The sequence below is a fragment of the Uranotaenia lowii genome, chromosome 2, assembly GCF_029784155.1.
Source record: "Uranotaenia lowii strain MFRU-FL chromosome 2, ASM2978415v1, whole genome shotgun sequence".
NCBI lineage: Eukaryota > Metazoa > Arthropoda > Insecta > Diptera > Culicidae > Uranotaenia > Uranotaenia lowii.
In genome coordinates, this window is record NC_073692.1 from 229667579 (window position 1) to 229788426 (window position 120848).

At 36.7% G+C, this 120848-nt stretch overlaps 1 protein-coding gene across 5 annotated transcripts; it reads right to left on the bottom strand.

Annotated features, from left to right (window-relative positions):
• Positions 1-900: 900 nt before the first annotated feature.
• Positions 901-113161, bottom strand: LOC129746581 (phospholipase A1 member A). Of its 5 annotated transcripts, none has more exons than XM_055740308.1 (5): positions 113122-113161; positions 89582-90008; positions 15042-15743; positions 1836-2004; positions 901-1766 (listed from the first exon to the last, which is right to left on the bottom strand). In XM_055740308.1, the coding sequence occupies exons 2-5, from the start codon at positions 89694-89696 to the stop codon at positions 1649-1651; spliced, it is 1104 nt and encodes a 367-aa protein (XP_055596283.1). In that variant the 5' UTR covers positions 89697-90008; positions 113122-113161; the 3' UTR covers positions 901-1648. The 5 variants fall into 5 exon arrangements, with proteins under 5 accessions (XP_055596283.1, XP_055596286.1, XP_055596282.1 ...); XM_055740311.1 differs by having other exon boundaries at positions 113118-113134; XM_055740307.1 differs by lacking the exon at positions 113122-113161 and adding an exon at positions 112868-113099.
• Between the last annotated feature and the right edge of the window lie 7687 nt (positions 113162-120848).

Below are 120848 nucleotides of genomic sequence, written 5' to 3' on the forward strand. Positions count from 1 at the left end.
TTTCGGCTAGACGCCTTAAATTACAGCGAATATTTATATTTGACCTTTTTACAAATCGTATCGATTGCTCAGCTTTGCTTTCAAATATCAATATTAACACCCCTCCTCGTAATCTCCGAAACCATGTTGGGCTTGTGTTACAATTTAACAGGACAAGCTATGGATACAACAATCCACTCAGTACTTGTATTCGAGCTTTTAATGTTGTTTTTGAATTGTATGACTTAAATATAAGTAAGGATGTCTTTGTGAATAGAATTAAGAATTTAGGTTAAGATTCAGTCTGTACGAATAATTTCGACGACGAAGAACAAATAAACAAAATATCTTATAGCTTATATGAGAACGAAAGTATAAGCAGACGTGCGTAAACTCGCTTCGGAAAATCGTTCTGCTGGTTTCTTCGGATTTCAAAGCGTTATGTGCAGTAGACTGAGTCGATTTGGGATCATTTTTGAATTCCTGAAACCCTGGGGTCTTAAAAGCTTTGCTTTGGATCAAAACTCATCCATGATTTTTTGCAGAATTTTAAGGTAACGTTTACATGTGTAAATTTGGACTTTTAGGTTTGTATAGGAAAATTGAATATTTTGTACTGAAAAATCAGCATCATTTTTGTTTCTTCTTTGTTTTAAACTAAAACGAAGCTTTTAAGACCCCGGGGTTTGGGAAATTCAAAAAAAGACCCCGAATCCACTCAGTCTGATGATACATGGCATTCTGACAGTTTTCATCGCTGGTTCAGGACCAATCAATCATTCTTACAGAGAATTTTAGAAATCCAATTATGAACATTTACCAAAATTTCAGATGAATTCTATTTACCCCAGGTGTTTTTTGAAATTTTTTAAAAAATTTGAAAAATTATATTTCGAAGACAGAAGTAAAACAAATGTATCATCCATTAAACTAAGGAAAGTTTATTGACAAAAATCTGTTTTACCTTATCGACTAATAAAAGCTGTTATTAAAAGGTACAATATCCTGGGGCATGAAGTGCATGATACTAAATACCTACTTACCAACATTAATTACCTACGACTATTTGTAGCTACGTATGAGTTGCTCCAGAACTAAAGTTCATATTTTCCTTCTGAACGTTATGTGCTACTTTTTAAGCTTAGATTCCCCATTCTCTAAACTTTGTGACGAAAAATTTGTATCTTCACTGTAATTTGAAATCCATTTTAAATTCTATTTCGCGAGATGCTCCGGTATTAATGTCCCAGTCATGTTCAATAATGTTTTTTTCTCTGTACAAATCAAACGATTGAATCACTATAAATTAAAATCTTGTTTGTTTGGTTTTAGTTCTCTACTTTCGATGTGCATAAATTATTACCTTACTAATATCAGTTTCTTTCTAGGACCTACAAAAAAACTTAAACATATTCCTCCGACTTAAACCTCCCTCAAACCACTTTTTTTCAATTTCCAATTTAAAACTTCGCAAACCTGTAAATCCAAATGTTAACTCACACAGTTCTGCACACAATTTTATCAAAAACTTTATCACAACCGTTTCGCTTCTGATGACTGATTCCAGAGATTTTTAAGTTTTGTTTGTTTCACTAGGTAGGCAGTTATTGGTTCTGTTACAGCATTGGCACAACACGGGCAGCGCTAAGGTTTTTTTTCCCGGACCGAATCATTTCCGTCGAACGCCCGAGTATTCGGAATTTTTCCCAGTTCGGCGATTCTTGCCCGGAAAACCACGGGCGTACGGAGGTTTGGCGTTGGTTGTTACGTAGTACACTCCTCGAGCCCTAAAATGTTTTAAAGAAAATTAAACTTATTTCCCAATTATTAACAAGATACAAAAAATAGAAAATTACCTATGAGTAACATGCTCTCCCATAAGCACGTAGTCGGAATCCTTGGGCTCACACCAGCCGAGGAGATACGAAAATAGTGTCGTACAAGGACCAGCCCAGAATCCCTTCTCACTGTTTATCGATTCGATGAAGTACGGCGTTACTTTCGTATGGTCACATGCCAACGTTTCTGAAAACAAGAAAATAACGTTTGTTAAAGAATTTGAGGAAGAAAATACATTTGGGTCGATTTGAAATGTTTTCAACGAAAATAATAGGTAAAAATAGGCATTTGACTCTCACTTGAAATTGAAAGCCAATATGCCTCAACTTTAAGGTTTACTAAGCCTTGTAATTTTTTCAGGGGCATCCAAGAAAATTGGGGAAATTTCCTATTTTATTCAAATAACTTAGGAAATCTGGAAAGTTTTTACATTACTTTTCAATGGAAACTCCCAGGACTGTGAAAAATCCCTAATCAAGTTTAGGCGATTAACCTGACATTCCCGACTAATATAGATCATTTTCTTCCGTTTTCAACCACCCTTACCAAATTTTAATCTTTTGAATTCTTGCAATGTAAATAATAAATTCATCTTTGATAAAAAGTTAATCTATGATTTACTAGCTGACCCGGTAAACTTCGTTTTACCACAGAAAACAAACGTACAAACTCGAACAAAAAACCGTCAAAAAAGTGTGTAAAACTTCAAATGCTATCACCAAAAAAATACGTTAGAAACTGACTGCCAACAGTGTCATCTATTGCGCCGTTCAAGAGTTACAAATCAACTTTAAAGTGTCCAGTTTTTGAAAAGGCGTAATCGTAGCCAAAAAACAAAAATTAGTTCAAAAAGGGTGTTAGGATTTTTACACAAGATTCGTGGGCTAGCTTGTACGTCTGTTCTCTGTGGTTTTACCTTCTAAAGTATAAATCGTAATAAATGTTTAATTTCATCTACACGTCCTTAACTGCATCGTGCTCGCGAATAAATTCTTATGGAAATCATAACAAATAAAGTTGAATTTGTATGGGGACCCCCCTTTCATCAAAAGTGAGACTCTTGAAACTATTATACAAACCATTTCTGACCCAAAAAACCCTCGGATACCAAATTTCACTTCATTCTGACCGACCATTCACACGTGATGTTGTTACAAAGAAAACGCCTCAATTTTTATTTATGAGATTTTCTTAAATCATTTGTCAATTAAAAAGTTTGCTTAACACTATTTTGATTTTTTTTTAAATGTCATATATGTCGAAAAAGGGATCAATATTCAGAGGAATCATAGAGTTTTGATTGATTTCTGCAATCTTGCCGCTTATATTATTCTTTACTTCATAAATTGGAATTTAAGCCACTGCACAATGGGGGAAAAAGTGTATAAACCGCGAAGAAATTCAATATCTTCCCTGTTACACAAAACAAATCTATGAAAAAGTTTATTTCCTTTCGCGAAAATTTCCAAAGAAGCGATTGGACATAGTTTCAGATGCTGCACAAGCTTACGAACGGAGTTATAGTGCCTTTTTAACCCCTAATTCCCCTATATTTTGTAAACAATCCAGAAAAAACCTACTAAGACTTGAAAACTTGAACAAAAATAAAATGGAGGCTGTTTTAGCTACCGCACGTTTCGAAAAATTTAGTTATAGCTGTGTAGTGACCGGACGTTCCTTCGTCTGCAGACATTTTTTTTATTTCACTGTTAACACTTGCGTTCTCTCGAAATCACTTTTCTTAACTGACTGTTTTTTCCATTCACACATAGGAGCTCGTCAGAAACTGTTCACGCATACTAACTCCATTCCTTTCAGGATTCGGTCCTCACCTATACCTGTTTATCGGCTTCGTTCAATCCAAGTATCATCGATGTGATCTTGCTCAAACACACACACACTTCCATTCATGGAATATTAACGACCGTTTTCTTTCATACGAATCGTTTCATACACGCACACTTAGGGAAACTCAGTCATCCTGGACATTTTATAAATCTATTTTCTTTATATTCACTTCTGATCTCTACAAGCTGTTTTACCCTTAATTACCCTGTATTTTTAAATTGTTTATTACTATCCGAATCTTCAACTCAAACGTCAAATCCGTATTGCTGTACGGGTGTGAAACTTCGTGCACATATTTATGCGGTAACGACGCGAAAACTGCAAGTATTTGTAAACCGCTGCCTGCGGAACATCATCCGCGCTTGGTGGCCTGGCAACTGGATCTCAAATGAGGAACTACATCGCCGGTGTCATCAGAGGGCGCTAGAAATCGAGATTCGGGAACGTAAGTGGAGATGGATTGGGCACACGCTGCGGAAAGATGAAACGAGATTTGCAGAGAGGCGCTAGATTGGAATCCAGAAGACATCGAAGAAGAGGCAGACCCAGAAACTCGTGGCGGCGGAGCCTGGCCACTGAAATCCGAACTCCGAACTTTCGACGAGAATCTTGACTGGGACCAGGTGAAGACGCTGGCTCCGGATCGTCAACAGTGGAGGTCTTTTACCACGGCCCTATGCACCGGAGGATCGGCGGGGGATCATTAAGTAAGTAAGTAAGTCAGAAAAAGCATGTTTGGACTTAAAAATTTTGGACCAAATGGGACGATTCTAATGTGATTTTTTTCAAGGAATCGAATGGAAGCTGTTTGAGCGACCGCACACTCCAGATAATGAGGTTAAGGGCTTATCATGTGTGATTTTTTTCGAGAAATCGAATGAAGGCTGATTGAGCCATCACATGCTTCGGAATATGAAATTATGGCTGTTTTTACCCTCAATTCCCTTACCTTTTTCAAATAGTTCAGAGAAAGCATGTTTGGACCAGATGGCTGCAACGTTACACGATTTGTCTATGTATCGTGTGACCAACATCTTTTAAATAAGTGGTAGTGAATCTCGTTTTTAAGCTTTTTTTTCCTCAGATTTAAGCTTTTTTTGCCTTGAGAGCATAGGAGACGAAAGCTTAAATCTGTGAAAACGAGGGGAAAAAAAGGGGAAATCTGAGAGATGTGCTCCATACGGTTTGAATAGCGTTGCCGCCGCCTGGTTTGGACTTGAAAATTTTGAACCAGATGAGACTTATCTTATGCATTTTTTTATAGGAATCCAATGAAGACTGTTTGAGCCACCGCACGCTTCGGATAACTCCTGTTTCCAATGCGTGCGGTAGCGCAAACAGGCTTCGTTGAATTTATCGAAAAAAATTACACAAGATTCATCCCATTTTGTTCAAAAATTCCAAGTCCGAACATGCTTTTTCAGAAATATATGAGAAATGTTGGGAATTGAGGGTAAAACAACCATAACTCCAGTCTTCAATTCGTGCGATGGCTTAAATATGCTTCGAGGGATTTCTCGAAAAAAATCACACAAGATACGTTTCATTTGGTTCAAAATTTTCAAGTCCGAACATGTTTTTTGCTGGAATAATTGAAAAATGTCGGGTAATTTAGGGTAAAACAAATAACACACGACGTATTACAGGACACGACAATTAACGTTTTTACTAACGGAAAAAGGAATTAAATTTACCTTTTTTGTCGACCGGTTTTGGGCTCGATGTTGCCCATCTACAGGACGATGTCCGACTGACTAGATGAAGGAAAAACACTAATACATGTTCATACTATCCAATAGTATTCGTCGAAGGGTGGTCGGGTTGTTGAAAAATGTGTACGCAAAGCGTCACATTTAAACGCATGGGAATCCATGTATATCATCACCACATCGAAAAGGCCACTTATGAACGAGGATGATGCTCCAATCATATCACCGCTCTTCAACCTGCTCAAACCAAATTTTCAACAACCCGACCACCCTTCGACGAATACTATTGGATAGTATGAACATGTATTAGTGTTTTTCCTTCATCTAGTCAGTCGGACATTGTCCTGTAGATGGGCAACATCGAGCCCGAAACCGGTCGACAAAAAAGGTAAATTTAATTCCTTTTTCCGTTAGTAAAAACGTTAAGTGTCGTGTCCTGTAATACGTCGTGTGTTATTTGTGTAGCATAAGTTTTTACGTTTAGCACAACCAGTAAAATGAGTGTAATTTAGGGTAAAACAGCCATAACTGCATTTTCCAAAGCGTGCGGTGTCTCAAACAGCCTTCATTGAATTCCTTGGAAAAAATCCCATAAGATAAGGCTCATTTGATTCAAAATTGTTAAGTCCGAACATGCTTTTTCTGACTATTTGAAAAATGTTTGGGAATTGAGGGTAAAACAGCCATAACTCCAGTTTCCAATCCGTGCGGTGGCTCAAACAGGCTTCATTAGATTTCTCGCAAAAATTTCACACGATAAGTCTTATTTGGTTGAAAATTTTCAAGTCCGAAGGTGCTTTTTTTCTGAAATAATTGAAAAATATAGAGGAATTGAGGGTAACAATAGCCATAACTCCATTTTCCGAAGCGTGAGGTGGCTTAAACAGCATTCATTGGATTCCTCAAAAAAAAAAAACAAAAAATCACACAAGATAAACCCCATTTGGTTCAAAATTTTCATGTCCGATCATGCGTTTTCTTTACTATTTGAAAAATGTAGGGGAATTGAGGATAAAACGGCCATAGCTAAATATTCTGAAGTTTGCGGTGACTCAAACAGCATCCATTGGTAGCAAAAAAAATTGTAGCAAAAAAAAAAATTACAAAATTGACATGCAAGCCATGAATGACAAAAATAACAAAATTTATAAAATTTACTTACATGATAAAACTGACAAAATTTCCAAACTGACTAAATTGACAGAATGGAATGAATAGACAAAATTGATCAAATTGACAAATTTGACAAAAATGACAAAAATAGCCAAAATGAAAAAGATGACCAAATTGAAATTGAAAAAAATTGTAGAAATTAAGAAATTTACTAAAACCACAAAATCGCCCAAACTGGTAAAATTGAAAAAATTAACAAAACTGAAAATATAGATCAAATTGAGTAAATATGCAGCATTGACAAAATTAACAAATTAAAAAAAAAAATATACAAAAATGACAAAACTGACAAATATGGCATGAATGAAAAAATGTCACTATTGTAAAATTCGTACAATTTACAAATTAAGCTAAAGTGATTAAACTGATAAGATCAGCTAAATTGATAATAAAAAAATTGATAAGATTACCGAAACAGACAACATTGATAAAATAACAAAATTGACCAAATTAACATTTGAAGTTATCAATTTTGTAAGTTCTGTCATTATTTTTATTTTAATCATTTCTTTAATTATCGTCATTTTTAGCAAATATTTCGATATTTGTAAGTTTCTCATTTTTGTTATTTTTGTTTATTTTGTGAATTTGGTCAATTCTGCCAATTTTGTCAGTTTTATCTATAAAGTCCAACTTATCAATTGTGTCAATTTTGTCTATTTTTTTCTATTTTGTCAATTTTGGAAACATTGTCAATTTTGTAACTTTAGACGATTTCTTCAATTTTTTCATTTTTTAAATTTGGTCAATTTTTGTCAATTTTGTCCTTTTTGCCAACTTCGTCAACTTTGTCAATTTGTTACTTTTGTCCAATTTGTCATTTCTTCAAATTAAAATTTTTCTTAGCCTTTTTAGCCAGTTAACCATTTTTTTTATAGATACCTATGTCAATTTTATCAATTTTGTCATCGATGGCAATTTGAAGAATCTTTTTCGTTTTGTGAATTTGAAAAACTTCCTTAATTTTATCAATATAGTCAATCGGGCTAATACTGTCAATTTGGTCGTAAGTCCTTTTTGCGAATTATGTCAATTTCGTCATTGTCGACATTTGGTGAAAATTTTGCCAGTTTTTCAATCTAGTAAATTAAGTAATTTACGTCATTATTTTTTAATTTGGCATTTTGTCAATTTTATGTTTAGTTCAATCCTTCAAAAAAAAAAAAAAAACAAATTAACAAAATTGACAAAAGGGGAAAAAATAAACAAAAGTGACCAAATTGAAAAAAACTCACTAAAATGACATAACTCTCAAAACTTACATAATAGGCAGGATTGGCTAAGTGAACTAAATTGACAAAACTTACAAAATTGACAAAATAATTTGAAAATATTTTGTTATTTTTGAAATATGTTTAATTTGTGAATTTTTTGTAATTTATGTAATTTTTGTAATTTTTATAATTTTTGTAATTTTTGTAATTTTTGTAATTTTTGTAATTTTTGTAATTTTTGTAATTTTTGTAATTTTTGTAATTTTTGTAATTTTTGTAATTTTTGTAATTTTTGTAATTTTTGTAATTTTTGTAATTTTTGTAATTTTTGTAATTTTTGTAATTTTTGTAATTTTTGTAATTTTTGTAATTTTTGTAATTTTTGTAATTTTTGTAATTTTTGTAATTTTTGTAATTTTTGTAATTTTTGTAATTTTTGTAATTTTTGTAATTTTTGTAATTTTTGTAATTTTCGTAATATTTGTAAATTTTGTAATTTTTGTAATTTTTGTAATTTTTGTAATTTTTGTAATTTTTGTAATTTTTGTAATTTTTGTAATTTTTGTAATTTTTGTAATTTTTGTAATTTTTGTAATTTTTGTAATTTTTGTAATTTTTGTAATTTTTGTAATTTTTGTAATTTTTGTAATTTTTGTAATTTTTGTAATTTTTGTATTTTTTGTAATTTTTGTAATTTTTGTAATTTTTGTAATTTTTGTAATTTTTGTAATTTTTGTAATTTTTGTAATTTTTGTAATTTTTGTAATTTTTGTAATTTTTGTAATTTTTGTAATTTTTATAATTTTTGTAATTTTTGTAATTTTTGTAATTTTTGTAATTTTTGTAATTTTTGTAATTTTTGTAATTTTTGTAATTTTTATAATTTTTGTAATTTTTGTAATTTTTGTAATTTTTGTAATTTTTGTAATTTTTGTAATTTTTGTAATTTTTGTAATTTTTGTAATTTTTGTAATTTTTGTAATTTTTGTAATTTTTGTAATTTTTGTAATTTTTGTAATTTTTGTAATTTTTTAATTTTTGTAATTTTTGTAATTTTTGTAATTTTTGTAATTTTTGTAATTTTTGTAATTTTTGTAATTTTTGTAATTTTTGTAATTTTTGTAATTTTTGTAATTTTTGTAATTTTTGTAATTTTTGTAATTTTTGTAATTTTTGTAATTTTTGTAATTTTTGTAATTTTTGTAATTTTTATAATTTTTATAATTTTTGTATATTTTGTAATTTTTGTAATTTCTGTAATTTTTGTAATTTTTGTAATTTTTGTAATTTTTGTAATTTTTGTAATTTTTGTAATTTTTGTAATTTTTGTAATTTTTGTAATTTTTGTAATTTTTGTAATTTTTGTAATTTTTGTAATTTTTGTAATTTTTGTAATTTTTGTAATTTTTGTAATTTTTGTAATTTTTGTAATTTTTGTAATTTTTGTAATTTTTGTAATTTTTGTAAGTTTTGTAATTTTTGTAATTTTTGTAATTTTTGTAATTTTTGTAAATTTTGTAATTTTTGTAATTTTTGTAATTTTTGTAATTTTTGTAATTTTTGTAATTTTTGTAATTTTTGTAATTTTTGTAATTTTTGTAATTTTTGTAATTTTTGTAATTTTTGTAATTTTTGTAATTTTTGTAATTTTTGTAATTTTTGTTATTTTTGTAATTTTGTTATTTCTGTAATTTTTGTAATTTTTCTAATTTTTGTTATTTTGGTAATTTTTCTAATTTTTGTAATTTTTGTCATTTTTGTAATTTTTGTAATTTTCGTAAATTTTGTAAATTTTGTAAATTTTGTAATTTTTGTAATTTTTGTAATTTTTGTAATTTTTGTAATTTTTGTAATTTTTGTAATTTTTGTAATTTTTGTAATTTTTGTAATTTTTGTAATTTTTGTAATTTTTGTAATTTTTGTAATTTTTGTAATTTTTGTAATTTTTGTAATTTTTGTAATTTTTGTAATTTTTGTAATTTTTGTAATTTTTGTAATTTTTGTAATTTTTGTAATTTTTGTAATTTTTGTAATTTTTGTAATTTTTGTAATTTTTGTAATTTTTGTAATTTTTGTAATTTTTGTAATTTTTGTAATTTTTGTAATTTTTGTAATTTTTGTAATTTTTGTAATTTTTGTAATTTTTGTAATTTTTGTAATTTTTGTAATTTTTGTAATTTTTGTAATTTTTGTAATTTTTGTAATTTTTGTAATTTTTGTAATTTTTGTAATTTTTGTAATTTTTGTAATTTTTGTAATTTGTAATTTTTGTAATTTTTGTAATTTTTGTAATTTTTGTAATTTTTGTAATTTTTGTAATTTTTGTAATTTTTGTAATTTTTGTAATTTTTGTAATTTTCGTAAATTTTGTAAATTTTGTAATTTTTGTAATTTTTGTAATTTTTGTAATTTTTGTAATTTTTGTAATTTTTGTAATTTTTGTAATTTTTGTAATTTTTGTAATTTTTGTAATTTTTGTAATTTTTGTAATTTTTGTAATTTTTGTAATTTTTGTAATTTTTGTAATTTTTGTAATTTTTGTATTTTTTGTAATTTTTGTAATTTTTGTAATTTTTGTAATTTTTGTAATTTTTGTAATTTTTGTAATTTTTGTAATTTTTGTAATTTTTGTAATTTTTGTAATTTTTGTAATTTTTGTAATTTTTGTAATTTTTGTAATTTTTGTAATTTTTGTAATTTTTGTAATTTTTGTAATTTTTGTAATTTTTGTAATTTTTGTAATTTTTGTAATTTTTGTAATTTTTGTAATTTTTGTAATTTTTGTAATTTTTGTAATTTTTGTAATTTTTGTAATTTTTGTAATTTTTCTGATTTTTGTAATTTTTATAATTTTTGTAATTTTTGTAATTTTTGTAATTTTTATAATTTTTGTAATTTTTGTAATTTTTGTAATTTTTGTAATTTTTGTAATTTTTGTAATTTTTGTAATTTTTGTAATTTTTGTAATTTTTGTAATTTTTGTAATTTTTGTAATTTTTGTAATTTTTGTAATTTTTGTAATTTTTGTAATTTTTGTAATTTTTGTAATTTTTGTAATTTTTGTAATTTTTGTAATTTTTGTAATTTTTGTAATTTTTGTCATTTTTGTAATTTTTGTAATTTTCGTAAATTTTGTAAATTTTGTTATTTTTGTAATTTTTGTAGTTTTTGTAATTTTTGTAATTTTTGTAATTTTTGTAATTTTTGTAATTTTTGTAATTTTTGTAATTTTTGTAATTTTTGTAATTTTTGTAATTTTTGTAATTTTTGTAAATTTTGTAATTTTTGTAATTTTTGTAATTTTTGTAATTTTTGTAATTTTTGTAATTTTTGTAATTTTTGTAATTTTTGTAATTTTTGTAATTTTTGTAATTTTTGTAATTTTTGTAATTTTTGTAATTTTTGTAATTTTTGTAATTTTTGTAATTTTTGTAATTTTTGTAATTTTTGTAATTTTTGTAATTTTTGTAATTTTTGTAATTTTTGTAATTTTTGTAATTTTTGTAATTTTTGTAATTTTTGTAATTTTTGTAATTTTTGTAATTTTTGTAATTTTTGTAATTTTTGTAATTTTTGTAATTTTTGTAATTTTTGTTATTTTTGTAATTTTTGTAATTTTTGTAATTTTTGTAATTTTTGTAATTTTTGTAATTTTTATAATTTTTGTAATTTTTGTAATTTTTGTAATTTTTGTAATTTTTGTAATTTTTGTAATTTTTGTAATTTTTGTAATTTTTGTAATTTTTGTAATTTTTGTAATTTTTGTAATTTTTGTAATTTTTGTAATTTTTGTAATTTTTGTAATTTTTGTAATTTTTGTAATTTTTGTAATTTTTGTAATTTTTGTAATTTTTGTAATTTTTATAATTTTTATAATTTTTATAATTTTTGTAATTTTTGTAATTTTTGTAATTTTTGTAATTTTTGTAATTTTTGTAATTTTTGTAATTTTTGTAATTTTTGTAATTTTTGTAATTTTTTTTAATTTTTGTAATTTTTGTAATTTTTGTAATTTTTGTAATTTTTGTAATTTTTGTAATTTTTGTAATTTTTGTAATTTTTGTAATTTTGTAATTTTTGTAATTTTTGTAATTTTTGTAATTTTTGTAATTTTTGTAATTTTTGTAATTTTTGTAATTTTTGTAATTTTTGTAATTTTTGTAAGTTTTGTAATTTTTGTAATTTTTGTAATTTTTGTAATTTTTGTAATTTTTGTAATTTTTGTAATTTGTAATTTTTGTAATTTTTGTAATTTTTGTAATTTTTGTAATTTTTGTAATTTTTGTAATTTTTGTAATTTTTGTAATTTTTGTAATTTTCGTAAATTTTGTAAATTTTGTAATTTTTGTAATTTTTGTAATTTTTGTAATTTTTGTAATTTTTGTAATTTTTGTAATTTTTGTAATTTTTGTAATTTTTGTAATTTTTGTAATTTTTGTAATTTTTGTAATTTTTGTAATTTTTGTAATTTTTGTAATTTTTGTAATTTTTGTAATTTTTGTAATTTTTGTAATTTTTGTAATTTTTGTAATTTTTGTAATTTTTGTAATTTTTGTAATTTTTGTAATTTTTGTAATTTTTGTAATTTTTGTAATTTTTGTAATTTTTGTAATTTTTGTAATTTTTGTAATTTTTGTAATTTTTGTAATTTTTGTAATTTTTGTAATTTTTGTAATTTTTGTAATTTTTGTAATTTTTGTAATTTTTGTAATTTTTGTAATTTTTGTAATTTTTGTAATTTTTGTAATTTTTGTAATTTTTGTAATTTTTGTAATTTTTGTAATTTTTGTAATTTTTGTAATTTTTGTAATTTTTATAATTTTTGTAATTTTTGTAATTTTTGTAATTTTTGTAATTTTTGTAATTTTTGTAATTTTTGTAATTTTTGTAATTTTTGTAATTTTTGTAATTTTTGTAATTTTTGTAATTTTTTAATTTTTGTAATTTTTGTAATTTTTGTAATTTTTGTAATTTTTGTAATTTTTGTAATTTTTGTAATTTTTGTAATTTTTGTAATTTTTGTAATTTTTGTAATTTTTGTAATTTTTGTAATTTTTGTAATTTTTGTAATTTTTGTAATTTTTGTAATTTTTGTAATTTTTGTAATTTTTGTAATTTTTGTAATTTTTGTAATTTTTGTAATTTTTGTAATTTTTGTAATTTTTGTAATTTTTGTAATTTTTGTAATTTTTGTAAGTTTTGTAATTTTTGTAATATTTGTAATTTTTGTAATTTTTGTAATTTTGGTAATTTTTGTAATTTTTGTAATTTTTGTAATTTTTGTAATTTTTGTAATTTTTGTAATTTTTGTAATTTTTGTAATTTTTGCAATTTTTTTTAATTTTTGTAATTTTTGTAATTTTTGTAATTTTTGTAATTTTTGTAATTTTTGTAATTTTTGTAATTTTTGTAATTTTTGTAATTTTTGTAATTTTTGTAATTTTTGTAATTTTTGTAATTTTTGTAATTTTTGTAATTTTTGTAATTTTTGTAATTTTTGTAATTTTTGTAATTTTTGTAATTTTTGTAATTTTTGTAATTTTTGTAATTTTTGTAATTTTTGTAGTTTTTGTAAATTTTGTATTTTTTGAAATTTTTATAATTTTTGTAATTTTTGTAAGTTTTGTAATTTGTGTAATTTTTGTATTTTTTGTAATTTTTGTAATTTTCGTAATTTTTGTCATTTTTGTCATTTTTGTCATTTTTGTCATTTTTGTCATTTTTGTCATTTTTGTCATTTTTGTCATTTTTGTCATTTTTGTCATTTTTGTCATTTTTGTCATTTTTGTCATTTTTGCCATTTTTGTCATTTTTGTCATTTTTGTCATTTTTGACATTTTTGTCATTTTTGTCATTTTTATCATTTTTGTCATTTTTGTCATTTTTGTCATTTTTGTCAATTTTGTCATTCTTGTCATTTTTGTCATTTTTGTCATTTTTGTCATTTTTGTCATTTTTGTCATTTTTGTCATTTTTTTTTTAATGTAGTTAATTTTGTCATATGTGTATGTTTTGTAATTTTACCAATTTTTCACAATGAACTTAAGTTTAAATCAATTTTATTTATTTTGAATATTTTTTTCAATACGGTGAATTTTGTCTTTTTGTTTCATGTTGTCTATTTGGTCATTTGTTCATTTTTGTTATCTTGTCTATTTGGTCAATATTGTCCAATTCGTAATTTCCGTGATAAATTTCAATTTTGTTATTTATTTTAATTTTGTCAATAAAATTCCTGCGAATGAAAAGTCCACAACATAAGCTGTGTAGAGGAGGAGAGAAATTAAACGAAAAACGAGCCTGAGAGCTTGTAGCTCAAGCTGAATGAGTATTTGCTTCCACAAACGACATTTTCTCGTGCCGTTTGTGGTCAGGAAGCTTTTGAGAGAAGATAAGATGGTGTGGTGTGTATCGTCCGCGCCCTTTTGTCGCTTTTTCCTTGCCAGAGCAATCTTTGCTTGAGAATATAGCGTCGGGCGAAGGATAGGACTTACAATCGCTATCGTAATACACGATATGAGAATCAAGAGGGACAGTTGGGTAATTTAACTACGGGGTTATGCCCCTTAGTGCAATACATTCAATGATAGATACTATGAATAGAGATGGGCTGAACGGCTTATTTCAATGAGCGAATGAGAGCCATTCGCTCAAATCAATAAGCCGATTCATTTGAGCGGCTCAAAATTGAACCGTGATTCGCAAGTCGGAGCTCAACATAAACTGAAGGGAACACCGGAAAGCCGTTCGTTCGTTCTCTGGAACGAATACAGCGCGCATTTTTTTAGGTTTCCAGGATTTTGTCATTTCTTCCAGAACCTTTGTTCGAAAGAACCACAGTTCGAAAGAGCCGCGACTCCCTGCTCAACTCTGGTTAATAAACTGAACAGCAGGAGCGGAGTATGGAGAGAGTTCGATTTGATCTAATGAACGGCTCGCCCGCAATCTTTTTATAACCGTGGCTCTTTTTCGAACCGTGGTTCTTTTTCACCATGTCTCTTTTGGTTCGAGAGAACGAACGAACTGCTGTTCTCCTACCAAGCAATCAAGAGCTACTAATTAGAACCAGCTCTTTTGAAAAGAAAGAACGAACCGTGGCTCGCTCGAACCACGGTTCTTTTAATTCGGAAGAATGGCCGGGTCTCAACTCTCCGCTCTTGCATTTTGCATTCTTCTTCGGGCAGCGGTAAAGTTTTCAACCAGTAGTGTTGGGTTGAGCGGCGTGCCACGGTTTATTTTCGAACCGATAAACATGGTGAGGTTAATCTTTTATACTTACGGAAAATTGTGCTGCTAGCGCATCCCGGCTGACTGGTTCCTCCATTAACGTAAAAGTCGGCATGTCCACCCGGACTCCATTGTCCCAAAATGCCAGCTCCCGTATGGATAATATCAACAAAATGTGCATCCGACGGGTCCAAATCCCTGGTGTTGTTCGAACCGGCGTAGAAGAAAATCGTTGGATCTAACCCAGTGATGCGGCCAAGTTTTCCTTCCTCCGGTGTCAGATGATTAGCAACCAATCCGGCAATGTGAGCCCCAACACTGTACCCAATGAAATGCATACTATCCGGAGGAACTCCCCTGGGGTGGTTGGCGATATATTTGACCAGCTGCGAGACACATAAACTTCCAAATCGCGGTGCCCATTCGATTTGACTCAGGCAAGGTTCCTTGACGGCCGATCCGTAGTCAACGATTATGATGTTATAGTTCCCCCGGATGAAGTAGGCCTTCCGCATATCTGGACTGGGCGAAAGATTTCGACCACCGCCGAACCCATGGATGACTATTTTGACCGGATGTTTTGGATTCCAGTGGGTGTTGAAGAGTGACTCACGATCCAGCACGTTGATCAGCTCCGGAGTTTGCTGAGTCCGTCGGGTGTATAGATAGAATTTGATCCTCGGATGAGGACATCGATAGGGTTTCTCCAGACAGGAGGTGGTGTTGAATACATCTTGATTTTCTTCCTTTTGTGCTGGGGATGAAAATGGAGACGGAAAAGAAAAATATTAGTAATTCTTTCAAATAGTTCATACATCATTACTAAAGATATATTTTTGTTTAGAAAAACAGATTGTGGAAAATAACTTTGCTTTAGCAAAAAAAAATATTTTTCTGTTTCCGTTTATATTTTGACCTTTATGGTTTACAAAGTTGCAAAGTTCAATTTGTCTAAATTATGCTTGGCATCAATTCAAATTAGGACGTATAATCATTGTTTGTATTAAAAAAAACACTCTAATGTTATTTTACAGGTGGTAAAGTGTCTCAAATAAAATTATAATAATAACTGTAATGTTTTTTTAAATTAAATTGGAACAGGGGCCCAACCAAAAAAGTTGGTAAGAAGAAAAAGATGCCATTAATCAGTAATGAGAGTTCACTAACATTGACCTGAGCAGTCAGAATCGACTTAAATCCAAATGATATTGAATCTGTCTAATAATAAAACAACACAACTCAATTTAATTATGACAGCCGCCTCAGTTCGCTACCCTTGAAATCGCTACCCCGTCAATCGGTCAGTCGGTAAAAAAAAGCTTAAATCTAATTGACCTTGAAACCATGAATGATCAGAAAAAGAAGGGAGAGAAAATAACATCAAGGTGCGAAAAGACGAAAGCTGTTAGAAATGCATTCATTGAGAAGTGTCTATGATGCGACAAAAAGCAAACGAAAAAAAAAATTAAAACCGGTTTAAGCGATTGGCTTGTTTTGTTTGCTACTTAAGGTAAGCAAGTCATCTATGGGCAACTTGTATAAACTTTTGAGAGGGTGCCGAGAGAAAAAAAAATAAACATAAACATAGCCTTTTCGAAGAAAAAACTTTACTACTACCTCTGCAACGTTTCTTTTTCATCACCTTTCTTTTCACCTCTTTGTTTATCAGGGTTGCTGTTCAAACTTCATTGGACTTCAATAGTCACCAGAACCGTGAAAAAGAATCTAAATTGAGCAAATAGATAAATACCACAAGCCACAAGTTATTAAACACAATTATTCAATCAAAAATATGTTTCAAACCCGCCGAACAAGAGTTAAGTATCTTTTCCAAACTGATTTCAACTAGAGCTGTACCGCATATTCGCTCGATCGTTTATTCAGGCCAAATAAAAGGTATCAGACCAATTTCAACGTCGTTGATTACGCCGGCGATTTACCTTCTTCCACCGTCTTGGTCTCCTGCATGTGCGCCGTTCAGGTGTTTATCGAAGTGCAGCTTCCCCCATTTGATCACCTCACGATTGTCCGTCAGGATGCCTCCATCCTTATCCCAGCACATTTCGGCTTGCGGCTCGAAGCCTTGGCGGGATGCATAGAACTCCAGATAGAACTTTCGTGTTTTCTGGGAACGATGCAGCTGCTTCAGCTTTTCTAACTCCTCCTCCTTCAAGCTACGCTTTTTCTCCTGGAAAATTCGGACTAGCCGCCTCTTCCGCTGTTGTTGGTTTTCCACATTTCGAAAGGTGCTTCTTTGTATTACTGCCACCTGCGCGACATTCTGTTAGTCCATCACCCTCCTACACTCCTCGTCGAACCAGTTGTTCCGTCGAGTTCGTTCCACATGTCCGATGACGTTCGCAAAAGTCCTCGAGAGGGCAATTAACCGAAATAGGTGTCGGTTTCGTATGTAGTTCACTTCGCAGACCTTTGGTCGTATTTTCAACATCACAAGATAGTGGTCTGACTCGATGTTGGTGCGTCGACAGAGTCTGACGTCGATGATGTCCGAAAAGTCCTGCCTGTCTATCAAAATGTGGTCGATATTGGTCAGCTAGTGCGCGCTGAACCTTTCAATTGTCGGTTTGAATACCTGAGCGCTAAATTCCCCGATGACGATCCTGATATCATGTTTTGGGCAGCGATCGTATTTACGCTCCAGTTGTGCGCAGAATTCTTCTTTGTCGTCACCGGTATTTCCAAGGTGGGATTGTGCACGTTGATGATACTGATGTTGAAGAACCGGCCCTTGCTCCTCAACCGGCACATTCGGGGGTCGATCGGCCACCACCCGATCTCGCGCTTCTGCATCTTCCCCATCACGAAAAAAGCTGTTCCCAGCTCGTGTGTGTATTGCCGCAACTTAACTTAGCTCTGATCGATAGTATTTTCATCAGTTGACCACTCAGGTGATAAATCCTTTTTACGGATTGCATTCCAAGCACGGCTACTTATGCTACTCTGGGTCCATGGGTGCAATTGGACGACTCATGATACAAGGTACCCCTACGCCATAAAGTCCACCTGTGGTCCCTGGTCATAATTCCCATCCGGACGAGCATCGAAGGCTGTACCTGAGATGGGAGACCAAGTCCGCACTTAAGAGCTCATCGGCTAACTCTAGCTCGAGTAAAAACTCCAGCTCGAGTCAAAACTTCAGCATATATACCCTGTCCTTTGTTACGATAAGGACCTCTCCTCTGACGACTCGAGCTGCGGCCTTTACTCGCAACTCGAGGGTTGCTTGGTTTCCACAACTATCGTGCGCTCCGCCAATGTTCGAGACGACTGCAAGAGTCCAATGACCTCTCCTCTAACGACTCGAGATCTTGGCTCCGCTTCGATTGCGCACGGTCCAGCTGCAATCGTCCCGGATTGTGCTGAGATCAGGTTGGTGATCAGCACCATCTCGGTCTTGTGGTGAGCCAGACGTAAGCTTTTGAAGCGCATCCAACTTTCCACCTTCTCGATAGCTACTGTGGAGAGTAGCTAGACCTCTTTGGTAGATGGGCCCGATGCCAGGAGAACCACGTCATCGGCGAATCCCACAAGTCTCACTCTCGTGGGGAGACGCAGTCTCAGCAGTACGTCGTAGACAATGTTCCGCAATACCGGGCCAAGTATCGAACCTTGTGGAACCCCTGCCGAGACTCTCACTGTTTCCAGTCCCTCGCTGGTCATATACTGTAGTTGGCAGTCACGGAAGTAACAGTCCACCATCCTACAGATATATGCCGGAATCCTCATATTCATGACGCAATCGCTGCCCAACTGACGCTGTTGAAGGCGTTCTTCACGTCAAGTATGACCACTGCGCAAAACCGGTCTCCTCTACTTTTCTTCATTCTGGCTTCATGTGCTCTTTCGATGACCCGTCGAATGGCATCCACCGTACTGCGGCCTTTCCGAAAACGGAACTGTTTGTCGGATGTTCGCACTTTTGGTATAGAGCTGGATCCTGCTCTGTAACACCTTCTCTAACACCTTTCCAGCAGTATCCAAAAGACATATCGGGCGATATGCTGATGGGTCACCTGGTGGCTTGCCCGGTTTTGGCAGGAGCACCAATCGCTGCCGCTTCCACACGTCTGGAAAAACCCTATCATCCACGTACTATTGCAGTGATGACTGGAACATTTCGGGATGTTCCATGAGCGCGGCCTTCACTGTTACATTAGGGATGCCATCCGGACCCGGAGCTTTGTTCAACTGAAGGGACTTAGCGATGTTGCGCAGTTCCTCCAGTGAAATCTGCTCCTCCTCACTCGTATCCCAGTCGTATGGGACCCTCGGCCATGTAACCTCCTCGAGCTGTGGGAACAGCTCATTGACGATCTCACGCAGTTTAATCGGACGCAATTCCTGTGGCTCACCTCCGCTCCACGTTTTGGCCATGACAATCCTGTAAGAGTCGCCTCAGAGGTTGTCATCGGCGTCCTCGCAGAGTTGCCTGAATCGTGCCTTTTTGCTCGTCTTAATTGCCCTGCAGAGGGCAGACATCGCAATTGCGTGGGGTACTCTTCGGCTCCGCTCTCGCTGAAGGGGACCTTGCTCTCCGCATATGTGGCCTAGCCCGTAGACAGCTAGTACGCAGATCCGCGACTTCCGTCGTCCACCAGTAGACGGGTTGCCGAGTATCCTTCCGCTTAAGCCTACCTTCTGCAGCGCTACGATGTCGAATTTGCGGCGTGCACTCGGAGTATTCGAGCGACGAGTGTTAAGAACCATCTTTGGCGGCGTGCAGAAGAGCCGAGTGTGGAGGCGAAGAATGAACCACGAGCTCGCGCGACTCTACGGCGAACCAACTATCCAGAAGGTGGTAAAGGCTGGCCGGATACGCTGGCAGGACATGTCGCGAGAATGCCGGACGACTGTCCTGCAAAACAGGTGTAACAGTATCGACTTTGCTGAAAATATTGCGAGTTCTGCTCCTAAGAGAGGTCTTCTACTCAAGAAACTCGTGAGAGTGATTTTCCAGCTAGTCACTTAATGACATCAACCCCTCCGTCCGAGGATATTCCACCTAGACGTCATGAAGGAATTTTGTAAATGAGATATTTTCTGCAACTGTGGTGTGATCGCTTAGCGTATGGTTTAGGTGAAGCCGGTTATCACTAGCATGGGGATAGTAGTGGTGGAACTGCTTGTCGATATCGCTCCACCCGAACTTGGATCCGAGATAGATGGTTCGATCTCGGATAGTTGAAAAGAACAACAATCTTAATAAGAAGGTATTTTATTCGGGGAAGTTCGTCATAATTAGTTCGCTAATAATTACGTAGTTCCGGTCACGAAGATCAACAACTAGTTTAATCTGAGGGGTGATTCTCTCGTCCACTTTTCTATGGACTGTAAAGCAGGAAGGATCGGAAAAATTTGAAAAGTAGCTTTTTCCCTCAGTTTTCCCTCCGAGTGCATCGAATCTTAGTGCTAGTTTATTTAACGTGCGATTATAATTGTGAAAGAAAGGGTAAATCGGTTGCAATTTCGATTGAGCCATTTTCAAAATCTGTACGCAATAGGCGACCGAGACAAACATGCTGAAGACCAGTTTTTATGCGCCAATACAATACCAAACGACAGCGGAGCGAACCTGGCCTGCATGAACGAAATCACCACTGCGGAAATATGGACCGCAATTTAAACTAGTGCACCACGGAAAGCTGCTGGCCCCAACGGTATACCGCGCGAATTCTACCTGCGAACATTCGACGTTATCCATCGAGAGCTAAATCTCATACTAAACGAGATCCTTGCTGGTAACATACCTCCGGAACTAGTGAGTGGAATAATTGTATTAGTGAGAAAAAGAGCAACGGAGAAACAGTGAAGTACTACAGAGCAATATCGCTATTAAATAGCGACTACAAACTTGTCTCCCGTATACTGAAAACCCGATTGGAGAAAGTGATGGTAAAACACCATATTCTCACCGAGAGTCAGAAATGCTCAAATTCAGGAAGAAATATTTTTCAGGCGACACTCTCTCTCAAAGATCGAATTGCGTCCCTCATCGAACGTAAACAGAGAGGGAAACTGATCTCCTTCGACTTGGATTCTGCGTTCGACCGCGCAGATCACCAATACCTGCAAAATACCATGTGATCTCTGAGACTCAATAGAGATATGGTGAACCTTATCATCAGATTTGTTGAGCGATCATCTTCACGTCTACTAATCAACGGGCATCATTTCGGATTGAGAGATCTGTGCGGCAAGGAGATCCTCTCTCGATGCACCTTTTCGTGCTATATCTTAAACCTCTTCTATTACGAATTGAGCGTGTGTGTGGTCAGGATTTGGTAGTAGCATAGAAGGTGATACGGTCAAAATTTGGTCAAAGAAAAACGCGCGTAAATCGGTGAAATCGTTTATTTAAAAAATCAAAATAAATTTCTTTTTCAAGTTTAATTAGTATAAAATTCAGGAAAAATATTCAGTTAGGCTTCCGCTTTTCCAAATCCGAATTGCCGGGCCTTACGCTTAACCCCTGCCATCAGATTTTGAACAGCCACCTTGTCCACCTTCTTCGCCGCAGAAAGCCAGTTTGCCTTGAACTGCTGCTCGTCCTTAGCAGTTTTTTTTTGATTTTCTTTAGGTTCCGCTTGAAAATAGCCCAGTATTTCTCAATTTGGCGGAGCTCTGGCGTGTTGGGAGGGTTCTTGTCTTTGGGAACCACCTGCACGTTGTTGGCGGCGTACCACTCTATGGCATTTTTACCGTAATGGCAAGATGCCAAATCCGGCCAAAACAGTACGGTCAGGAAAGGCAGCATACGATTATTCCAACACTTTCACGTAAATCTCTTGGTTGACAGTCGCGGAAGATATGAAAATGCTGCTTTTCAAGCCACAGGTACAGATGGCTGCCAAACCTGATATTTCTTCGCGAACTTTGACAGTTTCATGTGCTTGAAAATATCTGCTACCTTTCCCTTTCCTTTTGTTGTATAAAACTCTTGTCCCGGAAGCTGCTTGTAGTCAGCTTTGACGTATGTTTCGTCGTCCATTACCACGCAGTCAAACTTCGTCAGCATCGTCGTGTACAGCCTCCGGGATCGCGCTTTGGCCGTCGTATTTTGTTTATAATCGCGATTTGGAGCCACTACCTTCTTGTAAGTCGATAGTCCGGCTCGTTTTTTGGCTCGATGCACGGTTGTAGACGATACACCTAGCTTATTTGCGGCATCTCGGAGAGAGAGGTTAGGGTTTCGCTTGAAACTACCGGCAACTCTCTTTGTCGTCTCAGCGGCTTCCGGGTTTCGATTTTCCCCCGATCCAGACTTCATGGCTGTCGACAAACGTTCCCCAAACACTTTAATTACATTTGTAATGGTTGATTTGGCACATTTTAGCGATTTTTCCAGCTTAGCGTGCGAGTAGCTCGGATTTGCGCGATGCGCGAGCCAAATTTTGATACGTTGCTCTTCTTCCTTGGACGACATTTTGACAACTGAAGAGTGAATTCCAAAATCAAAACATGAACAACATTCTACACACACACACACCTTCAAAATGAGGGGTGTTCAGGTTTTTTAAATGCAAAATTGAAAGAAATACTTCAAGTTGATATTGACCAAATTTTGACCGTATCACCCTTTATACCAACGAACGATATAAGTGTGATAGTGACAACAGTGAATAAAATAGAACTTATAGAAAATTTGTTTACACATTTTGGTTTGGTATCGAGGGCTAAGCTAAACTTCAACAAGACTACTGCTATAGATGTTGGGTTTCTAAGTGGTGAATCGATGAGTGCTTCAAACAACAGACACGATCAAGGTCTTGGGAGTGATGTATGCTAATTCTATTCGGGTGATTAACAAAATGAACTGGAGCTCATTATGTTATGGTTCTTAACACTTTCGTTAATGTTGTATATTGCCTCTATACTTCCACCAAATTCCCAACATATGACAAAAATAACGTCCATGTGTGGGAACTATAACAAATATGTCGGCTAGCGGGTTCAGCAGTGCTGAAACTCCCATATATATGCCTCAGGGTCGGCTTAAGCTAAGAGACGATTCGGCTAGCCAAGAAAACACTTTATCTGCTTTGATAATCTCCCACATTTATTGATGTTAACTTGATTTGAATAGTCTTGGATTTGCGCTCACAAGGGACTACGTCCCAACCCTTATGCTACCTCCTACCTCGTGATACATAGTGATTGCACCACCTTGTGTCTCGCCTTCCTAGGTGGCCCAGCCTCTCTGCTTCGCAACAGCGCTGCTGCTCGGTGATTGATGCAGGTGGCCGACCGTTTGCTCCCAACACGCACTATGTGGCTTCGGCTTGTAGGTTCCCGCGATAGCGGCCGGAGTAGTGTGTAGGTCAGCGGCTTCGGGCTAGAAGGCTTACCACGGCAGGTTGCAAATGCTGGTCCTCGCCACCTGCGACGCTCGGTAGGTTCTGAACCGGCGCGTCTATTGCTCGTTTGAAGCGCAGTTGGCTTCAGTAATTATCACTGCGGTGTGATGGCGGCCTGCAGCGATGGCGGTTCCTAGGCAACACCTTGCCACAACGAGCCGGGCTTAGGATCAAGGTAAAACCTCGGGGTCCTGTTAGGAAATCGGGATAGGGTTTAGAATCGCGCTGAGAACGGTGGTCACTGCTGCTACGGGGTATGCATTTTAGGATTACCTGGATATCCGGGGAATTCGGTACTTGCGGATTCCAATACTTTCACTAATGGCACTTTACTTTTGGACACGTTTTCTGTGTTGTGCTCCGTTTGGCTATTACTAGTGAAATGGCCGATTTTCGACAGTTCGTTGACCCCGTAACCGCGTGAAGTTTGACATCACCGTTCTTTCCCCCCATCCCGATACTTTATTCGCTTCGCCCTTTTCGCCGCATTACTCCACTGTCATCTGGTAGTGAAGTTCCCAACTCCTGTTATTCAGCGTTGACGTGCAGGTTGGTGCGTAGGGGTTCTGGGGCGAACTTCGACGCAGGGCAGCTTCTCCACAAATGAAACGTCTTCTTGGCACATTTAACTGTTTCGCGAACAAGAGATCAACTACCACTGACATTACTAACCGAGCACTTGTTACAGAACTTCATCTGGAAAGGACACTGTGCACGAGTGCCTATGCAAAAAATTGCTCGGAAAATCGATCAAGGGGGGCTTCACTTTCACCTACCAAGCCTGAAATTTAAATCCCTCATGATACATAGACACTTGGCAGAAACTGCATCCATGCCTTACTATAGTGCGTTGATAGCAAGTGATACGGCAGCCCCAGCTAGTCTCCCCGATATCAAAACCATAAAACAGTTATGGTCTACGCTACCGCCAGACCTGCAGCGAAGACATAGCGCGAACGAGATCTACTGCCATTTCCTGACACACACTGAGATACCGGGAGTTGTAGGGAGAAACCCGACCATCGCCTGGAAACAAATTTGGAGGATGCGTAAGCTTAGTTCCGCCCAAAAAGAAATGTGTATCTGTGGACGAATGAAAACGCTATTTGCAGACAACTCCTACACACAATTGGAAGAGCTGACGACGAGAACTGCGAGCACTGCGGCGCGCAGACTGAAACCATAAGACACAAATGTTGCGACTGCCCCAGATTGAACGACGCCTTTCACGTATTTAAAACGAAAATCAGCGAAATTCTTAATAGGCGTAGAACACTAAACTTTGAAGATATATTTCGACCAGTCTTAAACACATTCAGCAAAGAAAACAAATTGAAAATATTAAAATATCTAAGTAGATAAATCAGCTTTATTGATTCAAGTAATAGCAGATTAGATGTTTCAGCGTTAGAATTTCATTTAAACTTAGAGACGTGATATGATATGTAAACTTATCTTATATCAGACATCAATAAAATAATTTTAAAACCAAAAAAAATCAAAGTGCGTAGTAGTTTATCAATTCTCATCACAGATCTCGGAGGTTTCAATTGTCCTACAATTTCGAACGACAAGTCCAAAAAAGCGAGATCCACCCAACAACACGTGGTACGTTTCGACCGACAAGAACACCGCAGGCTCGGCGAAGCGGCATACGCGAAACGGCAGCTGAGCAGCTTAGAGAACCGACCCATCACCCGGAAAACCCACGACCAGGATTTTCCCGGGAAACCGAGCTTCTCCCGGATAAAATTAAGGTTTGAGCAACTGACAAACGAGTGAGTCCTCATTACCGAAATCAACAGCAGCATTCTCTTCTACCCTTCTAGGTCATCGAGTGATCAACCAACTGCGATAGCTCGGTTAAGTCGCCGTAGTTTTCGAGCCCAGAAATCGTGAGATCACGATTTCGAATCTCACCAAAAAATTTTTTTTTGTCGGAAAACCAATGTTGTGCTTTAATTTATGAGAAATGACATGTTTGTTTAAAGTCTGTCAGTGTTCCGGGTTTTTAACTACTAATTTATGAACTGAATTTAAACTTTCACTGACGGCAAATCAGTCAATATAATGTTCTTCCTGACGACATTAAATTTAATACCTACTGAAACATACAGAATCGTATATTGAATCATCCTCTTCAAGATCAACTATCGACGTTGAAATTATAAGAAAAAATCCGTCTTTCAGTGAATAATATATTATCACGCCAGCACCAAATGTAACTCTGGAAGTCAGACTTCCGACTTCCGAACTAACTTCCGAAAAGAAAAGTGCATTACCAGATTGTCTGAAGTCTGTGTTTTGTTTCCAGTTCACCAGCGACGTTTCTAAAAATTTCATCTTGATGGACAATATTCCTCAGACACAAATTTTTTCGAAGCCACAAAAATACTTAACTGATCCTTTTCGCACTTGAATAGAACCTAATTGGATTACTAAACTAATGAGCAATCACTGCGAAAGTAAGCAGTAAACAAGTGGCAAACCCTCAAGATGATAATTGATACACTTGTTTGTCCGGCACCTTGTTACGTTAAACGCCAGAAACATTGTCCATTGACCGTTTGTGAGGCGGCTTCTGGCAGTGAAAACCTCTTGTGCTTGCTAATCATACAGAAGGCGCCAAACGAACCATTCAAAATGACAGTAATGACGCAGCTCAGTCACGGCATCGTTTAAGTATGTGTGTGAATTTTCAATCGCCGGCGTTGGAAGCCTTCCTTCGAACGATCGATCCATGATGACGGAATCGAAACTGTAAACTCTTGCCCTGCGAGCTCTGAGGGCCGCGATTTGGAGAAGGTCGTCGGATCGTTGCCCACCACAAGCCACATCGGCATGGTATCATCGAATGGCCTAGATTCGAAAACCACCCGCGAATGATGACTAGCAAACTAAGGTACCCAAATAGCATCTGAACGTGGGTGCCACATTTATGAGTGCAAAAATATGTCAATGCAATGTGAACTTTTGGTTTGCATTTTCTTGTCGTTTGAGGGAAAATCGACAGTCATTGTTGCCCTCGTTTGGAGGAAAACCGTAAAGATGTCATCGCATCTTTGGAGTTTATTTTCACTATTGTGTTTTATGTAACGCAGTTCGTTCAGTGAATTGAGACGTACCTATTTTTATGTTCAAAATAATTAATCGCGATTAGCGTACACGGTTATTTAACTTTCCTCAACCAACCTTTAGTATGAAAGGCATCGACACATTGAAAGACAATTTTGGAACCGAGGGTTTTCTCGAAGAACGTTAGCTGTTTGAGTCGCAGTCACCCTAAACGGTTGCATCACTTGACAAACGAGATGTACTTAGTGAATAATGGAACATAAATTACCTTCGAACGGAGAAAAGTTGCAAAAGAGTCCTAACCTATGAAAAAAGACTTTAAACGTTGTGCTAAGCTCTGTAAATGTGCTGGCTGACACTTACAAACGAAAAATTTAATTGCAACAAATAAAAATAAATGAAATAAAATAATTTCCAAGGAAACTTTTCTTGAGAAACATTGTAAAATGACGTGAACAATTCAATTTGTCAAGAACAATTTCTGTAAGTCAAGATTTTTTTTTAAACTGAAGTAATTACACTAGTTTACAGCATTTTTGAACTCAGTAAACTGAAGGTCATTTCCAATGTAAAATCGGGCGCTGAATCCGAAAATGAAATTCAAAAAAATCTCAGTAGAACCGTTTTTGAGTTATGCTCCAAATATGAAATTTCGAAAAAATTAAAAAAGTTCTTGTACTTAGATTAAAATATCTCGGACGGCATAACAGTTATTTGAAATCCCTCTTTTGCATAATGAAGATGAATAAGTTTTCTATCGCTCATTTGAACACTGTTTTTGCGTTTGACCAACAGTATTGTTGATATTAGTGACTTTATGAGAAAAAAAAATTATAAAAGACGCATTTTTTAGAGAAAATTTTGTTTCAACGAAAGTTTTAGACTCGATGATAGCATTTAAAAATCTGATTTTCTTTTGCGCTTGAATGTCAATTTAAAACAAAGATTTCAACTGATTATTTATCAAAATCGGTTGAAAATTGAAGAAGTTATTGCTACTTTACCATAACTGAAATTTTTGGAGTTTTTACTAATTTAACGAACCGCAGTACACTTATCATAGTATAGGAAGAATGAAACATTATAAATCTCACTCGCTCTAAGTCAAAATTATTTATTAGCTTACCAGAAGGTCACATGCCAAGTTTCAAGAAGATCTGACCATAGGGAGGGTTGCTTAAGTCTAAAACGTGAATAAAATTTTGAGGTATTTTGCCCGGAAGGAACGAAAAATACTGGTTTTTCATCAATAACTTTTTTCATCACTAACTGATTGTTTTTTATGGTTGATTTTCTCAAAGCCAAAGTTGAGACAAATATTTTACCCGAAGACTGTAACTCGATTGGATTTGAAACAGAAAAGTTAATGCGGTTCAAAGTCCGCAAATTTTGTCCAATACGCAATGAGTACTTTTTACTTTTATACGACAATTTTCGACCAAAATACAATCTTTGAACCGCAATAACTTTTCTGTTTCAAATCCAATCGAGTTACAGTCTTCGGGAGAAATATTTGTCTCAGCTTAGGCTTTGAGAAAATCAACCATAAAAAACAATCAACTAGTGATGAAAAAAGTTATTGATGAAAAACCAGTATTTTTCGTTCCTTTCGGGCAAAATACCTCAATATTTTATTCACGTTTGAGACTTAAGCAACCCCTCCCTATGGTCAGATCTACTTGAAACTTGGAATGTGACCTTCTGGTAAGCTAATTAATAATTTTGACTTAGAGTAAGTGAGATTTATCATGTTCCATTCTTCCTATACTATGATAAGTGTACTGCAGTTCGTTAAATTATTAAAAACTCCAAAAATTTCAGTTATGGTAAAGTAGTCATAACTTCTTCAATTTTCAACCGATTTTGATAAATAACCACTTGAAATCTTTGTTTTAAATTGACATTCAAGCGCAAAAGAAAATCAGATTTTTTAAATGCTATCATCGAGTCTAAAACTTTCGTTGAAACAAAATTTTCTCTAAAAAATGCGTTTTTTATATTTTTTTTCTCATAAAGTCACTAATGTCAACAATACTGTTGGTCAAACGCAAAAACAGTGTTCAGATGAGCGATAGAAAACTTATTCATCTTCATTATGCAAAAGAGGGATTACAAATAACTGTTATGCCGTCCGAGATATTTTAATCTAAGTACAAGAACTTTTTTAATTTTTTTCGAAATTTCATATTTGGAGCATAACTCAAAAACGGTTCTACTGAGATATTTTTGAATTTCATTTTCGGATTCAGCGCCCGATTTTACATTAAAAATGTTGGTCAGTTGATCAAGTTCACCAATTTTTTTAAATTTTGTAAACTAGTGTTATCAATGAATGTGATATGTGATATTTTGAAAATGTTTCTGCATTATTAAATACAACATTAAATAGACTTTCCATATCGCCAAGGCAATTTTTGATAACAAATATACGATAAAAAATCTGATTTTTTCCAATTATCTGCACAGTACACATCTAACTGTTTATTCACACAAAACAAAACTTTGACGTGTTTAGACTTCAAACGGTGACATATCGTAAACCTAACCCAAGTTGTATTGCACATTCGTATCAAAACCGTTGTGAATAGTACATTTATTCCATTCATGTGCCTTTTCATTCCAAGGTCGCTCACGTGGTTCATCCGAACACCGGACTTCTAATACATATTAATGATCCACAAACCTTTACCGGTTTCGTTTATATGACAGGTCAACAAAATCGAAAAGTGTTTGGGGTCAGCAAGAGTTTCTGCTATTCAGACGAAACCGAAATGCCACCCCAATCCATCATCGCGCCAAGGCGAACGACCTTATAAATCGAAATTGAAAAAATGGTCAAATCTTAAAATAACAATCGGATCAGCTGTCCTTTAGAGAAGAACTGAAAAGATTTTCGCTCGGCTGAACAATGATACCTACCTATGGCTGACGCTGAAGTGCATGAGTAGCTCTGTCTGTCTTTCAACTTTCGATGGCTTATTTTCAGTGCCAAATTAGTTTACCTTCGTTGTGAAATGGAATGGTCATGAAACTAAACATTGAAACTGCGGTATGGTAATAAAGAGATAAACTTTAGATCGTAGAGAGCTGCCAGGATATTTTTTTTTTTTTTTGGAAACAACACACTTTTTTGCCTTTTTTATAGTTATCGGTCGATTTGAGAGATCATTAATTCTGGCTCTTGTATATACCTTTATATGTAGGTACTTATCGAATCAGCTCGACAAGTTTTGACGATGTCTGTGTATTCGTGTGTATTATTGTAAATTCTTGTACTCTTCGTTATCGACGTTTTTGCGAAACTATGCTGCACACAAAAAAATAGTTTAAAAAATTAATGGTAAATATCATAACATGATCAGATGATCACTCCAAAAACGTGTCCATTTGGGTTGCTAGCGATATCCAGGAAGCTTTTTTCTTTCGTTCGAAAAGCTTCTTACGCACGAACGGCATGAAAGAATTTCGTTCGTCAGCAAATTGATAAAAATCTAGCGAAACATTTCATGAGGGCGAAACTGCCAAATGTAAACAAATCGAATTGACGACCAATCTGGATGGGGGCGAAACTTGAAAATATCCCAAATTTACCAACAAAAAATGTTAACATCGAACAGTAGGGGAGATGGGGGCATAATGGCCACCTTAAGGAAAACGGTTATTTAACCATAGAAAATAGCTATAATATGGAGGTTACATTATTGTTTCGTGTTCAGACACTTGAAAAGCCTATTCCCTAACGGACTGAAACGTGAAAAACTAGATGAAAACGTTAAAAAATGCATTTTAAAAAATTTTGCCAAAAGCTGAAAACCAGCCACTGTGGAGGCATAATGAGAACCCCCCCTGAGGCAGTATGAGCACCATTAATCAGAGCAAGATGTGCGTTTTTGCAGGGGAATCTAGCAGCGAATTCAATTCGATGAAGTCAGGTGAGTCGTAGATTCATCAAACAAAGCAATAACAAAATAATCTAGGTCTGTTTGTAGAATACAAACAATTCACGCACGCTCATACATTAAGTGCTTTGTTCGGAGGATGATGCTACTAGCCGTATAATGTAACAATAAAAAAATAGATCATGAATTGTGAATGGAAAAAAATCACCTCGAACAGAAATCTAACTCTAGTCTTTTGATTACCTCTCCGACAGCAACAATTCGTAACAAGTGTGTACTTACAGTTACTAAGCTCCGTTTTCTACCGTGTTTTCGTCGTGTTTTGTGCTATTTTATCCGTCCCGTTTTTGCTTCACGTGTTGTTCTTCTCCTGGTGCTGCCGTGCGAAGTGATTTGCCAACCGATCCGTCGTTCTCGAGCCGCGATTACCCCGATCGAAATCCGTATCATTTGCGGTTGTTTTTCGTTTTGTTTTGATCCGATCCCGCTCTGAACGTGGCACAGATACTGTTTCAAACAGACGAGGAACTGTGTTCAAATCAGTTTAGTGCAACTCGATTTTTTTTTGTGCACTGTACAATTATTGAGTTTTGACGCAAATGTCATCAAGCGATATGGCCTGCGATAAATGCGCTAAACCTACGAGCGACTCCGACAGCATTCTTTGTCAGGGCCTTTGCAGCCTGGCGTTTCACTTAAAGTGTGCGGGGTTGCTTTCGTCGCACCTCAAGTCGAAGGCTGACAACATTAATCTGCTCTGGGTTTGTGACGAATGTTGCAAACTTCTAAAAAATGCTGCTTTTCGTCGATCTTTGGACAGCTATGAAACTCTTATTGCGGACATGCGGAAGAGCCAGGCTTCGTTAGTTGCTGATATGAAGTCTGAAATTGCTGCGACCAACTCGAAGCTTGATAAAATTCTAAACGTTCGCCCTAACATCAACCCTTCTCCTCGCGTCCCTGCTGCCTGGCCTAGGCTAGCCACTCCATCGAACAAGAGGCGCCGAGTTGAAAACCCAACTGTAGCCCCCTGTGTGGGTACTAGAAGAAAAACTACCGTAAAAACTATTGCGACGGTTGCTTCTCGCGAAAGAAAGTTTTGGATCTATCTGGCTCGATTGCAAAATAGTGTTACGGCCAAAGATATCGAAGAGTTCGTAATGGAATGTCTCCAATGCGAATCAGCAGAAGTTCATGCCCTGGTTCGAAAGGATGTTGATGTTTCCACGCTCAGATCAATTTCTTTCAAAGTTGGGGTGGATCCTAAGTTGAAAGACACTGCGCTTTCCCCAAAGACTTGGCCTGCTGGAATATTATTCCGAGAATTCGAGGATTTTGGTTCAAAAAACCCTTTAACTCCTGCTGTCACTTTCTCACCAGTTGCGCCATCCATGGAGACTCCTGGCAGTTCTACTCCTCGTGTGGCACCAATTCACTGAACGCCTCTACCTATGGTTTACCGAGAATGGACAACGAGTCTTCTTTAGCCTCGACAAGCAACCGCATAAGACTCTCGAGTTTCTCGTCATCCGAACCTTCCAACAGCTGTCGTGTTAACTTCCACGAACATCACCAATTCCTCGCCTCTTCTCTGGCTTCTTCACCGGGACGCAACGAGTCAGGTTTTACGGAGACCTCGGAGCCCCTCGACTCAGTCGCGCTGATTCCAGCCAGCGGCATCAGTCGTCCCGGCCCTGAGTTCGATTGCGGCGATGAGGTTCTCCAGCCTGCACAAACAGGCAAGTACATTTTTCGTGTTGGAACCTTCCCATTGCGTGATGAAATTTCCGATTCCAGCCACGCCGACCTACATCATCTGGCCTTTCATGAGCATCCTCAAATCCTCGCTTCTTCACGGGCTTCTTCACCGGGACGCAACGAGCCAGGCTTTACGGAGACCTCGGAGCCCTTCGACTCAGTCGCGCTGATTCCTGCCAGCGGCATCAGTCGTCCCGGCCCTGAGTTCGATTGCGGCGATGAGGTTCTCCAGCCTGCACAAACAGGCAAGTACATTTTTCGTGTTGGAACCTTCCCATTGCGTGATGAAATTTCCGATTCCAGCCACGCCGACCTACATCATCTGGACTTTCGTGAGCATCCTCAAATCCTCGCTTCTTCACGGGCTTCTTCACCGGGACGCAACGAGCCAGGCTTTACGGAGACCTCGGAGCCCTTCGACTCAGTCGCGCTGATTCCTGCCAGCGGCATCAGTCGTCCCGGCCCTGAGTTCGATTGCGGCGATGAGGTTCTCCAGCTTGCACAAACAGGCAAGTATTCAACTTTCGTCGACCTTCCCCTCCGTGATGGATTTTTCCGTTCCAGTGAACGACGATCCGGTGTGTCTGTCGGGTCTCGAGATCAACTAAGTTTCTACTACCAAAATGTCGGCGGTATCAACTCCTGCGTCAACGAATATCTGCTAGCCACCTCATGCTCCAGCTACGATATTGTGGCTTTCACCGAAACCTGGCTGAACGATAGAACCCTTACCAGTCAGGTTTTTAGCTCCGACTACACAGTGTTCCGGCGTGACCGTGGTCCTCACAACAGCACTAAATCCTCCGGCGGGGGTGTTCTGATTGCCATCCGATCCGGTCTTTCAGTCACTCCAATCGACGACGAATCATGGAACGACCAGGAATTAGTGTGGATCCGTATCGATCTGGGCACTCGAAAGCTCTTCGTTGGGGTTTTATACCTACCCCCTGATCGAGCCAAAAGCGCGGTCTTCGCAGAGTCGTTTTCCCGCGGCCTTTCCCGGTTGTGTTCCCTTACTGTTCCCGAGGACGACATTCTTATTATTGGCGACTTCAACTTGCCCGGAATTAAATGGTGTTTCTCCCAGTGCGGTTTTCTGTTTGCTGATCCAGCGAGATCTTCATTTACTACGCCCTCTAGTTTGATCCTCGACTCACTCAGCACAGCAACTCTCCGACAAATTAACAGCGTCGAGAATGAGAATGGTCGCTTGCTCGATCTCTGTTTTGTTAACGACGGATCCCAATTGGCTACGATTGAACTGGCTCCTGCGCCTCTGGTTAAGCTTGTTCCTCACCACCCGGCACTGCTGCTTTCGCTTGAAATCTCTGAAGTTGTGACTCCTATCAAGAAGCCGGCATCCTTTTTTCTCGATTTCAAGAACGCCGATTTTGTCGCTATTTCACAAACGCTTGACGCCATCGACTGGAATTCTGAGCTCGAATCTTCCGATCCAAACGCCGCTGCTATGAAGTTCTCCCATATCATCAACTACATCATCGATCGTCACGTACCAAAACGCTCAGCAGCCTCTGACCTACGTGCTCCCTGGGTCACGAAAGAGTTGCGACAAATGAAAGCACTCAAGAACAAAGCCCTCGGCTACTACTTGAGACACAAGTCTCTCCACGCCAAAAACCAGTATCGCAAACTTAACGCAGCTTATAAAAAAGTAAGCACGCGTTGTTACCAGGGCTATCTTATCCGGATTCAGCGTGGTTTTAAAACTAGACCCAAATCGTTTTGGCAGTACATTAAGGACCAACGGAAAGAATCGGGCTTACCGTCCTACATGTTTTTGGAAGACAAGTCGGCGACCTCAGACCTTGATATTTGTAACCTCTTCGCTGACAAATTCCGTAGTACTTTTGATTCTGGTTCAATATCCACGGAGCAGTTGACTATGGCGGCTAGTAACGTCCCACGTCAGAGCACTTCCTTTCATCACATCGTAATCGATGACGATACCATCCTGAAGGCGACTGCTAAGCTGAAATCCAGTGTTTCTGCAGGTCCGGATGGCATTCCAGCGACTTTTCTTAAACGCTATATATCACATATGCTGACTCCTATAAAACGAATCTTCCAATCATCGCTCACGGAATCCACGTTCCCTTCCATTTGGAAAGAGGCTTACATGTTTCCGGTCTACAAAAAAGGTGACAGGAGGAACGTTAACAATTATCGCGGTATTTCTGCCCTATGTGCGATCGCCAAACTGTTTGAGCTGGTTGTACTAGATCCATTTTTCTCGTATTGCAATTTTTATTTCTCTAACGAACAACATGGATTCATGCCCAAACGCTCTACGACAACAAATCTGTTGATGTTCACATCTTCCGTGCAAGACAGTTTTGCCATGGGATCTCAAACCGACGTAATCTACACCGACCTGACCGCAGCTTTCGACAAGGTAAACCACAAAATAGCCATAGCCAAACTAGATCGTATCGGTATCTGCGGCTCTTTACTGGAATGGTTCCATAGCTACCTGGTAGGACGGAAACTTATTGTACGATCAGGTGAATCATTTTCCGATCAATTCCGTGCCTCTTCTGGAGTACCTCAAGGGAGCCACCTAGGACCCATCATATTCCTGATCTACTTCAACGACGTGCTGTTGCTTCTCGATGGACCAAAACTGGCATATGCCGACGACTTGAAATTGTTTCAATCCATCAACAGCCCCGAAGATGTCAACGTATTACAGAGCCAGTTTAACATCTTCGCCGCCTGGTGTGATGTCAATTGCCTTCCCTTGAATCGCAACAAATGTACGGTAATTTCGTTTTCACGCAAGCGGCTACCGCTATCGGCTGATTATTTTCTTGGTCATGAGGCAATTGCACGAGTTGAGCATATGAAAGACCTTGGTGTGATCCTGGACGAACGGCTGGATTTCAAGATCCACACAAACTACATCGTCGACAAAGCTTCCAGATGCCTGGGCCTTTTATTCCGCATGACAAAAGACTTTAAGGATATTTATTGCCTCAAGAGTCTTTACTGCAGCTTGGTTCGATCGTCCCTCGAATATGCCTCGGCTGTATGGTGCCCCTACTACCAAAATGGCTCGGAGCGTATCGAGGCCATCCAGAGGCGTTTTTTGCGCTTCGCTCTCCGGAACCTGAACTGGCAAGACCCGTTCCGACTCCCCAGCTACGAAAGCCGCTGCCGCCTTATCGACATCGACACGCTGCAGGCCCGCCGGACCGCAACACGGGCCTCTATTGTTGCCGATCTGCTTTCGTCTAGAATCGACTGCCCTGCACTGCTAGAAGCACTCCAACTCAGCGTGCGATCCCGTGGCTTGAGGAATCGTAATCTTCAGCTCTTTGCTCCTCTCCGACAGAATAACTACGGAGCTAATACAGCGCTAATTGGTGCAATAAGGACGTTTAACCGCTTCTCCGACCATTTTGATTTTGACGTTTCGAGGGAATTATTCCGAAGAAGAATCCTTAGTGCTTTAAGTATAGTATAGGGTAAATTCCGTGTAATTGTAGTTTGTCTTTAATTTTTAACCTATCATTTGGATCAATATGTGATCTGTTGATGAAAATAAACAAATAACAAATGACACCTTACCAATAGGCTAAATTGTCGGATGAAAACTAGTCAAGGTGAGGCGCTATAAATCAATTTTAATTCGCTGCTAGATTCTACGGCAGAAAATGCTCATTATGCCTCGATAATATGGTGCTCTATATGCCCCTAGTCAACAAATTTAAGTAAAAACGTGTTTTAAAATTGATAAAAGTGAAAAATCAAAAATTTTTTGATGGTAAAAATTGAGAAACAATGTGTACATCATGTTGCAGTGCGTACTTTATAGATCAAGGTTATTTTAAGATCATAAGAGCTTATTTCGTGGTGCTCAAAAATTATAATATTTTCGTAACTTGAGAACCAAGCTAGTTTTTTTTAAATATCTCTGTAAAGATAATAAAGAGATTCCTTTTTTTGTGAAAAATTAATACTATAGGAAGTACGAAACAAATCCTCATGAAAATTTATTTAAGAAAATACGCACTTTCGTAGAAACTTCATGCACTTCATGCGATGCGTACCGGCGAATGCGATTTAATGCGGCGAACCACATTTGATGAAAATGTATGTGAATCGCTTAAACCTGACATACTCAACGCGGCGAAGCAGATGTCAATTTGTTCCGCCGCTCGAGTTCGCATTGATCGCTCTCACTATGTCATCGGCCTTAAGCGAAGAAGCGAATTATGTGGATTTGCTTAAAATAGTCAGAGCATGCAGGCGATTATCTTCTAATTCAACAAAAACGGGGCTTTCACTTAAGCTTGTTTGTAACAGTGAATGATTTTGCATTCGTTTAGAAGTTAGAAACAACTCTTTTTTAATCTACCGAGCAGTATATGAAAATATATTTCAGATGTTTTTAATTCACCTTGAACATTCATTAGCAAAAGATAGCTTATCTTCATTCAATTATGGACGCTCCGTAATGAATTCAAACGTTTAGCTGTTGATAGTTAAAAAATTTATTCAATTCAGAAATATTATAATTAGTTTAAAACAAGCAAATACTGATTTGAGTAACGCACCTAGCATCACTGGTGAGGCCGCAAGCAAATCAAAATTTGAGGTTATGGCTGAGGCCAATTTTTCGTCAATACTATCGTCCGTATATATCCTTATACTATCGTCCGTATATACCCTTATAGTAAGATCACAGACAAAGTAAGATGTTCCGAAATTTCAAACGCGATATTCTCGCTTCGAGCTAACTGCTAGTTAGCTTAATTAATTTTCATAACTGACCAAATTAAAACAATTGAAAAAAAAACTGAAGACAACAATATAGACTAAAATGACAAAAAACACAAAATTGAAAAAAAAATTAAATAAAGGACAAATGGAATGAATTGACGAAATTTACGGAATTAAAAAATATGACAAAATAAAAAAATGGCAAAAATTACTGAAATGACAAAAATGACAAAAAAGACTGAATTGATTCAAATGACAATATTGATTTCATTTTTAAAGTTGCAAAGTTGATTTATAGGACAAAAATTACACATTTGATAAAATAGCAATAATGAAAAAAAAATCACACTTTTGACGAAAATTGCAAGAAATGAAAAAATGGCAAAATTTACAAAATTGACAGAATAAAAAAAACGAATCCACAAATATGATAAAATTGAAAATATTGATAAAATTGAAAATAAACTGACAAAATTGACAAAATTGGAAAATGACAACTACGAAAAAAATTACAAATATGACATTCATGAAAAAAATTTCAAAAATTACAAAATTAAAAAAAATATAAAAAAAAATTACGGAATTGACAAACTTCAAAATTTTCGAAATTGACAAAAATGAAATAGTTTAAAAACTGTAAAAAAAGACAAAATTGATAAAAATTACAAAGTCAATGGAGTAGAATAAATCGACAAAATTGACAAAATTAATAAAATAGACTAAATTGAAAAATTTGATAACAATTGTTGAATTGACAAAAATTGATAAAATTGGTAAAAATTAACAATATTCACAAAAAGTGCTAATAATTACGAAATGACAACAATTACGAAAATAAAAAAAATAAAATTAAAAAATTGATAAAAATTACAAAAATGACAGATTTTGCAAATCAGACACATTTGATAAATTTGACAAATCTGAATAAATAGACAAACATTTAAATATGACAAAGATAATAAACATGACATGAATGACAAGCATTGATGAAAATTGACTAATAACGACAGTCGACAACAATGACAAAATAGTCTAAAATTAAAAAAATCTATAATAAATTGTCCGATTATTAACCCTGATGACGTGATCTGCAGTTAGTAGTTTTATTCTGCATACTCTTGTGAACGTAAATCGAAATATATTGGACAATTTCGAAAACTGTAAAAAATAAACGAAACAAAAATTCATTAAAATTCATTTACTTTAGAAAATCTAGATGATTTTCCAAAAACCACTTTGGCACTTCTGGGTATCGTAAAAAAAAAATCCAAACATAAACATCTGTGAATTACTTTAGATAACGGCGAATTCAGCGAGATTATTTTAAATAAAACATATTCTTACTGTGCCATTTTCAAAAATCAATTTTCTCTAATCATCGGTTCAAACGATATTCGAATGGGGTTTTCCGAAACAAATAACATTCCAGCCAAAAAGGTTCTTACCGTTGATGTATAAATTAAGGCGGTAACGACACCTGTATTAATACAATACTATACCATACAATAAAATACAATACACTACTAGTACGAAATTTCGTCTTAAATTCTGCAATATTATTTTCATGAATCGTCGTTTGAACGTCAAAATTCTCTCATCAATCCACCGACCAGTGCGAAGGTTTTGTTCTGTGCACCTGTTTTGTGCTAGCACATTCTTGCAGACTGATCCGTGTTAATTCACTCAAATTTCGTTGATAAACTATAATTGTTTGATCAAGGGTTGTTCTAAAAATAGTCAAAATAACAGAATTTGATTTTTGATAGTTTTTTTACAAGATGGAAATTTGACTTCAAACCATAACAGCCAGGTGGTTGCTGCCGTGAGTGGGTTCGTCCCACTTAAACCACCTTGGGCTTCGAATACCAGATGTGCCCCTTGGTTTCACCCTATGATACTACACACTTAAACTTTTCTCCTGTGATCGAAAGGATTTCGTCCTGTATTTTCAACAGCTGAAATTACAGGATGATTTCAGGAAAGAGAAACAGCTCATGAAAACAACTGTCACTTGCACCTGTAGGTTCGAAACAGCTTTCTTCTGTAATTTGTAGGGAATTCAGAAGTATTCCTGTAGGTTCGGAATGGTTTTCATCCAATATTTACATGAATTTCAGATATGTTTACACCAAAATTACAAAATCTTTTTTTATTAGAATTTAAATTTATCCACAATCAATAATACTCAATACTCCCATGTCATAATTATCACATAAAATTGGAAGCTGCCTTTCCTGGTGGTTGGGTAATTTATTTATCTACATTCTTCATCTACATGATTTATGTACAAACAACGAACAACTTGCTGCTAATTCCAGCGGATTTTACTTATCCGTCAGATTCTCGGCCTTATTTTGTGAAGAAGATCTCCAGCAATCAGCAGCGGCTTCGTCGGCAATCAACATCTCTAGCCAGTCCTCAACCTGTTGCACGCTAACTTTTGGCTACCCCTTAAAGGCGTAAAATTGACCCGTTATTGAGAACCTCCACGATCTGTCAAATAACGGGTCATTTTGTCGGGTCAATATTACCCCTTATTTCGAAAAGCTTAAGTCCGCTTCAAAGGGGTAGGTTTAGATGTTGTTACATGCATAACGTTGCTATTCGTCCGGCAAATTGCCAGCCATGAGAAAGATTGTAAGAATTTCATTGAATATTTATATTGATTCCTTTCTGAATTATTTCTTCTTGTTATTTCAGAGCTGCACAGTTCAGAATGAGCGCGACTAAAGTAAGCCGATATTTGAAACTCGATTCGTGGCGGACTAACATATTCAGGTTAAATTTAAATTTTAAAAAAAATTGAAGTTTTTAAAATATTATTGTCATTTAAATAAATAAACACATAAAGCATGATATCTTGTTGTGATTAATTTCCCAGCAATCATATTTCCCATAAGCAGCTCCTGAAATTTCCACCATACGAAAGCCTTTCAAATAAGGGGTAATTATCATCTGCAGGCATTTGGAATAAGGGGTAAATTTCATCCGCTGAAGCGTTATCAAGCTAAGTACCCCTTAAAGGGTAAAGGGGCTGTATCCGGAAAAAGGAGTTCTCCCAGTCTTATTGAATAACGGGTCAAAAGTATTCGTTAAGGGGTAGCCAAAAGTTAGCGTGTGGTTCCTACCGCCCCACTATGGGGTTTGAGGCGGCAAAAAGTCAAAAACTGAACTTTATCGGATCGCTTTTTTATTTTTACTAGTTAATAACTTAATATTTAACTAAGATATTCCCAGTTTATCAACTCATTATCTTGAATACTGAACGCACCACAGACATCAGACTTTGGAAAATTGAAAAATTTATATGATGAAAAAAAAAAATTAAATCACATATATTTCTATGGAAACCATTTTTTTTTAAATTCAAAGTACACCATATGAAAGCTTATATCAAGAACCGTTCAAAATTTTTACACTTTAAATTGATCTATGATAAAAATGAGCAAATAATTATTTTTTTCAAAAATCAAAAACTTTAAAGGCTTGCCAAATAAAATCCCCACATTTCCCCATACTCTCTTCACTATCAAGATCTATTATCAAGTCCTAAAAATACAATGAAAGAGATTCCAGGCACCTTAAAGCACCGTTTTTTGAGTTATAGTCAAATAAAGCTGAAAATATCATGCAAATGGGTAATTTTTACCCATTAATGAGTAAAAATTCAACAAATTTGATATTGGTTTGTCAAAAAAATGTTTCTCATGATTGATCAATAATTTCACACATTTTTCTCTTGAGTTTCATGAAATGTCTTGATGTTATTTATCATTTAATGATCAATTAGTCTAAAACCTGGTTTTCAAAAGATATAAAAAGTTGGGTCAAAAATAACACCAAGCATCGTACTTTAAAAGCTATTTATGCAAAATTCTTGTTGGAATTTATTTTAAGTTAGTTAAAATAGTAATTTTCATACAAAATTTTCAAAAATAACAAAATAGTCCAAAACACCGAATCATACTTTTTGCCGCCTCATTGTATGGAGCTGCCCCATAGTGCGCCCACCAGGCTTTCAGCCACTCCCGCTATTTCAACCGAACGACTTCAACGGGAAAATTATGCGGAACGTTATGCGTAAGATTAAAGGATGAACTATAAAAAACGCTAAAGAAAATTTTGACAGCTGAAGTTTTCCTGTGATACAGGACAATTGTAAGAGTGCCTGTGCATTCGTGTATATTATGTCCTGGATTTCAGGAGGAATCAAGTCTTCCAAGATTCGGGAGGGTTTCCATACGAACTTCGAATAAATTCAGCCATTTCCCTGTGGTTCAGAGAGTCAAGGGGTAGGCTGTGCTCATGCACTTTTAAATCTCAACTCGCGCCCGTCACAAATTTCGTCGACTATAGCACGCCACGATTGTTCGTCGCGACACATTTCACTCACAACATTTTCAGTGTTAGAACTTTGAAGTGGTTGACACCTTAAAACGAACCTGGGACCAATGTTTAACACGACACAACACGATGACATTGAAATATAAAATTCTCCCGATCAAAATATTCTTCCGACTACTACATTCTTTCTTTTTTCAGGGTACCTACTTTGATTTGACAAACGGTTCATTACCATGTTTGTTTTGGTATTTTTTTTCATATATTTCATCATCAAAGAACGTGCACCGATAGAGTTCAGCTATCACTGTCACGTTGATGTTTTCCCTTCTGAATGTTCATCAGTGCCTTTCTCAGTTCATTCGAGATATCACTGAATTTTTGAATTCTCACTATCAACTGTCATTTTTTTGCTGAAATTTTCACTAAGTCAATATTGATGCCGCAGGTGTTTGGAATGCTGACGGAAGTCTCTCGATGAAAACATTTTTGCATCATCAGGTTTGTTGTACACAAAGTTTATGCAGGTAAAGTTCTAATTTTCATATTTTTCAGCAGTTCAACGCAAAAAGTGATTCCACCGGACCTAGAACATAATGCACACATTTTTCGGTCAAATTCACGGAAAGCGGTAGACCTGTCAAATTATAGCAGAAGAAAATGGTCAGAATGATAGCAGAATTATAAGTATTTTTTTAAAAGGTTGTTTTGCCATTTTTCAAGGAATATTTAACAAAATTTATTTCCAGGATAGTCATTGCCCCCTTGGTCATTGATCCTCACCGCACCAGCAAGAAAAAAATTAGGAGTTGGGGCAAGCGCCAATAAAGTATTGCCGAGCTCATTATTTCATAAGCTGCAATTAGTCGTCTTTTGATAGTAACTGCACCCAAAATTCAGCCTCTGTGCCAATGGCGTGTAGTCAATTACATAGCATCATTGGTACAAGAAGATAACGCGATCGGTGCTGATTCGATTTGCTCCCACCGGCATTAACCTTCCAAGTTAACCGAATTGCGTATGTCTGAAAGAAACAAAATAAAAACGCTTTCACGTCCCTCCCTATCGCATCACAAGACGAAGAAGGATGGAAATAAATACCGGCCAACACCAGGCAGCCAGCGAACCGAGCACTGTGCGTACACTAAACCAAATCGGACAATAAAATTTATTGGATGGTTTTAATAGCTTTTATTCTAGGAAGGTGGATATAAAGTACTGGAAAATCCAATAAATTTCATTATAAAAGTCAATAGAATGAACTACTATTTTTTGGCGCTGATGTTCCTGGAGAAAACTATTCAAAAATCCAATAAATTTTATACGTTCGTTCTGCAATAGTACACCAAATAAAATATAACTGAAAGTCTTATAAATTTCATAAATATGATGAGGTATAGTTTTTAGTAGATGTGATTTACATTCAGGAACAATAATGTTCAGATCAGGCAGATTTTTGAAGGAAAACGGCTGCCCGTTCCAATTGTTCCATATATTTATACTGATACCGGGCTATCATGTAGTAAAGGATGGAAAAGCACGAGAAATTTATGATTATTGGATTGTGAAGCAGGTACGTAAGTAAAATGTTTCATTTTTTTTCAAACTATTTTAATTCTTTGTATCGCTTTCTCCACAGCAAAACTATATTTCGATCGTGTAATAGAAGCGCACCAACCAGATCAATCGAGGAGATTCTTCCGGAGAAAGAACAAGATTTTTGTCGAGCCTCAGGTAGGAATATTAAATATTTGCCTTCATAAATCATATCCAAGATTTTCGTTTAGTAGAAATTTTTTTTTCATTTTTATTTAAGGTAATCAATTTCCGCCCCCGGAACGCCAACCCAATACCTCGGCACGTGCGATCGACTTCCGGAACGATGCTAGTATGCATCAAGCGGCAATTTTGATCATTTACGGTTCCAGCAGGTTCCAGCATTTGAAAAAGGAACGTCAACCACATTCAGGTGAATCATCATGTTCGTTTAAACCATGCACACGACCGCCATACCTAAAAAATGTGTCAATAAAAACACAATCAAAACTTAAATCACGATAAATCATTTAAACGAAATCCGAAATAAAAACGAAAACATTTATTTCATTGCATTGAACTGTAATTGAAATCAAATCGATAAACTATAACATTCATTGGAATTTCCAATAAAGATAATCGGTACAAAAATCTATGCATTTCATTTTGTGTATACAGTTGTAAAAAGTATTGGATTTTCCTTTAGTGCAAAATCACTAAAAAATCTAATAAAGCTTATAGCCAGATTTCGGTCAGTGTATGAATGTAGCAAAAGCAACAACAAAAACATCCTTCTAATTCAATCCCTTCAATCAACCGGCAAACAACCACGGCCGAGCTGTGCGTGTGTATGCAGCAAAAGCAACAAAAAAAAAACATTCCTTCAATTCAATTCGCCAGCAGCCAGCGAACCGAGCACTGTACGTGTGTAGCAAAAGCAACAACAAAAATATTCCTTCGATTCAATCCGCCGGCAAACAACCACGGCTAAGTTGTGCGTGTGTATGTAGCAAAAGCAACAAGAATATAATCCTTCAATTTACCGGCAAACAAGCACCGGCCAAGCTGCCCGGCTTTAGCAGCTGTGTATATGTAGCGTGTGTATGTAATAGCAGGCAGTCAGCAAAGCACAGTTCTCATTCAATGGGTTTCCCGTTTCCTTCACTCCCGTTCCCTTTCCCGTTTCCTACGCAAGACAAATGAATACCTTGAAAGGAGGCCAAACGCCGGGAAGCCACTGTCGTGCGTTTCTTTTGTGATTGATCGGTGACAGAATGCCTATGACAAATATCCCTCTTCCTGCATGAAGCTCAAATAGTACACTGGTTAAGATGTCGGTCTGACAAGACCATATGGTTGGTGATTTGAGTTCGATTCTCCCTGAGGGCGTTGTGGTTTATATTTTTCTTTTCTTGTTTCTGGGATGAATTATCCAATAGGAACGAAATCCCATAAAATGTTTTTCTTGTTTCGCTTGAATGTAGTGGTCATGCATCATTTTAGTTGGGAGCTGAGTCCTTATGCCAGTTACGGTTTTTCAAACATATCATCTTCGGCACAATGCACATTTCAGCGCATTATCGGCACAGAGATGTGCTAAATAGGCATTGGATTTTTGCAACCTCTTCTATGGGTGTGAAATCAGGCGTATATCGATGTCAAGGGATTCAAGCAATAACGATTATTTGTATCTGTATCTGCATTTGTAGATTTTTAGGTTTGAAGCGCTATGCAAAACTATGTTGACAGAAATATCAGCAGGCTGATATTTCTAGAATTGATATTTTTGTTCTGTCGCTTTCACTCAGATCACCATGAAAACGATTTTCTCGAGAGTTCATTTTCAGTGAAAGCAGCATGCGAACAAAGTTCTTCGAAATAACAGGTTACCTCATCCGCCATATTGGTTGGCAGATTTCCAGAATGATGACGTAGTTGTTATGAAAAGTAGCGAGCATTGTATTGAATTCTACAGTTTTTCCATAAAAAATATTTTTGATGCCAGTAATTTGTACGCCACTGTCTTCAAATGCATAAATTCGACTTCCCAGATTTATGAGCTTCTTAAAAAAATACGATTTGGTTTGTGGTTCTGCATAAAATGCGAATTAACCTTGGAAATATCTAAATTTTGGCGGAAATTGTAATTACTGGGAACTATTTCCAAGCATATTGTATGCTTAAAAATGAAAAATATTGCAAGAAGACACATCTAATAGTCCTAATAAATTATTTAACACGCAAATTTCGAGTTGATTAACAGTAAAATACTCAATTGATAAATCATCTTTTCTCGTAACTATTTTCTTATTCGAGTTTTGGAATGATTCCAAGCTCTTAATTCAATATATTTCATACTGAAATGGATTGTTTCAACACTAACATTAGTTCCATAATACTTATTACTGCACCCATAGAAGAGGTTGCAGAAACCCAATGCCTATTTAGCACATCTCTGTGCCGATAATGCGCTGAAATGTGCACTGTGCCGAAGATGATATGTTAGAAAAACCGTAACTGGCATAAGGACTCGGCTCCCAACTAAAATGATGCATGACCACTACATTCAAGCAAAACAAGAAAAACATTTTATGGGATTTCGTTCCTATTGGATAATTCATCCCAGAAACAAGAAAATAAAAATATAAACCACAGGCGCTGTAGGGAGAATCGAACTCAAATCACTAACCAAAATGGTCTTGCCTGACCGACATCTTAACCAGTGTACTCTTTGAGCTTCATGAAGGAAGAGGGATATTTGTCATAGGCATTCTGCCACCGATCAATCACAAAAGAAACGCACGACAGTGGCTTCCCGGCGTTTGGCCTCCTTTCAAGGTATTCATTTGTCTTGCGATGGAAACGGGAAAGGGAACGGGAGTGGAGGAAACGGGAAACCCATTGAATGAGAACTGTGCTTTGCTTACTGCCTGCTACACTGAACAAAATCGGGCTATGAGGTTCATTGGGAATTTTAGTAATTTTGCACTAAAGGAAAATCCAATACTTTATATCAGAAGACGAAGGATTAATTTTATAGGAATTTCCAATGAATATAATAAAAAACCAAATTGATACTATTTATTGTTTTAGATAATGAAATGGATGGTTCCATGAATGCCATTCAATATGCTTGTTTTTTTTAAATGATATTAATATTTTCTCGCGTATTAATAAGTCTGTTGTAGAAGTTAACAAATTTATTGATTTTTTCAACAGAATTTCTTCATATTTGGAAAATACAACTTCTTTCTGATTGTAGTTGTCCTGACCCGGTAGGTATAAAATCCCGAGATCCGCCAGCCGCTCGAAGCAACTTATTATTTCCGTTTCCTGTTCCATTTGCTTGAATTGGAAGGTGTTGGCGTTTTATTCTCCAGACACAAACCTTTGATGCCGAATGACTGGATCTGCATTCTGCGACTGCAATTACAAAAGATCTTGTTAACAAATTTGATAAGTCCAATTAATCAAACATAATCTTACGGGGACATGGTGAGTCTTTTCCGAAAGTGTCCTAAGACGAGGGAATAATGAAATTTCGGAGCGCTTCGTCGTACCTTCTGTACGAAACGAAAATTTGACCAGTAGCAGATGCGGTGGACATTTCCGATGACAGAGTTCAGATACCGTTTGGCATATGGGTCAGCATCCCTTGTTGCATTTGTCCTCGACGAGCGGATGTTCCGGCTTGTCCTCTACCATAAGGAAGTTTGCGAGACTTTCTGTAAATATGATTCTGGTTTAGTGAAACAAATATAAAAGTAAAAGGCCTTCAATAAACTTGTTGTAAATAATAAATGATTCTGGTTAGTAAAAAAAAAATCAGTCGACTCGTGACTTACCAACTCATAAATAGTCTGAGACACTAAAGCCCATACGCTAGTTCCATCATCCTGCGCCTTTTGGAGTCTGTTTGTCACGATTTAATAAAGATTACCAACTTGGTAATTTGGCTATTCCGGTTCCGGTAGTCATTCTTCCCGACCAGTCAGATAATTACACTTTTTCAGGTGTTGTGGTCCAATTATTTTAGCAATATTGCGTGCATTCGTTTGTTGTGATTGGTCCGATACCATCATTTGCATATCATAACTCAACACTTATCTAAAAATTGAAAAATAAATTGTTTTATACCTTGAAAAGTAAGTCATCATTAACAAAAATCGCACGCATCGTTTTAAAATAACACAATAGGAGTTTACCTGTTAATTTCTATGACACTGACATCAATTTTATAATTTCAGCTACAACTTTCAGTTGACAAATATCAAAATGTCCGAATCCAAAATCACAGAGCAAATCCGTTGAAGACAATGTTTTGTTACTGGTCGTGAAATTTTGTTCCGAAAAGTTTATGTTAGCTGAGGCAAAAAAATATTTGCTTGGTTCAGAAAACTACCAGTAGTTTTTTCTGAACATTCATAGAACTGAAAATATTAAAATACTTCCGAACCGGTTCATTTCTGCGCAGCATTATGAAATCCGATAATGGTCCTTTTCCGTTGTTGAATACCATCTCCCAAAGGTGCAAAATTTTGTTCAGCAGCTGCAGACAATTTTGTCGAAGAAAACAAAAATCGAGGAGTGCTTTTTACATTTCATGCGATTGTTCTATGTTCATGAATTGGCGTTGATGTTCAGAGATTTTCAACCGAAGTTTCCCTAAACACAAATTTTAAACAATATGATTATCGTTTATTCCAGATAAATACAAAAAAACTTACCAATCGAGCTGCAATCAAGAACAATGAACAGATGAGTTAACTATCCTTTCAGATGTATATCAACGGCAAACAGCTAGAATTTATAGGAATTTTGTGTATATTTGGATGGCTATAACAATCTGTTGGAAATCATTGGATTTTCCTATACTTTCTAATGAATTTATCATTAACTCCTATCACACACTGCATTTTAGAATTCATTAAAATGACCCTTTACATTTTATTGCCAGATTTGGTTCAGTGTATTACATACACAGGCTACATATACACAGCTGCTAAAGACAGGCAGCTTGGCCGGTGCTTGTTTGCCGGTGAATTGAAGGAATATATTCTTGTTGCTTTTGCTACATACACACGCACAGCTTAGCCGTGGTTGTTTGCCGGCGAATTGAATTGAAGGAATGTTTTTTTTGTTGTTGCTTTTACTGCATACACACGCACAGCTCGGCCGTGGTTGTTTGCCGGTGGATTGAAGGGATTGAATTAGAAGGATGTTTTTGTTGTTGCTTTTGCTACATTCACACGCACAGTGCTCGGTTCGCTGGCTGCCTGGTGTTGGCCGGTATTTATTTCCATCCTTCTTCGTCTTGTGATGCGATAGGGAGGGACGTGAAAGCGTTTTTATTTTGTTTCTTTCAGACATACGCAATTCGGTTAACTTGGGAGATTAATGCCGGTGGGAGCAAATAGAATCAGCACCGATAGCGTTATCTTCTTGTACCAATGATGCTATGTAATTGACTACACGCCATTGGCACAGAGGCTGAATTTTGGGTGTGGACTTTTTTATTCTAATGTCGAAAAACGTAGATTTATTTTTATTTCCTATGGAATGTATGACGAATCTCATAACAACTACGTCATCATGCCCGGTGTGGGGGTACGTTCACGCATGATTACGGTACCCTATAATTCAAATACTCTGGCATGCGAATGAGTGTGGAAGGAACGGAAAAACAGTTTTTTTAGAACGTGATGGAAAGTGGATTTCATGAACGCGCCTCTTGTTTGTTAATCATGGGCCGTGGAAAATAACTGGCTGCCTGAGATGTTTTGTCAATGTTTGGCGCTGTCAGGTAAATGAATGTGATATTTTTCAAGACTGCCTGGGACTGAAGTAGATAGCATGTTCTATCGATTCCTCCATATCTACGCATTCCGGGAAATAAGGCGAGCTTATAAGCTTAAACCGATGAAGGTAAGTAAGTAAGTTTTTTTTTTTTACAAGATGGAAATTTGACTTCAAACCATAACAGCCGGGTGTTTGCTGCCGTGTGTGTTCGTCCCACTAAAACCACCTTGGGCTTCGTGTGCCAGATGTGCCCCTTTGTTTCACCCTATGATACTACATCAAGGGGTAGGCTGTGCTCATGCACTTATACATCTCACCCTTTTCCTCTTTCTCAATTTTTCCTCAATTTCTCCTTGATCATCGTTCTGCTTTATCCTTCTTCCTCCTTCTCCTTTTCCTCTATCGTCAACTTCAGACTGGTACGGAAGACCCCGAAACGTGTGCCGGTTAGGTAACGCTTTCATAATAACTCACGCCCGTCACAGCATCCACTATTTTTTTTTATTAGTTGTTAACCCAGGTGGTAAATCCATTTTACGGATTGCATTCCAAGGCACGGCGAGCCACCGCGTCCCCCCAGTTTGCTACTCTGGGTCCATGGGTGCAATTGGACGACTCATGATACAATGCTAAGGAACACTGTACCCCCTACGCCATAAAGTCCACCTGGGGCCACTGACCTTTGTTCCCACCTCGAACTGTTTGACACACTTTGCTTCAATAGTGGGAGGTCATTTCGCGCTAGTGCGCTCCAAGGCAATACTCGTTTCCGAATCCTCTGTCAGCATAACCTCATTCTAACACAACTCGATGCGCAACCCTCCTCTGACGAGTTAGGACCCGACATCTCATCGTGTGAATGAGGTCCCCACGCAGCGCAACTACTAACTTTGTGAATCCAGTCCAAGATCCAGAAACACAAAGCGAGTTGTCGACGACACTTTCTCTGTTCAAACACGCGGGTAGGGGGGGAAAGCCCCCTAGGCCACGTGTAGGACTCAGACTCCTCCGAACTCACCAATAGTGTTGACTTAAGTCACCACTCAGCGCAACTACCCGATCTTCAAGTCGGGCGCATGACCACCCGAAGCGCAGATCGGGCTATAGAACGCCCTCATCAGGTCACACTCGCGGTTCGGGCGCATCAATTCCCGAAACGCGTGTCGAACCCTGACACCTCCGGCAGAATGTGCCTCTCGGACACTGACGTGTAAACACGTCCCTAAGTGATCGGCCCACCATTGGCCACCACTTTGCGCATCTACTCATTTTGCGAATCGGGTCTATACCCACCGAAGCGCAAAACGAGTTGGCGATCGCTCTCCCTCCGGTCACGTCCGCATATCAGGGCCATGACCCCCCGAAAGCGTGTTGGACCATCACGCACACACCCAAGTACTGGTACCTAAGTACCCGGGTGCACCACTTCTTCCGCGCGGGTTTGGCAGACCCGTCGACAGCCTCTAGTGGATTTGGTGTAGTTCTATTGGCCGTACATCTGCAATACGCCGGACTTGCAGACACGTTTCCACTCTGCACCACGGGGAGGTGTAACTACTTCGCAGAGCAGCATCCACTATCCCGGGGACCTCGAAACGTGTGCCGGTTAGGTAACACTTTCAACGTAACTCGCGCCCGTCACAGCAACCACTTCCGCAGGATTTCTAACCACCAAGGCATGGCCGATTGAGAAACTACCAAGCTAGAATCCCGACACGACCACCCCGAATGGTATCTCCGCTTCCTTTTGCTGCAGGAAAGATCGTAGCTGAGTACGTGAGACCTTTTAAGTCCCACCACACGTATGAGTCCAGATTAGGGTAATACCGCGCCCTAAGATCGCGTTGCTTTTGAATTGAAGTGTCATACGAGGCCCAAGACCTTTCATTAGCTTGTCAAATTTGGTTGACTATCTCGCTCTCTCCGTTCATCATCTTTCCTGATCCTTATCAGATCGCGCATGATTTGCGAGAAACACCCATGACCCGAAATGAACTGCGTCAGGTAGAAGTTGACCTCTCCATACTTTCGATTTACCCAGTCTGAAAGTCTCGGGATTAGCCTATGCGTCCATCTTGCGTTGTTCGATGCGTCCCATTGCTCCTGCCACTTGAGCATTGACGCTGCTCGTTGAATATTACGCACTCCTCTAACAGCTCTTGCTTTGTAACATTCCATATCCTCCGCCAGAGTTATGTCGATGGAAACCATGCCCGCGATGACAAAAGCTGCATCTGCTGATATGGTCCTGGAACTCGGACAGGAAACTCGCATGGCTATCAACCGATGTGTGCTCCGTAATTTGGATCTGTTGCGCTCTACCTCTATCGCGGAGCTCCAGGCCGCTCCTCCGTATCGTAGTTTCGACAGTGCTACGCTCGCAAGGAGACGTCTCTTGCTACTCTTTGGACCATGGCAGTTTGGCATAATCCTGATAAATATTTTGGTAGACAACTCTATTGCGTTTATTAGATTGTTCTCGAAGGTTGAAACGCTAAGTATTTTGGTAGTAGTAGTTTAGTATTTCCGGTAAGATGTAGTATATAAGTAACGCTCAACATTGTATAGCCCTCTTTCTCCATCAATAAGTCGTGCAATAAAGTTCGTTGGTAAAGTAAAAGTGCCTATTTATCAGTGGCGACGAGTAAAATCGCGAAGTGAACGCGAGGTTAAGCACGTGGTAACCATGCTTGAGAATAAAGCTGGTGGTTCGGGCACCACGGCCCAAGCTGCATCGAAATTAATTGGATCGTTGGATAATTTCGTGCCTGGCGAAGATTTCGACGAATATATGGAACGTGCCGAGAATTTCTTCGAACTAAACGGAGTCGAAGACAACGTTTTCAAGCGGAGACTGATCGTCCATTTTATTGGTCTCCTAGCCTTGAAGAAGTTGCAACAGTTGCTGTACCCGAAGACGCACAAGGAAGCGACGTATGAGGAGGTTGTAGCGAAACTCAAGTCGTACTTCAGCCCGAAGCGTACGAAAATCGCCGATTCCGTGGAATTTTTCACGCGGAAACAGAGGGACTTCGAGAAGGTAGCCGATTACGCCGTAGAGCTGCAAGCGTTGTCAAAGCATTGCCAGTTCGGTTCGTATCTGGACACCGGGTTGCGCAATAAATTCATCGCTGGTATCGAGAATAAGAAGATCAAGGGAGAATTGATGAACAGCGCCGACGAGATGACGTTCGACCAAGCCGTGGCCAAGGCGAAGGTACTGGAACAGATTGAAGAGGACATGGTGAGGATGCAGGCGAAAGGGGAAGCGGTTAATTTCGTGAACCGCAGAAACCGAATGCAGCGAGATGGAGAACGAACACGTGGTCAGAGCGGAAATTTGTTCCGCAATGCGGTGCGATCCAAAAGCCGAGGGTTTCGGAAATTCCAACACGAGGGTCAACCGAAGCAGGAGAAGCGTGTCAACCCGAAAATACGCTGTTTTGCGTGTGGAGGTGAAGGCCATGTCGCAAGACTCTGTCGGTTCGGGCGGAACCGGCCGAATCTGAACGCGAGCATCGAGCGTGAGATGGCGAGCAGCGAGTCGGAGGAAGATCGACCACATGGTGTCAATCACGTGGCATCGGTAGCTTTGTTCCACGAGTTGAGTCTAAATGGTAAATGCATATGTTTCGAAGTTGATTCAGGAGCGACCTACACGATCATGTCCGAAAAAGATTTCCGATTAAATTTTGCGAGATGTGTTCTTCGAAATTGTGATGTGCAATTGGTGGTTACCACAGGGGAGAAATTACAGATAAAAGGGGTTTCCAAATTCGAAGTGCAGAAGCGTTGTGATGATAAAGTGTATGTGTTGGATCTGTTGGTTGTCAGTTCGAAAAGGGATTTTCTGCCGTTGTTGGGTAGAAACTGGCTAGATGTTCTTTACCCTAGGTGGAGGGATCGATTTTTGAACAGTGTGTCTAATGAAGCCGAATGCCGCGAGCTAGATCGCGAGCGAAATGTGTTAGTGTATCTTTTGAAAAGCCGTTATGCAGATGTCTTAACGAAGAATTTGGAAGAACCAATTGAGGGGTTTGAAGCAGAGATCCATTTGTGTGATGACTCACGACCAGTTTTCTTTCGGGCCAGGGATGTGCCTTTTGCGTTAAAAGAAAAAGTGAGTGATGAACTGGATCGTTTGGTGAGGGAAAATGTGATTAAACCCACATTGAGGAGCGACTGGGCGTCTCCATTAGTAGTTGTGCCAAAAAGTGATGGGAGTGTGAGACTTTGTGTGGATTGCAAAGTAACCATCAACAAGGTGATAAGTAACGAACACTATCCACTACCAAATATAAGTGATATTTTTGCGAAATTGAGTGGTTATCGGTTTTTCGCAAAAATTGATTTGTCTGGGGCATACATGCAAATTAAGGTGGCGGAAAGTTCTCAGAAATATTTGACGGTGAATACGCATAAAGGACTGTTCACGTATCTTCGTTTACCGTTTGGAATATCTAGTGCAGCCTCGACTTTTCAAAGAGTTTTGGAGGAAATTTTAAAAGATTTGGAAGGTGTTCAGTGTTTTCTGGATGATATTTTGTTGGGAGGCGATACGATAAAGGTGGTGGTTAATCGTGTGATATCTGTTTTCGAAAGATTAAAGCAATATAAGGTGAAGGTGAATCTCGATAAATGTGAATTTTTGTGTGATAAAATTTCTTACTTGGGACATGAAATAAGTGAGAATGGCTTGAAGCCGAATGCCGAAAAAGTGAAAGCCATTTTGGAAGTCCCAAGGCCAGAAGATATTTCCCAGTTGAAATCGTATTTGGGGATGATTAATTACTACTCGAAATTTGTGCCTAATCTGTCGATAAAACTATCTCCTTTGTATGAGTTGATCAAGAAAAATAGACGGTATAATTGGTCCGCTGAATGTGAAACGGTGTTTCAAGATTCTAAAAAGTTATTGGTTGATAATTCTGTTCTCTATTTGTACGATCCTAAATTGCCAATTGTTGTTATATGTGACGCGAGTGCGGTAGGTGTTGGTGCGGTTTTGTGTCATGTGATTGATAACGTAGAAAAACCGGTATTTTATGTTTCGAGTACATTATCGAAAGCCGAACGGAACTATCCAAATCTCCATAGAGAAGCGTTAGCAATTGTGTTTGGGTTGAAGAAATTCTTCAAGTACATCTACGGGAAGAAGATTACAGTTGTGACGGACAATAAACCACTTGTGTCTATTTTTGATCAGAAGAAGGGAATCCCTGCACTAGCAGCCGCTAGACTGCAGAAATACGCATACGCAATTTCGATTTTTGATTTCGATATTGTGTATCGAAAGGGGAAGAAGATTCCTGATGCAGACGCACTGTCAAGGTTACCCGTGAAGGGGGAGACAGGCGTGGATTCCGATGTGTCGATCTGCAGTGTATACGCAGACGTGGGTATCGATACGCGAGAGATCGGTCGCGCTACGCAAGCTGATAAGTTTTACCGAAGACTGTTCAAGTGTGTAAGAGACGGTTGGTCCGAGCACGCGGTGCCGGACGATTTGAAATTCTACCACGATAAAGTGAGTTCGTTATCGATAGCTGGTGAGTGTTTGTTGTATTGTGAACGCGTCATCATTCCTAGATCTTGTCGAGAACGTGTTCTCGAGCTTTTGCATGGCTGTCATCTGGGTATGATTCGGATGAAGCAGATGGCTCGTAAATATGTGTTTTGGCGAGGCATGGATGACGATATCGAACGCTTTGTGAGAGAGTGTAAAACTTGTAGTATGACTGGTAGATCTGTGTCTAAAGAGTATTCGAAATGGCCGAATACTGGTAAACCTTTTGAACGGTTACACATCGACTTTTTCTATGTTTCGGGAAAAACGTTGTTTGTGGTGATTGATTCTTATTAAAAGTGGATGGATGTGAGAATAATGAGAAATACCGATGCTAACTCTGTAATTAAGGTGTTGGGTTCTATGTTTTTGATTTTTGGTTATTGTAAAACTATTGTGTCCGATAATGGTCCACCTTTTGGAAGTGAGGTTTTTAGAAATTGGGCAAATTCGTTGAACATTACTCTGTTGAAAAGTCCTCCATATTCCCCTGAATCAAATGGTCTCGCAGAAAGGGCAGTACAAACATCCAAAAGATCGTTAAGGAAGCTAATGAATGACCCGAAACATATGTGCAAGCCATTGGAAAGTTTAGTTGATATTTTCCTGATGAGTTACCGAAATAGCTATAGCCAAGCGATAGGCTGTACTCCAGCAAAAATGATGTTTTCTTTTGAACCTAGAATTGAATTGGATTGGAAATTGAAATTGGATTCTAGAGATGGCAAATCTAAGCCAAAAGATAAAAAGAAAGTTAGTTTTAGCAAAAATGTTGACTATATAGAGGAAAAAGTAATTGTAATCAATATTTTCCGACTAGAAAATGTTTTAAATGTAATGGTCCTGTTTGGTACAAAAGTGAATACGGAGCATTTAGAAATTGGCTTGAAGGCAAAATTGTGAGAATTAATAGTCCGAACACTTATTATGTGGATGTAGATGGATCAGTCAAATTAGCTAGTAAAAATCAGCTCAAAGAAAGAATTGTCAAACGAACTGATTACATAATGCCAAAATTATTTCATTATACATCTAGAAGTTCAAAACGAAGAAGAAAGAAAGATGTGATTGAGTTTTCTAGGCCATTAAAAATTAGAAGGAGTACAAGAACTAAACGCAAACCAGAATATTGGCAGTATAGTTCTCTAAAATAAAAATTATAAATAATTTTTGTTGAAGGAGGGAGATGTAGTATATAAGTAACGCTCAACATTGTATAGCCCTCTTTCTCCATCAATAAGTCGTGCAATAAAGTTCGTTGGTAAAGTAAAAGTGCCTATTTATCAAATCCAGGCCAATGAATCTATGACTTTCGATGCACTTTCGCAACAGTATTTGACATGCGCACCAAAACTTAAGCGATGGTCGACCATTACTCCAAGGTATTTCAGCTGCTGTTTCGAAGATGTCGTGTGCCCTCCAACAGTAATCTCCATGTGCGGCACAACTCTTTTATTGGTCACGAGCAGAACTTCAGTTTTATGGTGAGCTATCTGAAGTAGTAAGTAAGTAAGTAAGTAAGTAAGTAAGTAAGTAAGTAAGTAAGTAAGTAAGTAAGTAAGTATGTAAGTAAGTAAGTAAGTAAGTAAGTAAGTAAGTAAGTAAGTAAGTAAGTTAGTAAGTAAGTAAGTAAGTAAGTAAGTAAGTAAGTAAGTAAGTAAGTAAGTAAGTAAGTAAGTAAGTAAGTAAGTAAGTAAGTAAGTAAGTAAGTAAGTAAGTAAGTAAGTAAGTAAGTAAGTAAGTAAGTAAGTAAGTAAGTAAGTAAGTAAGTAAGTAAGTAAGTAAGTAAGTAAGTAAGTAAGTAAGTAAGTAAGTAAGTAAGTAAGTAAGTAAGTAAGTAAGTAAGTAAGTAAGTAAGTAAGTAAGTAAGTAAGTAAGTAAGTAAGTAAGTAAGTAAGTAAGTAAGTAAGTAAGTAAGTAAGTAAGTAAGTAAGTAAGTAAGTAAGTAAGTAAGTAAGTAAGTAAGTAAGTAAGTAAGTAAGTAAGTAAGTAAGTAAGTAAGTAAGTAAGTAAGTAAGTAAGTAAGTAAGTAAGTAAGTAAGTAAGTAAGTAAGTAAGTAAGTAAGTAAGTAAGTAAGTAAGTAAGTAAGTAAGTAAGAAAGTAAGTAAGTAAGTAAGTAAGTAAGTAAGTAAGTAAGTAAGTAAGTAAGTAAGTAAGTAAGTGAGTAAGTAAGTAAGTAAGTAAGTAAGTAAGTAAGTAAGTAAGTAAGTAAGTAAGTAAGTAAGTAAGTAAGTAAGTAAGTAAGTAAGTAAGTAAGTAAGTAAGTAAGTAAGTAAGTAAGTAAGTAAGTAATTCAGTATCAGAGCATTTTCAGGAATGTTAAATTAGTTTAAAAATAATTGACGTCAATAGTAAGAATTCAAAACAGAAAATCTGCTTTGACAAACTTCTACTTGAGTCACACTTATAAAGTAATAAACAGGAGTTGTGCGTCAATTCGAGAATCAATTATACCGAGTGTTATTCTTAGAAAACGTTTAAAAAAAAGTGGTTACAAATTGTTCTTTAGTTCACAGGCACCTGTTTAATTATTTCTTGTATTCAACGTGGAAAATATCAAAGCTTCAAGCTGTCTCTTTTAACGGTTCGCACGCGATCATCATTAAAACTATGTTTACGAATCAAGCTTCAGGAGGATGCTCTTTTAGTGTTTTTTTGGTACCTACTGTTAACCTTCAGAAGAGAAGAAACTCGGCTAAAGATTTGGTAGTCACATCAGTTGCCGAGATGAAATGGCACTTTTGAAAGCACTTCATTTCTACTGATGCTGTACGCAAATCATCCATTTTCAAAGGTGGTACCAAGTAATTGTCTCAAAACATTCTAAAATATTAATGATAGGTTTTCCAAGGCGTCATTCGTTTTGCTGTTTTTAGTTCTCTTCAAACTAAATGCTGTTTCGCGTTTTACTACACCCATAGAAGAGGTTGCAAAAATCCAATGCCTTTTTAGCAAATCTCTGTGCCGATAATGCTCTGAAATGTGCACTGTGCCGAAGACGGTATGTTTGAAAAACCGTAACTGGCATAAGGACTCGGCTCCCAACCAAAATGATGACCACTACATTCAAGCGAAACAAGAAAAACATTTTATGGGATTTCCTTCCTATTGGATAATTCATCCCAGAAACAAGAAAATAAAAATTAAAACCACAGCGCTGTAGTGAGAATCGAACTCACATCACCAAATGAAGCGTCTTGCCAGTCCGATAATCTAACCAGTGTACTATTCGAGCTTCATGCAGGGCGAGGTATATTTGTCATAGGCTTTCTGTTACCGATCAATCACAAAAAACGTACGACGGCGGCTTCCCGGCGTTTGGCCTCCTTTCAATGCATTCCTTTGTCTTAAGATGGAAACGGGAAAGGGAACGGGAGTGAAGGAACGGGAAACCCATTGAATGAGAACTGTGCTTTGCTTACTGCCTGCTATTACATACACACGCTACATATACACAGCTGCTAAAGCCGGGCAGCTTGCCGGTAAATTGAAGCAATGTTCTTGTTGTTGCTTTTGCTACATACACACGCACAGTGCTCGGTTCGCTGGCTGCCTGGTGTTGGCCGGTATTTATTTCCATCCTTCTTCGGCTTGTGATGCGATGGGGAGGGACGCGAAAACGTTTTTATTTTGTTTCATTCAGACATACGCAATTCGGTTACGCTGGGAGGTTAATGCCGGTGGGCGCAAATCGAATCAGTGCCGGTCGCGTTATCTTCTTGTACCAATGATGCTATGAAATTGACTACACGCCATTGGCACAGAGGCTGAATTTTGGGTGTAATTATCTCATTTTATATTCGATGGACTTAAGTGAAACTTTATAGTTGCAAAATGAGACATTTCTTAGCATCTAAATCCGCAAGGTCAGCCTGCTATATTACATAAGATTCTACTTCTGGTGCTTTAATCCGAAAATTACAGAGCTACCTGTAGTGGAATGACCGAATCTGAGCCACATGCGTGTCACGCAATTTTCAAAGAATTTCTTTATGCATAAAAAGAGACGAGATAATTCAACCAAGCTTCGGACAGGCTCGTAAAATTCAAGATAAAGTAAGTGCACAGTTACACATGTAGCAACACAACACGCAGCCTTACACATCATGAAGTCACCGAGGACAAGTTGGAATCCGGCAAGAAACATCCGTCTGGTCATGAGTAGTTAAGCGACAACTAATTAACCCTCAGCGCGCTGGAAAATTTTAACTTTCCTCAATCGAAACACATCACAGTTGAATTGGAACTTACTCATGGAAACGATCTAGAAATTTCTCCACGCATCGAACCGGGCGATTATAAAATGCACCGGATAAAGAAGGGTTAACCAAACAGACGCACATGCCGGGCTACCCCATGAATGAAACAAATCGATCTCGGGGCTTTCCCGGCTCAAAATCCAAGCCTTGTTTTGAATTAACTTTTTTCCTCTTTCTTGCGATCGCTACCTAGTAATTCTGCAAGTAGGTATGAGTACCCAGTCTGTGTGGTTTAGTGATTATGACGATTATGCAATAAGGCGCCCGACTAAAATATGTTTATATGCCAATAATGATGCAGATACTGGACGAGGATTGTTGTTTGAGTTAATTTTGCACGCTTCGTTGAAGTTGGTCTTGCATCGATCATGCGAAACGTCCCCAAGCTAGCGACCGGTAGTTTTTTTGTGTTTTCCAATACAATGTTGTCGGTCAATGAGTTTTTTTGTATACCTTCATTTAACCGTATGCTCGATTGTAAAAAGTAAAAAAAGCGAAGTGGTACTTGACTTTGTTAGTTGAGAGTTTGAAAGAAGTTGATGGTGTTTCTTTGCGTACTGCATCTTCTGTGTTTCTGAAGTGGCATGGAAGTTTTCAATTCAGACAGTTTCTTCAGAATTGTTCATTCTGATTGCAGCTCTTTAGATCTTTTTAAACTTTAACTAAAAAATAAATACCTCCCGGTGCAGACTGCAGACTGTTTCCGTATAGTATGACTACAAAGTATTAAACAATATACAAGAACAGTTGTACGCTAAGAAGGAAGACATGCTCCGGTTTGGAGCTTGTACCACCATGTACCGTCTCGATTTTCTTCAGAAACTAAAGTTGAAATAAGACGGCAAAAGAACCTTCGGCTAGCAATAATCCCACTCCCACTTTGTGAAACAAGAAAGTAAGTTTATGAGCAGAATTTGTGCAAATAACTTCTAGCACTTAAGCGCCAACAACTCAAGGAGTTGATGTGCTGAAGTCGCTTTAAACCCGGACTTTCTTCCCAGGGGTGAGCTTCCAACGAAACTACAAATGAGGCGTTCTGGTTGGCGAAATGAGGAAAGTAGCGCCGTTACACGAACTGAGTCGCAGTGGTAATATCCGCAGAATCCCGTAGCATGAAAAGTGCATACACAATGCTTAAAAGTTGTAACACCCAGTATAAATAAAATGGTCAACTTACCGACAAAATGGTCTTTTCATCTGTACACAACGTCACTGCCAGCAACTTCCACAGAACCGGGTCGAAGTCAAACCCGTTTACGTTCGGCTTTCGGGTTTACCACGGCGTAAAATAGAACTCGCATGTACTGAATCGACCGGAAATAAAAGATTACAGACCGTAATAACAACTGCCTTGAGAATCACAACCCGAGATTTATCGAGCTTACTCAAAACCAAATCAACCGTACAACTCAATTCCAAAATGGCTAAGACCTGAGGTTTTCTTTTCAACCTCCCTCAAAACTCCCTCTTCCCGATTCCTTAGGAAAGCCACCATTCGTAACTTATGGCGACTGCAGAATAACGATAAGTTATTCCGTAGTCCTTTGGGTGGAGTTTCCATTTTACCGACGTTTTCCATTTCACTTACAAAACTCCCCCCCATTTCACATACACCCAAAATTCAGCCTCTGTGCCAATGGCGTGTAGTCAATTACATAGCATCATTGGTACAAGAAGATAACGCGATCGGTGCTGAATCGATTTGCTCCCACCGGCATTAATCTCCCAAGTTAACCGAATTGCGTATGTCTGAAAGAAACAAAATAAAAACGCTTTCACGTCCCTCCCTATCGCATCACAAGACGAAGAAGGATGGAAATAAATACCGGCCAACACCAGGCAGCCAGCGAACCGAGAACTGTGCGTGTAAATGTAGCAAAAGCAACAACAAAAACATCCTTCTTATTCAATCCCTTCAATCTACCGGCAAACAACCACGGCCGAGCTGTGCGTGTGTATGCAGTAAAAGCAACAAAAAAAACATTCCTTCAATTCAATTTGCCGGCAAACAACCACGGCTAAGCTGTGCGTGTGTATGTAGCAAAAGCAACAAGAATATATTCCTTCAATTGACCGGCAAACAAGCACCGGCCAAGCTGCCCGGCTTTAGCAGCTGTGTATATGTAGCGTGTGTATGTAATAGCAGGCAGTAAGCAAAGCACAGTTCTCATTCAATGGGTTTCCCGTTTCCTCCACTCCCGTTCCCTTTCCCGTTTCCATCGCAAGACAAATGAATACCTTGAAAGGAGACCAAACGCCGGGAAGCCACTGTCGTGCGTTTCTTTTGTGATTGATCGGTGGCAGAATGCCTATGACAAATATCCCTCTTCCTGCATGAAGTTCAAATAGTACACTGGTTAAGATGTCGGTCTGGCAATACGATTTAACTGATGATTTGAGTTCGATTCTCCCTACGGGCGCTGTGGTTTATATTTTTATTTTCTTGTTTCTGGGATGAATTATCCAATAGGAACGAAATCCCATAAAATGTTTTTCTTGTTTTGCTTGAATGTAGTGGTCATGCATCATTTTAGTTGGGAGCCGAGTCCTTATGCCAGTTACGGTTTTTCAAACATATCATCTTCGGCACAGTGCACATTTCAGCGCATTATCGGCACAGAGATGTTCCAAATAGGCATTGGATTTTTGCAACCTCTTCTATGGGTGTACAAACTGACCGTACTAACCTTTTCAACCCAGAACGTAAGTTCCCCTTTAATTTAAATGACATCTTGGTACCAAAACGTCAGTGCGGTACTGAAATGTCAGTTCGGAAATTTTCTTCTCTTTCAGCCCCTTGGTTCAGACCCAGGGCTGGAAAACAGAATAGAAAAAATAAAAAAAAGCGCTCAAATGTCAAATTGGTCTGAATAAATCACCGACCAGTGAGTAGCTAAAAAAATTTGATTCATTAGAATTAGAGATGTACCGAATAGTGGTATTCGGCGAACGGCCGAATACCGAATATTGACCTTTTCAACTATTCGGCTAAACGAATATTCGGCCGAATATTCGGTCGAATATTCTATAGAGTTTTCAATGAAAAAACCTTAAGCGATTATTCCAATGCTTTCTATTTTACCCATATTAATGCCCCTCATGTTTTTAATCGATTATTTTCAACCAGATGATATTATCGGATGATTAGATATATTTTAAGTAGGGGTCTTTCTGATTTTTAAAATGTCACCCATAACTCAAAAGACATCACTTGACTAGTCGCTTAGAGGACGTTTATCACCAAAGCGATTGCGTTTCTGTGAAATCTGGTATAAAACATGTCGAAACAGGTGCCAAGCTATTTGAAATTGCTTCTCTGATATTGAATTAAATGAAGGTCGAATTTGATGTCTTTAAAATAGTTGTTGAAAAGATATATTATCTTTAACCTTAAGCATACCATACTTTCATCCACACGTTTCCAGACGGTCAGGCAACCAGAACGGTTTATGAAAAAATAAAAATTAAAAAGGGCAAAATTTATGTATATTTTGAAAATTTTGAAAAATTGAACACAAAATCTAAATAATTTTAAGAGGAATTTGAGTTTTTCATTTGATATAGCAAATAATCTGAATAAACCCGAGCAAACTTCGGGAAGTATTGAACAACATCTGGACATCCCGTCAAGATTTGACTTATCTGGATTCTTTACTGGATTTACGGGCAAGCCTGAATATATCCAGAAAATCTGGAATGAACTATAATCAAAGTATGAAGCGATACCGTTCAGCATTCTCTTGTACGATCTACAGTGAAATATACGCGGATACACCTTAGATGTTTTGCTGAAACCATAAGTTTAAAATAATTGTGTAGCTTTAACAACATTACTTTTGGATATTTTATAAATGTATGTTGTATGTTGATAATCCACCATGGGTGCACGGATTCACCGCAGTTTGACCAAAGTATGGATTCACCTGTATTATTTAAATAACTCTTATATTCCATACCCGGCACCATGGCTTCGTGTGAGCTGTCATGAAGTGGATGTTTAACGTGTCAATGTTAGTATGTATTTGGGTGAACAATTCAAACAGATGCACAACTAGTACAAAATATATAACATGTTCAAAGTTATACATTTACTACAGGTATTCCGGCATCCGTGTATATACCTGGCCAGCTGGCACCTGAGTGAACGGTCTCATTTAAGCAATCAAAATATCAAATAATACAACCAAAAATGAACGATCTCACCAATTTGTTGTCATTGTTTTCATCTTTTTCCGAACGCGGGATGCATTTACTTATCGGCAAATGTGCTGACATTTCACCGAATGTTTAATGCGCAGAGCATTCCACATTTATGCTTCCGCAGTCGATTACAACTCGGAATTCAAATCTTGATCCACCGAACAAGATTTAAACAATCAATCGTATTCACTCGCTCCTGCCAAACGCAACACTATTATTTACGGCATTTTTTTTATTTCTTCTTATTGCCTCTCGCCTTCTCTTTTTCTTGCCTCGCCGACACAACTTAAATATCGAATATCAAATATCGATTTTTTTTCCTATTCCACAACCCATCATTTCAGCACTTTTTTAAAATATTTAACCTTAACGGTTTTTCAAGCCTATCGAAGCAGGCGCTGCTTATATTTCGGCACTTCGCCAAGACCATTACCGTTTTAGCCATTTCGATATTTTTCTTGCGAATTCTATTCCATCACATAGGACTCTTGAGCCGAACGGGAGAAATATCGCAATCGGACACTCGAACGCACACGCACACCTATCCCATAAGCCTCCGTAGGTTCTTCAATTTTTTCCCCAATGCCTGAATTTTCTTCTGAAGCGGCGTTTGCCCCTTTTTTTGCTTTCCCATTCAAAATTTTATCCAACATGTTTCGAACATTATTTCACGCGGTTCACCACACTCAGCTGCTAAACGGTTACACCCTTCCGTGCACTACTAATATTAACACAACATGCAATGCATCACCGATTGGCCATCAAAGTAGGCCAGCTACTTTCACGACAAACGCATAAATGAAACAGAGGCTCCGCCACCATTTTCGGTTTCCCCAATAACACCCATTTTCTCAACTTATTCTAATTAGTCTCCAGTGCCACCTTTTTTAATCACTTTCTTTAAATTAGGTACTCTCGTTCACTACACCTTATTTCCGCGATGCTGCTGTTTAACACTTGATACAACATTCATCACAAATAACTAACGCTGACGCACGGGAGTGCAGAGAAAAGTGTACCGAACCCGACGAATGCACGATGAAGACTGACTTTTGGATATTTTATAAATTATCAAAAATTATTTGAAAAATTTATAAGTCTGTAGAAGATATTCGGCCTATTCGGCCGAATACTTAGCTCAACTATTCGGTGAGCCGAATATTCGGCTTAACGGTTTTTCGACGATATTCGGCGCCGAATATTCGGCCGACCGAATATTCGGCCGACCGAATATTCGGTACATCTCTAATTAGAATGATCATTGTTATAACTTTTTCTAAGTCTATGAGAGAGTTTTGCATTGTACAGGTTTACCAATTTTACCAAACTGAGCAAGCCTTATCAATAAGGATATATTGTCAGTTCTACACGAACACCACCTTAGCAGGAGGCCTCAGCCCTAACCTCAAACCATGGGAGAAAAAATCGATTTTTAGAAGGGCGCACGATAAACGCGATTTTCCGGTACTAAAATCGACAAATTCGCCCTATGGAAAAGTGATACACAGATGTTCATTTTTTTGGGTGTTCAGGGGTGCCAAGTGTATTGATATTTAGAAAATGATTATATAGTTTATAAATTGCATTGTTATTGAAAAACATTTCCAAGAGTACTGAGAATTTGTAACTTCCCCGTAGATTTATATTCAAATGGGAAATTAAACGCATCATTTATCTGAACGAAATAAAAACTTACAGTATCGAACACTTAATCGATGTAGCGAATTATTTTTAAATTTAAAATCATCAGAGCATAAAGGCGATTATTTTCAAAGTCAACATAGACGGGGCTTTCATTAATTTACTTGTTTGTAACAGTGAATGGTTTTGCATTCGTTTATAAGATTGAAACAACTTTTTTTAATCTACCAAACAGTACACGAAAATATATTTCAGATGTTTTGAATTCACCTTGAAAATTCATTAGCAAAAGATGGCTTATCGTCATCCATTTAGGAACGCCTTGTAATGAATCCAAGCGTTTAGCTGTTGATAGTAAAAATGTTGAAATGAATAATTCAACGCAGGTTTCAGCGGTGGAATAGAGTTATCTTTATTCATGTTTCGTCTGTGAGGTCAGTAGAATACAACTATATTAATTAGCGATAGCTAATTGTCACTTTCCACTTCCTATATCCCCTAACCGGGAAAGTACTCATTTCTCAATGAGTACTTTGATACTTCTACTCATTTCTGCCTGCCAACACTGCAGTGTAACTGCTAACCACAGTTTGAGTTATATTGGTCCACAGTGTGATGATGTAAACATTTGTACCGTGTACATCATCACCAGCTGTCATCAGCAATCATCAATGATCAATTGCTATTGTTCTCAATAGACGAATTGACCAAAACAAATAGAACAAAACAAACTGTTTTGGTTCGTCCACGTTGCAGCAGAATCATCTGCTGCCGAAATACTTCTCCCGAAAACCGTAAGTTCAACAAAAAATATTTAATCAATTCAGAAATATTATATTTAGTTTAAAACAAGCAAATACTGGTTTTAGTATCGCACCTAGTTTCACTGGTGAGGCCGCCAGCAAATAAAAATTTGAGGTTATTGCTGAGGCCAATTTTTCGCCAATACTATCGTCCGTATATACCCCTATAAAACAATAGTTTTGTTGATTCTGTATGTTAAGGCATAAGTTTTTATCCTTAACGATTACAACTCTTTCAAAAAGTGATCAGTTTTCTGTCCAAAAATAAAAAAAATGCTGCAGAAATGCTGCAGCAAATTTCTATTTGCCTGACCTAGGTTTAGACATGATGCATCTACACTCAAAATAAAAATGCTTATGCTTATGCTTATGCTTATGATACAAATGATACATACACAGCCAGATCTTTTCAGCATCCCGGTGAGTAGTAAAAGCTTAGCTTAGCTTGATTGACTGCTCACATCCACCTTAAATCGTTGAACCTGAAATGCTTTATCAACAAAACTCAATTTATAATGCATGTACCTATTTTCTCCCTCTTTTCAAAACCTTGCTCGATTTAAAATAAATTCCTTTTATAAAATCATCATTACAAGCTCTCGACACGAATGCCATAAGGATGGTAAAGTGTCGTTAATAAAACATAAAAAAAAATCATTACAAGCTTGGCATTTCAAATCCCACGATCGCAGGCGTGGCTCAGTAGAACAAGTTCCACATCGCCAATGGTTGCTACTCCGTGATTGACCGAGGCCACCAATTTTGTTCAAAGGTCAAATGAATGGTGTCTGGGACTGACAGCTCATTCACATTGCCCAAAACTGATGCTCTCTCTTTTAACATCAATAACGGCGCCGGCCACGTCCTAGCAGTCAATAGATAGATTGGAAGAAAGAGAAAGGGATGAAAGAATGATTTCGTGCTTTAGGACCGAAGTCACCTCTGCATCCTAGCAAAATAACTTTGGTTTGGAGTGTAGGTATAAGGATATGATCAGGAGACACTTTTGACTAGTGCAATAGTTTTGGTTGTAAACCTTATGCTTCTGTTGTTTCATATAATTGAACAAATAACGAGATCTAGAACTTTTAATTTCATACTGTTTATTTATTTTGATAGAACAAGATTTTATAGGTATTTTTAACTCTGTTAAAGTTTAAAAAATAATAAATTCAAACCTCATCGAATTCAATGAAACTTTAATTCAATTTTAACTGAAAAATGTTGCATGATAAACCTTTCTACACATTATTTAAAAAAAACATTTCTTATTTTTATTTTAACTAAATATAATGCTCTTTTTGCTGCTGCCTAATCTGCTTTATAGTGGAAAACAATTTAGACTTGGAGTTCAAGCTGATCAAGAAAAACGAATAGAACAAATATTTCTAAGGCAAGCCCGTAAGGGATCCAACAGACAATGAAATAAAGCGAGTCTTGAGCCTGATTTTCCATGAACTTAATGAATTCTTACAAACCATGGAATAATAAAACCATCACAGTAATTTAACAAAACTCGCAGCTTAGGAAAAAAAATAATTTAAAGTAAAGATCCCACGTATGTGGATAAAATATTTGTAAAAAGGAATTCTTTGTTTTTTTCTGTTTCCCGATTTTTACTAAGTAGCACAACATAAATCATAATTAACTCCACGCAATAAAAAGCTTAAACTGAAATTCCGCAAAAAAGCACAACTGACAACCTAAGCAGGTTACGCGAATTGAAACATAACCCCACATCCTACACAAATAAGTCGCGTGGGCATCGGACACTCAAACACGTCCTCGCTCGACAAGTGCCTGCCGAACCCGAACTTCTTAATTTTTTAAATAACTGCATTTATAAAAATAAAAATAATAATATTGAAATCAAATAGAGAACATTAAGATTATTATTAAAGTATGTTTCCAGAAGCGTAAATGAAATGCCGCAAACACACATCGAGCTTGTTCTCCGTCTTTTAACGAAAACTCTAATGAAACCTACTATATTCAGGTTTTTATTTCATTTTCCCCGCACACAAAGTGTACAGTAAAAGTTAATGAAAAGAGAGAGTGAAATTGAAAATTGCCATCATTAGTTTAGAATCCCTGGGAAAGAAGAAAAAATGCCATCATGGAATATCCTCACCGGGTTTTTTCCGTATTCGTCAGAGATGTTGCCTTTTCTCCACCCAGCGGCGCATGCAAAAAGTTACTCCTGATCTAGGTGCGAGGCGCAATGTATACTTCTGCCACAGTCACATACATCACTTCAACACAAAACGAAAAATCCCCGAACAGCCAAACAAAATTATAATTTTTCTAGAAAACACATTACGACAGGACCAAAAACGAGACCGACAGAAAACGCGACCGTTCTCGAGCACGGCTTTTCAGCATCCCGGTGAGTAGTAAAAGTACATTTACTACTCATCTTAACATGGCCGGGCCCACTGTGCAGTATTGAACGCAGAGACAACTAGAACACAGGGAGGAAGAAACGTGGACAACAGTACCATACGTTTCCATGGCTATAACTAAGATTTTAACGTTGGAAGCACATATGCTAAATTTTATGTGCTCCTTGATGATGGTCCGTGTGGATTCGTCCTTCTATGGATGGAAATGATGTTTTTCTGCACAGAAATTCAAAAGTTCAAAACCCCATTGTAAAGGTAATATTTTCTTTCAATTTCCTTATTTTCTCGTTTAACTATTATTATTTTTAAACTACAATTTGAATATTACCAAGAATAGCATCTAATAGTAAAAAAATAGAGTTTAGGATTTCGATGCACTACCATTTCTGGTCATTGACCTTGGATATAGCGCCTTTGCTCGCTCTTGAAAAGAAACATTAAAAGAACAAAAAAAATCATGATTAGTGTTCCCATACTCCCTTCTCCCAGAAAAACTTCTTACAAAATAATTTAATGATAAAAACAATTGCACATTATACAATGTCAAATGCGGTTCAAACTACCAATATAATATTTATGGGAATTCTGTTTAGAAAATTTCTATTCTAAAAATTACATTCAGAGGATAAAATTTAATATAAGCACTTCATTTATATGAGCGCAAGGTTAAGATGTTGGCGTTGATTATTCATATTTTGATCTTGTGAAAATTTTCCTTACAACGTGTTAAAACGTGTTAATTTCCTTACAACGTGCAGAAATTCCACTAAGTGATCCTGCATTGAACTTCATTATCTGCAAAGTACAAATAGTACAACTCTATGAACTAAAATTGCCCCTTCCTCACTCACAATTTGAGGCATAAAAGTTGTGTTTATTTGGAAATAGTGAAAAAACGAGCATTCATATGCAGCACCATAGCGCGGGACAAAGACGCAACAACACGAAGCATTTAAATAACGTGCCACAGAAGAAAAATGTGTCCCAATGTGTGTAGCCAGGACACCAATCTGTATCTATGTTACAGATTGAGAAAAAGAAAAGCCATTGCCCTGGCCACTTCATGGTAGGGATCAAACTTAAAACATGAATTGAATTGAAATAAGATACAGAAAGAATATACTTAGCTCACGAAATCACAGGAAATTCAATTGAAGCAATCCGATCGAAACCAACAGCCAGGGTTTTCGGCCAGACCGACTTCAGCAATCAGCCAGCAGAGCCGGGACAGCAAAGGAGCTCTTTTATTGTTCACTCCTTCTCACTTACGCAACTTTTAAACTTTTCTAGACAATATTTTCTTCCTTTTTCTATTTCTATTTCCACTTGTTCCGTCTCCAGTAAAAACGAACCTGTTACGTTTTAATCCCTACTCACCAAAAACTATTTTCCTTCCCCTCTCACTTCTACACCACCTTAGATTGCCTAGTGGTAGTTTTTTTAAATTTTGCGCACCTATGCCAATCAAAATTAATTAATTTCACAATGGCTGGCAAACAGTGTTCGGCATCGCTAACTGAAAAATTAGCGCCGCTAATTGAATCGCTAATTTAGTCATTGTTAGCGATCGCTAATTAAAACCGCTAAATGTACTGAAAAAGTTATCGCTTAAATCTTAAAGCGCTAATCGCTAACTGCTAACTGTTACCCAACAAAAAACGTGAACTAAAAAAAAAACTTTTTTTTTAATTGTTCAGTACAAATGTTACACCGAAATTGGAAATACAGTTAACTAAAACTTCTAAAAACAACACAAAAATATAAACTGTTCATAGCATGGACACAGTTGAATCATAAGTTTTTTTATTCCAAAGCTTTGCAATCATAGTGTAGTTTTTTTTTGTAAAATTTTCAGTCAGTTTTCACAAAAAAACTGGCCTCTTCCAAATTTATATGACTCTCATGTTAGAAGCGTTTCCAAACGTAAATGTTCATACAATATCTATTCGAACCTAAATCGAAAACAAAACGAACAATTCAATGCACATACTGCTTTACAATGTAAATTTTTTCTCTAGTGATTTTTTTTTCTTATTTTATATTAACTGGCCTTGCTTCGACCAGACCGAACTGAACGCCATGAGAAAATTTTAAAACTACAAATTTTGAAACTCATGTTATTCTTATGCGAGACCGAAAAAAGTAAAATAATTCACTGGGATGTGTTTCTTGGATTATAAACTATTCATTATGGTCGTTAAGTTGACCAGATTACGTGTATAGTTGAAAATATTTATACATTAAACTCAAGTGACTCGAAAAAATGCTTATGGCGTTCAGTTCGGTCTGGTCGAATCCCGACCAACTGATCTGTGAAATAAATAAAAGAACTAATTTTTGAAATGTTAATATTTCAACTACTTTAAAAAAACCAATTAAAGGATGTAAAAAAGTTCGATATTGTTGAGCAACTTTCATTAGATATTTCTTCTTTGACTATTGCCAAAGAAGTACTAAACGAATTTTGAAGTTAAACTCAAGGGCAGGCTTCCGAAAAGTACTGAATTGCGATGACAGCTTTTTCTTCGCCGATCAAACTGTCTCGGTTTTCCTTGCCACTCGGTTCGCTGCTGTACCGTCGGTGACAAATCAAAACGCTTCGGCTACGTCGCACACGTTCGGGAACGAAGACTGTATCTGAACAATCGGCTCAAAGCTTGCGCTGCCGAAAATGTTGTGCTTTAAGCTGTAGCGAACCGAACCGACAGTTCGATTTTCATTCTTTCATGCCTCCTGTTTCGCAAATAATTTCATCCTAACTGTCGGCTGTAGGGCGTGACAGTTTTGCGCAGGACTGTCACGGGCGACTGTCATGCCCATACCGTATCCATGCCCGGTCGTATGCTGCTGATGCTGCTGCTCGGTTCGAATAAATCGAACGAGCAATCTATTCCAACCGAGCAGCAGCATACGACCGAGGCGTAACGCGATGTGTGGTGTCGGTGAAGGTTGTGCGAAAATTGTTATAATAATTATTACCTTCGATAAAAAAAACAACCTTAAAAAGACATGAATTCAATCGTACAATTTAATACATTTTTATTATTTTATTTTTATTTTTTATTTAGAATCATAGCCTTAGAAATTATTCACTCACGGGAGAAGTGGGTTGGGATGCAACACATTTTTTGTGTCGCTTCGAAGGGAGAATTGACCGTTATAATTTTTCTCTAGAATTTGTTTGAGTATTAGAAAAACTGAAAAAAAAATTAGAAAACGAATTGCAAAAAAAAACTAATCTAAAAGGCAAGTGATGGGAACCATGAAACATAAAATAAATACTCGTAGAAATAATCATTTTGGGGTGAAAATCTCGAAGTGGGATCTTGTATTGAATCTCAATCTGGAATTTGAACCTGAAACATAAATCTAAGCCTGATATCTTCAACTAGAAATCTGAATGTAGAATTTTAATCTGAATCTGAATATAAAACCCTTCTCTGAAATCTGAATCTGAAACCTGATCTCAAAATTTGAACCTGGAATCTCAATATGTATTAAATTTGAATAAGAATCTGAAATCTCAATCTTAAATAGGAATCTGAAATATGAATCTCAAATTTGAAACTGAAATCTGAATCTGAAATCAGAATTTGAAATTTGAATCTGAATCGAAAATCCGAATCTGAAATTGGAACATGAAATCTGAATCTGAAATTCGAATCTTACATCTAAATACGAAATCTGAATCAGAAATCTGAATCTGAAATCTGATTCTGAAATCTGATTCTAAAATCTGAATCTGAATCTGAAATGAGAATCTGCATGAAATCCGATTCTGAAACCTTAATCTGAAATCTATATCTGAAATCTGAATCTGAAATCTGAATCTGAAATCTGAATCTGAAATCTGAATCTGAAATCTGAATCTGAAATCTGAATCTGAAATCTGAATCTGAAATCTGAATCTGAAATCTGAATCTGAAATCTGAATCTGAAATCTGAATCTGAAATCTGAATCTGAAATCTGAATCTGAAATCTGAATCTGAAATCTGAATCTGAAATCTGAATCTGAAATCTGAATCTGAAATCTGAATCTGAAATCTGAATCTGAAATCTGAATCTGAAACCTGAATCTAAAATCTGAATCTGAAATCTGAATCTGAAATCTGAATCTGAAATCTGAATCTGAAATCTGAATCTGAATCTGAAATCTGAATCTGAAATCTGAATCTGAAATCTGAATCTGAAATCTGAATCTGAAATCTGAATCTGAAATCTGAATCTGAAATCTGAATCTGAAATCTGAATCTGAAATCTGAATCTGAAATCTGAATCTGAAATCTGAATCTGAAATCTGAATCTGAAATCTGAATCTGAAATCTGAATCTGAAATCTGAATCTGAAATCTGAATCTGAAATCTGAATCTGAAATCTAAATCTAAAATCTGAATCTGAAATCTGAATCTGAAATCTGAATCTGAAATCTGAATCTGAAATCTGAATCTGAAATCTGTATCTGATATCTGAATCTGAAATTGGAATCAGAAATCTGAATCTGAAATCTGAATCTGAAATCTGAATCTGAAATCTGAATCTGAAATCTGAATCTGAAATCTGAATCTTAAATCTGAATCTGAAATCTGAAATCTGAATCTGAAATCTGAAATCTGAATCTGAAATCTGAATCTGAAATCTGAATCTGAAATCTGAATCTGAAATCTGAATCTGAAATCTGAATCTGAAATCTGAATCTGAAATCTGAATCTGATATCTGAATCTGAAATCTGAATCTGAAATCTGAATCTGAAATCTGAATCTGAAATCTGAATCTGAAATCTGAATCTGAAATCTGAATCTGAAATCTGAATCTGAAATCTGAATCTGAAATCTGAATCTGAAATCTGAATCTGAAATCTGAATCTGAAATCTGAATCTGAAATCTGAATCTGAAATCTGAATCTGAAATCTGAATATTAAATCTGAATCTGAAATCTGAAATCTGAATCTGAGATCTGAATCTGAATCTGAAATCTGAATCTGAAATCTGAATCTGAAATCTGAATCTGAAATCAGAATATGAAATCTTAATCTGGAATCTGAATCTGAAATCTGAATCGGAAATCTGAATCTGAAATCTGAATCTAAAATTTGTATCTGAAATCGGAATCTAAAATTTCAATCTAAAATCTAAATTTGAAATCTGAATTTGTATCTGATTCTGAAATCTGAATCTGAAATCTGAGTCTTAAATCTGAATCTGAAATCTGAATCTCTTATTTGATCCCTAAATTTAAATCTGAAATCTGAGTCTGCAATCTGAATTTGAAAGTTGAATCCAAAATTTTTATCCTAAACCTGAATCTGAAATCCGAATTGGAATCTAAAATCTCGATCTGAAGTATGAATCTGAAATCCGAATTTGTATCTGAAATCTAAAATCTCATATTGCAATTTGAAATCTGAAATCTTGAACTTTATTATTCATAAACGACATCCAATTTCAGGCTGGGAAACAACACGCATCGTTGCGTGTCGACCAACTAATAACGTAAGGATAGCCAGCCGCAGTAGCTAGCTTGAGCTTCAAGCAGAAGTTCGTTAATTCTAAATTAAATCGACCCGAGCGTGAGCCGATGATGATCCAATGCGAATCTCGGCTACAGTCGGACGTAATTAGCAGTACTGTCATGCGAAGTTTAACGCATTGAAAACTGTCACGAAGATTTTCCCAAAACTGTCACGGAGCTTTAAAGGCTATCATATCCACGAGCAAACTTTCGCATGAGGTAAACCAAGGCGTCGTTGTACATCACACGACCGCGCCTTTTAAAACAGTCGGGGAAGAAATATTCGGAAAGCTTTCACCGAGGTGGATGTGCGACGTTCGCAAGAATACTGTCGTTCGGCAGTACTTTTCGGAAGCCTGCTCAAGGGCATTAAAATACTAGGTTTTCTGACTTTTACAACATGTAGGCGAGGAGAACACGGTGGAGTGTGGTGATGCTTGTTATCTTTGCTTACAAACTAGCAGTGTTCTAAAATGTAAAGGCAAGCTTAGGTCTCAGCTGTTCTATGAATTCTGAAAGTCGAAAGATCGAATCAACTGCTGTTTACCCACCTTGGTAAATCTGCGTGACTGTGGTGTGAGGTGACCCAACATTTGACTCTTGTACGCACTCTTCCATTGAGACCATTCGAAGTGCCTGATTAGCCTGATAAATGACTAAAAGTATAAATACCTACTTCTATCAGCAGTCCACGAGTTTAAAAAAATATTTGGGATTAGCGGTCTTCAATTAGCGGAACCAAACAATAGCGGAACTTTTTAATTCGCTAGCTTATCAAAAATTTAGCGGCAGAATTAATCCGCTAACAAAAAGTTAGCGGACTAATTAGCGATTAGCGGTTTAGCGCTATAGTGCCGAACACTGCTGGCAAATAGTTGTACTCTCATCATCCTCAAATTCCCCCATTCCACAATAATAATTAATTTTCCAACCCCGTCACTTTAACTGCGACCCTCCCACACAAATTACACATAAAAAGAAAGCATCTTCACTGGTTTACGAGTTGGGAGCTTACGACGAGATTTAAATTAACTAAAGTCACTTCTGCATCCTGCACGTGTTTCTTCCAACAACCAATTTTTCTCTATTTTTCATCAAATTTTCTCCTTTTTTAAAACACGAAATTCCTGATTTTGTCTGAAAACTGGTGGCCACATTATCACTGGATCCCGGTTATTCGGTAATAACATTTTTTCTCTGGTTTTACTTTTATTTATTGATCAATTTCAGAAACTTTTGCGGACGGATGAAAAAACGCGTTCGTTGCGTAGAAAGCCTCGCCTACTCCATCTACACTCAAAAGAAAATAAAGTAAAACTACTTAATCCGTGGTTTAAATGAACAACAGGCAACCATATTTTTGAGTCAAATATGTTTTGTTGTTTAAAATACCTCACGCTTAGTTATTTTACCTAGTGCTGCATTTGGCTGCGCATAGTAAATTCGACCACAGATGAACAGATGCACAAGCTCGAACAAAAAAGCTTCAGAAACTTGTGTAAAATTTCAGATGCTCTGTTTCAAAGAAGCCGTAAAAAATTGACGAAAAACATTGCCATCTATTACTTGATTTGTAGCTAGGGTAAATGATCTTGAGCGGAACCAATTGGCTCAATTCGACGCAACTCGGAACAGTTGATCAAGCGGTATGGCTTTGGGTTATATCCCAACAAATATTTTTTCAGTTCAGCTGATAGATCTTGGTTTCTGCTTTCTAATGATGATTTTTAGAATATTTTAGAGTGAATCCTTATAACTCTAGAGCTGTTTTACTGAAGTAAGAATTCTGATCTTGAGCGGAACCACGCTGATCTTGAGCGGAACCAAAATATGATCTTGAGCGGAACCATTTTCTTCTGTCAACATCTTTAATAGCGCTTATTCCTAATACTTGTGTAACTGTGAAAACTTCAATTAAATTTTATTTTTGAAGATTTTAAAGTTCAAAAATTAATCTTTATACGTGAAAAAAAGAAACTTAGCGTTCCAAAGGTGTTCTCAAAATATCCGTTCAAATTTATTTCTTGCTTAAAAAAATTCCAATGTTCTCTTTGATGCACTGTATCCTATTTTGAAAGAATCGTTTCTTTAAACTCAAATTTTAGTTTTTTTAATCACAAAAATTAAATTCGTTAGTATATTTGACTGATTGATTGATTGATGAAGGTTACGACAAAATTAGTAATAAAAAAGAAGATACTTTAAATAACAGATTTGGCAAAAGGTACATTGCTCTAAATCAATGTTTTTGAGAAAAGTCTCTTATTTTTTTAAACCTTATTCCCTTAATTCCTTTAACTTTATTGGAAATTCATGATAATTTGTGTCGTTTTTATATTTAAGTTGGAAAAAATCAGTTTACGTTGAAAATCTTTTCATACTTTTTTAAATCAAAGTAAGAAACCCTAATTTTATATTGACCAAAACAAAATTATTATTATGGAAATCCATTCGCAATTAAAAAAATCTGTGAAATCGGTAAATATTTCAAAATATCGTGTTCTGTGACACAGATTCTGTGATAAAAATTTCCTCAAAATTTTGTGAAATAACAGATTTCACTGTTATTTCGACAACCTTGCTGTTAGCAACTTATTCATAGAATAAAGTTTAAAATAAATTCCAGTTTCTCATAAATCACGTTGACATTTATTTATATTCAAAATTTATTGAAACATCAATTATTTATCTCAATTGATAAAACAATTATTTCTCAAACCAATTTCCAGTTCGAGCTCAAATGTAAAGTCAAACACAAGTAAATCGGATAGGTTTTCAATACCAGGCCACCAATTGAATCGTGAAGTGATGTGAAATGATGTGTGTAAAAAAAACAATTTGAATTTTTGTTCATTGGATAGTATATCGTTTTCAATTGGAATGTGAATATCTGAAACAATCTCTTTAAAAGAAAGCTACTTCATAAAGTACGAATAAGAATGGCAATGAAGATTGATTCTTATTCTGAAATAATGATTTAACTTTATTGGCTTCATTAGTTCTTGAATTATGCCAAAAATTATGTATGCAAGCCTTTCTCCTCCTTCTCGTCGTCCCTCTGAAAGAAAGATTCAAAACCCAAAAAATTAAACTTTTTGTGTGCCTAGTTCGGTACGCTGTGACGCCAATTAATTAGTTTTTGTTCAATTCGAACTTAATTTTACATTTTGATAGAATGAGAAATATACAAATGTGCTGCATACATTCAGGGGTATAAACTACGTGTGAGACATTAGGCATAAGGCAGCGCACCTAGCGGTTTATTTCGGAAGCTAGTAGTTCCGCTCAAGATCGAAGATGGTTCCACTCAAGATCATATTTTACTTTTAAAAACTACGCTATTAATTGATATTCTGAAGGAAAACTTGCTACAAAAACCCGAATAATGCTTTTTTATGAGTTTTTCTACCATTTTAATCATTGAGAATTAGTATACAACGGTCAAGGGTAACATAAATTGACGTTCAAAGTCAGCGTAGATTGATGAAAATTGCAGCAGAAATGCGTATGTTTTTAAATCTTCTAATAACATTATTTGAGTTAATAAATTTTAGCAAAAAGGTCAATGCTTGTATGAAAAGATCTTGAAAAAGTGTTTTTTCATCAGTTAGGTAAGATACATAAACAATCATTGCCTAGAACTTGGAAAAAGTAAATGGTTCCGCTCAAGATCAGATTTTGACTAGTTCCGCTCAAGATCATTTACCCTAGTCAACGGCGCAATAAATGGCACTGTGTCTTGAAAGCTCTTTCAAAAGTAACCATTTTTCGAAAGGTTGTAAACCGGCCAAAAGAAACTCAGCCAGAGGACAAAATATTTATCAGAAAGAAAGTCCTGCCGGAAGGGGCATCGGCCCGTCTTCGGCTTCACGGACAGGTTCGCGATTCAACATAGAAAAACTAAAACGATCATCTACCCGCGTCCCAAAAGATGGATACAATGCTTCAGCATCACAAAGAAATAAATCAGCAAAGTGGCTTTAAAAACTTATATTGACTAAATTTTCCCCCCCGATTTTCCCCAATTTTCCCACCCTCTCTTATAACTACCTTACCTTAGATCTGTGTGAGTGTCAGTGTAGTGTATGCTAGTGTATCCCTCGGCGAACGGCTTGATGTGCTGCATCCGGATGCATTCCTCAGCGTTTGTACCAGTTTCGACTGGTTCTGGTCCATCTGCGTTGGCCATCGTATGGCTGAGACACAGGCAGTCCCTAACTCAAGCCCCTGGGGGCGAGTGGGGATCGCTCACTGTGTCTCCTTTCTTGTAACCACCACTTCGGAGTTTGCGATGGCCGAGACTCCATTTATAATCCGCACCGCACCAACCACCTTCGTTCCATCACACTTATGTTCAAACATAATAGGCCTGGGTGATGAAACCACAATTTATATATTAGTTAATGTCCGACTGCGACTGGCTAGAACTTCTTACCGATCTCTCTCCTAGCAGCTTAATTTGATTATCTTGCCATTACACCGAATGTCAAGATGAGCAAATAATCCATACAGGGCTGTGGGTTGATTGGAAACAGTATTTAACGCACTGTCTAGGTTTCTTTCTTTCACTACCAACCTGATGTAAGTAGAACCGCTTGCTCATCAACCCGTCGTGCACTTTGTAAAAAAATACCACTTCGAACAAAACTATCTGTTTAAATACAGCTGAAAGTGAGATGGCTAGGGTTCTGGTAGCACAATGTCTCCTTGATGTTGAACCTTCAACTGATGCTGCTTCGTTTCGTGATGATTGGTTTTGTTGAGCTAGTCATCTTCAACGTCGAATGCTGTATTAGTGAGATTGGATCGGCTATCATGAGTGCCTAGACCAGGGATGGATTATTCGGTATCTAGGTGCTTGTCAATCTCTTCTGTATAACAGATTTGATCGCGCTTCCGTGATGGAAGTAGGATGGTTGGTTGATACGGATTTAGATTACTGAGCTTGGACCGAGAAGCTCATAACCAATTGACTCTTGGCTACAATTGGTCTCGTTGCTCATGTTCTGTTGTATCTGTTGTTAAGTGTTCTGTAATACAATAACTCTAGCTTCTCCTACTGTAACATTTTATCCAGTTTTGGGGGATAAGAGCCATTCCAAGGCTGCGTAACAAAACCATGTCGCATGCTGCTGTTGGAGCAGGTGACAATACCCCCACACCCAATGCAGACAATTAAGCTGCTATGAAGATAGCACATTAATTGTCGGCACTGTACGAAGAACAATGTTTCTGAGTAATAATTGTCCTCAGGTTGGTCACAAAAGGCATCCGAAATAATCAAGTTTTAAGTTTCTTTAGGTTAAAGCTAGTAAATCCCGCATAAATCAAGTTAGTTAAAAAAAAATACAATTGAGATCTGATTTCTGTTTATAAAGGCTTTATAGGCACGATCAATTTTTTTTTAGCAGAACTAACATAACCGTCTTTACGATTATTCAAAAGAGTTCAAATTACGATGCATAAATTTAATATCTTACTAAGTGTATGTTTCCATGCCCTTTATTATTTTATTTGAAAATGCTAAGATCTAATTGAACACTAACATTTCACGGCACCTTTAGTATCACTCACTCATTCATTCACTCATTCACAAAATTTTTCTTCAATCATCATTCCAAATTCAACACACAATAATTTTTTTCACCTTTTCATGCCGGGAGCAGATCTTGTGCTGCAAAAACACCTATATTTCTTCCTTCTTCATCTTCTAATTCATATGAACTTTGGCCACGTCGCGAAATCACTTTACACGGCACATAGACACGTCCCAACTTCATTGAGTAATTTTCACTAGCACTTGATAATTTGAAGTTCTTTTTGTACACTTTCTGCCCGACTTCAAACGGAGTCGGTCTTTTTTTATGCCTGCTGTCGTATGATCTTTTATATTTCTCATATTGTTTCTGGTTATTACTGATGACTTCTTCATAGAGTGGCCCTAGCATTCTTGTTCTTTTTTGAACGAAGTCTTCTGAGTCCGGGTTATCTCGAGAAATATTTCGAAAATCTTCTCCATCCACCATGGATTCAAAACCGTGTATTAGAAAAAAGGGTGTAAAACCAGTGGAACTGTGTTTGCTATTATTTAATGAGAACTCAATCTCAGGTAGTTTGGAATCCCAGGTCCTATGATCGTCTTGACAGTACGTTCTTATACATGCTAAAACGACACGATTCACTCTTTCGACAGGGTTGTTTTGACAATGCCTACGGCTATTCAAAAAATGGTTGACGTTGAATTTTTTAAACAATCTATCTATCGCGACCGAAGTGAATGTTACTGCGTTATCCGAGATTACTGTTTCCGGTGTCCCATATTTCAGAAACCATTCTTCATATAATATTTTTGCTGTCATTTCTGCATTCATTTTTCTTACTGGAAACAAACGGACAAATTTGGAAAAAATGTCCATGCAAACTAAAAGATCAAATTTTCCAGTTTTGCTCCTCACAAAGCCATTCAAATAATCTATTGCAATCATTTGAAATGGACGCTTCGCGCTTTTTTGTTCTCCCATTTCTGGAACCGTAGCTACCGTTGGATATTTCGACTGCTTACATGTTGTACATTTGGATACGATTCTCTGAACGTCCCTGTTCATTTTTGGCCAATAAAACCTGAGTTTGATTCTCTCTAGAGTTTTATCGGTGCCTAAGTGCATCAACTGCGCATGCTCTTCTTTGACTAAATTTTCTATTTCTTCCGGAGGGATTAGCTTTTTCCATTCAAAATGTCCGTCTTCTAATTCGGACCTCGTGGAAACAAATTTTAGAACAGAATCATTCTCGATTCTAAAATTAGGGTATTTATCGGGGTGGAGTTCAATTTTCTGTTTAAGATCCTTATACCAGTTTGATACAGCACTACTATCAATCACACAAACTGCTCTGCTAAGTGCGTCACAAACTAAGTTATCCCTCCCTTTACGATGTTTTAACGTTAAATTGTACTCTTGAAGTCTCATTGACCACCTAGATAAACGCGAACTTGGCCGCCACTTTGATCTGCAAATGAAAGTAATAGCTGAACAATCTGTCACCAACGTAAAATGAGAACCTTCTAAGTACGACCTAAAATGTTCAATGGACTCCAGAGCCGCTAATCCCTCTTTGTCTGTTGGACCATATTTTTTTTCACAAGCAGTTAATTTTCTTGAAAAATATGCAATAATGTGTTCCCCATCCTCTAACTCCTGTGTTAATATACCAGCAATTGCTAAGTCACTAGCATCAGTTTGAACAGAGAATTCCTTACTCCAGTTCGGGTTAGAGAGAATCGGCTCCGCTATAAGACGTCCTTTCAATTCCTGAAACGCCTGCTCTGCCTTTGACGACCAAATTATCTTTTTCGGCTTTCCTTTCAAAAGGTCTGAAATTGGTGCTGCAATTCCACTAAAATTAGGTATAAAATCTCTATAATATCCTGCCATTCCAAGAAATCGGCGAATTTCCTTCGGTGTATGCGGACGCGAGAATTTCGAGATGGCAGCAACTCGTTCTGGATTGGGCTGGTATCCTTCCTCTGACAAAATGAAACCTAAATATTTGATGCGCTTGACACAGAATTTGCACTTATTCAAATTAATGGACAGATTCGCCTCCGCAAGACATTTGGCTACAATCTTCAAATATTTCATGTGATCATCAAAAGAACTAGTGGCCACTATAATATCATCAAGATATGCAAATATAAATGGTTCAAATTTTCCTTCTTTGAGTACTTTATCCAGAATCCTAGACAAAGTTGCACTGCTGTTAACTAGGCCAAAACATAAACGCTTGTATTGGAAGAGACCCCTGCCGATTACTTTAAAGCTTGTATATTTTCTTGAATTTTCTGCAAGATTAACCTGAAGAAATGAATCTTTAAGATCGATAACCGAAAAATATTTGTTTCTCCTAAGGTTGCTCAAAATCCGCATTGAATTAGCTAGAGGGTACGCATCCTTAACGGTTCTAGCATTGAGTTTCCTAGCGTCTAAGCATAACCTAAGCTCACCACTTTCCTTTGTAACTGGCACCACATTCAATGCCCAATCAGAGCTTGATGGTTCGATTATTCCTAATCTAAGAAGACGATTCAATTCTAGATTTATTTTCTTTTGAATGGTTGGTGACCATGGATGTGGATTTAGATGAATGGGATTTGAATCTGTAAGGACAATTTCATGTTCCAAAACATTACAACAATCTAGTCTATTCTCTTGAAAACATTTAAAACTGCTTTTGATTTCATTAAGTTCTAAAGTCTCATCATACGTCAGTTCATGAGACAAACTTTGATTGCGCTTTCCTTGCTCATCCAATAATGTATTGAAGATGTCATTCGAACAATCCACCGAACACAACTGGATCTGATGGGAATCTGCTTCCTTATCGCCTGAATCTACTCTTATTTCAATGTTAAAAAGTTTGAAGAAATCCATACCTAAAAGACATCTATCATTCAGTTTGGGAACCACTAGGCAAGGTAGAATTTTAGTTATGCTATTCAAAGTAAAAGGTACATCTACATATCCTTCAATCCCTAGGTTTTCTCCACTGGCCGTCGATAATTTAATTGGTTTCTTGAGTTTCTGCAGTGTTAGAAAGTCAGTCAAGTTTCCAAAGTCCGAACCTACTAGCGAAACTTGGCTACCGCTGTCTAAAAGCCCACTGAGTTTCAAACCTAACACTGAAAATTTGATATGATATCTTTCATCTCCTTCCGAATAAATTAAAATTTCGTTTAGCTCTTTGAAATAGTAATGCTCCGTGTTCTGTTCATTTTTGTTTGATGTCACGCCATTGCTCCTTCCTTTACCTTCTAGCTGATTGATATAAACTTTGGAGGATTTAAAAAAACTAGGAAGAACTACCTCCTCAGGTTCCCCTTGTTCAGGTTTTTTTCTTCACAAAAAGGACATTCTTCGTAATGAAAATCTGGCAGTCCACAACTGTAACAGAATATCTGTCGTTTAAAAACACATGTCGAAAAATGATGTCCCATTTTACGGCAATTTAAACATACATCTTTGTTGGGAATTTTATAATATTGTAAAATCTCTGTTCTTGACAAATTCCTCCACGAATCTTGATGATTATGTGAGTATGAATAATTTCTTGATTGATAACTGTTACTACTTTTGTTGTTGCTGTATATGTTTTTGTTGGAAAACTGATTTCTAAAACTATTTTGATAAGTACTGGAGTTATTTTGATATCTATTGGGTTGGTCCCTATAATCCTTTCCATAATCGTTCGAATATTCGCGTTTTTTTATATCTCTACCTGAAAAGTCACTTCTCTCTCTCCTCACCTCATTAACCTGTTTATCAAAATCACCTTTGCTGCAGTAAAACTGTTTTTCTTGGTTACCCTTAACACTACAATCATCGTCTTCAATAGGGGAAAAATTCACTAAGTTCACTCTCCTATTTTCAAAGTTGTTTCCAAATCGAGTAATGAACGCTTCACTGTTGGCATCTATCCTACCACAGAGTTCTTCTAGACATTCTAGATCAGACACTCTAATCAACGCTAGCTTGTCTCTGTAAGCAGGGCGCATTGTATGCCAGATTATTTCAAATTTTTCCTCTTCTGTTAGAGGTTTGGTTCGGCACAAAAAAAATTGCTCCATTCTAACTAAGTAATTGGCAAACGTCTCATTCCGTCCTTGATACATCGACATCGCTTTCACTTTAATGTAATGATCAATATTTCCTGGTAAAAACTGCTTACGCAAAGCCTTTACAAAATAATCCCAATTTTTCAAACGAAGAATTGGCCATTTAGTTACAAACCAAATGTTCGCAGGTCCTACTAGTAACTGGTGAGCTGATCTGAATAGATCACTTTTCCTCAAACCCTCCGAAGCTGCAAAAAACTCAACTTGTCGAAGAAAAAGATTTAGGCTTACCCCATTGTCTTCTCCGGAATACCTGATTGGCCACTTTGATACTGGTAAGCGATGCATTCTGTTGTCATTGTTAGAACGAATTCCATAAAGCAGTGGGTTCGTTCCGTACTCCTCAAAACTATCATCCTGTATGTTGAAGCCAGGTGGATACAGATCTCGTTGATTTTGATGTTGATCACCCCGTACATCTATAGAAGCAGGGGCACACGAATTGCGATATCGTAACGGAGACAGCGGTTGATTTTGTCGCGGTAATAATATGCGGTTTAAATACCTTGCTTGGTCGTAAATTAGATCCGGAGATTGCGGCATCCTATCAAACACGTCACTATCTTCACAATAACGAGTAGCACCACGATTAAACACAAATTTAGCTGGATCAAATTTTGATAATTTGTTTCCAGTTCTGTTGTGCACATTATACCAATGATCTGTCAGATCTCGATCACTCACTCTCTCATTGTTTGGATTCATTTTATCACTCAAATAATTTATATGATTCACGGGCACATCTCCAACATAAGTCAACTCTATATTTTGATGCGGTCTTCTTTTCGGTGATTTCATTTCAAGGTTGTTTTTTATAGAAGTGTTTCTCACATCTGTGAAGTTGGTTTTCTGAACACTCTTTTTAATTGCACCTGTATTCTCCATCATTTTCGTATCACATTCATCAGACATCATGGGGTTGGGAGTAATTGGTTGAATTGACTTTTGTTTCTCACTTTTACTCAAATTATTCGACACATCCAAAGCTTTTTTGGCAAACACTGCGTTGAGTTTCTCACTAAATCTTGGGGAAATAGTGAGTCTTCTACGTTGATGTGCATTCATTTTGCTAATGCTCATCACAGGATTTTCATTTACTGAATCATTGAAAATATGTTCTTCATCACTATCCATCTTGTCACTTGATTTCAATTAAAACTAGTGAATACAAAATTATCTTTAATGTTAAATTTTAAATTGTCTTTGAATATTTATTTTTTTCACTCTTATTACCTCACTTAAATGTTCACTCTAGGAGTTTAGTTGAGAATCGGCCTATTTGTTAAAACATATGCATGATGTTATTGGAATACACTAGTAAGATAATTGAAAGTTTTGAATAGATGAGTAAAAACTATGATTAAACTTATTCAATGATGTAATCTAAAATGAATGTTTTTATTAATAAATTCTAAGTTATTCATATTAAAAAAAAGGAAAACTGGTCAATAACTTAGGAAAAATAAAGTCTGTTTAGAAAAACTTTGGTCATGTTTGTATCTATACATATCTTTCTCAGAAGCTAATGAATTAACGGGTAAAATCATGATCAAGTTTTAAAATCCGCTGAACACTAAAGCCCCACGTTGGGCGCCATTTGTAAACCGGCCAAAAGAAACTCAGCCAGAGGACAAAATATTTATCAGAAAGAAAGTCCTGCCGGAAGGGGCATCGGCCCGTCTTCGGCTTCACGGACAGGTTCGCGATTCAACATAGAAAAACTAAAACGATCATCTACCCGCGTCCCAAAAGATGGATACAATGCTTCAGCATCACAAAGAAATAAATCAGCAAAGTGGCTTTAAAAACTTATATTGACTAAATTTTCCCCCCCGATTTTCCCCAATTTTCCCACCCTCTCTTATAACTACCTTACCTTAGATCTGTGTGAGTGTCAGTGTAGTGTATGCTAGTGTATCCCTCGGCGAACGGCTTGATGTGCTGCATCCGGATGCATTCCTCAGCGTTTGTACCAGTTTCGACTGGTTCTGGTCCATCTGCGTTGGCCATCGTATGGCTGAGACACAGGCAGTCCCTAACTCAAGCCCCTGGGGGCGAGTGGGGATCGCTCACTGTGTCTCCTTTCTTGTAACCACCACTTCGGAGTTTGCGATGGCCGAGACTCCATTTATAATCCGCACCGCACCAACCACCTTCGTTCCATCACACTTATGTTCAAACATAATAGGCCTGGGTGATGAAACCACAATTTATATATTAGTTAATGTCCGACTGCGACTGGCTAGAACTTCTTACCGATCTCTCTCCTAGCAGCTTAATTTGATTATCTTGCCATTACACCGAATGTCAAGATGAGCAAATAATCCATACAGGGCTGTGGGTTGATTGGAAACAGTATTTAACGCACTGTCTAGGTTTCTTTCTTTCACTACCAACCTGATGTAAGTAGAACCGCTTGCTCATCAACCCGTCGTGCACTTTGTAAAAAAATACCACTTCGAACAAAACTATCTGTTTAAATACAGCTGAAAGTGAGATGGCTAGGGTTCTGGTAGCACAATGTCTCCTTGATGTTGAACCTTCAACTGATGCTGCTTCGTTTCGTGATGATTGGTTTTGTTGAGCTAGTCATCTTCAACGTCGAATGCTGTATTAGTGAGATTGGATCGGCTATCATGAGTGCCTAGACCAGGGATGGATTATTCGGTATCTAGGTGCTTGTCAATCTCTTCTGTATAACAGATTTGATCGCGCTTCCGTGATGGAAGTAGGATGGTTGGTTGATACGGATTTAGATTACTGAGCTTGGACCGAGAAGCTCATAACCAATTGACTCTTGGCTACAATTGGTCTCGTTGCTCATGTTCTGTTGTATCTGTTGTTAAGTGTTCTGTAATACAATAACTCTAGCTTCTCCTACTGTAACATTTTATCCAGTTTTGGGGGATAAGAGCCATTCCAAGGCTGCGTAACAAAACCATGTCGCATGCTGCTGTTGGAGCAGGTGACAAGGTCGCAATGGTATATGAACTCATAAATTAATAAACTTAAATACAGTAAGGTTTTTTTTACACTGATTAACGTACCGCGTGAAAAAACCGTGCAAAAAAACCGTGTTAATTCCCGAAAACCGTGTAAAAACACCGTGCTAATTCCCAAAAACCGTGTTAAAAAAGACCATTCAAATTCGGCAGCTCTGAAATTTGAAACACTAAGACATGTAACTTGACATTTAAGACCTGAGACCTGAGACTTGAGACTTCAGACATGACATCTGAGACCTGAGTTCAGGGACCTGAGATCTGAGACATGACACCTGAGACCTGAGACAGGGGACTTGAGACCTGAGACCTGAGATTTGAGACTTAAGACATGACACCTAACACCTGAGACATGAGACCTGAGACCTGAAGAATGAGACCAAAGACATGGGACATTAGACCTGAGACCTGAGACCTGAGACTAGATACCTAAGACAAAAAACACGAGACTTGAGACCTGAGACCTGAGACCTGAGACATGGGACATGAGACCTGAGACCTGAGATTTGAGATCTAAAACATGACACCTGATACCTGAGACCGGAAACATGAGACATGAGACCTGAGACAAGAGACATGAAACATTAAACATTAGAAATTCGACATGTGTCATGAGACCTGAGACTTGAGACCTGAGACATGAGACATAAGACATGAGACCTGAGGCATGAGACAAGAGCCATGAAACATTAGACCTGAGACATGAGACTTTAGACCTGACACAAGAGACATACGACCTGAGACATGAAACATGAGACGTAAGACATGAGACATGAGACATGAGACATGAAACATGAGACATGAAACATGAGACTTGAGACTTGAGACATGAGACATGAGACATGAGACATGAGACATGAGACATGAGACATGAGACATGAGACATGAGACATGAGACATGAGACATGAGACATGAGACATGAGACACGAGACATGAGACATGAGACATGAGACATGAGACATGAGACATGAGACATGAGACATGAGACATGAGACATGAGACATGAGACATGAGATATGAGACATGAGACATGAGACATGAGACATGAGACATGAGACATGAGACATGAGACATGAGATATGAGACATTGGACTTTAGACCTGAAACCGGAGACAAGAGACCTGTCACATAAGACCAGAGTCCTGAGAAATAACACATGATTCTTGAGACCTGAGACATGAGACATAAGACCTAAGACCTGAGACAAGAAACCTGAGACCTGATACCTGAGACATGAGACATGAGACATGAGACATGAGACATGAGACATGAGACATAAGACATAAGACATGAGACCTGAGGCATAAGACAAGAGCCATGAAACATGAGACCTGAGACCTGAGTCATGAGACGTTAGACCTGAGACCGGAAACAAGACTGAGTGTTAGTACCGCGAGAAATTAGTTTGGCTCCGATCTCAACTTGCGACCCCTCTAGCGAAAGGGTTTGACTTGAAGGTGACGAAAAATAATGCTGCGAGTTCGCTAGTACAAGCCACTAGTGTTAGTACCACAAGAAATTAGTTAAGCTCCGATTTCAACTTTCAACCGTTCAAGTGAAATGGTCTCAAGTCTAATATCTCTTGTCTCAGGTCCCAGATCTCAGGTCTCAGGTCTCAGGTTAAGATTTTCCCAACTTCAAAAAGATTCTTAGTGTTTTCCTTTGAAAAAGACTATTTTCTCTCAAAAACCGTGTTAATTCGCGAAATCGGTGTAAAAAAAACGTGTTAATTCACAAAAACCGTGTAAAAAAACGTGTAAAAAACCGTGTTGAATAAACCTTGGTGTACTTGAATACTTCAATGAGATGTTTTTTTTTGTAAAATCAGAATAACTTGAACTGAGGAAAATAAATAGCCAATTTCCTCACTACAGAGACAACCGAAATAACCAACAAATGTACAAACTCGAATAATAAAATTCCAGAAACCTGTATCAAATTTAAAGACAAAGTTCGACGGGAGTCATCTGATGGACGAACGATGAAACCTATGTCTAGGCAGGCTGACGTCGGGCAAATCTCAGGTCAAAAATTTCATTTGGCAACGGCTCCGGGAAGGGGGAGGGGTCTTGTTTCAGCTAATTTTATATTCGTTTTTGCAGACACTGAACCCAAATTCACTCAACACATGATTTTTCACTTAAAAACAAGGATCCAGTGATTTTCTTCCATTCAAGTGCGACATATACATTTTACTTGGCAGTCACTTAAATTTGAAGTGAATTCATCCACATTCACTTCAGTCGTCACTTGAATTTGAAGTGAGAAAAAATATTCACTTCCCCATCACTTGAATTTCAAGTGAATGTCGGGTTGTAATTGTGTTTATTTTCCGAGTTCAAAATGGCAAATTCTAAAAAGCAGCGTTTTAAGCTTATGCCGGATTTGGATTTTCCCAATTCTTTACTAGGCGATTTTGGCGGTAGTTTGTGTTAAACGTGATGTAAGAAAAAGTTATTTAAAAGTGTTATCATGTTTCAGCTTGTGGGTTAAACTGGACAGATTTTCTATTGAGAAATACTGGGTAATCATGAAGAAGAGACTCAATCTAAAGGAAAAGGTTGTCAAAGAAATCAATCAGATGAAGACTTGGTGGAATAAGATAGCTTAAACGATAGACGAAGAAGGTGTGCGCGGCCTAATGAGCCGTGTGCGAGAATACCTTCAAAACCGTGAAGAATGATTTTATCCGTATTTTTTCATAAAAGTATGAAGAAAACGCTACATTTGTATAAAAAGATCTTGCTTGAATTCAATGCTAAATAACGGAAGTTCAGGCAATAGTATTTGTTCTATTTCTATCTGAAGCCATAGTACATGGAAAATAACAGGTAGGCCATTGCGCTTAACCTCACTTGAAAGCTCCGTGTATGTACACAGCATGCTTGCATACCAACAAAAATAGTTATGAAAATTTGGCAATTTTATATAGAATGTCAATCAAAATTATCAATTTCTCCGTCGATAGCCATTCGATTCCTTTTAAAAGGGCCTCAGATGAAAGATTGATTCTTCAGGCTCATCGGAAACTATTTTTTGCTTTGGATTATTGGATCTGACCCACAAATAATGAGCATCCAAAAGAAATTTTTATCACTGTCCCTCTTTTTTGAGAGTAAATGATTAAATATTTTCTTCTTTCTATGTTCAAAATTCGATAAAGATGTAAAATACTTCATATTTCTGTGATAAAAAATCAATTTGTTTGAATTTCTGTTCATACTGCACAAGAAAAAGACCACACAAGGCAAAATAATCACCAAATTTTAGTTTTAAATCGACCAAAAGCCCGTTGCATATTACTTTTACCGATTTTGAAAAGCCGAATATTGTTCGTTGCATTAAAATGCATCAATGCATATTTTTGTCATAATTTTAATGATTGTCAATTTTAAGAAAAAAAAGATTTTCTGAAAAATTCCATACATTTGCCCGTTTTTTCCATAACTATTTTTTGGGGCCTCTACCAATACGTTGAAAGAGAGTGGAATAGCCTACCTTGTATATTTCAAATTACTATGATCTGAAGCAAGCTTTGCCGTTTTAACTCGCAAAATCGTTATTGTGAATTTGAGAGTTTAATTTTGTATTGTTACACATTTTCATGGCATCCTTGTTTATTAAAATGAAATGAAAGTTTTTAATTGAAATATTCACGGCATCACTTTGGTACAAATTGACTGTTGTACTAAAAAACTATATCTTGAACTATATACTATACTATATACTATATACTATATACTATATACTATATACGAACTATGTACGTCTCGGTGGTCGAGTGGTTAGCGTGGTAAGACGGTAATTGCTGGTCCACTGATGGCATGGGTTCGATTCCCATCTCGGTACTGGGTGTTAAATGTTAATCTTAAGTTGTCCACGTCATTTATTCAGTCTGTAAAGCCTAAATCGGCTAAGACGGTGTTTGTCTTTTTATATCATCACTTAATAACGAAAGGTTATTATACCCTAAGTAAATTGATATCGACAAAAACCATCATCTTGCCTACCTTGAATCGGTTCCGCAAACAGGCTCAGCAGCACAAACAAAATCAGCCCAACTAAAGCCACCGGTCGGTGAACCTTAGCAATGTTGACAAACTCCACCAGCCCAGGAAGCTGCATGTCTCAATTTAACACTTAAATCAGCGCACAACTTGGTCCGTGGTCCTCGGCCGGACGTTTCCTCAATTTTTTGCTTCACTGTTGCCCCAACTTAACTTAAACTATTCCACGCATCTGTCCAGGCGCGTTGGTTTTTTTTAATGTTGCGCTTTAGGCCTTTGACTCACATACACACTTTTTTGTAGGATTTCATTCAAGGAAGTCGTGTTTGAACTTGATTAAGCCTAGCTGCTGCTCCCTTGCTAAGCTCTTCAGGTTCTCCAATCTAAAGCACCATGCTCGGAAGTTTGCAAAACCACATTGACAGCGCCTCTACAGATTCAAGAGGAAAAATATGCAGCAATGCACTCGAATATAAACACAACACACAATCCATTCGTCGAAACTTGTCAATGTTGTTGATGATACAGTCTTTGGTTGGGCAATAAAAGGCTGGTGGTGGCAATTCAGGTGCTCAACCTACTTTTCAGTTCGTTTGTTGATACCTACTTTTAATCGCGATGTATTTCGATTCGTCATCTGCAGCTGATAGTGAAATTGAACGGGCAAAATGACGTCGAAAGGGGTCATGGTTAAAGGGGTTTTTATGGCAAACTGTTGACGAGGAGACAAATCATCTAATCATAGTTCATCCAAATAGCTTAATTAAGCCATCAAGCTCTGAGCTAGAACAATTTTTATACAAAACGGACTGACCCGGTAAACCATAAATTCAATAACTAATTTTGAGCTGTCCAGGCTGGATCAATTTGCGGTAATTTTTTAATTTCTCAAACCCTGGGGACTAAAAAGCTTCATTTTGGTCCAAAACTCGTCCATGATTTTTTGCAGAATTTTAAGTAACGTTGAGCCTAATGAGTAAACCTCATTGAATGAGTCATAAGTAAGCTGAAGTTAGAGGCTATATGTTGCGCACAAAAAAAAATATTTTGAGAACATGGCCACAAAATGAGGCTAGCGTACTTTTTAATCAATCAACAATCAACATTTTTACAGTAGGTAATAAAATCTAAAAAATGAATTGAGAAGTTGGCGTTCTTTAACACATTTTGTCATCAATAGATTCTTAAAATATGAAACACAGAATTATTGACGATGGCTTGTTTTTCTGTTTTAAAACTTTTTCTTGATCTACATTCTTAGAATTTTAAAGAAAATTCAAAATTAAATTTCACACAAGAGTTTGAGTAAATTAACGCAAAACTTTCGCCATGAAATTATTTCCACAAGAAAGTCAATTTTAGTAATCGGTTTTAGTGAAGTAATACCGCTTCAATGGCTTATAAAAACTTAATGATCACAGATAATCATACCGCTTAATTAAGGTTGATAGAACATCAAATTGACACAGTCAGAAAAATTAATAATTTCACCAATTATTTTTAAATTTACAAGAATATACGATTTCCACCCTACTAATATAGCTTTTTTAAGGGGGGGGGGGTGCTAGGGTCTAACACTTTCAAAAAATCGATTTTTTTATTTTCTTATTGTAAAACATTTCAAGAGTGTTGTGTCAAATTTTCCAGTCAATTGAAGCAAAACTGTAGAAATTATAGGCCTTTATCTCCTCCTATCTAATACTGCAAGAAAACAAGAGCAGAAACTTCAAACCCGTTTTTCTCGAAAGCACATTTTAAAGTCCGTGGACATCGTCATTTGAAAACTACTTATCCGATTCTTTTCAAATTTGGAACATATTTTCTACATATAAAATAGCAGACCCCAACGTTTTTCTTTTTTTACTTTGAGGAGATTCTACAGATAAAAATTGGCGGATTTTTTCCTGAAAAATCGTAGTTTTTACTCCAAACAACCACAAAAATTTCATAAATATTTTTTTAAGTTAAATAAAAACGTTGGGGTTCAGAAAAACATCTATTAAAAATATTTTGCTCTGATTTTTTGACTTCAGACGATTCTGTGCTGAGATACAGTATCCACCGCAAATCCTGTTTTCTAAAAGGCATCCTCGAAAGTGCTCCGTCACCGGCTCGTTTTCAATATTTTTCTACGAAAAAAATTACTAAATGTTCTTTTAACAATGCTTTGTATAATGCAAAAAAATTGAATACATTTGTTTGAACGATAGCTCTAGAAAAAAATCGTGAAAATGGTGTTTTTTTTTACCCGTTAGACCCTACCCCCCCTTAATGAAAAATCAAATGAAAACGTATGCTAATTTATAGTTTTTGATGTAGGTATTTGTTATTCCATATCGCATAAAGCAGCAATTACCGTATTTTTTGGCTTTGTTCGAATTGAACTTTACATTTTTTCTGTGATTTTTTTAATACATTTAGGGGTAAAAAATACTTCTAAATATTCCAGTTAAAATCATAAAAATTTGGATCCCGTTTGGATGGAAGAAATTTTCAATTTAACAAACGCGTGATGCAAAACAATCATATTCCAGCATATGGGAACAAGTTTTAAAAGGTGAATCTTTGATTTGCGTTTTGATGCATTTTAGCCCGGACTGGTAACTGAATTATAAAAACATTTATTTAAAAAAATTGATGACTGTCCGAAAAATATTTTAACACCAGGATAGTAAAGGATAAAAAAAAACCATAGGTATAAAGTTTGTAGTTAAAGTTTGTATCATCAAGACAATCCGTCATATTGGGTAAAGTTTTACGGAATTGGAAAATGTTAAAATTTGTACATCTATTGCTCGATTTTTAAAATTTTCTATGAGAATCAAAAACTTCAAAAAACTATCTCACGATGTGAGAAAAAAAATATAATTCGGTTGAAGCTTCATCCAACCATCACGGGATTGGCAGTACATTCACAATGTTTAAATCTGATATGATAAACAGTCCACCATGTTTGCAGATTTTTAAGTCGATCTCTTTCCTTTTTTTCTCCCGCGGGGGTTTGGTGAGAGAACAGCTTCTATCAATTGCTAAAAAATTCATTCGTACTTTTTTTCGAAAGACAATATGTTTCAACAGGGTTCAAAATAAGAAGAACAGAGTTTCAGAAATGACCTGCTAATTATACCGATAAACAAATTTGATCCACCATTAAAGCGAATATTCTATTCGCTCTTGTGTTTCAATACCAGCTCTGTTGGAACAATTTCTATTTCTAAAAAAAGCAAAAATGAAGTTCCTATCAATTTACAACATTTTTTGTAATAAATTTTGGTGTTGTGAAAGAAAAAACCAAGAATACAATGTTTTCCATAGAAACATCCGTCCAAAAAAGAATGAAATCGTCTGCTGGGCGATAATGAACCTCAACTTCAACCCGGCACAATTTTCGATCACGTACATCGATTTTGACGAAACTTGACCTGGTATTAGATCAAACATTTTTACATCTATGGACCAAATTTCAAGATTTTACAATGAAAATTGTCAAAGATACAGCAAATTTAGTGCAGCAACTCCAAATTTCCCTTTTTTCGGGAATAGCTGTATCTTTGTTTCACGTCATTGTAAAGACTTCAAAATTCGTGGAGTGTTAGTTGGATAGTTGAACTAGATTGTGTGAAATTTTCATGAAAAAAAAATAAACCGGGAGAGAAATGGCAGCTTGTCAAAGTTGGAAGTGGGTGCGCAGTTTCATGCGATTTCATTCTTTTTTGAACGCAACTGTATATTGCCTCCACTTTGGTAGGTAAATGCAATTTTTTCGAGTTTCATACGATCATTCTATAATGTTTATGAAACGAAGTTTTTGAGAATTATATCTACAAAAACGTTTGCTGGGTAGGTTATCTTTCCGACTCATCAAAAACGTAGCCAAATAATGCGTAGTTTCGAAGAAAAAATTTTTTTCACGATTTTTCCATTACTTGCGTAATCACAGGGGTTAAAACTTACTTTACAGTACTACCAATATGATAAAGTTTTGGTTGAAACAACATCTCTACAATTTCGCCAAAATTTCCGTATTTAATGAAAGGGAAAACCAAAAAAAGAAAAGTCAAAATTATTGCGGCCTTCGAGAAAGTCGATCATTGGTTTAAAACCTTAATTTTCTATACCTTGGTAATATTTTTCAGTTTTGTCAAAATAGTGCACACATTTTTTAAATTCAATTCAACTTTTTTTTATTTTTACTTTGAATCTTAAAACCGAGAGCTGATAAAAAGAAATTAAGAACATTTAAAATAAATTAAAACTACCTACTCTAAAACTCATAGCACATCGAAAAAATGTAAACATTGTTTCCTTGTCTCAATCACTGCTTAATGGATGTGTGCTAATGGACAGAGAAATTAAAGTTAAAATCGAATTTAGGAGGTCGAACTCTTCGAGGTTACTTAAACTTAAAATACGTTTAACCTATCTGTAAAGTTTTCTCATGCCAAATGAAGAGTTATGATAAATATTTTGTCCATCCTATATAAGAAATTTTGCCAAAACGTTCGCGAGCCAGGTTTTGGAATCTATGTGATCATACACAGCTCTCTTTTTTATTTCATCATCTGAAATTGCTTTAAAATAACGAAATGAATTAGGAAATCACAGTTTTGGGTCAACTCATAAACTTTGCATGTTATTTGGTCAATTTGGATTTGGTGGCCCACTATTTTTCAAAATCCAAAAAATATTGCTTTTTTTCAAACAGTCAGAATTCGGGGGAAATAACTTATTAAAAATAAAAAAAAAACCTTATGATACCTTGAAAGTGTACCATTTTTTTATTTTCATTTTATCTTTTATAATAAAGAAGTTATAAAAAAAACGAAAAAAAAGTGACCCATGATTCCCCACTCTCCCATACAAAGAAACATGCACCGAATAACTATGAATGATGAAAGAATCAAAGTTTATTCAATCGTTGTTTTACAATTTCTTTATTTCTTCACGACAGTTGATAATTTTTTGTCGTCGTTAAATTTAACATTCCCATTCCATCTTATAAACTGAAAGCTTCCAATAGGAACTAATACCTACTTGTTATAGGAAGAAAAATAATTTTTATGGTTTACTGTAACACTAGTCAAAAGTGTCTCCCAATCGATCCCTCCCAACAAAAATATTTTGCTAGGACGCAGACGTAATCTCGGTCCTAAAGCATAAAATAAATTTTTCATCTCTTTCTCTTTTTTCCAATTCATCTATTAACTACTAGGACGTGGTCGGCGCCGTTATTGACGTTCCAAGAAAGAGCATCAGTTTTGTGCAGTGTGAATGAGATGCTTATTCCAAGCAACATTCAGTGACCTCAAAACAAAATTGATGACCTCGGGTAATCACGGAGTAGCAACCAATGGTGACGAGGAACTTGTTCTACAGAACCATATCAACGAACGTATTAGGGGCCGTTCACATACCACGTGGACAACTTAGGGGGGAGGGGGGTATGGAAATGTCCACGCTTGTCCACGGAGAGGGGGGTAGGGGTTTGGGTCATGTCCACGTGGACAGACTTACTTTCAAAATATTTACTAAAGGTGAATAAATATTACATTTATATTTATATCAGGAAATTCTTATTCGTTTTTTTTTCAAAATCAGCCATCTCAATAACCAGAAGGCAAAAATTGATGTTTTCTTACTGTCAAATTATAGGTAGTTACAAGGGGGGTATATAGGATTTGAATAAGCTTGGTTAAGTTTTAAAAAATAACTATTTCAAATTTGTTCACATGGACATCCGGCGAGGGGGGTAGGGGTTTGCCAAATGTCCACGCTTGTCCACGGTGGGGGAGGAGGGGGTCAAAAATCTATTTTTTCTGTCCACGTGGTATCTGAACGGCCCCTTAAAATAACTGGTGAAACCAATAATTTTTCTGACTACGTCAATATGATGTACCATCAACCTTAAAACTTTTGATGTACAAGCGGTATGATTTTCTCTGGACATTAAGTTTTTAGAAGTCATTGAAAATGAAAAGTGTTGCATGATGCACCGGTTGACGGTACCAAATTTCATGAATACCGTATGAAAATTCTACGCAGTACGTAGTTTTTCCCATATTTTTGGATAGAACCCCCCTGTTTCAAAAGTGGAAGCAGTCTTTCAATTTATTAAACAACTAGCTAATCCCATACGAACTCCGTTTCGCTTTCAACTTGGAATAAGTCATGAACAGTTTGCATGAAAGTCAATTGCCAAGCATTTTCCTGATGCACTTCCATTGTTAAGTAATAATTGCAGAAATATTAGACGATCATTTTTTCTGTCGTCTGCTACAAAATTTGATATCAGGAATCAATTGACCGTGTAAAAAAAACCCCCGTGTATAAATTCCGACTCGATCGTTACATAACAACACAACCCTTTTAAACCCCTTTCGGTTGCCTGTTGTACAATTTTTGATATCTGAAATTGATTGCCCTTCCCTCAAAACTCCCGTGTGCAAATGTTTAATGCAATCCATGGCATAATAACGTCAATATTGCTAAAAACAGTAAAAAATTTATAAAAAAAAAAAGGACGACCCCTTTCGTCGACCCCTGACAAAACATTTGTCATCTGAAATCGATTGCCCGTCCTCGAAAACTACCGTTTGCAAATTTTCATCCCAATCCGATGTCAAATACCGAAGATATTGCAAAAATTTTGAAAGGTTAATATGGACGACCCCCTTTGCCGGCCCCTTGCACTAAATTTATTACCTGAAATCCATTTCTCGTTCCTCAAAATTCTCGTGTACCAATTTTCATCTGAATCCGATGTATAATAACGACAATATCGCATCAATTGTGAATAGTTAACATGGACGACCCCTTTGGCCGACTCCTGATTTTAGTTTTGATAAGTGAAATAAGTTGTTTGTCGCTAATAACTTCTATGTGCAAATTTTCATCCCAATCCGATGAAACGTCAATATCACTAAGATACTGAAAATTTAATATGGACGACCCCTTTTGCCGGCCCCTTACACTGAATTTGATACCTCAAATCGATTGCACGTCACTCAAAACTATCGTGTACCAATTTTTATCTGAATACGATGTATAATAACGTTAATATCGCAAAAACTGCGAACAGTTAATATAGACGACCCCTTTGGCTGACCCCTTACACAAAATTTGACACCTGAAATCGCTCGGCTTTCAAAACACTCATGAGCAAATTTTCGGCATGATCCGACGGAAAGTAACGTCAATATCGCGAAAACCATATTTGTCTTCTATAGACGACCCCCTTCAGAAGAGATCATCCGAAAACCTAAAAACATTTTTCATCATTCCTGGTCTTAATGAGCATCCATGCCAAATTTCAGCTTTCTAGCCCTGAAGGCGGCTGACTCTATAGAGGACAAACAAACAAACAAACAAACAAACAAACAAACAAACAAACAGAAATTGCTTTTTATATATCTAATATATAGATATTGCTGTTCCGAAATGTGAATCAAGTTTTTCGTATGAAAAATACCAGGAAGTAATTTATTTTGTATGGGATCCCTTTTTTGCTAAAGTTTGATGGTCTTTAACCCTCATCCGCATTAGATTTCGTTGCCCTAATCAGTACTATTTAGTGTCAATTTGACACTATAAGCTCAAATCGTTATAACTTTTGGCGTGTTCAACCGATCTAAACAAAACATAACAATTCATGCTGTGAGATTTCACAAAAATATGAAAATTATAAACGTAAAATCCTTCCTGAATTTCTAGAACCACAACCAACACGTCCAGCAAAACGTGTTTGTTTGCTCTCCGAGTAGGTACGGTGGGTGGTGATATGGGCAGAGAGCCAAGCCGAAAGACGAAATAATGATGCGTCCAAAATTCTATAGAAATCGCATTTCCAGGTTCATGCCTAAAATATTGCACCTCGCGTAGCTTTTGATGTCATCGATAGAACTTTAGGAAAATTTCAGATATGCTAGTTTTATATTTCAACAATCACTATGCAAAATTTCAATAAAAAATGTAGCGTAGTTTCAGAGATATTGCAGTTTAAATGAGAAAAGTCCAAAAAGTCCGATTTTCGTAGAATTACTGTATCTCAGGCCACACAAACTCCAGAAAAATTTTGTGATATAATAGTGTTATAGTTGATCTATCTAACGCAAAAAAATTTGATCAAAAAATATCATCAGAGTAAAAAGCTATGGAAGTTCAAAGTCAAAGTGACAGTGCGCGTGCTTCCAATTTCTATACAATTATGTACTGTATTTTACGGACATTACAAGGTTTCTATTGATATAAGATTTATATGAAATCAAATATAATTTTTAAATTGCGACCCAGAGATGGGTCTTGACTCAAACATTCAGTCAGCGAAACTTTTTTTGTAGAGAAATGAATCCAACTTAGATGAAATCTCAGGGACTAGATAAGAGAAAATCGATGTTGAAAAACATGCGAAAAAAATTCGCCTTGTCTCCCGGTGAGACTTGAACCCACATCTTGCGCCTCTCCGGGGCCCATGTATTAACATTCTACAATAGGAGACCAACCTGGCGTATGAATATTATACTGGTTGAGTGTCGATGTCTATCGGAATGAAGGGAATAGTTCTCCCATGTGATCATAATCATTTTTCTTGGTCTATTTCTATTCCCATCATTTCATCTTACAGTAGTTGGAATCAAGTTTGGACATTTTTAAGCACGGCAAGATTTGCATTGCCTTCTCATATCCTGCACGGGTTGTCAGTTATGATGAGAAATGATGCGTTTGCCGTATTTGTATATCCAGCCAATTTCGGTCGCAATTTAAAAATAGAAATAAGGCGGTGCCAAACACCGAAATTGGCTGGATATCCAAATACGGCAAACGCATCATTTCTCATCATAACTGACAACCCGTGCAGGATATGAGAAGGCAATGCAAATCTTGCCGTGCTTAAAAATGTCCAAACTTGATTCCAACTACTGTAAGATGAAATGATGGGAATAGAAATAGACCAAGAAAAATGATTATGATCACATGGGAGAACTATTCCCTTCATTCCGATAGACATCGACACTCAACCAGTATAATATTCATACGCCAGGTTGGTCTCCTATTGTAGAATGTTAATACATGGGCCCCGGAGAGGCGCAAGATGTGGGTTCAAGTCTCACCGGGAGACAAGGCGAATTTTTTTCGCATGTTTTTCAACATCGATTTTCTCTTATCTAGTCCCTGAAATTTTATCTAAGTTGGATTCATTTCTCTACATTAAATATAATTCAAACGACTTAGATAGATTTTACTTTTGGAATGTCAAATTGACACTCTAAGTCGGAAAAGGGAGTTTTTTTGTCCAGGCTTCCAGGGTTCGTCCATAAAAAAAAGTAAAGATGCAATACTAAAGAACTTTTGAATTCATTTAAGGTCCCCGAAGATTTTTTTGTTTTTTAGAGCTTCCGAAAAAAGTTACAAGCCCAATAGTTTCAAAATGACACTCTAATGCGGATGAGGGTTAAAGTATAATGCAAACTTTGACACATTAACATTCTGGTTTCAAATTTCACGTCATTCACGGGTCACGGGTACATAGTTTTTGTCAATTCAATCAAAGCTATAAACATAAAGGTGGTATAAATTATACAATATTTGCAATTTTGCTTAAACCACATGTGTCTAAATTACTTTACTCATAATAAACATTGCCACATTAATCAATTTCCTTGGTGAAATTACACACATGTTTCATTAAGATGGTGCGATAAAAGCACGATCAGTTAGCTCTAAGTGCAACAATCAACATTAGGTCTGTACGACCCAATTTGCTCATAAACGAATAACCAACGAAATCGCCATCTACCGGTTTGGTCCAAAACGAGCAAAACGAAACGCAACCGGCGGCGCAGCGGATACCCAGACTAGTTTATTGTACCCGCAGAAAAAAGCAATTGCAGACAGACCAACCTCTACGCCATCCGTTGAGCAAAAAAGCCGAAAACAAAACAAAACAAACCTCCCTTATGCCAAACTTTGGGACAGATACCTACTCATGTAGTTTGATAGGAATAGCTACTGTCACGCAACTCATGAGATTTGTGCATTTGCAGCTTCCTGATGCGTTAATTTCCCTTTTTCCATCTCGACGCTTCATCTTAAGCCTTGGATTCATCATTAAATTATGGGTATTTCCCGCATAGGAAGATGAGTCGGATTGCTCCACTTAGATGCCGGTGGTTTCTAATTTCTTTGGCTTTGGTACCTTCTATTTTGAAGGTGGCTGCAGCAGTCGGCTCACAGCTGATTCATATATGAGTAGCGTCATGCAAGGCAAAGGAACGTTCGTCACTTATTACTTCATAGCAATCACTGCAGCCCAGGCCCAGTCTTCAGGTGGGTAGCCGATTCTGTTTGTGGAGCGCGCGCATTTTTGATTCCCAACATGAAAGTATCCAGGGAGGTACCTACTTTCTTTGGTACCTGAATGGAATGATTGCATTTCCCATGACAATTCAGATTGAATTGCGGTAATAATCAGATTAAAACATGACAGTGGCGTAATAGTGGCCAAAGACACTAATCCGGATATGTTATGGCACGCAATGGTGTGTACCCACATGCATATATGAGGAGGCATCGAGCGGATAAAAAGATTTAGATGTATATATAAAAATTTCCCAATTAAAAATACCAAAATATGTTTTAAAATTCGTCAGTTTCAGGCTGAATTGACTTTCAGGGAAGAGAAGCATGATAAAATATTTCTATCAAATTGGATTTAAATAATATTTATGATTTTCAAATGAATCATTTAATAAAATCCTGTGAATTCAGTCAATCATTCAGACCGCTGCAAACTTTGTATGGAAATTTAAAATTCCAAAATATTTTACACCTCCCATAACTTTTTTTGATTGTTTTTGCTACCAGAAACAGCAATAAAAATTTAGGAAGCGATCCAATCAGTTCTGAATTAGCGCACAGGTTTCAATTTTGTATAAAAATTTGAATGGGGAAAACAAAATTTTTCATTCAAAAATCGCAATAGATGTACTGAAAGTTCCAAAAAATATAATTTTGGATGAATAATTCCCTTGATTTTTGCAGAACAATTCATGTGAACAAAGCCTTAACTTAACTTGTACCCCAGAAAAAATACTCGATGTTAAACGACTTTTTTTTTAATTTAAGCGTTTTTGACTGCTTTTTTGAAAGCTATGTACAAACGATGAGAATCAAAAATCTCAAAAAACTGTTTTGCATAGCCAGGAAATTTATTCATTTATATAGACCATTGCAAAAACATTTCATCAAATTATTAAAATCACAGAGAACAGACGTACAAGCTAGCCCACGAAACTTGTGTAAAATTTCCAACAATCGTTTTGAACCAATTTTTGTTTTTTGGCTGGGCCACCAGATGTCTCCAAACACACCTAAGAGAACTGTCAAAAAGTAACTGAGAAAAAAAAACAAAATTTTGGTCAGTTTTGAACAGGTCGCATGAACTCTTCGGCCTGTTTCAAGGAAATTGCTCGTTGAGTTTCGTAACATTTTAGTCCAGTTGCAAAATGGAAAAATATTTTAAAAGTTAATCGCTATTTCTTTCAAACAAGAAGTTCCAAATTTTAGACAATGGGATTCCCAAGTGATACTTGAAAGTCTTTATGATGTCTAGAGTCAGTTCTGATGAGTAAGACTGATCGTCAAAAATTTTCTTAATTGGCTGGATATAGCCGTTCGTCCTCTAATAACAACCGTTCAAGAAGTGCAAAATCTTATTGTAAAATTGTTAGTTATTTCGACTGCCTCAGTAGTACAAAAATAAAGGAATGAATAAAAGTTTATCACCGGCACTTTTTATACGGTATTACTTATTGAGTTTTTTCGGTGAATGAAACAATTTTTTTTTTAATTTACGTTACGTTTTGGGTTACTCTAGAAGACATCTGATGATGGGTGAAGAAAAGTAACCCGTATCATCACGTAAATTAAAAAAAAAAGTTGTTTCACTCACCGAAAAAGTCAATAAATAAAAACCGTATTAAATAAAGGAAGCAAAACCAGTCAAAAGTAACTATTATTGCATTTATCTAGCAATAAATTGAACCCGTCTATTTTAAAGCGAGATGAGTTTAATTACACTAGTTTACAGCATTTTTGAACTCAGAAAACTGAAGGTCATTTCCAATGTAAAATCGGGCACTGAATTTGAAAATGAAATTCAAAAAAATCTCAGTAGAACCGTTTTTGAGCTATGCTCCAAATATGAAATTTGGAAAAAATTAAAAAAGTTCTTGTACTTAGATTAAAATATCTCAGACGGCATAACATTAACTTGAAATCCCTTTTTTGCATATTGAAGGTGATTAAGTTTTCTATCGATCATCTGAACACTATTTTAGCGTTTGACCAACAGTATTGTTGATATTAGTGACTTTATGAGAAAAAAAATTATAAAAAACGCATTTTTTTAGAGAAAATTTTGTTTCAACGAAGGTTTTAGACTCGATGGTAGCATTTAAAAAATCTGATTTTCTTTTGCGCTTAAATGTCAATTTAAAACAAAGATTTCAAGTGGTAATTTATCAAAATCGGTTGAAAGTTGAAGAAGTTATGGCTACTTTACCATAACTGAAAATTTTGGAGTTTTTAATATTTTAACGAACCGCAGTACACTTATCATAGTATAGGAAGAATGAAACATGATAAATCTCACTCGCTCCAAGTCAAAATTACTTATTAGCTTACCAGAAGGTCACATGCCAAGTTTCAGGAAGATCTGACCATAGGGAGGGGTTGCTTAAGTCTAAAACGTGAATTAAATTTTGAGGTATTTTGCCCGGAAGGAACGAAAAATACTGGTTTTTCATCAATAACTTTTTTCATCCCTAGCTGATTGTTTTTTATGGTTGATTTTCTTAAAGCCTAAGTTGAGACAAATATTTCACCTGAAGACTGTAACTCGATTGGATTTGAAACAGAAAAGTTATTGCGGTGCAAAGATTGTATTTTGGTCAAAAATTGTCGTATAAAACGCAATGGGTAAAAAGTACTCATTGCGTGTTGGACAAAATTTGCGGCCTTTGAACCGCAATAACTTTTCTGTTTCAAATCCAATCGAGTTACAGTCTTCGGGTAAAATATTTGTCTCAATTTAGGCTTTAAGAAAATCAACCATAAAAAACAATCAGCTTGGGACGAAAAAAGTTATTGATGAAAAACCAGTATTTTTCGTTCCTTCCGGGCAAAATACCTCAAAATTTAATTCACGTTTGAGACTTAAGCAACCCCTTCCTATGGTCAGATCTTCCTGAAACTTGGCATGTGACCTTCTGATAAACTAATAAATAATTTTGACTTGGAGCGAGTGAGATTTATCATGTTTCATTCTTCCTATACTATGATAAGTGTACTGCGGTTTGTTAAATTATTAAAAACTCCAAAATTTTCAGTTATGGTAAAGTAGCCATAACTTCTTCAATTTTCAACCAATTTTGATAAATTACCACTTGAAATCGTTGTTTTAAATTGACATTCAAGCGCAAAAGAAAATCAGATTTTTTAAATGCTACCATCGAGTCTAAAACCTGCGTTAAAACAAAATTTTCTCTAAAAAAATGCGTTTTTTATAATTTTTTTTCTCATAAAGTCACTAATATCAACAATGCTAATGGTCAAACGCTTAAACAGTGTTCAGATGATCGATAGAAAACTTAATCACCTTCAATATGCAAAAGAGGGATTTCAAATTACTGTTATGCCGTCCGAGATATTTTAATCTAAGTACAAGAACTTTTTTAATTTTTTCGAAATTTCATATTTGGAGCAAAGCTCAAAAATGGTTCTACTGAGATTTTTTTGAATTTCATTTTCAAATTCAGCGCCCGATTTTACATTAAAAATGTTGGTCAGTTAATCAAGTTCACGATTTTTTTTAAATTTTGTAAACTAGTGTTATTAACGAGTTCATATGCGGTTACGCCTTTCCGAAGACCGAGCACTTGAAAATCTGATTTGTAACTTTTGAACGGCGCAATAAATGGCACTGTTTCAAGTCAATTTTCAACGTATTTTTTTGATGTCAACATTTGAAATTTTACACACTTTTTTGAAGATTTTTTGTTCGAGCTTGTACGTCTGTTCTCTGTGTTAAAAGCTCAAACAAGCAAAGTCTGCCAGTTTTAAATAATTTTCAATGGATTAAGATTTTTTATTTTCAAATGATTATAACTTTTTTTATGAAACGCTTAGCTGCTTGTCATGTTAGCAAAAATGAAGTGTTTAGGCAAGTGAACTGTATTTTTGGATCGGTGCATTGAAGGATGACACAACACTTCACTTAAAGGTTTTATCATTATTTTCTACTCTTAGATTACACCATTCAACTTAAAATTACTTGGAAGGTTAACTTTAAGATTACAGACGATATAACGCGCGCAGTTTTTGAATGGAACTGACTGGCATCGCAACGCGAAGCTCTTTTTATAAGCTTATCGAATATTTTGGAATATTCTTGGTAAGCTAGCTAGTACATTAGAAGGAAGATTCTGGAACCTTCCAAAAGAATAATTGAATCAAATGGAATGGAAATTCCAGAATATTCGATAGCACGTGGGTTATAAAACGATGGAAATTTCTAGAACGTTCTATTGTGAAGCTTTCTACAACATTCTTCAAGCTGATGATAATTGGCTTGAGCATGAAGCTTAAGAATATTTAGTAAAAACTCAAAATCAAAGACCAACATCAAGCTTATTTGAATTTTCTGGATGATTTAGTGTGCACTAAATTCTTTTTCCATACAAATTACCATACAAAATTAAAAACGTTGCGCTGAATCAGGAATCAACCAAATCATTCTAAATGGTGGTGACACAAAAGACATCGAAAAAACGTCTGGGCACAAAAATTTTTTTTCTGCAGCGGCCGAAGTACATATAGAAAAATAGGAAAAGAAATTTTGGCAAGATTGATAATAAGCCTTATACGGTAAGAAGGAAGTAATTAATCCATTTTCGAATTCCCTTTAATCCTTGCACCAATAGCAAGCAAGTTTACTGGGAAAAAAAATCGGTAAATCCAGCTGAATTTAAATTTAACTATCAGTAGTATGCTTTAAATGAGGTATTAAGAGTGAATTTTCAAATTTGTTTGTTTTTTTTTTTTTATTTTTGCCATGAAGGAAAAATCAACAATTTTGTTCAATCAGAGAATTGGAAATATATGCTACAATATTGTGATCTAGAATAAAATAAAATATTTAAAATCTCCCTACGCAAAGAAAAATATTCAGGAACTATAATTTATATAAGAAAAGGGGCCCAATGGGCATGATGGCCCGTAAGCCATACATACGTTAAAACTTTGTACAATTTTCAGATATCTTAAAAAAAGTGCTGACATTTTTTTACAGAAAAAAGACAACCCTATAAAAAACAAAAATTAGACTTACTTCTACCTAAATTATGCAATTTTAAATAAAAACTTCATTTTAAAGTAAAATTCTTAAGTAATTTTTCATTCATGTTTTGTACAATTAAAACCCTTTAAAATTCATGGGGGTTTTAAAATTTGATGAAAATCCTAATTTATCCCACTATTTTGTACATTGGGTCGAAATATGATTCTAGCTGTTCTTGTTTGTAATGAGAACGCGAAACCTACGGTTGAAGAAAATAATGTTCAGAGTTGCATTGCATCAGTTTAAAAAAACGAACAGAAACACATACACATGCTTGAAATTCCCTTCTAGTCAGAACTTTCCCCCGGGGGTTGTGCTGATGTGAATGTCCTTACTGAAGATTATGAAGCATGCTGAGAGCTACCCAGCAAAAAAAAGTATTGTGAAATTACATCAAATTCCTGCACATAACTTGAGTCGCAAATGTTACTTAATATTACATCGTCAGCATGTATCCGGCTGTTTGAAACCATCTGATATTTATTGTACCGCTGATGTAAAATGGGCCAAATTTCCTAAAAATGAAAAATTAGGAAATTATATTCAAAGCTATAGGTTTGCTTACATTTTTATTTAATTTTGGTAGTACTTACACGACAAACAAATACAGCTGAGGTCCGTAATCCGTTTTTAACTTTTTGAAATGAAGAAATTTGAACGTCAATTGAAGAAAACATTGACTACTTGATGCGATATCACACAGAAAGTTGTGATATTACACCACACGACGTATTCACATTGTGTACATCGTGTAGATGTTTTAATTCAACAGAAATCCCTAATACTACAACGTCTCCAAAAATTACATCGTCCATCGTTACATTTTTTTTTTTTTTTTTGCTGTGTACCAATGTTGTTTTTATTTAATATGTTTGCATTTCTCCAGGAAACTGAAAATGATTTTTATTCCAAATTGAGTCTCTTGAAAATAGGCTTAGTGAATTATGACTTAAAAGACCTTTTTTCAATGCAATCAACAATGGAAAATATCATCAAAAAAATTTATTTTCTGTTGGTTGATTTTTTTTAAATGTCTCTAAGCTACAGATCAAAAACCAAAATTCAAAAAATAAATATTATTTGTAATTTCAGTGAAAAAAGTTCGAATTTCAAATTTCCTATGTATTTATTGAACATATATTTTGAATGTGTAATGAAAATGGAGCCTAAAGTAAAAAATTATAATCTATATATATAAAAAGCAATTATCTATATATATATATATATTTTTTTTTGTTTGTTTGTCCTCTATAGACTCAGCCGTCTTAAGAGATAGAGATCTGAAATTTGGCATGGATACTCATTAGGACCAGGAATGATGAAAAATGTTATAGATTTTTGGATGACCCCCTCCGAAGGGGGTCGTCCATACAAAACAAATATTGTTTTCGCGTTATTGACGTTATTTTCCGTCGGATTGTGTTGAAAATTTGCACATGAGTGTTTTGAGAGACGAACAATCGATTACAGTTATCAAATTCAGGGTCAGGGGTCGGCCAAAGGGGTCGTCCATATCCACTGATTAATGTTTATGGGATATTGGATTTATTTTACATCGGATTGTTATGAAAATTTGCACATGAGTGTTTTGGGAGACGAGCAATCGGTTCCAGTTATCAAATTTAGGGTCAAGGGTCGGCCAAAGGGGTCGTCCATATTCACTGATTAATGTTTTTGCGATATTGGCGTTATTATACACCGGATTGTGTTTTGATGAAAATTAGCACATGAGTGTTTTGAGGGACGAACAATCGAAATCAAGTTTCGAATTGCGGATCAGAAGTCGGCTGAAGGAGTCGTCCATACCCAACTTTAATGTTTTTTCGATTTTGACGTTATTCTACATTGGATTGAGATGAAAATTTCCGCATAGGAGTTTTGAGGGACGCTCTTTTGCTTTCAGGTTTCAAATCTTGCCTCAGGGGTCGGCAAAAGGGGTTATTATCTGTTCACTATTTTTACGAAATTCTCTTGATTGAGCATAGAATTGTAATGGAAATTGGCACATGGGAGTTTAACAGAAAAGATAATTGATTTCAGGTGTCAAGTTTTGAATCGTGGTCAAAAAAAAGGCCGTCCATGTTAGTTGCTCACTGTTTTCGCGATATTGTCGTGATCATGCATCGGATTGAGATGAAAATGTTCAGATGAGGGTTATAAACTATGAGCAATTGACTCCAGGTAGCATGTTCCTTGTCAAGGGTCGGCGAAAGGGGCGTCTATATTCACTGATCACTGTTTTCAAGTTCCTGACGTAATTTTACATATAATTTGAAAAGAAAAAATGGCACAAGGGAGTTTTGAGGAACGTAAAATTGGTTTCAGTTATCGAATTTCGGGCCATGGGACAGAAAAAGAGGGTTTCATTGAAAGTTCAGTGTTTTGTGCAATAATTTTGCTGGAGGCAGTTAATTGTGAAGGTCAAGCAAAAGAGTCGTGCACATAAACAAATAGTAGGGGAGAGTGGGGTATCGTGGGCCATGGGGAAACGTGGGTCACTTTTAATATCTCAGATGTGTGTTGAGATAAAAATCTCAAACCAACTGTCATCGTCGTCGCTTTGCGTGAGCATATATTCCTATATGTTGTTGACTGAAATACGCATCATATGCTTCTTTTATTTATCAAGCTAAAAAAAGTTAGAAAAATTTACTTACATAATTAAAAAACACCCGCTAATTTCATCGATGGGGAAACTAAAGGGCATAACAAAAATATGCTCATACGCTTATGATCTTAGTTTTATCATGATCTTTCACGTGGAAAAGGAATTTTTGATGAAACATCAATAAGTCACACAAACGCAACCAATTTGCAAATTATAGCTTGTGGGGAATCGTGGGCCACACATCTTGAATCACCTATATTTTTATGTTTTTATACACATTTAGAACTTAAAATACGTTTTTCCTATCTGTAAAGTTTTCTTATGCCAAATGAAGAGTTTTGAAAAATATTTTGTCCATCCTATATAAGAAATTTTGCCAAAACGTTCGCGATCCAGGTTTTGGAATCTATGCGATCATACACAGCTCTCTTTTTTATTTCATCATCTGAAATTACTTTCGAATAACGAAATTAATTAGGAAATCACAGTTTTGGGTCAACTCATAAAATTTGCATGTTATTTGGTAAATTTGGATTTGGTGGCCCACGATTCCCCACCATTTTTCAAAATCCAAAAAATATTGCTTTTTTTAAAACAGTCAGAATTTGGGGGAAATAACTTATTAAAAATTTTAAAAAAATATCTTATGATACCTTGAAAATGTAGAAAACCATACCATTTTTTATTTTCATTTTATCTTTTATATTAAAGAAATTATGGAACAACGAAAAAAAGTGGCCTATGATTCCCCACTCTCCCATACATGTTTCTGCCATAATGTCTAGATTTTGCAATCGATCGAGAAGAAAACACTCTCACATAAATTTTAATAAAAAGCCAATCTACCGTTTAATTTGAATTTCAAGAAATAGTAATAGTAGCGACTTTAAACACTGTTTAATTTTTTCCCCAAAATTGTCGAAAGAATGTTTCGAATTCATTTTCTAAACTCATTTTGACGTACCAATGATTTAAAGCGAAACGAAGTTCGTACGGGTAGTAGGTAATAAAAACTATTTATTGTTAAAATCTATGCATATAAAAATGAATTTATGTCTGTTTATATGACTAAAGGGCAAACACAAAATTATTGCGACACATTCAACAGGGCATAACTTTTTTTACCATTGGGTAAAAATCAACCAAATTTTGCACACTTTCTCATTACATGCTGTCAAACTCGAAGTCGTGTTTTTCGAGTACTGGGCAATAATATAGCGGGAAAAGAGCAAGAATACATTCAAAGACGGGAAGAACATGTTAAGAAAATGGAAAAAAAACTGAGAAACTGGTACCGGATGACAATGTAAATACTTTGGTGGAGGACATCGAGCGAAAATGCGTTTAATTTTTCTTTTGATTTTTGAAGTAAAACTACCCTGAAATTTTGGTTTGATTCTAAACATTATAAGAAAATTGGCATGATATTTTCGGTGTCGCAATAATGTCGAGTTCGTCCTTTATCTGTCTGTCTTTCTGTTTCAAATAGAGTCGGGAATCACTGAACCGAATTGTGTGAAACTTGGTAGATGGGGATATTGAAAGCCAGGGAAGGTTTATCGTTTGAGACTCCTCCCTCTTACAGAGAGGAATAAGGAAGTGTCCCAAACAAAAAACAAATGTTTGCATAGCTCGAGAACCGATCAAGAAAATGGGGCACCAATTAGATATGAGAGGGTATTTGAGTAGATCGAACATTTCTGAGGTGGCTCTCTCCTTCCAGTGAGGAAATTGAAAGGGGGGGGGGGGGGGGGGGAAGGAGGCTTCCATAGAGATTTCTAAACAACTCTGGAATCAGTGGAAAAAGCCGAATCAAACTCGTCATCGGAGGATATTCAATGAATTGTAAAAAAATTGAATTGGAAAAAAAACATTGATTGTTTGAGATCTCTCCCTCCTTCCATTGGGAGGATGGGTAGAGGTGAGGAGCCTTCCATACAATTTTTTTTGACAGTTCGCGTACGAAGATATTTTGGTGAACTAAACGTTCCAAAGTTGGATTGAAGGCCTAACATTGGGGCTACAGAAAGCGGGAGGGGGCTCCCGGGGGCATTTTTGAATTTTTGAAGAAAAAATCGAGCAGATTGAACTGAATTTTTGACATGGGAGAATATTACATTACGAGAAAAGACTCTATGAATGTTTGCGACCCCTTCTTGATCCCTCATTGAGTGGAAAAATAGTAAGAGGGGAGGGGGAGCACAAAACTTTTTTTTTAATTCTCGAGAATTTAGTGATCTATTAGGGAGGAGGCTCTATACAATTTTTTGCATAAAGCTTGCTTCATTTAGAATTGGGATAAGCTTTAACTTATATTGTGGCGGTTCTATGAGCTCAACGTATGTATTTTTGACATTCCACAAATCAACTGTTGATTGTGAACAATCAACATGGAAGTCGAAAAAAGGGAAAAAGAATGTGTGCTCACTTATTTGGAAAATCCATTGTGGTCTGCATATAGGCTAGTTAAACAGCTGAAATTTTCCAGGGGTCCAGTGTGTTCCAAAAAATCTTAAGCAACCCAACTGCCCCCAGTTCCACCCTATTGAGAAATACTGGGCAATCATGAAGAGGAGAATCAAGGTAAAGAGAAAGGCTGTCAAATACATCAATCAGATGAAGACGTGGTGGAATAAAATAGCTAAAACGATGGACGAAGAAGGTATTCGTCGCCTATTGAGCCGTAATACTGGAAAAAATCGAGAATCCCTTCGAAACCGTGGCAAATTATTTTATCCATATTTTCCCTTAAAAGTATTAAGAAAACGCTCCATTTGTATGAAAAATGATCTTGAATTCTATAACAAATAACTGAAATACGAGTAATTGTTTTGTTCCAATCCAATCTAGAGCAGTGGATTTCAGGGGTTCTAGGGGGCGGTGAGCGCAACACTTTGATTTTTGGGGGGCGTTGGATGGTCTCAGGGGGGTGGTGGGTTAATTTTAAAATTCACATTTTCTCGAATTGCGAAACAACTCAGAATTGAAATGACAACGAGTACGTGTAACGCCCAATAATGAAACGACATTGAAGAACTCTGAAAACCAAATTATAGCCAGGTTAATTACAAAAAAATATATATAAGTTCACAGAGCTATGTGATTTAGCCTCTGCCGGCCCCAACACAGACAGATTTTATTTTGTTATGATAGATTTCGTATGAGATTTGTATATTAATCTTGTTTTGTAAGTTATTTTGGGCTATACAAAAAGCATAAATTTTGGATGGGAATGTTTGAAAGTAATGATTTGTTGAACTTTAATTCAATTTAATAAAAATTTAAACTCTGAAATTTCTTCTTGATTAAACATCAATAGTTATTCGATTTTTACCAAAATTGCCCGAATCCATTATTTGGGACCTGCGTAAAATTTTTAGACCCGTGAATACTGCTAAACTTAAAACAGTTTTCAAGTGAAGTCAACATTTTTAATAAGTAAAAGTTTGAAATCTTTTTTATCTTTAATTTTATTAAGACTTATCACATTTAGTGTTCATTTGAAGTTTTGGTCATAAAAACTTACTTTATCGAGAAAAAAACTATATGTACATCATACTTTTTATGCTATTTCATCGAGTTAACAGTAATTATTATGCGAACAATAATGGCAAATTTAATTGGAAAAGAATGCTTACCAAAGTTCAGATAGGAGTTAAATTATTGATCTTTTTTTTCAAATCGATGAATGTGTCCTGGGAATTTAATTTTTTTTTTAATTTCTTTCTCGAGGGTTAAAGCAATTCATTATTCTCGAAAATGAAGTTAATAATAAAAAATTTAATGTTCTGGCATCACGGAAATTACGTAACCAATGAACTGGGGTATTATTAACGCGCCAGCACTTAATTTTACTTCGAAAGTCCGGACTCCCGACTTTCGAAAGACTTGCGACAAAGAAAAGTGAAGTACTAGATTGTCGGAAGTCTGTGATTGTTGCCTTTGTAAAAAAATTATTAAAATTCACAATATTTTGCTGGAGTTTTGTTTCGATCCTCTGAAGTTAATTATAACACTGTTTATATGTGCTTCATCAAACCTTTCAAAATTATAATACAATACACTATCAAAAACTTACGGGTTTTCAGCAATCTCAATAAGCTTTAAAAAAAGATTTTTTTAATTAGCTCAGGAGGACGTTGATTTCGAAAATTTAGCAAAAGGGGCGGTGAGGGAAAAAAGTTTTAAAAACACTGATCTAGAGCAAGCTTATTCGATAGCTTTTTGAGCTAATGAAGCGAAATTTGGCATGGGAGAATATTTGGAAACAAGAAATTATTATTAACTTTAACTCCTCACTTAATTCAATTCGAAACTCAAGTTGCAGTATTCATGTAAAAGAGTTGATTTTTAATTTTACCGAAATTTAAATATGGCACAATTCACATAAACATTTAAATCATTATTGAAATATCCATAAGTTTAACAAAGTGTAGCAAAACACTTCGGGTCGGCTATAGTCCTCTATAAACGAGAAAAAATTTTAGCTTCAAAACTATTGTTGTGTATTTTTTCTTTTGATAATGATAAAAGTAGTGCCCTTTCACCATCGCGCAAGAATTACTTGTCATGGGTTTCATGTGAAAAATGCAGCTTTCCCCATTTGGGATTTGGAAAATGCTCAACTGCTAAACGTCCACCAAATGTATTGTGAAAATAAAAGGCTTCTTGAAGCAGCCTCAATGAAAAACTCTAGCGCAGGAAAGCACATTTTAGCATTGAAATCGTTCAAATTGTTTGCCAAAGAATTTAACCCTTACTGTGACCTTAAACGAATCGATTCATTTACCACTTTTGATTTGAATTGATGTTCGGTCGATTTCTGATTCCGTTAAATAACTATGATGTCTTACTAACTGGTCTCCTCAAAGCAACTTTTCAGGTTTTATTGATATTGGAGCTGAAAACATGTTATCTCAATTTACAACCTTGTGAAATAGAACCAAACGCTAGATGTTTTTCATTTTGGTAGAAGAAATCCTCGCTGCAGTCTTGAGGACAATTGTTGATGGATTAATCTCGGTTCCAATTGATTAGAATGAATCCATGAACCAAACGTCAACCGAAAGAAACGTTCCATTCAATTTTTGTTTTCTTCACCAAACAAACAACAGCCCAAAGATTCCGACCTTCCTCAACCGAGATCGATCCACGCGTGGACCTTGTCATTAACATTTATTTAGTCGTTCGAATGCACACACTAATCCAGCCTCCCGCGCCCTGAGAAGGTGGTCCACTTTAGATCTGAAACTCGTTATCACTGAACCATATTTGCTGTTGATTTTACCCGGTCAGGGCACAACCGTAAACAGTTGAAGATCGTTGTTGCCGCAAAAGCTGTCTGGGTCTATTACGCGATCACCTTCCTTCACACGCCTCGTCAATGAGCAATGTGTAAAAATATGCTTTCGAATGACGAAGAGCGAAAAAAAAACTAAACCGAACTGATATTGCAACACTTGACAGTTTGCGGCGATCGCGTGCACCTTTTACATTCGATTGCTCGAGAGTGGAGTAGCCGCGCCAAAATCTCCAACTTACTACCGTATATTTCCCGCGTCCAAACCGATTCGTGGTCGAGGCAAAACTGGCTGGCTGGTCCGGCTTCTCAAAACAAACTTGTGCCGCACCCGGGGAGTTGACTTGGGGTTCGTTGTTTATGGTGAGCGAGAGTAGCGAGTTGTGTTTAGTAACTCCGACAACCAACATGGATAGGTACTCCACAACAAATTTCTTCACCTATAATCGAGTGATCGCGAAGGTTCTTTGATGGGTTTAGCTAACCCATCAATGAAAAAAAAAACTGAATGCCGGTGAGAGACGTCTGTTGTTTTCATTGACTCCGACAGCTGTTCGGCGATCTGCATAGAGCCTTGCAGAAATAACTTCCTCATTCTCAATTTTTCAGAATGCACCGAATGCAACGGACTGCAGCTTGCTAGCGAAGAGTTCATTTCTCTGTTGGGGCGACCTTACATAAGACACAGAGTCGACGATATCGAAGATTTGAATACCAAATTGATAACGTGAATTGGTAATGATTTTATCTTTAGCTAAGTATCCAAAAACTAAAGTTTTATAAAACCACATTTTTATCTTTAAATAAAATAACTACCTTATAATTTAAATTTAAACGAAAAGAAATAGCACAGGAAAAAGCAATTCGGTGCTTTTTTTTTGTATCATGAATTCAAAACTTTCGTTAGATATGGTCTGTCATGGCTAGTTGAAATTTTAAAATTGAGCTTAGCGTTGAGAAAAGAAAATTTCTTCTAAGAAACATGAAGTTTCGCTTAGATCCAATGTTGGGGCTTCGTATGAAAAAATGTATCGTCAAACTGTGGATCATAAAATTGCGGGGTTAGATGCAACGCTTTTATGTCACAGTGCATTTGCTATTTTTAATTTAATATGATGTAATCTAGTTAAAATATAATGATTGCAAAATTTCAATTGTAGGAGAGAATAGGGAAAACTTGATCCCCTTTTCTTATTTTCATCATAACTTTTTGGGAAAATTTTGGTACTTACCGTCTTTTGCATTTTCTGACAGCGTGTAATTTCAAATTTATATGCTCCAAAAAAAAGAACGATAAATGAACTGATAGATAAACTAGAAGCATTTTCGTGAGACTAAAAAAATAGTGATATTTTTAAGTTGCAGGAGACTTGATCCTTTACTAAAGGAGACATTTTTGGGTCCCCTTACGGTTTTGCTTAACTACCGGTTTTGCCGTCAAATACTTTTCGATTAGGCGAAGTTCTGGTGTGTTGGGAGGGTTTTTATCCTTGGGCACAACCTGAATGTTGTTAGCGGTATACCTAATCCGGCCAAAACAGCACATGACATGTTCCTTCAGGAAAGACAGCAAACGCTTTTGAAGACACTCTTTTACGTAAATTACCTGGTTGACGGCCCCGGCTTCAACAAAAATGTCACTTTACAAGCCTCAGGTACAGAAAGCTTTCCAAACGAGATATTTTGTTGGCAAACTTTAAATGTTTAATATGCTTGAACATGTCTGCCACCTTTCCCCTACCGGTTGCTGTATAAAACTCTTGCCCCCGAAGCTGTTTGGAGTCTGCTTTGGCGTAGGTTTCGTCGTCCATTACCACGCAATCAAAATTTGTCAACAATGTCGTATACAGCTTCCGAAATCTTATTTTGCCGTAAAGTTTTGCTTTTCATTGCGATAAGCAGTGGTACTACCTTCTTATTAATCGATAGTCCGGACTCCGGATCGTTTTTAAGCTTTATGCGCGATTTTAGACGATATTCCCAACTTATTGGCGACATCTTCATCTGTGGTCGGCATCTATTCTAGCTAAACAGATGAAATTGCCCAGAATCACCGTATATTCCTATTTGTCGCTTATAGTGTTCGTGATATTATGCTGTTTGTTTCAACTAAACTTTTCAGTTTCGCGACAATTAACCTCAAAAACGACCTTGTGTGTCGACCTCGACCCTGCCTGCTCGTTTTTTTTGTACTGAGAGTTTTTGAAGTTAATTGTCCCGTTGCATCTGTACACGCTCAGTAAGTGTGCGTAAGAAATGTCATATGGCGCGTTATCAAACGGTATAAGGAAACATTGATGACTATTCGCCTCAAGTCAATCATCCAAATGGAATTGTCGACCGGAAACTGCGTGGTAAGATTTTGAACACGATTAAGAGGAATTCCAATCTGTCGGATCGTGATTTGGCCCCAAAATTTGGTGCTGCTCATAGTACCATGAGGAGAATTCGACTCCGGGAAGAAATCAAGCCGTATCATGCTAGCAAACAGCCAAATCGGACCCTAAAACAGAAAAGTGTGACCAAAATGCGTGCTCGGAAGCTAAACCACCAACAGGAGCTGATCAAGTTCAACTGGTGTCTTCTGATGGACGGTGAAACCTATGTCAAGGCTGACTTCGGACAAATCCCAGGTCAAAAATTTTACTTGGCAACGGCTTGAGGGAATGCTTCTGTTACTTCAAAAACTAATTTTGCCATTCATTCGATCTCACGACCATCCCGTAATGTTTTGGCTAGATTTGGCAACTAGTCATTGCAGCAAAGTCGTTCAAGAATGGTATTTAGAGAAAAGGGCCAAGTTTGTTGCGAAAAACCTTAACCCACCTAACTGCCCCCAGTCCCGCCATATTGAGAAATATTAGACAAGCAGGAAGAGAAGAGTCAAGGCAAAGGGAAAGGATGTCAAAGACATGAACAAACGATGAACGAAGAAGGTGTGCGCCGCCAAATAAAGGGTGTCCACGATGAAATTGCCACCCTATGAAATTGCTTTTTTCACACCGTTGGGTAGAATTAAATGAAAGTTGAGTGGATTAAATTCATAGTGCATTGTTTACATCCTGCAAGTTTTTTAATCCTGTGATCAAAGCTCGCGGAAATGGAGTCGAAAGAACAGCTCATACGTGATAAAATCTTCATCACGAGAACAATGATCTCTCGCATCGTTCTATCGCTAAAATGTTGGGAATCGCGAATTCCACGGTGTCGCGAGTGATTAAGCGGTTCCTCGGAACGACTGACCACCACCGATCGGAAGCCCAAAAGTGAAGGAAAGTGTTCCGTACAACACCAAAAATCACAACCGCGTAGTTGGGGCCTTCAACCGAAACCCGAACGCCTCCGCGATGTGGCTAAGAAGCTGCACCTAAGCCGAAGTATTGTCCAGAAGGAAAAAAAAAACTAAGGCTGGGCTTCGAACGTTTAAGGTACAAAGGCCCCTAATCGCAACGAGAAACAGAACAAGTCCGCCAAAAGCCGTGCCAGGAAGTTGTAACTCAACATGCTGACGAAAGTTGAATGATGCATCATGGACGACGAAACATATGTGGAAGCCGGCTTTAAACAGATCCCCGGCAACCTGTTTTTGACGGCCAAGGATAAGTTCAGCGTTCCTGAGCATGTCCGTACTCAGAAGATGTCCAAATTTGCGAATAAATTCCTGGTTTGGCAAGCCATCTGTACGTGCGGGAAGCGGAGTGCACAAGGGATTGAAATCAAGAGAGAATTCTTTGCATTTGGAGTAGTAATGATCAAAATTCCACAACTGCTTCACAAATTGCAACAATTTGCAACAACCCAGTAAGTGCGTCCTCTCACAAATCGACAGAGAATGCACAAAATTGAGCACTGGGTATCCCGATTCAGGATAAAACGGTTATATTTCGGCGACACTCGCGCGCGCCGAGGCCGATATTTCTTCTTATTCAACTTAGAAGCATTTTTCTGAAGAACTTAACTGGGCCGACATACGACGGCCAGGGTTGCCAATATTTTGTTTTTCAAAAATCAGGGAACTGGTAAAACAAAAATCAGGGAACGATAAAGTAACGGAAATTTCGCTAAAAGTGATGACCTTTTTTTGTCACCGATCCTCATTTTCTCTCTCATATGTGTTGTGAGCCTACTTGGTTGAATAATTGTACTGAATCAAAGCATCAAAGCAATCGAAAGATTCCCTTTAATTCTTTTTTTTTAAATAAGAATTCAAGAGATCGATCTTTCGATTGCTTTGATTCGGCCACATTTCCACTTTTTCACTTTAGCAATTGTACCTAATCCAGTTCTTTACTACCCATTTGCATCACATTCGCAAAAATCAGGCATATTTTCAAAAACCAGGGAAATTCATTGGCTATCAGGTTGTCAGGTAGAGCCTCCCTCGAAAAATAAGGCAATACCTAAAAAATCAGGCACATTGGCATCTCTGGCGACGGCTGCTTGTTTGATATTATTTATATTATTTCCTCACCGGGTTACTCGTTTCGAATAAACTATGTGCAAGCAAAGCATTGTCAGTTCCAGACGTACCCTCGTGTGGTGCGTTGTGGTTTTCTGAAAACTTCGGATTAGATCAGTAAATACAAATTTAGTTGTTTTTCTATATGTATTTATTTTTGTACGCTGCGGGAAAAAAACTATGAATCATACAAACGTAAGAACGGTAACGGTTTCTGAAAGAGTTTATCCAGTAAAGCATTAATTTGGAAAATTGCGTTTTTTATGCCCTTAATCAAATCAACACCACTGTAACGGAAATCATTCGGCAAGCGTCGGCAGATCTGAGCCTAACATACACACGTCACGATAGAAACATACGAGCACAATTCGGATCGTGCTCTCTTGGGGTGGGTCTAAGCATTTCTACTCAGATTTCGTAGCACTCACCCGAGACAAGCATATGGTATGTTCCTCTCTACCGATAAGATGATGCAAAATTGCTAAAGAAATCGATACGATTTCTCTGGCGATTTGAGTTTTCTCTCTGCCGATTAATGTTTACTGGGAATTAGCACATTTTCACTCTCTCTGAGCACTGGTTTCTTACATTTTTCTCGAATTTTCTACCTTCATTTAAGTTCCCCGGGAGTGCATCTTTCGTGACCCAGGACACGATGGACGGAGAGGTGTACAAGAAAGAGTGCCTCCAGAAGCGGCTGCGAAGTAGTTCCACCTCCCCGTGGTGCAGAGTGGAAACGTGTCTGCAAGTCCGGCGTATTGCAGATGTACGGCCAAGAGAACTACACCAAACCCACTAGAGGCTGTCGACGGGTCTGCCAAACCCGCGCGGAAGAAGTGGTGCACCCGGGTACATAGGTACCAGTACTTGGGTGTGTGCGTGATGGTCCAACACGCTTTCGGGGGGTCATGGCCCTGATATGCGGGCGTGACCGGAGGGAGAGCGGTCGCCAACTCGTTTTGCGCTTCGGTTGGTATAGACCCGATTCGCAAAATGAGTAGATGCGCAAAGTGGTGGGCTAATGGTGTGTTTACACGTCAGTGTCCGAGAGGCACATTTTGCCGGAGGTGTCAGGGTTCGACACGCGTTTCGGGAATTGATGCGCCTGAACCGCGAGTGTAACCTGATGAGGGCGTTCTATAGCTCGATCTGCGCTTCGGGTGATCAAGCGCCCGACTTGAAGATCGGGTAGTTGCGCTGAGTGGTGACTTAAGTCAACACTATTTGAGAGTTCGGAGGAGTCTGAGTCCTACACGTGGCTTAGGGGGCTTACCCCTCCTACCCGCGTGTTTGAACAGAGAAAGTGCCGTCGACAACCCGCTTTGTGTTTCTGGATCTTGACTGGATTCACAAAGTTAGTAGTTGTGCTGCGTGGGGACCTCATTCACACGATGAGATGTCGGGTCCTAACTCGTCAGAGGAGGAGTTGCGCATCGAGTTGTGTTAGAATGAGGTTTTGCTGATAGAGGATTCGGAAACGAGTATTGCCTTGGAGCGCACTAGCGCGAATTGACCTCCCACTATTGAAGTAAAGTGTGTCAAACAGTTCGAGGTGGGAACAAAGGTCACTGGCCCCAGGTGGACTTTATGGCGTAGGGGGTACAGTGTTCCTTAGCATTGTATCATGAGTCGTCCAATTGCACCCATGGACCCAGAGTAGTAAACTGGGGGGACGCGGTGGCTCTCCGCGCCTTGGAATGCAATCCGTAAAATGGATTTACCACCTGGGTTAACAACTAATAAAAAAAAAAGAAGCGGCTGCTTCCTCTACAACGTCCCAACAATCTTCTGATCGAATTTGGCCTCAAGCCACTACTCCAAGGATGTGCTGAAGTGGTAGGGGAGGAGCGGGCTATATGCGCCTATTAAGCAGAACACTGATTTAATCTAATATCACATGGAATATGTGTACAAAAACTATATACACGTGTGTAGGCATCTGTTTTCTATACATTGGAGTAATTTTTATGATAAAATTTTCTGCTGTTTCCAAGAAAATGATTTTATTATAAGTGTTTTCTAAAATGCCGAACCTCAAACCGTGCGGGCTAAATGCGCCTATTTATGTTTTGAACAAAATTTCCGTTTTTGGGCAATATTTTCGTATAATTTAATTGAAACTGCAAGAAAGTAATAATTTCCGTACGACAAAGCTGGAGTTTCATGAAAATCTATGTATATTATAATTTTTTTTCCTCCTCAAAAAACTTGATCGGTATGGTATAAGGGGTGTTGCTAATACCATCATTAAAAGCTACCTTACAGGTCGGGAACAATTCGTTTCTATCGACCAAACAGAAAGCTCTTTGGAACCACTTGATGTGGGTGTACCACAAGGCAGTAATATTGGGCCATTGTTATTCTTATTATACATCAATGATTTAAGCAATCTACCTTTACACGGCATTCCCAGACTGTTTGCGGATGACACTGCTTTGTTTTATCCTGGAATTTGCCCAAAGATTATAGTTGAACAAATGGAAAAAGACTTAGAAATTCTTCACAAATACTTCAACAGCAACCTTCTAACTCTTAACTTATCGAAAACCAAGTACATGATCTTTCGCTCGTCCAGAAGAGTTATCACCAGCAGTTATCACCTTTTTTTCGCAAATTCTACAATTGAAAAAGTTGACAACTTTAAATACTTGGGTTTGACACTGGATGAAACACTTTCCTGGAGTCCTCATATAAACAACATAATCACAAAAACATCGTCCTTGAGTGGCATTCTTTGGAGAGTCAGGAATTTTGTACCGCGCCATGTTCTAATGAAATTTTACTTTGCATTCATTCATTCCCAGTTTAACTACCTTATAGCAGTGTGGGGGAGGGCATCTTTGTCCCTTCTTGCCCGGTTGCAGACGTTACAGAATCGTTGTATGAAAACTATCTTCAAACTACCTTTCCTCTATCCAACTTCATTACTTTATTCAAGTACATCTCATAATGTTTTGCCATTATCTAAACTGTGCAGCTTGCAAACATTAATGTACGTGTTCGATAATTTTAACTCCACAGATAATAACCGTAATTTATTGTTTAGCTCAGGTACTCGCTCTCGAATTACTCGTCAGTCTAATCATTTGCTTCAAAGTCGCTGTTCAACATCTTTCGGTCAACGCAGAATCTCCTACATTGGACCATTATCTTACAACAGTCTTCCAGAAGTCTTTAAAAGCACTAACAACCGTAACTCTTTCAAAACCCAACTCATTCGTCACCTCAAAGGAATGCTCTAGTCAATAACCAAATCACCTTGCCAGTTTTTTTTTTTGTGTATTAGTCAATAATTTTATTTTTAATCTGTTAATTTTAATTTAGTAGTAAAACATTTAGTAGTAAAACTTTTTTTTTTTTTTCTTTTGTAAAGCATTAGTTTAATAGATTCTTGTTTAATTTTTGTTGTTTTGTTAAATAAAATGGATCTCTTAAAAGGAAATCATTTTCCACTGAGATTCATGTTAAATTTAGTTTATCGTATCGTACCCTTTCCCCGCATAATGTAAA

Excerpts from the sequence above, each read along its gene's own strand:
- LOC129746581 (XM_055740308.1), bottom strand. The coding sequence starts at position 89,696 with ATGCAGCTTCCTGGGCTGGTGGAGTTTGTCAACATTGCTAAGGTTCAC. Across the intron at positions 2,005-15,041 it reads CGCTAGCAGCACAATTTTCC|AAACGTTGGCATGTGACCAT; the intron begins GTAAGTATAAAA and ends TCTTGTTTTCAG. Across the intron at positions 1,767-1,835 it reads GGAGAGCATGTTACTCATAG|GGCTCGAGGAGTGTACTACG; the intron begins GTAATTTTCTAT and ends AAAACATTTTAG.